Here is a 135,519-nt window from a genome sequence, read left to right on the forward strand (position 1 = left end):
TCGGGATTGATCCTTTCGGGATCCGGGAATTCTTTTTTCGAATTTCGGGATGTCGGGATTAAAATTTCTTTAAATTCTGGACCTCGGGATTTCATGTATTCAAGCCCGGGATTTAGGATCCCTCCGACCCCCCCCCCCCCATCATTATTAATTGGGATAAACACTTGATAGTTTCACCAACTGTAAATGATAAGTTTGTTTGGCTTATCATTTTCTTTTCATATTTCAGAGACAATGGAATATCAGACTGGAAATGGAGCACAAAACGTACACATTTTGGTTTGGACATTTACCCGTACAATTATCGTCAGTTCCGTGTTTATTTATTTCTGAAAAAAAAACTGTCTGAATGCTTTGCTCTTAAACAGATTAGTACATATGCATGTTACATTTCATGTTTGATGTATAAAAAAGACGACTTCTTCGATGTCCTGTATTTGTTTAACTAACAAAAATAAAACTACTAAACGAAATTGAAAATGTCAATCTTCAAGGGCATAAAGGCAATAACAGAGTGTGACACTGAATCATAATAGATTTCTATAGGTAACTAACTTTAAGATATCGTTTTTAAAATAAGGTTTCTATATATACTCAAATAACTTATTAGATACATCCTGTATTATCTAGGGGTAGAACGTATATAATACTTAGAAACACGTGTTGTTTAGGAAGTTTAAAAAATCTTCATCTATGGTGTGAAATTTCTTTATTGTACATGTTATCAATATAAATAGTGGCAGAATATAAAGCATTATACTTTTAATAGTTTAAAGTGGTTTGTTTTTGTTGACATTTTACTATAATTGATTTTTATGAAATGAAGTTTTATGTCAATATGCTATTATCCATATGCTTATTGGAGGAAATTGAAAATTGTGGCAATTAATGTATCTTCAGTGATGCTGAAGGCAAAGATATGTGAAGGTCCATAACCTTATACAAACGTATACGAGCTTACATGATAAAAAAGGAACAAAATTTTTGCAAAACCCGAACAAGGCGTGAGATTTTATGTTTCTTTTAATCCCTATTATTTTTTAATTTTCCAACAGCAAATTTCCATGGTACAATATTCCTTTTTTCTTGCTAGTGCAGAAGTATTCGCTACTGAGCTGGTTATAGCCTTAGTTCACCAGCAGCGGTACCCACAAAACCTTAAATAAACTTATCTATTGGTTTAATCCCATTATGACCTGAATTAATATAACCGACCAAAATCAACCGACTTACTTTTTATCCATTTGATAAATACACTTATTGCTGCAAGATTGATCTATAATGTTGACTGACGACCCGACACGACAAGCATGATGACATGGAATTTAGGGATAGATTTAGATTTACAAAAGAAAATGTGGTATGTATAACTGATATTATTGAACTAGACTTGTGCGACCAACTCGAAGACCGTATGCAGAAACAAAGTTCAATTGGCCTTGGTTTATTTGCAACTGGTAGCTCGTTGGTGATACAATGGGTTTTCGTATATTCTGTGTATCTAGAGCAACCAGAAATGCCTTCAGTTCTCTTTTCAAAATTGTTTTCCATTCCATCCAGAGCGTTCCACTGGTCAGAATAAACAGTATCACGGAGGGTTTTTACGAGGTTTCCAATTTTCCTGGTGTTATAGGAGCAACTGATGGCACACATATCAATATTCAAGTACCATCCAGTTGAAGTGAATTTGCTAATGTCAATAAAAAATGTACATTCCTTTAACTTTTTGTAAATTGTTTTCACTAGAAATTTTGAAAACGTTATACTGCGTCTGATGAGCATTTATCTTTCCAAAGATACAATGAATTAAAAATGTACATATATATTATTTATTTTGTAATAATATTTCCTTTCTCCATTTAAACTGTATACCTAACAACTAAATTATTTTCATTTACCTGTGTATAATATTATTAGGTCTTTCCACTTTTCCGTGGATTGACCTATTGGATTTCTTCTGATTATTAGGTCTTTCCACTTTTCCGTGGAAAGACCTATTGGTTTTCTTCTGATTATTATTTTTTTTTCTTCCGCCTAATTTTGTTTCCTTCGCTGTTTTTTGTTTCGCAAGATGTCGCTTAGATAAATGAAATATGATATCGAACAGTTTTTGAAACTGACCCTGCTAAAACCGAATACTTTCCCATATAAGAGTTATCTCCCCGAACACTGTTTTTCTTGTTATCGGTTAATCTTCGCAACCGTATAAGAAACCGACAAATTCATTTTACCAAATTGCTCGTTAATTCCTCAGGATGATTTGATTTTTTTTGACCGAAGCTATCCGGAGACTCCATATGAGAGTTATTTCCCCTTTTATATTTGATATAAGTGATATGCATTTTAACTGGAAAACCATAAGTGATAGATGCCTAGGGTCTTTTGATTTGAGGTCCTTGGTCCAAGAAAATGAAAATGAGGTCAAGGTCACAGGTCAAGGTTATGATTAAAATTTTACCCTTGTTAACTCTTATTTTCAAAAATCATTTAAAATATCGACAAAATATTTCACAAAATTGTTAGTTACGACATGTCGTAACACATACATTTTAGTCGAAAGGGTACGTAGACACTTGACGCGAGTTTTCCCCCCTTTTTATATCTTTAACAATATAAAGTAGAGGACTAGAGTCTTTTGATTTGAGGTCCTTGGTTTATGACCTTGAAATTGAGCTCAAGGTCATATGCTAATTAAACGTTCTAGATTTTGACGTTTGCTTTTACCTCATAATGTACACATCATAAAGCCGTCTTTACTCAAACTGATCAATGCCGCGTGCTCATCGGAGAAACAGCAAATATCAATATAAAAGTCTTTGTTTAGACACGGCCGGGATTCGAGCACATGACCTCACGCACTCGAGGCAAACAACGAGATCATCGAGGCACTATAATTTTCTATGTTCAGTGGACTGTGAAATTGGGGTCAAAATCTAATTTGGCAATTAAATTAGAAAGATCATATCATAGGAAACATGTGTACTAAGTTTCAAGCTAATTGGACTTCAACTTCATCAATCACTACCTTGACCAAAAACTTTCACCTGAAGCAGGACGGACGAACGGACGAACTGATCCACAAACTAGAAAACATACTGCCCCTCCACTATCGTAGGTGGGCCATAAAAAAGCAACATCAGCCTGCATTTTTAGCACTGAGATATTCAAATATACATATTTAATTATAAATGTTATCTAAAATTTAATCTGTCACTTAGTGAATAAACAATAAATAGCAGTTTTGACACATCGCATTCTATAAAACGATCAATATATAAAATTACAATGGTCATTCAAATTCAGTTCACTTTCAGTCTTGAACGTAGGCATAGCAAAAAGTGGTATTACCAGTCAACAACGAACAAATCAAGAGTCGGACTTATTTCTACTAGTTCCAACATTTTGCTTTTACATGTCTGCCTGACAACCTGCAATGAAAACAATAAAAGTTTTGCAATATCTTCATTATCAATATAATTCCAAAGGGTGACTGGGGAATAGAAATATGGGGCGTCTGTTTGGCTGTGCGGGATGTACAATTACGCAGCCACGTATGGTCAGAATGGGGGCGTTTAGGCCAATGTCTCTTGTAACGAGAGTGCCACACTATCTACACGTCAAGAACTCGTGTAAAATTCTTTGAGGGTCTGTAGATGGCATGATACAATGCTTTATTTCTGTCCCTATACAATATACCCAAATTTTTCTATGGCACTCTAAATTTCTCCGACCTTATCCCGGCCGGGTTTTGTTACAGGACATACCTTCTGTATCTATTTTCAATTTGTCCTTAATCTTTGTCACTAGTCTTTATGCTACCAACAATATATACATCAAAACTATCAATATATAATATATGTATGTATGGTTTTCCTGTTTGAATAATTTTACACATGATATTTTTGGGGCCCTTTATAGGAGCTGTTCGGTGTGAACCAAGACTCCGTATTGAAGACCGTACTTTCATCTATAATGGTTTTCTTTTAAAAACAGATACGAAAGATACCAGAGGGACAGTCAAACTCATAGTTGACTTACTTAGATGAAGAGTTGTCTCATTGGCAATCATACCACATCTTCTTATATACACGTAACAACATGAAAAAGCTTTTTTTTGTGGATCCAACAGAATGATATATTACATACACTTCGTTTACAATTACACAAGCCGGTATTTGTCTGCAGAACTAAAACAAACACAAAACAAACAGCAACAAACAAAGTATGCTCCAGATATCCTGACTGATTATTTGAAAAAATGTGTTTAAAAGAGGGACGAAAGATACCAAAGGGACAGTCAAACTCATAAATCTAAAACAAACTGACAACGCCATGGCTAAAAATGAAAAAGACAAACAGAAAAACAATAGTACACATGACACATCATAGAAAACTAAAGAATAAACAACACGAACCCCACCAAAAACTAGGGGTGATCTCAGGTGCTCCGGAAGGGTAAGCAGATCTTGCTCCACACGTGGCACCCGTCGTTTAACCTGATATTCAGATGTTGTCGTTTGTTGATGTGGTTCATAAATATTTCTCATTTTTTATATAGATTAGACCGTTGATTTTCCTGTTTTAATAATAACGATTCATAACTATGTTTTTTATGTTTATATTTGTAATTCTTCACTATCTGTATCAGATATGTTTGTATTTTTGTTTGCTTGACCCATATGGGTGTATTTTGCATATACAAATTATTATCTAATAAATATATATATATATAAGAAGATGTGGTATGAATGCCAACGAAACAACTCTCCATCCAAGTAGTTAACCATTATAGGTCAAATTACAGTCTTCAACACGGAGTCTTGCCTCTCCCCAAACGGCATGCTATAAAGGCCACAAATGACCCCAATAAGGCTCCGTGTTGAAGACCGTACTTTGACTTATAATGGTTAACTACTTGGATGGAGAGTTGTCTCATTCGCACTCGTAACACATCTTCTTATATCTATTAAATACTACTTTTCTTTGCAAAACACACCCATATGGGTCAAGCAAACAAAAATACAAACACATAAAATACAGAATTACAAATACAAACATAAAAATAGTTATAAATGGTAATTATTAATATTTAAAATGACATACCATAATTGTTCCCTTTGGTGTACACTCTAAGAAGATGGCTGTTCCGTCACCGTTGGCTGTTCCCGTTGTAAACGTAGAGACGGGTGTGTACTTTGGAATTGATTTACAGTTGCTATATATCTGTAACAGAAGAAGAAAAAAAACCAACAATAAACACGAATATAATGTATGTATACAGTTGACTAAATGATATAACCAAATATAACACGACAAAATCAACATACTAGTGACCCTCCGGTGATAAATGTCAGAGGGTAATGACCCGTTGCCATGGAACGCAACCAAACATTTGGTATCTTTCGGAATTTGTGGTCCTCTATGCACTTCAACATCGTTCGCTGTGTGGTCTTTAACCATTTTTAGTCGAGAATAACTGGTGAGTCTTTTGCAGACGGAACGCTATGAAGAAATGGTTTTACGTTGATATTGAATCTACGCCTACTTTCTGAAGTAGGCGATATACAGAGAAGGGATATCAGTCAGTTTATCTGTCATTGAGTTTCGTTTCGTTAGTCTTTCCATTGTTCCATTGTCAATCTGTTTCACGTTTTTAGCCACAGCTTGCCACAAATTGCTGGACAAAATTTCTATAGACTCTTACTCATATGATGAACTTTAACACACACTATTCAAATAATTTAAGGGGTTAACTTGACGTTTCATGTACAATAAAAATTCTCAAGTGCATATACATATTCTTGTTTGTTTACATTATGAAAAGTCTTTTCTGAACATTTTGTTATTTCTTACCTGTTTTCCAGGTATCCAGTTCTTAGGCTCCGGGGCAGAACAGTATTTAGCTGCCGTGACTTCATCGGCCGCTACACCATTTGACGAGCAGGAGCGAGATAGATGGTAAAATATAGACTGCTTCTTCTGGACGTCGGTTTCAACGTCAGGTCCAAAACACCTTGCTTTAACAAAAACAAAAAAATCATCTTATCACTTTTAACATGAATTGATAATTTATTACATTTTTAGACGATCTTATCATTATTTTCTTGTGTAACATTTAATGTAACATGTTTGATGGATTTTATTGAAAAAATTACTTTTTTTTTGAAATGATGGGAAACTCCAAATCCCGACTTACATTCTTATAAAAGGATAGTTGTCTCATTCAATTGTCATAACTCGTTAAATAGACATTTCTGAACTGATTCTTATATTTCGTTCTTGTGTTGTACTGTTTCTCCACTGTCCAAGGGTTGGGGAGAGTTGGGGTCCCGCTGACATGTTTAACCCCGCCACATTCTGTATGTATGTGCCTGTCCCAAGTCAGGAGCCTGTAATTCAGTGGTTGTCGTCTATTGGTGTGTTGCATATTTGTTTTTCGTTCATTTTTGTACATAAATGAGACCGTCAGTTTTCTCGTTCGAATTGTTTTACTTTTGTCATTTCGGGCCCTTCTATAGCTGACTATGCGATATGGGCTTTGCTCATTGTTGAAGGCCATACGGTGACCTATAGTTGTTAATTTTCTGTGTCATTTGGTCTCTTGTAGAGAGTTGTCTCATTGGCAATCATACCACATCTTCATTTATATACTATATGTAAATATTCATAGCTGGTTGCTATCAGTAAATTTGTGCCTCGGGGTACCTATATCCGTTGGTGATGCTTCACAGTGGTGAAGAATTGAGAGTTGACACATTTAAATAATGGATAATCTCAAAAGTATTACAAACAGGAGTACCTATATCCGATGATGATGATTCACAGTGGGTAACAAATGAGAGTTGACACATTTAAATAATGAATCATCTCAAAAGTATTATAAACAAGCTTACCACTACTATTACCCTTCCCTCCAACATGTTGCCAGACTGGTGTAGGTCTATGTGGATATGTTATTTTGAGCCATTGTAACTTTGTTGTGGATGGAGCTGGTTGAGTTGGTCGAGGTGTTCTCGGCTTATTAGGAATTTTAATCCAGCTGGTTTTTAGAGGACTAGAAGTAGTTGCACTTGTTATGGTAACGGGACCACCATTCTGGTTTCCAGTCACGCTCAATCCTAGAAACCAAAGACAAACATAAATACATGACAGATAGAATCCCGTAAATAATTGTTATACTTTAATATTTATGTAAATCTTTCAGAAATTAAACCACAAAAATACGAACAAAAGAAATTTCTATACTTTTTGTTATAGTTTGGTTATCACCCAAATGACATTTACCTCTAACCCCCACCCGATTTATTTATATCTATTTACAGTGGAGTCCCCAGTGTCCACGCGGCCCGTGATATTGCGCATTAGCTGATTTCGTCATATCAACTCAGTAACACATACAAAATCGTTCTTGTTATTGTTTTAGCCTTCCGAAGGGATAAAAAAAGAATAAAATTGATAAGTTCAAGAATTCATTAATAACTGCAATCACGTGATTTACCATATTTGGTCAATTTCCATTAAAAAAATTACATCATCAGATAAAATTTGTTTTATTTAAGTCAAATTAATATCAGATTGAAATAATTTTTGCTCTGCATCCTTAAGCTTGGAAGTGTGTTTGGTATAAACTCAGCTATATTTCGTAGTATAAAATCTTTCCTTTATTCCAAATAAGCTATTTTTGGAAGGCATGCGCGACATCACCGGACATTGGAGGAACTCTCAGAACAGGGGTTTCCCTAACTTTGGACACACAATACACAAAATCTAGAGGATGAAACCATACAAACAGAATATTTTATGAAATAAAAGTATGTTATGAATGTGTTCACTCAAAATTATTTAATTATTGGTTTTATCAGTTGAATGAAGTGAAGTCATAAGTCTTAGGTGCGCGGATACACCGCACTGCACCGTAAGTACAATGTGTATTAAATGTTCTCTGTTATCTCTCATATATCATGTTATAAAATTAAACAGGACAAATACTCATTAAAACAATTACTTTAAAGTATAAAACTATAAGTATGATTTGGCCTAAGATTACATGTCATTTAAGTTTTCATTTGAGATTGGAATACTCATACATGTGCGAATCAATAAGATATCGTTCGTTTATAGAATGGATGACAACGGTAAAATGACGTACAATGTATGTGGCATTGCAGTAAACTGCACCAACCACTTAAAGCCTGCAACAGACTCTTACTGTCAAATACAACCTGTCAAATGCAATACGTCACGTGATTGAACTGGTTACACGATGGTGGCTAACTTTCTTGGCTGATTTGCATAAAACCATTTAAGTTAGGATATCTGATCGTTGAACTAATTTATCGTAGGATATGTAGAAAAATCTGTCCGCTCGGTACAAATCTTAATTTAATTAGTTTTGTCATATTGGCCCAGGTTACTTATGAATCATATAATTATACATTTATACCTATATGTCTACACAATAATGTCGTATATGTTTAACACAGAGTATACAACGTACACAATAATGTCGTATACGTTTAACACAGAGTATACAACGTACACAATAATGTCGTATACGTTTAACACAGAGTATACAACGTACACAATAATGTCGTGTACGTTTAACACAGAGTATACAACGTACACAATAATGTCGTATAACGTTTAACACAGAGTATACAACGTACACAATAATGTCGTATACGTTTAACACAGAGTATACAACGTACACAATGGAACTATAACGAACCAGTATCACGCTTCGTTGTCAGTATAATGGAATTTGATGCGACTGTCATACAAGTGAGAGGTTTAGCTAGCTATAAAAGCTGAATCAATCCACCATACATAAAAAATACCGGTACCAAACCAGGAATATGACAGTTGTAATCCATTCGTTTGATGTGTTGGAGCTTTTGATTTTGCAATTTGATTACAGACTTTCCATTTTGAATTTTCCTCTGAGATCGGTATTTTTGTAATTTCCTTTTTGAAAACAGAAAACAACAAATTTCAATAATGTCAACGACAAATATCTGATGATGTGTGCAGCATTAAAATTCTTTAAAAGTAGAAACAAATAAATTGAAAACTTCCGACCACAAACGCTTTTGGCAATGCATGTAACGTATTTTATACCAGGGCCTCTGTGGTCGAGTGGTCTAAGTAGTGTACTACTACTGTAATCACTAGCCAGTCAACACTGAGTTTGTGAGTTCGACCTCCGGTTGTGCGTATGCACTGGACTACAATCTTAATAGACTAGGATTGTCAGATTTTCAATTGAAGGTCTGTCAACTGGCCGCCACAAAATTGCCCAAAGGCAGTGCTTAAAAGGAGCGTTAAAAACACAAAAAAAATCAAAATCAAATTAATTCTCTCTACATATATACATACCTGGAGTGTTAATTATGTGGTGTTGACATATAGGAGACTTCATTAGTGAATCTAAGAAAAAGTAAACCAATACCTTTAATATACATCTACAATAAAAAAAAATAGTCATGTTTTTTGTTTGAAATTATAAACTGCTGAAAGATATTGCCAGGCTTTTATTGTTTATGATGTTTTATAGGAAGCAGTAGATTTTGGGTTTGTCTGAGTTTATACGAGTTCTTGCTTGTTCTACTGCTGTCTGTACATGTACCTTAGAGAAATGAAGGAAATGGGCCTCACTGTGACTTTGAAATGAAGAACAGCAATAAATGCACTATACCTTTGCTCTTTGTGTGTGTGTTTTTTTTTTGCTGTGCACGTACTGATTTTGTGTCATTGATGGATAACCCATATCCTCTTGTTTACTATTTCTTTGGTTAAAAAATCTTGCACTTATTATTTCCCATTTTTAAGTTATAATTATATTATCATAAAGGTTTAACTACCATACTGATTCATCAAGTTAATTTTTTTTAATATATAATTTATAGTTATTGGACCGTTTGTTGACCTCTACACGTAGATCTAAAAGGAAATACATGTATGGTAAACTGGAGATATGATGATAGATCTCGGGACTGCGTTGGAATTACATGTAACAGTGGCGGATCCAGAACTTTTCATAAAGGGGGGGGGGGGGGGCGCTGACTGACCTCAGGGTGGGGGGGGGGCTCCAGTCATGCTTCAGTGATTCCCTATATAATCAACCAAAATTTTCCTACAAAAGAGGGGGGGGGAGGGGAGCCCGGGTCCCCAGCCCCTTGGATCCGCCTATGTGTAAGATGTCCATTGTTCGTAATATGTATTGCGCTTTTTACATAATTTTATTACTTTTTGAAATATATTTTCATAGTCTCCTAGATCCATTGATGTTTAAATTAATACGATCAAGTTATATGTAAATTAAATTTCATCATACATTTCAATTAATAAAATTAAGAATGGAAATGGGGAATATGAGAGACATCAAAGAGACAACAACCCGACCAAAGAGCAGACAACTGTCGATGGCCACCAATGGGTCTTCAATATAGCGAGAAAATCCCGTATCTTGAGGTGTGCATCAACTGGTAAGTATATAAGACCATCTGATAAACTCACTTGGACTAAAAGTCAACATTCCAGGACATTTCATTTGTGTAAAACCAGCATCTTTATTCAAATAACCAAGCTGAAATATAATACTTAGAGGTAGGTTATATTCTATAGTACAAATAGTCAGCAATTTCCATAATAAATAAACCGTGTGCTATGACCAGAGAGTTGTAGTATTGGTTGTTATTATAAAAAAGAAGATGTGGTATGATTGCCAAAGAGACAATTCGCCACAAGAGATGTCTTCCTATGAAAGGTCATGTTCAATAACATTCCACAGAATCAAAATATAGCAAAACGAACTGTGAGCTACGATTTCTCATTAATGATACCAGCAATATAAATGCTCGATAAATTGGAGGGTTTTGATGAGCAATTGATGTGAAATTTTTTTACAGAGTATAGCATACTGCCTTGAAGCACGTTACTAAATTTAAGGTGCTCTGTTAAGTTCCCGAAAAAAAATGCGACGAAAACTTTATTGGATGGCCGAATGTGTACTGACAATAATATGAGGTTTCCTCAAACCAATTTTTACTTTATATACTTTAAACAAATACCATTTTCACCTTCACACACATTTATATCCAAGTGGTGAATATTAAAATTAAAACAAACGAAAACACGAATTTTTATGTTTTGTCTTTGAAATGCAATTGAAAAATTTGAAAGCTTCCTTAATGTCATATGGTTGCAAAAGTGTTGACCGCGTGCGTCTTCCAACATGTTTTTCTGCCCTTTACTCTTATTAAACTACAAAATAATAACTTATATAAAATTAATGGAATGTTGTATAAAATTGAGAAAGGAAATGGAGAATGTGTCAAAGCGACAACAACCCGACAATAGAGCAGACAACAGCCGAAGTCCACCAATGGGTCTTCTATGTAGCGAGAAACTCCAGCACCAGGAGGCGTCCTTTAGCTGGCCCCTTACATTTTTTTTTATACAAGTACAGTGATAATGGACGTCATACTAAACTCCGAATTATACACAAGAAACTAAAATTAAAAGCATGTTTATGTATTAAATATGCTTGCATGCCAATGAGACAACTATCACCAAAGTTAAAACGAAATGGATGTAAGCAATTATAAGCAACTGTACGGCCTTCAACAATGAGAAAATACCATACTATTAAGTTCTTTTGAATATACACTTGCAATTGCATTTTCAAATTATTTGTTACGAGAGAAACACACTTATCTAACCTTGCCCTTGGTATAAACTGGAACCCATGTTCCTTGTGGTTGTATGTTGACCAGTAAAGGCACACAAAATGGCGACTGTAAATCTACATCCCTGTATATGATATCATGCATTGGTAACCGTAAGGCTGCTATCGGAAATCCTTGTCCATTTGGACAGTTAAATATCAAGGCTTCAGGGTGGTTCAGGTTGCAGTAACAATCAAATCCCGCGTGACATTTTACCAGATTCAAAACACCAAGTATGAAAAATAATTGAAAAATCTGTAAAAAAAGAATATTATTTCAACAAATAAATACAAAAGTTGATTTTTTACAATAATGAGCTAGAATGGATAAATGAATTAAACTAACGGCAATATCTATATGAATAGACCACTTTCGAGTTCATCCGTCACCGGAAAAAACTCGTCAATTATACACGCCTTTATGACGTCATTTACCAGATAGAGGGGGTCGCCTGTATCCCTGCACTATTTACGTTCATCAAGCGTCTTGGTGATCGTCATTGTGCAGGATAAACTAGAAATAATGGTTGTTCTGTAGGTACTTAATGACAATTCCCTAATGACATCAATGCCGATTGTCAATTTTGATAATTCAATTTGTCGTATAATTCGTACAATATAGAATTATAGTTTTCCAACCACTCGCTCAACATTGGAATGGAAGTGACGACGCCCCTAAACGCACAAATGACGTTCACCAAAACCAGAGTTTTTGACGGAAATGCATCGAACTCGAAAGTTGTCTATTCATTTACATTTTACAAAACTATGAATTTTTATATAGGTACTACTTGTTCTCAAAGTTATTAAGATGATAAAAGCTTTATAGGTTTCTACGTCTCATCGCGTTTACTTACAGAAATAAAAATTGATGTTATGCACTAAAAGCGCTCGATGTTTTGCGCGGTGGATATACTTTTTCGACAGATGAATATGCTGTTTTATTCAAAATCCAATTTATATATAAAAAAAAGCTAATAAAGTTCTGTCAATATGGAATAATGATGATTATTGATACTAATCTACTAAATTATTGAAATATTTAATTTAACAGTCAACTGAATGATTATTTTTTCGAGGACGAAATATTTAAAGAAAACTTTTAAATTAATTGCATAATAAAGTTTGTTTATCCGAAGACTTACCATTTTTGTATGCATGACTTCTTTACTAATCAGTCGGAGACTACTTCATAAAGAAAATGACTATGTTCTATATTTCTCAATCTGGACTGTTTGATCGTAGAAAAATATAAGCAAACCTCTAAAATGATTTGTTTCAATGTAGTTGAACGACCTAAACCAAAAACATATTTATTGCATAGTTAAAGTTACATTAACCACAACGATTTTCTTTCAACGTAGTAACGTTTGAAAGTATCAGTAAAAAGATAAACAAATGTCCCGATATACAACAGTTACTACGAGAGAATAAAATTTACCGTCAGATAATTAAAACCTTGGATAACAAAGTGCGAGTAAACATGGAAGAGTTTTGTGACATGTAGATATCACTTTTGTATCCACTTCCTTCTTTGTGAAATTTTCCATGTACCCGCTGTACTTGGTGTTTCGGACCAGTAGGCCCTACGTTAGTGAAAGGACTACCTACAAAATGATAAAAAGTTAGAGGGCGCCAATGAAGACAACAACAAACATAAGTTGGAGAGCACAGACAACGCTATGGCAAACATTAAACAAGTTGCTTTTATAAAAAAATAAAAGAAAAGCAGTACGTGAACCCGAGACCGCTCAATGGTCACAAAAAATGTTGTTGAATTGTTTTTGATTTTGAATATTTTGAATTAGGATTTCATAATATCGTAACACCTTTATAGAAAATATAAGTCATTAAACTTTTTAGATTCTTGCACAAGTCAGTTTTCAGCACTGTTGGATTTTAACTGTAAATAGAAGAAGCGTAAACGGCCACCGTTGTATTTTAGCTTTTAAGGTTCACTATTTTATTTGTTCATTACTTGGAGATTATCATCGTTTTCATACGCCCGTTTACGGGACGTATTATGGTATACCGTTGTCCGTCCATCCGTCGTCAACATGTCGGACAATAACTCAGAAACGCTTAAACCAACTTGCATGAAACTTTGGTGAATTGTTTATACCAATTGACGTGAGCTCCTTTTCGATTTTTATAAATTTTGGATTTTACGTTTCTGAATTACGGGGTTTTATTCATTGAAAAGGGGGGATTTTCCAGTTTGCGGACAATAACTCAAAAATGCTTTGAGCAGTTTTCATTAAACTTTGGCGAATTGTTTATATCTATTGATGTGAGCTACATGTACCTTTCGAGTTTTATAAATTTTAGATTTTACGTTTCCGAGTAAAGGGATTTTGTTCATTAAAAATGGGTATTTTCCAGTTTTCGAACAATAACTCAAAAGTTCTTTAAGCAGTTTTCATGAAACTTTGGTGACTGGTTTATATCTATTAAAATAAAATCCCTTTAGTTTTTTTTTTTATAAATTTCTGAATTGACATTGAGGAGTTATGAAACTTTATTCTTTGAAAAAGCGACGGGGTATCATGCGCTCAATTATTCCTTCGTCTATACATCAATGGGAATTTTAACGTTCAAGTGCTAGCTCAACTAATATGTTTGGTAACCTAGTGTAAGGAGCCTGTAATTCAGTAGTTTTCGTTTGATGTGGTATATCATATTTGTTTTTTCTTCATTGTTTTGTCAAATGACGTAGGTTAAGTATTTATGCTTCTATAAAAAAGAGTAATGTGCGATATGAACTAGTACAATTTTTTTTAAATTTCACAGGTGACGAAAGTCAAGTTATTACAAGAGAGACTGCGTAGAAATACATTCCCAATGAATAGCAATGACCGATTTCAACTGGTATAATACTAAAACTTCAAATTTGACGATGGTTAAGTAATTACAACAGAGGCTGCATATTTATATACATCCCAAATGAATAGCACTGTTAGATTTGTACTGGTATAATTTTAAAATGTCTTAGTTTGAAGACGGTTAAATAATTACAACGTGCCTGCGTACTTATACATCCCAAACGAATAGCACCGTGCGATTTAAATTGGTATAATTCTAGATTTTAGATTGACGAAGGTAAAGGAATTACACCAGAAAAAAGTAAAATCACAAAAATACTGAACTCAGAGGAAACTCAATTCGGAAAGTCCATAATCACTTGGCAAAATCAAATAAAAAACCGCATCAAAAACGAATGGACAAGAACTGTCATATTCCTGACTTGGTACAGGCATTTTCAAATGTAGAAAATGGTGGATTGAACCTGGTTTTATAGCTAGCTAAACCTCTCACTTGTATGACAGTCGCATCAAATTCCATTATACTGCGTCGTAATACAATCCAAATGAAAAGCACTGCACGATTAGAACTACACCTTTTCATTGATCCAATTTGGTGCCAACGTTTTAATTTTCTTTTCCAAAATCTTTCCCGAGCGAGTCTGTCCTCCCTAGACCAAGCAGTGATGTGGTCTATGATGGTATAATAGTCAGTCGATTGAGATCTGTTTACATTATTTACACTGTAGAAGATACACAGCATTTGTAGTCTTGCAATTAACATGGCAAAATATGGTAAATTCCGTACCAGTGGAGTGTTTGTTCAAAGTCTAGGTATTCAGTATTTGCTTGCAAGTCAGACATTGTTTGTTTCCCTTGCAACATCCCAATGAGGAGAGCTTGGTTTAGAGGATGAATCAGCTTTCGTCAGCAAGTCTTTAAGGCCTTTTGGGCCTACGGTAAGCAAGGACGGGTGCCTTGGGGAAGTCGATCTTTTTTTTCTGTAGCCCTGATTTTGTAGGACTGGTGACAGCGAAGTTCTTGTAATCGCCCTTTTGCAGTATCATTGGTTGAGCAAACCCGATTTATTCGAATGGCCTGGTGCAATGTTTAGGATGACAACTCTTGGGAGAAAGATATAGACATCTGTCTGTTGGCTTGCAATACAGATCTGTTATATGATTCCATCCTTCACATGCATAGCAATGTCAAGAAATGTAATCTTGGAGGCTGATATTTCATAAGTGAATTTTATCGAGGGATGAGCGTTGTTGGCATGTTGAATGAACACATTGAGTTCTTGTTCAGTATTAACCCACTTCATGTCACTATCGTTGATGAATCGGAACCAAAATAGAGAGGTTGATAAAGAGAAAAATTGAGAATTTGCTGTTCTAATGTGACCATAAAAATATTTGCATAAGACGGGGCCATCTTTGTTCCCATGGCTGTTCCATTGCTGTTCCAGTAATCTTGAGAGAGTGTTCACCATTGAATTTAGAGTTATTGCATTTCAATATCAAAGTTAGAAGCTGGACTAGACATTCAGTTGGAGGGTGTAAGGTGCGGCGTGAGTTCAAGACTGCTCTTTACCATCTTCATCGGGGATATTAGTGTAGAGAGAGGTAACGTCAAGCGAGACAAAGATGTATATTTAAAGTGCCTAGAAAATCAACCTAACAATGTTAGAGTAGATCTGATTTTTAACTTCCTCCCCGACTGGTGCTGGAACCTGTACGTTTCACTTCTCACTTCTACGACAACACCGCCTAGCATTGCACAGACGCAATGAGTCATTTAAACGAGAAATGAATGCTTCCAAGTTTTGAGAATACACAATTTTTGAAATACACCTATGCATTTTACAATATAGAAGTAATTAAATCTTGAACCAGTAAATCGTCTATTAATACAATTATTTACAGCGAGGTTGAGATGTGATGTTAAAACGTTGAACAACAACGCAAGTGCGGTTTCTCTGATATTATATGAATATAAACACCTTTGGAGACCGTGTATATTTCCTATGGGGTAGTAGGCGTGGTTTATTTCATTACACGGTTGGTAGTGGTGTTACGTCCCTTTGTAAAAAAACAACACGGCGGAGAGGAAAAATCTGAATGGTTTTAAAAGACGAAGAAATTGATGATGCACGATTGAAATACATGCAGAAAATACATTAAAAGCTAACAAGTTGTTATTGTTGGCAATTGTGTTTGTATAGACCAATGGAAGCAGGTTCTTGATATTGAAGACTTGATCACTTTGATAGACCGCTTGTCTAAATTCCACATGTTGAGATAGTCGGTAAGATAGATTCGTTACACAGTGTGCTAGCGACCTAATACGATATATATGGAGTCAGTAAATTCCATATGAGGTTGGGGCTTCGCTCTCACCCCATATGGAATTTACTAACCCCACATATCGTATAAGGTCACTAGGACACTATGTAACTAATCGTACAATAAAATTGTGAATATATTATATTATGTGTATGGGTTATTTCTCTTTAACCGGCTCGAGAAAAACTTTCAGTCGTTGGATGGAAATGTTTAACAGGATTGTAAATTTATAATAAAGGTATATTTATGACAAAAATAAGCAAAGACCCATCGAAACAACATCTGATAAACAAATTTAATAATACTTTTAGATATTTGGATGATATTTTGGCTCTCAATAATGACGACTTCAGTATGTATATAAATGAAATTTATCCTGTTGAACTTACTTTAAATAAAGCTAATACTAACAATGACCACTGCCCTTTTCTCGATCTTGATATCTATATCACAAATGGAAAGCTGAATACTAAAATTTATGATAAAAGGGATGATTTTTCATTTCCTATCGTTAATTATCCGTTTTTAGATGGTGACGTTCCCTTGTCACCATCTTACGGTGTTTATATATCTCAACTTGTACGATTCGCTCGTGTATGTAACAATGTTTTAGATTTTAACGAGAGAAATTTATGTATTACTGAAAAATTATTACACCAGGGTTTTCGATATCACAAACTAGTCAAAACATTTACTAAATTTTATCATCGCTATAAAGACATCATTCGTAAATATAGCTCAACATGCAGACTTCTAATACGTTCAGGTATTTCACATCCAATTTTTTATGGTAATATTCTTTATAAAGCACAAAGGTGTCAGTATTCACCTCAGAAACTTACAAAACCTTTGAATATACTTATTAAGAAGGGATATAATTACGATACTGTTGTCAAGTCATTAAAGATTGCATATTTTGGCGTTAATATTGAGTCACTGATAAGGTCTTTGCATCGGAACTAAACACATTATTTTTTAAAAACAGTTGTTGGCATGACACGGGTTATGTTCTTCTCATATATGTTATGATGGTATGATACTAAACCCCTAACGGGAAGGATTGTGCCTGATGTTCATATGATGAAATCATAATCTTTCAGTCAGTTTAATTGAAGTCTGGAGCTGGCATGTCAGTTAACTGCTAGTAGTCTGTTGTTATTTATGTATTATTGTCATTTTGTTTATTTTCTTTGGTTACATCTTCTGACATCAGACTCGGATTTCTCTTGAACTGAATTTTAATGTGCGTATTGATATGCGTTTACTTTACTACATTGGTTAGAGGTATAGGGGGAGGGTTGAGATCTCACAAACATGTTTAACCCCGCCGCATTTTTGCGCCTGTCCCAAGTCAGGAGCCTCTGGCCTTTGTTAGTCTTGTGTTATTTTAATTTTAGTTTCTTGTGTACAATTTGGAAATTAGTATGGCGTTCATTATCACTGGACTAGTATATATTTGTTTAGGGGCCAGCTGAAGGACGCCTCCGGGTGCGGGAATTTCTCGCTACATTGAAGACCTGTTGGTGACCCTCTGCTGTTGTTTTTTTATTTGGTCGGGTTCTTGTCTCTTTGACACATTCCCCATTTCCATTCTCAATTTTATATTGCAAAAGACATAAAAATCGGAGAAAAACAGAATAATTTAGTTTACGAAAAATAAATTTTTATATGATATGTGCTAAAGATATATAACAGTCACCCGACTTACTGTTAAAACATTTTTGTGACGTCATTCTGTTGTTGCACCCATTCTTTATTTCAGTGTTTGGACTATCGTTTACCTGTAAGAAACCATTATGTTACCTTTAACTGTCAAATATTTTAAATAATTATCCTGCTCTTTCTTAAAAATATTGGACAGCTGGAGGTGCATAATTGATTCTTACAGGTAAATGATAGATCAAGGACTGAAATAAATCCATCAATTCACACAATTTAATTCTTTATTTTGAAAAAAATACAACTGAAGAACAAATAACAATTGCACAAAAATATTTTTTATTAAGGCCACCTTCCAATACAATTATTTTGTCACTCATCAAGACGGTTTCTTGAAAAACCACTTTTAAATTAATTTTAACACTGCCAGCGTCAATACTTCTTTCACAGCATTTTTCTCATGTTTTGAATTGTCTCCTTTAGCACCAATTTGGTTGACAATGCTCGTCGTAAGTAAGTTTTGATTTTGGTAAATTTAGGTATTCCATTTTGCACAAGATTTTTGTCCGTCTTTTGGGTATAAAAATTGACATCTGTGTTAAATAGCAATACACAGGCAGTGTAGACTTTAGTTTCGCATTTGGGGAATTTTTTAAATATGAAAGTTTTTGTGCAATAAAATTGATTTTTAGATAGCTGAAGAATAATAAACCTTCGAAGTGGGTTTATATATTTTTATTTTTGGCATTTCACAAGTCATGTCTTCTTTGACTGTTCATGACGTTAAAATACTAAGTCCCTGGGGTGTGTTTTAGTTGATTTTAGTCTCTGATGCATGATTTTTTTTTTATTATTAATTGTTTTTGGCTTTTAACTAGCTTTCAGTAACTGCGAGTACTCTCAAATCGTACTTTCTTGTTAATTTGACCTGTTGATACAATTTGTAATGCTTTTTTTGGTTATTTAATGTTTACTTATTTATAGACAATAATAGTGCATTGACTTGACATATCAACGATATAAGGATGAGGCTTAGAAACGGGAAAATGCCAGGCTCTGCCGAGCTTTTCCCCGTTTCGGGCCGAATCCTTATATCGTTGATATGTCAAGTCAATGCACTATTATTGTCTTTATACTGCAATCTAAAAAACACATTTTCAATTGTTGTTTCATGTGTTAATGTTAGCTTAAATATTGGAAACTTCTCCCTGTTATAAAAAGGCCTCATATCATGCAGGCGGTGAAATATACAACACGATGAAATGTACATGGTGACCGAATTTGTTTGAGAATGAACTTGAATATCAGCAATAACCATAAAACATAATAATTTATAGTTTGCAAACCAAAAATATTAACAAGTGAAATATGTTATTGTTCTAAAAATTGCAAAAGACATAAGTTTGAGTCGTTGTATACATTGGAAACAAGAACAGGTTGAATAGGTCGTATGAATAATTAATTATAATTTCGGAAATTTCTAATTAAATATTCATGAGGAAAAGTGATATCAGGTCAGTGACTGTATATGACATAGAAATATACGGTCAACGCATTTTGACTGCTTAAATAGAACGAGTGCAGTATAAATGATTATATCTCGTCTCTCTATTTTATATATATCAGCTTTGATAAGTGTTTGGTATGACTATAAATTTCCACTTCTGTTCTCGTTCTATGAAATAATTTTGTAAAAAATATTTCCGTTCTCCAATTATACTGTATACCTTACAACAAAATTATTTTCATTTACCTGTGTACATTTTCTATTTGGCGGCATTTTGTTCAAGGTTATGGTTGTTTTTCTGAAATTGTTTAACATATAATAAAATTGAGAAAGGAAATGGTGAATATGTCAAAGCGACAACCACCCGACCATAGAGCAAACAACAGCCGAAGGCAACCAATGGGTCTTCAATGTAGCGAGAATTCCCGCACCCGTAGGTGTCCTTCAGCTGGCCCCTAAAATATGCATAATAGTACAGTGATAATGGACGTCATACTAAACTCCGAATTATACACAAGAAACTAAAATTTAAAATCATACAAGACTAACAAAGGCCAGAGGCTCCTGACTTGGGACAGGCGCAAAATTGCGGCGGGGTTAAACATGTTTATGAGATCTCAACCCTCCCCCTATACCTCTAGCCAATGTAGAAAAGTAAAAGAATAACAATACGCACATTAAAATTCAGTTCAAGAGAAGTCCGAGTCTGATGTCAAAAGATGTAACAAAAGAAAATAAATAAAATGACAATAATACATAAATAACAACAGACTACTAGCAGTTAACTGACATGCCAGCTCCAGACCTCAATTAAACTGATTGAAAGATTATGTCTTCATCATATGAATATCAGGTACAATCCCTCCCGTTAGGGGTTTAGTATCATACTATCATAAAATATATGAGAAGAACATAACCCGTGTCATGCCAACAACTGTTTTTTTAGAAATAAATGTGTTTAGTTCCGATGCAAAGACCCTATCAGTGAATCAATGTTAAAGCCAAAATATGCAATCTTTAATGACCTGACAACAGTATCGTAACTATATCCCCTTTTAATAAGTCTATTTAAAGGTTTTGTTAGTTTCTGAGGAGAATACTGACATTTTTGTGCTTTATAAAGAATATTTCCATAAAATTTTGGATGTGAAATACCTGAACGTATAAGATGTCTGCATGTTGAGTTATATTTACGAATTATTTCCTTATACCGGTGATAAAATTTAGTAAATGTTTTGACCAGTTTGTGATATCGAAAACCCTGGTTTAATAATTTTTCAGTAATACATAAATTTCTCTCGCTAAAATCTAATACATTGTTACATACACGAGCGAATCGTACAAGTTGAGATATATAAACACCATAAGATGGTGACAAGGGAACGTCACCATCTAAAAATGGATAATTAACAATAGGAAATGAAAAATCATCTCTTTTATCATAAATTTTTGTATTAAGCTTCCCGTTTATGATATAGATATCAAGATCGAGGAAAGGGCAGTGGTCATTGTTATCATTAGCTTTATTTAAAGTAAGTTCTACAGGATAAATTTCTTTAGTATACATACTGAAGTCGTCATTATTTAGAGCCAATATATCATCCAAATATCTAAAAGTATTGTTAAATTTTTGTATCAAATGTTGTTTTGATGGGTCTTTGCTAATTTTAGTCATAAATTGTAACTCATAACAATACAAAAACAGGTCCGCAATAAGTGGTGCACAGTTAGTCCCCATTGGAATTCCAATAACTTGACGATATACGGAATCTCCAAAGCGAACAAAAATGTTATCAAGTAAAAATTCAAGTGCATAAATAGTATCAAAGCATGTCCAATTGACATAGTTCTTTTGTTTATTGCTACTAAAAAATGATCTAAAAGAGTTTGAACATATGTACTCGCATTCCGACTTTTTAAATGCCCAGTTAATTAGGGATGTGAATTTTTTCTTAATAAGAATATGAGGCAAAGTGGTATATAGGGTAGAAAAATCAAAACTTTGAACAGATTCAAAATCACCAATATATGCATGCAATTTATCAAGTACTTCCAACGAGTTTTTGACACTCCAAAAGTAATTAATTCCACTATTTTCAAAGGCCTTATTTGAACAATTTATTATCAGGTTTTTTATTGTACCAAGTGTACTAGTAAGTAAAACAGACAATTTAGTAGTTGAACAATGGCTGGAAGATGAAATAAATCTATATTTGTAAGGTTTTTTGTGCAGCTTCGGAAGCCAGTACATAGTTGGGACTTTCATTGTGTTTGGTTCTGCTTGTAAAGAAGTAGCTAAAAGTTTATGTTTGTTACAGATGTCGTTTTCTGAAAATGAAGTCAGTTGGAATGTTGGTGAATTCGTGATTTCCTTTTGCAGAACCTCTATATAAAATTTACGTCAAACAATAATGATATTATTCGCAGCTTTATCAGCCGGGACAAAAACAAATTCCTTGGCTAGTTCTGTTAGTTTATTTTTGATACGCGAAATAGGGTTTTTATAGTTTTTGTTGAGGGTAAAATGTTCTTTAAAATGTTGTATTCGAATATCAACTATCTTCATTACTGAATTAAAAAAAGAGTCCAAAGATTTTTTGTCAGCTTTTTCCCGTTTTAACCATTTCAAACAGTAGGCGCGGAGTGAGTCGTTGATGATATTACGACACTCACTCCAGTTAATAGTTGACGGGGGACGATATTTAGGTCCTTTACTGAGGAATGATTTTAACTCTCGGTCGCGAACGATGTTAAGGTCTCCTGTTATAACATGGGAAATTGGTCCATAGGTGTATTCTGAATTACTGCAATTACACGACATAGGTGTATTTTCAGTGATATTTACATCTTTACACAATTGGCTATAATTAAACACATATTTTCGGGTAGATTTCTTGTAAATATAACAAATGAGAGGGAGTTCAGTATTATCAAAATATCCAGGAATTTGGTCTTTAACAGAATGGTCGTTAAAAATACCGGCAATATTTACAAAATCAAAACCTTTATTGACATACTTTATTTTAATAAAATGTTTTTTATGATCTTCAGGGCGATCAATTTTTGGAAACAGTTTAGAATAACAATATGCCATTATAATTTGGACAATTTCATACTTAGGACTGTAATATGAAATTGTGTTGCAATCCTCTAAAATTTTATTTAATTTATTTATAGGTAAAGAACAAAGCTTGGTTAACAGATAATGTCTGCCGTTGTTTTTTGAAATGGAAATAAGGTCCGAAATATTTGTATGGTTGGTCCGAAATTTTCTTTGATTGCGATTTTTTCTGCGTCCATGAGAACGATTTTTACGAACAGTTTTAGAAACTATATCCAAAATGTTAACAGAATCGGTTCTTGATATATTGCCAATTCCCATGATATTATCATTAAGACCGAGAGGGTAGACTGTCTGTAATTTTTTAATCCAATTTAATTCATTTATTTTTCGTGATCGTACAAACTTGGAATGAGATTCACCAGGCTGCTTATTTACTACTTCTAAAGGTTGAACTGTTAAATATTTAATAGGATGACTGTGCTTCTTAAGATGTTGATAAATGATACTTTTGAATTTATTGGGTCTTTTAAAACGATACAGGTGTTCTTGTAACCTTGTATTAACATTGTGTCATAGATCAAATTTATTCGTTCAGTGTATTTTCACTTGTGTAAATATGTCTTGATTGAGTTTTAAGCCATTTCAATTGATATTTTATAGTGTGTCTTTCTATGTTGTGATGTTACACTATTGTTTTAGATAAGGGTAAAGGTTTGTACCTATTAAAACGTTTGAATCCGCTGCATTTGTTTGCACCTGTCCTATGTCAGGAATCTGATGTTCAGTAGTTGTCGTTTGTTGATGTGGTTCATAAGTGTCTTGTTTCTCGTTTTTTATATAGATTAGACAGTTGGTTTTCCCGTTTGAAGGGTTTTACACTAGTAATTTTGGGGGTTCTTTATAGCTTGCTGTTCGGTGTGAGCCAAGGCTCCGTGTTGAAGACCGTACTTTGACATACAATGTTTTACTTTTACAAATTGTTACTTGGATGGAGAGTTGTCTCATTGGCACTCATACCACATCTTCTTATATCTATTATATGAACATCCGTACCGCTCAGAGGTCCAGATATCATTTTAGTGTTTTTTCAAGAAATATTTGACCCTCGAACTTTTCAATTCAATTTTATGGAAAAACGAGGTGAAATGCATATGATTGTTTTGGACCTCTTGATAGATAAAGTTCAATGGTTTCAGAAGATATGACTCTAATGGATTTAGATTCTACTTTAGAACACAATTTTTGGGACTTTTGTGACAATTTCACCTCCCTTTTTGTGAATTTTGTATCAAATAAATGCAGATTGTTGCCATGGTTACACCAAAAAGAGATTATATTTCACCATTTTAACTATTGGAAATCAAATCTTTGGAAGATGCTGATTCCATACATATGCACATACATAATACAGACAGTAAGCCTTATTTGTTAGAAAGCAAGGGAAAGAGGTTGGTTAACAATTATGAGTGTCAATTTGTGGGTTTTTTTCTAACTGTGTAATGCTACCTTACTCTCATTCTCCCTAACATCAGTTTCGGCTACAATATGAAAAATAATGCTTCTAACACTTGATAGATGATGCCGCAATACGAGGACCACAAAGAAATAACCTTATTATCTTAATTAGGAGAAATCATTCATCTGATGTAGATGTGTTTTACCAAGTGTTGATGTGCAAGTCCCAGATTTTTCTTTTTGGCAAAATAGCAAATTAAGAATTTGATTAACAACCTAAAACTCAACCTGTGTACTGATTGCAAAATCGAGATTTTGCTTCATGAAATAGGAGCTACAACAGTTTTTTTTTATACTTTTGAGGTGTCGGCGTTGATTTTCAAGTTTTTGTTTTAAAAATCTGATATTATTGCCTGTACATAGGAATATAATTCAAAACTTCGCTTATCAACGACGATGAATATAAGGATCAGAAAAACGGAACACGTTACCGCAAGTTAAAGAAATCATTCGTGTGTCTGATTCGCACTTTGTTCGTAGTGATAGTTTTTTCCCCCTTTTTTTAAAGTGTGTAGTCTCTTGAAATTAAATATAAACGTAGGTGCTAGATTTAATCATATGTTTGTTAAATATTATAAGTTTTTAGACAGTTTGTAATTATGGCATATGAATTTGAACATAAAACCCTTTCCTGCATTGAATTGATTGAAAAAGGGGAGTTACTAATAAAGGTAGTGTTACTATATATAACGTCAAAATACGAACTTCATTTGTTTCTTTTCAATGTATTTATGAACAGTTTCAAACACTTTAGATCTCAAAAGTAAAATTGATTGAATGCAATAATTATACCTTAATCACAAACACAAGGGTATGTACACTTACATGCTTTGTTTTGAAAGAAAAAAAAGAAGGTGTTGTTTGTAAAGGGAAATCAAGGGACAGAAAATATGTTTCGGTAACATGAAAAAAAAAACACCAAAAAGAACAGCAATACGCTAAAAGACTAAAAAATGAAATGAGCGACACGAACCTTGCAGAAAAACCGGTGAAAAGGGGATTTAGGTTGTCTTCTTAGGGTAAACAATAACTATATCTTGCAAGACAACCGCCGAGTCAAGTTTAATTTCTGGAAACGAGGAAGAAAAAAGGGGGCCTTCGTCATACGGAAAAATTGTGAATCAAATATTTTGTTTCCATGTATATTGTAGGTGAATACGTCTGATCGATTTCTTGATCTCCGAATATTTCATGGCGATGAATTTAGATTTGATAACTATATTTATTCATTTTTGCAGGTAAAAGATATAATATTTGGATCATAATTCTGTTAAAATTCATTGCTATAATTTACACACTTGATGAAAATAAATCTTAACAAAAGGTTGTATTTGTTTGCTCTTTTCACCTTCTTTGACTAGTTAAACAGTGTTTTAAGTAAGATATAAGCTTGTAACAGTTAATTCTGTAAAATAATGAACAGGTCTGAGGCCGCAAACCTGTCCAATATTTTACAGAATGGACTAGCTATTATCGGCTTTATAATATATCCTTTACGTAATAAATGAGTAAAAAAAGGTGAAAGAATAACGTATATAGGACAGTATAAGGGAAGTTATAAAATACGTTTTCCCCCGCTAAGATGTAAACAATTTTATTTCTTATGCAGCAAAAATACTGCAATCTGATTGGGTGTAAATAACACCCCACCCTTGTTTACCCCGGGATAAAAAAAAACCAAATGTCAAAAAAAAAAAATCAAAAAAATCAAAAAATATAAAAAAATCAAAACTTAATAAATTTGAGGATAAAAATTTGAAAAATTTGAAAAAAAAGAAAAAAAAGAAAATTCCCGAAAATTCAAAAGAACAAGCAGGACAACACAAATTTAGGGAAATATAGGCGGCAGCTATATTACGAGTACGAATGAAATAGATGTATTCTAATGTATGGTGCTTTCAGGAATATGACAGCTGTTTTCCATTCGTTTGATTTTGCCAATTGTTAAGGGAATTTCCGCTTTGAATTTTTCGTGGAGTTCAGAATTTGTTGTTATACTTTTTTCAGGCTTGCCAGTTTTCCAATCTACCAAGAATCACATGTCCTGAACGGTAAAATTGAAAATAGTCAATATCCAACTTGACCTGAATTATATCATCGGTAACTACAAAGTTAAAATTTTAAACGCATGGGTTGCAACGGTTCATTATATAATGCACATAAACGACACAAAGTGCCAATTTCCAATCTATCAATAGATAGATCAATAAGTCTTAAACGGTAGTTCTAAGTGGAAATTGTCAATATCAAAATTGGCCTTCATTTTGTCATCAGTAACAGCATAGTTAAAATTTGGAAAGCTGTGATTGAACAGTTCATAAAATATTGCACGGAAAAGACTTTAAGTGTTATTTTCCGATCTATCAAGCCTCTTAGGACCAAAACTCCTGAAAGGTATGAACGAAAAATCGTCTATTTTGAACGTGAACCCCATTTTGTCATTAGTAACATCATATTTACATTTGAAAAGCATTGGTTTAACTGTTCATAAGTTATTGCACGGAAAGTGTAGGCAACTGTCCGCCCTTACGTCCACCATACCAAACTCCGTACATTGACCGATTCCGTTCCAAAACTATTTTCATTTAGGTGGCACGGTAGTATTAACAATCCGGAATTTAGGTTGCTCTTTAGTCAAATTGAATGTATCTGAACACTGTGATTGGACAAAAGTACAGTATCTACTATACATATTTCCAATGCTGACAGATGAATCAGGTGTAGAAAAATACACTGGTGAAAAAGAAAACAAAAATTGTATTCACTGCATGATTAAAGACCTAGGATAAAAGGCACTAATGGTCCTAGGTTTTAAAAGGTAGCAGAAAGAGTAAACGGTCATCATACATATTTAAATTTATTTCTGAAAATTATAATGAAAGTACTTCAGTCAATTGTGTATGCTTGTTCTTGGGCAGTGTTAGAAAGTGGTGAAAATTCTAAAGAGGCTATCATTATCCCTATGGACCAGGAAATACTACCGTGACACCTTTAATACATCAAATTTAGAGTTGCAAGCGAAGCGGAGCTGGAACTGCCGAGGAGGTCGACCCCATACTTCACCCTTCAAATAACCAGGTTTTCCTTCGAAAAAATAAAACCGACTATTAAAAAAAGTAAACGACTAACGTAAACAAAATTGAGAATGGAAATGGGGAATGTGTCAAAGAGACAACAACCCGACTAAACAGCAGAAAACAGCCAAAGGCCACCAATGGGTCTTCAACACAGCGAGAAAGTCCAGAACCCGGAGGCGGGCTTCAGCTGGCCCCTAAACAAAATTGTGTACTAGTTAAGTGAAAATGAACGTCACACTAGACCCCGAAATATATAAATGAACTAAAATTCAAAAACATACATTCATGTCAAGACTAACAAAGGCCAGAGGCTCAAAACTTGGGACAGGCGCAAACATGCGGCGGGGTTAAAGATGTTTTGTGAGATCTCAACCCTCCCACTATATCTCTAGCCAATGTAGAATTTAAAAAAAAACCACAACAATACGCACAGAAAAAACTCAGTTTAAAAAAGTCCGAGTCCGATGTCAGAATAGGAAACAGAAGAAACTAAGCAAAATGACAATGATATACATACATTCACAAAGGACTTCTAGCAGTTACTGACATGCCAGCTCCAGACCTCAATTAAACTGATTGAACGTGTATCCTTTGGTGTCTGGTGTAGCCGGTATGTCTTCATTTTGGCATACATTTAACTTTTCCAGCCTAATTTTACTCATTTATTGGTATAAATTCAGGTGACTGTGAAGGTATACAAATCAGGCAAAATCGTGAACGGCAAGTTTGATATCTAACGGGATTCAAATACAAGTACTTTCATTTTTATTCGTGGGAGTCCAAATTTCGAGGGAATAGGAAAACAACGAATATAATTGTTCAACGAAGTACATATTTTCTAAAGGCTTACATACAAACTTTGACAAATTCACAAATTCAAATATCCACAAAGTACAAGTATTTCTCAATCCACAAAAGTTGGTATCCACGAAAATAAATGAATCCAAAGTATTTGATATTTACTGATCGGTTAAACAGGTATACATATGACTTCTGATCTCTATTAAAGATTGATATTGACTATGTTTTGTAAGGATTGTTTTATTGTAATGTTATTGTAGAAGATGGATCACATATGCGTTTTAGCGGAACCAGAGTTTCAAAGTTTTTTTTTATATAATTGTCAAATATTGGTATTTCTATTTTCCGATCTTACTGTAGTGAGATTTGTTAAAAAAACTGCTCTAATATTAAAAAAAATCACAACTTTTGTTATTCGACTTTTTAATTTATGCGTGTACTGCTGTCGTTTCGTTTTCATCTGGAACATTTTTGTATGACAATATCTAATATGTTTTGTGTTTACTTTCATCGTTACAAAATGCGACAGAAACTTGTCAAAAAATATCATTATAAAGGTAGAATACATTTTTGTGGTTTGAAGTTTTTCTTAAAAGTGCACAATTGTAAATATATAACAATGGATTGACTAACAATACCTTTTTTAAATTTTGTACTTGCAATTGCACTTTGATAATCACTTCTTTTGTCGTTTTAACAACATGCAGCTAATTACCAACATAACAGCATTTATTGCCAGCGGAACACGACGTAAATCATTGGTTTAGACCTGCACGAGACTAAAACAATATAAACGTCTATTAATGGTGGTCTAATCGAAATTAAAATCTCTCAATTAGACAGTTTTAGCTTTATAAATTGCACTTTGATTTTGATTATCTTCTAAACACATAATAAATAGAAAGTGCGTGAATTGAACAGCTAAGGGCTAAATCCTACTGAAGCGAAATCACCCATTGTAAATGACTTTATAAAGGTAATGGTGTAGAAATCATTTTTCTGCCAAGTTAACTCATTAAAAGGTTATAAAAACATGTTAGATATTTGACTAATACTTCAGTAGTTTGACATCAACATATAAAGGTTTGTTACATTCTAATTGAAACAATTAATTTTCTCTAGATAACTCATACACGCATCATGTTACAAGTCAATAACCTTGGAAATGGCAAAGACCGCCATAGAAGAGGGTATGTATGGAGGTCCTTCATGTGTGTATTCTTTACAGCGGATTCTATTGAGTGTGTAGCTAAAGGTAATATAGTTGGTTAGCTTGCTTGTTAACTGAACCGTGAAGTCATTATTAGGTCAGGTATACTACCCTACACTAAGAATAGACAAGTCCGATAGATATCTAATCTATCTGTCTGTTGGACCATGCTACTTTGAAAGGAGGGTAGTATACCTGACCATGGAAGTATTATATTGACAGGAACTACAACGATTTATTAGCACTTATTTATAACCCGGGGAGCTCTGTAGAAAAGATATGGAAACTGACTAATTAGTATGTTATCGTTAATAGCCCTTTGTGACCATGTGCGATGCCGCCGTCCTAAACTGACCAGACATACTTCTTATCATCACGTGGTTTTTATTGCGAAAAGTTATCTCTAATACCTGTCGGAAAACCCCTTTGTTTATTTCAATCTCGTCTGTGGTCTTTCAGAATTATTCAATTTTTCAAAACAAATCGACTGATGTACAAAACAAGAAAATCGGACGAGAACTTTGAATACTACAACGTTTTGAAATGGTGAGTGACAATATTTCATAAGTTTGTGGGTTAAGTTTAAATCGTAATTAAGGTGTGTTCCGGTTACCGCCGGTTAAAAATAAATATATTTGATAAAAATAAATACTGTGAAGTTTCGAGTAATCTATATAGTTAAGGTACTGGATAATCCTGGAAAGTAGAAATTTCCAGTTTAAAATACGAAAATTAATCGAACAAGTACCAACATCAACAAAATACAGCAGAAGAACTTCGTTGTGTAGCTATTTATATAATGTTGGTTAATATCTTTTTAATTGTGAATATAAAAACTTGATGTCTACCCACAATTGAAAGACCTTTCCGATCATATAAAGCCATGGTCAGTATTTTATCATTTGAACATGTATGACTATATATTATGCCAATACTAGCCAAGATTTAAAAAAAGTCTTATGACCCGAGTATTGTTTTCTCACAAGGACAAATCTTAAAGTTATCAACTTCTACTGTATCAAATAGTTTTATAAATTGACCATAAACCCACTTATTCGTGGTATGGTATTAATATTTCTGACCTGACACTACGTACTTTTTATTGCTTAATTCTTTAGAATTTAAAATGCAATGTTTCGGGTTCTTTCGGGAATAATCCCATGTAAACCGTTTTATAAATTGACCATAAGCCCACTGTTTCATGGTATGGTATCAATGTTTCTGACCCGACACTTTTTATTTTATATGAGAAAATTTTATTTTGCACTCTTTGCTTTTACATTCGATAAGATGTGACGAATCATCCAATTTACACGAACAATATATCTCACTTTCAAAATGTGAGGAAAAAAAATCATCGGGTATATTATCTGTCTCAAATTCATCCATTGTCAAAGCGTTTGTTTGGAATTAATGATTGTATGTCTCGTTCACATTCATCTATACACGTGTGTATAAACTGTTTCCTTAGGATCTATGACAACATCCGCTTTCTTCGTGTATTTCCGTACCCCGGAAACAACCGACACATGACTTTATCGCAATGTGCCACACGCTGGTGTATTAATATAGTGCCATGTTTCAAGTTAATTAACATGTCATTAAATGGTACGCGGCATCGCAGATGAACCGTTTGAAGTCGGGTCGTAGTAGTTCCTGTCAATATAATACTTCCATGACCTGAACTACTAATGACTTCACGGTTCAACAAACAAGCAAGCTAACCAAAGATATTACCTACACACTCAATGGAATCTGCTGTAATTTTTCGCTCGTTATTCTTCATCTTTAACCGTGATGGCTCTTCTTTTACTTCTTGATAGCTGTATTCTGGACATTGTTCTTGTCTTTAACCGTGATGGCTCTTCTTTTACTTCTTGATAGCTGTATTCTGGACATTGTTCTTGTCTTTAACCGTGATGGTTCTTCTTTTACTTCTTGATAGCTGTATTCTGGACATTGTTCTTGTCTTTAACCGTGATGGCTCTTCTTTTACTTCTTGATAGCTGTATTCTGGACATTGTTCTTGTCTTTAACCGTGATGGCTCTTCTTTTACTTCTTGATAGCTGTATTCTGGACATTGTTCTTGTCTTTAACCGTGATGGCTCTTCTTTTACTTCTTGATAGCTGTATTCTGGACATTGTTCTTGTCTTTAACCGTAATGGTTCTTCTTTTACTTCTTGATAGCTGTATTCTGGACATTGTTCTTGTCTTTAATCAGTATATTTCTACCAAATTCTTTACCCTTTGCACTTAATATGCCCCACATACGATATTAGAGGGGCATTATGCTTTCTGGTATGTGCGTCCGTTCATCAGTCCGTCCGTCTGTCCCGCTTCAGGTTAAAGATTTTAATGAAGTTGAAGTCCAATCAACTTGAAACTCAGTTCACATGTTCCCGTTGATATGATCTTTCTAATTTATTTTTGACCTAAATTTAATGGTCCACTGAACATAGAAAATGATAGCGCGAGTGGGGTATCCGTGTACTATGGACACATTCTTGTTCTTTATATTTAACACCCCTTTATTCTCTATTTTATATTCTATTATAACACAATGCTTTTTTGCTGCTCTTCATCTCAAAGTCAATTTCTACATGTAAGTCAAATAAGAGACAGGTTTGTGCCCTGTATTTCAAGATAAATGATATAGATGTTCATTCACAGCAAAGTAAACAAAAACAAAGAAGTAAGGAAACAGGGCTTTTATTGCTTTTCTTCATGTCAAATTCACAGTAAGGTCTTCAACACAGGGTAACAAACCCAACGTGTTACTTCAATGCAAGTTTGAGACGGCTTTGAAGGGGGTCTCATTGGGGGGTCCCAATCCCGGATCCCGCTTACTGTTTTGTCAGATTCCCGGATCCCGCTTACACTATGTATGTAAGCAATTCTCATTTTTTTGTCATTTCCCGGGTCCCGCAAGACCTCATTTCCCGTTTTCACGCCACAATAATTTGACTTTCACGTGTCACGCTTACAAAAAATCGGCAATCCCGCGTCACGCTTAGACCCCAATGAGACCCACTTTGAACGGAAATCATGTTTTTTCTCTGTCAGTATAGTGTCCATAAAACGTCCAAGTTAGCCAACTTTACACAGTCTTATTTTCTTTTTGTCAAATCAATCGAACATCTAATCTATATATAGAAAACTAATGTTCATATGTGACGCCAAGTCCCGACATCCTTACACCGACATGTAAATGATTAAACATTGTAACGTGTTGAAAGATCAAGTAATGTTTTTGAATTCAAATTTGAACATATTGAAGTCTGTAAAGAAATTTACTGTAGGAATTTCAGTGGCTAAGGAGAAAAAAACAGTATATTATAGTCTAATAGTATAGTGAGTTAGTGTCTTCTATCAGTTCATATTTGCTTGTCCCCTTGGAACAACAAATAGGCAGTATAAAAAAATCTTATAATATTTGAAGATGTATTCATTTATTTACTTGTAGATTGTAATTGGAATGCTATCACAGTTGTATTTATCCGATATAACTTCTATCAACAAAACAAACACATACATTATTTATCTCCCAGAACATCCAAGAGCAACTACTACATGTAGTAACAGACTTTCGACCAATATTGGATTAATTAAAAAAAAACATACGACAATAACTCCGCAACGCAAAGTTGATTTAAAAAAAAAGTCAATACTTGAAAGGTTCATTGTAGATACTGTCTGTTTTCGGGATGTTGTCTCTTTGACATATTCCTCATTTCCATTCTCAATTTTATTTATGATATTATACAATTCGAAAAGGTCAATCATAAACGATTGAAAGAAAAATCAAATTAGATTTCAGTTATGAATAAACATACCGCAGCTATACTTAAATAAGATTGCATTTCTCCCGTGGAGAGTCATTGATCTGATCGAAATAATGTTATGATTGACTTAAAGTGATTGATAGCCTACAAAGCACAGCTGCTGTGAAATGCATTGCACTTGTCGAAACTGTGACGTAATAAGATGTATGACCATAATATTTTGTCCAGTTTTTTTCCATATAAAGTCAAAATGATCGTGTTGTTTTCGACGAAGCAACACTTTTATATTATTTAATATACATCCAAGGCAATCATATTACACATAGTCATAATCTTTTAGTCAAACATGTCATGGAGCATTATTATGGGACAACATATATTTATGTATACAATTTGACAAATCTGTTTTGATACCTACATAATATGTAATTGCGGTTGACAAATAAAAACCTCTTGTGTATAATTAGATACTTCAGGGACTTTCTATAGTTAGTATAGAAAGTCCCTGGATACTTCAAGGAAGTTCCTAAACAATTTCATTTTATTTTTGGTTAGTTTCATTGATCAATAAAATCTATTATTTTGTCTTCTTCAGATGAGGGGCCAGACGGGTTATTTTCGTTCTTCGTGATCGGCGCATTTTCGCTATCGTGATCCGTTTTTCGTGAATCGTGATTGACAAAAAAATCAACTCGTGAATCGTGATGAGACCACCCCCCCCCCGTCATCAGCCCTCTCTCAGATGGCCTCTTGTACTTGCGAATTCAGAGTATAGTTGATGTTTTAATACTTAACCCATTCGTCATCACCAAGCTAGTGAAATTAACTCTGAAAATATTTAATTGTTTTCTCACATCGGCTTTGCTTAAAATTAAATTTTTTTTTTCTATTAAAAAATGTCACGGATTTTCGTGCCCTAAATTTGTTTTCAAAATTCGACCATATTTTCATTTTCTTTTAGTTAAATTATTGTATAAAGGTAAGCTAGTATGTTGTTATTTCCGTGACCCAATCATATTTGGTTGTTATTTCCGTGACCCAATCATATTCGGTTGTTATTTCCGTGACCTAATCATGTTTTGTTGTTATTTCAGTATTACAGGGTTTAGTTTAGACAACGATAATCCTGACAGTATAACAGGGTTTAGTGAAGACAACGATGTTTCTGACAGTATTACAGGGTTTAGTGAAGACAACGATGTTTCTGATAGTATTACAGGGTTTAGTGAAGACAACGATGTTTCTGACAGTATTACAGGGTTTAGTGAAGACAGCGATGTTTCTGACAGTATTACAGGGTTTAGTGAAGACAACGATGTTTCTGACAGTATAACAGGGTTTAGTGCATTTAAAACGAGTTCTGAAGCTTCCTGTTCTTATTCGTTTTAAATGTACTTTAATCTTAAATATCTCACTAGTATGTCAACAAAAGTGCAAAGAAGTCCTATGAAGTTTTATGGTTAGGTCTGTAATCATATAATCCAACAATCACTAATCTTGATAAAAAATTAAAGTATTAAAACCATCATAATTCATCGCATCTTTCATCAGTTTTATCCTTTGAGAAAATAGAACTGCATGACAGTCTTCCGGCATTATTAGGTAGATTAGAAGTATTTATCTAGTTGACTAGCCCTCACGCAAATTAAATGACAACCAAATCCTAAATATAATTCAATACGCTTTGTGAACCTAATAATTTTGTTATTTTTTCCTTCGGCGTTCCAATATCGACATCAAAAGCTCAATTTTAAACCTATTACGTCGGAAATGTCTGGCTTTTGACGGCAATTTATAGAAAAGCGTAATAAATTTGTTAGAAATATTTCTGTCATTGGATTATTGACCTCGCATCAAGAAAATAATATTTATATGCTGTTTGTAGCCTTTTATCCCGTATATCAGTTTTTGATCTGAAAAATATTACGAGTGTCTATAATAAAATATATATAGCCATAATTGAAAGGTTTTCATTTTCGATACGAGAACCACAAAAGTTGCTAGTTAATTAAATCTGTATTGCATTTGTCTGAAACAAAGATAGAGATTTTTATTTATATACCTATTGTCGTAATTAATGTCTCTAGATGGTTAAATACAACTTTCCACCTTTATCCAATTCCAATTTGTCAATTTTGACGCTGAATTTATTGGAAAAAATTGCTGGTACTTCGGTTTTATACATTCGAACTTCATAACTCTGAAATACTAAAAGTGCACTTCTAGAAAAGATTTCATGCATTATTAATTTAAATCATGATAATACCGAAGTACTGACATATGAATGATAGTACCCATGCAAGCGACTGATAGTAAACAAATAGCTATATATATACAGAACAAGATTAGAAAGTGGTCTTCTTTGACCATGTTCGTTTTTTAACGTTCTCTTCGTATTTTAACTTCAAATATCATCATTATTGTGCAAATCTTAAAATAAAGCTTCCCATTTGATTTTTATTTCAAAGTCATAGAAAAAATAATACAATATTAAAGTAGGTAGTTCTCAACCAATGATATTAAAAATACAACGGTTACGTCACTAAAACAGCTCTCCTACGCGGTTCCGGGAAAACAATATAGATTCCGGTCAATTTTGAGATAGTTGTATTGCAATTACCCGAAAACATAGAGTTATAATTATATAATTATACTAGAAAACACCTGCGACATCGTGGATCCGTGACTGAATTCAAGTAACAACGCCTTATTTTAAGCCTGGAATCAGTTTCACATGAACACGTACAACTAAGATTGATCGTAAGCCATGAACATTTCAGTATACTCACGATCAATCTTAGTCGTAAGTTTCTTTGTGAAACCGATTCCTGGATTGTAAGCAATCGTATTGTCATCTTATAAAAGTCGTGCTGATTAAAAGGGGCATAGTTTTCTCTGCTTTCAAAATCTTTATTTGAACCTGTCCGGGTTTTCTGGATATCAATCCCTGTATAATTAAGAAGTTCATGTGTGGTAATGACCCGTAGCAAATCCCAAATACACTGTTTGGTGGTACTGCTGACACGAATGGAATGTACAGATTAAGTACAGGAGACAAGTATATAAATATTATCGGATTTGAACCGGTTCTTGTTAATTACTGGTAATATTAATGATGTGAAAAACAAACAGGCCTTGAAAGATGTAATTTAAATCAACACCATTGTCCTATCATGCCTATATAAATTATATATATATAAATTTGAAATGTTTGATTCGTCATAATATGTCATACCGGCTAACAAAGTTGACCTCGTTATTTTGATATTATAGATAAAAACCGCAATGTTTGCTAATATTTTTATGGTACTTTAATGTCCTCAATATTTTCCACTTCAAATTATAAATTTTATGTATAAAATGGCTAAAATTATCACACCAACTAGGGTTTCTGTTATTACAAACTAGTCAAAACATTTACTAAATTTAATCATTGGTACAAGGAATTCATTCGTGAATATAAATCACCATGCAGACATCTTACACGTTCAGATATTGGCACACAATCTTTTAAGGTAATATTCTATACAATGCACAAAATGTTGTCATTCATCTCAAAAGCTTTTTACCCACTGGCGGTCACCGTCAATGTCCCAGAAGAGCTATAGTTACGATACTGTTGTCAGGTAATTAAAGATAGCATATATTGGAATTTATATTGATTCACTCATAGGGTCTTTGCACGGATTATGTTATAAATTATGGTATGAAACTAAACCCTAATGAAAGAGATTGTACTTGAGTTTCATTTGATAAAGACATAATCTTTCTATCAGTTAAAAGGTTTTGATCTGTCATGTTAGTAACTGATATAGTAGTCCTTTGTTTTTTTTTTTATCATTGTCATTTTCCTTAGTTTCTTCTGTTACTTATTCTGACATCGGACTCGAACTTTTTTAAACTGGGTATAACTGTGCATTTTGCTGTGTGTTTGTTTATTCTATTGGCTAAATAAATAGGGGAAGGTATGATATTTTTCAATTTTTTGGACTCTCATATCTGTATGCTCCTCAGAAAAGGAAGACACTTTCATTTTTCAACATTTTCCAGTTTAAAACAAAGATATACTTGGTCGATGCCACTACTGGGTATCAACAGCCCAGTAGTCAGCACTTCTGTGTTGACTTGAGTTATCATTGATATGTTAATAATTATAAATTAACTGTTAACAAAACGTTGAATATTTGAAAAACTAAGGCTATTTTATCTCAGGAATATATAACCTTAGCTGTATTTGGCAAAATATCTAGGAATTTTTGGTTCTTAATGCTCTTCAAGTTTGTACTCTATTTGGCTCTTTATACATTTTTTGATTCGAGTGTCACTGATGAGTCTTTTGTAGACGAAACGCGCATATGGCGTAAATATAAAATTTTGATCCTGGTAACTTTATCTGCTGTGAATTGACATTTGCATTGAGTAATGTTCCGCAGTATAGTTGACCGTAAAACAACCCAGACTATTCCTTTATATGCTAATGGGTATTTATCATGTATAATTTCTATACAGATTATATATTCTGATAACAAGATCACGGAAATATTTACAGGCGGACACAACTAGAAATTTGGAAACAGCGTTTTGGTATATAAATATTATTTTATTCTGATTTAATAACATAAGCGTTATTTTCACCACTACATAATAAACATGTGTAATAAAATACACAATTAAAATCGTACTAATAGGTGCAGTCATTAATGATACAGGATTGCAAGTCAAAGGCGCGATTTTTCTACAAAAAGACTCATCAATGACGTTCGATTTAAAAAAAAAAAATGAAAGGTCAAATAAAGTTCGAAGTTGAAGAGCACTAAATTAAGACAGGTTTGACTAAATTCAGCCAAAGTATTCGAGGTTTCGTAAACCGATAATTTATAATTATAACCATACCAACGATAAGTCATATGCCAACTCTACTGTGCTGACGACTGGGCTTCTGATAAAAACCAAGGAAACTTCATGTATCTTTTAATAGAAAGGATTCAGTTATCGATCTTGAAAAAATAAATTTCACAAACGTCTGTTAAAAGTCTGGCAGATTAATTGAACGCAATGCTGACATGTTTGTTTTTGTCACGAACAAAATTATCTTCAGCATCATTTTTTTTTAATTTAACGCATGATTGAACATATAAGTATATCTTAATACCAAAATAATCCGATTGAAATTGTCTTCAAACTGCGATAAATAGTCTATATCTATTGGTTGCTGATTGATGAGAGATGGGATGAGTATTGGCGAAGTGGTTTGTAGGAAGACATATTGAAAGGTCATATATAATGTTCAATTCGAGGCTATGGCAAACATTAATCAAAACAAGGCAGACATTTCCCGTTACACAGATTTTTTACTTTAGGACGTTCAATTATATATATACTTTATTAACAATCAGTAGAATAACTATTGCATTAATATAACAGAAAATTTCGTTCACATTTACATCATGTTTTATAGGAAGACATAGGAAATAATCCAAATAATGAATTATTCCTTTTCTAAGTACATCTGGTATATTAGTTAAAAAGCATTGGATTAGGACTTACTATTAATGTGTGTAGGTCATTGAATACATTGATAGCGATGATGTCATATACAATCAAACAGTCAGAAAAACTAAAAGCATCAGAACATAAATTCGCTGTACATAGTTAGAAATGAACTGTTAGAAGCTTTACCGCGTCACCACAATGCAAAACACACATTATCAGTGTTTTTTCGTTTATATTTTCTGTCTCTTCCTCGAACACCCACCCTCTCTGTCCTTTCTTTCTATAAATCTAGGTCGATATTATGTGTAATATGTTATTCGGGATCTTCACAAGAGATATTGGCCAATCTTTGTCAGTGTTTTATATCTCCAGAGGCGCTATGCGAAAGGGATATCACATATGAAACCGAATAACAATTATATTATACGGAGTGTCCTGATTTCAACATTAAATGCTATTCTGTTTTCGTTTTATGTTTTTATAACCTATTAAGGTAACAAATCAAGCTGTAGGATTAGTCGGAATATTTAACTTCAGTAGGATTCATACTGACATAACTGTGTTGTTGTCCAATCACAAAACTCGACACATTTGTTGTTTCTTATTTATTATTCATAACTGTTGATGTAAATGTTTATTGGTTTTGTGAGTCTTTGTTTACTCTTTGGTTTTGTGAGTCTTTGTTTACTCTTTGGTTTTGTGAGTCTTTGTTTACTCTTTGGTTTTGTGAGTTTTTGTTTACTCTTTGGTTTTGTGAGTCTTTGTTGAATCTTTGGTTTTGTGAGTCTTTGTTTACTCTTTGGTTTTGTGAGTCTTTGTTTACTCTTTGGTTTTGTGAGTCTTTGTTTACTCTTTGGTTTTGTGAGTCTTTGTTGAATCTTTGGTTTTGTGAGTCTTTGTTTACTCTTTGGTTTTGTGAGTCTTTGTTGAATCTTTGGTATTGATTGTTATTGCCTTGCAATAGTATCAGCTTCGGTGATATTAAACATACCACAAACATACCAAGCAAATAATAACAAAAAACTCAGTAGAACTTAAATGCAATTAATCTTCATGTCTACGCATCTTAAGCTTCATGTGTTTAAATAGTTAATGAAGTCGACTAGAGCAGGCATGACTTGATCAATGAAGTATGTTTTTTAAAAGCCTACTATGCCGAGTAGTCATGAGCACTGGGATTATTGAAGGTGTTGTATACCAACACAAAGGTTCAAAGACCTCAACAACCTCTTCTTTGTTTTGTAAAAGTCAGTTATGTGTTGCCTTTTACAACCCTTTTTTTTATATTCTCTGCGACAATTCATTGTTCTTTGCCTCTGTCAATTTTGATCAGAATATAACGAATGTATTTGATTGGTTAAATTTGTTATTTCCATTTGGTCTGTCCCGAAATCTAATTTCAATAATCACGTTAATAGCAACCTCCGCGGTTAGATTTATTCTTAAGTAATATCTTGTTACGAAAACTCATAATCTAATCCTTATGACTGCTTTTTTTCTTTTTATCGAATTAATTTCTATTAGTTATAGCTCACCAAATGATTTTTCAGCAAAAGAAGATCTTTCATCATGTCGTTAAAGAAATAGTTAAGTAGATATATCTTATTATAGTATTTCAAATAAATAATGCTCCTTCTTTTGATATCTGTTATACGCAATATTTGATGAGTTTGTTTATGAGCAAAATAATTTAGAGGTGAAATTCTTTTCTACATGTTAAACAAACATCAATCAATCAGACTTCACATTCCGAGCACCAGCAGACTATTATGTTTTTGATATGAAAATACAAATATAGCTAAAAATGTTAAACAATATTAATCTATCAGAATTTAAAAACAAACTTTTGCTACGAATTAACTTATTAGGTCAGAAAGTTCATTGTGCAAATATATGTTCCCATGATTTGAATGAGCTACAAAGAATACATTTTGTAGTCTTCAATGAAGTTCAATTCCGTACTTTATTTGACCTTTTCATCCTGCTCTACATGTTGTACCCGTCGAGTTGTTCTTATAAATACAGACCTGGTAATCAAATATAATTCGGTAGGTCACAGAAAAATGCGGACAGAATTGTGGTTACCACGATTGAAACATACCCGTCGTAATCTCTCGTCAAACAAATTTCAAAGTTCAGATACCAATAGTCCTTTTTTATGGTTTTAAGAAAAAAAGTGTTAACGTAAATGACAAGTTTTGAAGACATTTTTTTTGTATTCAATACATCACTTAATTAATACAGCTTAGAATAATTTGTTGAATATGGACAATATTCATGACTCGATATGAAGTAGAGCCGTTTCTGAATTTAAACTTTAAGTTTCCTATTTTAGGGTGAACTGTTCACTTTTTATCAATATCACTGATTTTGAGATATGCTCCTAGTATTTTTATAGTACAGTTTCAAATAGTTCGTTAAAATTTTTGGCAATAAAATTGTGCGATCATATGATATTATGCATTTGCAGCCATTTGTGGACATTTTACAGATCTACATACTCGGTATTTACATTAAAAAATTCTGCTGGCTTCATATAGGAATAATGTAAAAATGACGAATTTGAACCGATTCTTTTTCCCATTTTTGCATATTGTCTTCAATCTATAAAAGGTAGATATTATTGAAATGACAAAAATAATCAGCTAGACATGAAATATATTCTAGTCTACAAAGTCTTATAGCGCCCATAAGTGTTAGAGCCTCTAGTTTGTTTTGTAATTTAAAAAAAGCCTAACCTTCTTTTTTGAAATAAAAATACGATTCCCCTATCAATTCCCATAACATTTTGACTTGATTATACCATTTTTAAGAAGAAAAAAGTTAGGTGCGACCAACTTTTTATTTCATTAAAGAATCTTGTATCTTTTACTTAAATGCTGTAATGTTTTTTTTTATTTTAAATACCCATAATCGGTGTAAATAGTATAAAACATCATTGCTGCAAAACACTCGGGTGAACAATAAGTTTGATTTTATTACTGTTTCATTACGCCTGCTTCTCCCTTTCTAATTCGTAATTCCCGCCCAGTAGTCAGCATTTTTTTTGTAGACATGCATTACATGTTTATTATCTGTTAAGGAGGACGCATGATAAGTACATGTATTTGGATTTTGAAATTACAGTAACATTTACGATAAACGGCTTTGTATGTACTATGAATGCATTCTTTTTTTGATATATAATTGTTCACATTTTTGTACACATGATATCCTTTATTGTCTATTCTTAAGCTATACAAATATTTAAATGTAGACGACCATTCATGTTTGACCTTTGGCTTTACACTTCATATATTGTACTTCCTTATAGCAAACAATGAGTTAACGTCACACTGCAGACATAACTGTTTAATCCTCATACACATCGTGAGTAGGTATTAAAGGTAAGTTTCTTGTTTTGTTATTAATTCAAATTCAAATGATTATCGCCATAAATCTTCAAACAGTTAGTTCGTAACAAGTACAAGTACACTTCAATACACCTGGTAACCAAGCAAATATTGGTTAATCTAGCAGCCCTTGAATAAAAGTAGTCAATTATCTCCCTTATATTAAAAGAAAACACATACATATAATATATGTGTAATAGGTGAAAAGTTACAAGTTTTTAAAACAGAACATAGTTTGGCCAATGCTGTAATATAGTATTTATTATCTCTGGAAAATTCATCTCTTAAAAAACTACCACCTCCAGCTTTCTTTTGGGTTACGTGTAAATAATTGTTCCCTAAACGACAGGATAAAATTGAGAAAGGAAATGGGGAAACTATTTTTCATTTTAAATTTGTTTACTTGGTTGTTTGTTATACTTTGTCACAAACCATATGATTCATTTTGTATGATATTGTCAGGAATCTTTTAAGTTGATTAATATATGACAATACAATTTAGAATTTGAAATATTATAAAGATCTATCGAAAAATCTCAGGTCAGCTGTTTATGCCGTTTCGTAATATTAAGTGAATCCCTTACAAAACCCCGTTTGACCGAAATTTTGAATCAACAGCATTAATTTCTGTGATTTATTTACTCAACAACATTCAGGATATGTGTATCTTGATACGGTTTCATGTACATTGATAGCTCATCCAGCCGATTGAATTAATTTATTGGTTGTTTATTGTTTAATGGCACTTGTTAAACTCCAATCTATATCGTTGTGGCAAGTTTTCATTCATAAAGGTATCATAGTTATCTTCGCGTAAAATGTTTTTACTTGTTATCGCTGCTCCACAGAAAGCATATTTGCACCACACAAAGCATAAAAGTAAATGCTCTAATATTTTATTAAAATGTTTGTTACCTAATTTAACGATAAAAAGAGTGAGTTTCCGTTTTTAGTTTGACATGCCTGATATGTAAAGGTTACTCACTAACCACCAGTCGCAAAGATGCTTTTTATTTATGGAGACCACACGTAACTTATCAATTAAACCTTAATTAAACATGTGTTGTTGAAAGGCTTTCAATGGCTCTCTGAAAAAGTGGAATAACAAAAAAATATCCCGACTGGATGAAGGCAGTTCATCATTTAGAAAAAAGTGAATTAAACCTAGGTAAACCTGTCACTTGTTTTGTCACGGAATAGAAGTTCCTTCATAATATAGGTTCCAAAGAGAAAAAAAATATTCTGGAATATTCTTTCCACAGGAATAAACATAACAGTATATATTCCTAACGGAATAAATGGTATATAATATTTGTTCAAACAGGAATAGATATTATGACAATGGTTATAACAAAGTTTACATTGGAACTTCTGTTAGGCGGAACAAATATACGTTGACAGTATGACATTCACATAAAATTACATAATATTGACAACAATGTGTGAACAAAACACACAGACGTTATAGGTGAAAAAAAGAAGTATAGCATTCAACATTGTATTATAATCTATTATACGAACAAATATGTCAACAAAGAAAAATAAAATACAAACAAAGCATATAATATGTATAAGCAAAAATGAATGACAAAAAAAACCAAAAGAAAGAACACAGCACAGACAGATATTGGCGGGATGCATAAGTCAGTCTTAAAAGGTTTTGTTAAAAAGCTAAATCTATAGCAAAGTTCGGTTCACATTTTTTAAAATTTCATACTGGGAAAATTTCGCACCCATGTTATCTTTTATCGATTGGATACAAGTAATTGATAAGGGCTGAATTCTACAATGTTTTCGTCGACAGTAAAATGCACATACTGTGTTAATTCCAGATTGTATATACTAAAAGTGTTCCTTTTCCATGAATACACACAGTGTTTAATTGAACACTTACATACACACAGTGTTTAAGTGAACACTTACAGACACACAGTGTTCAATTCAACACTTACATACACAAAGTGCTTTTTAAAAGATCAAGGACTCATCAATATATATTTTTTTACAAAATTTTGGTAAAATTCATGTTATTTTTAGGATAAAATTAAACCCATGGATTCAAATTCAGATAAATAACAGGTCAACTAGAGCAAACATAATACCCTTTGTTCGCGCAAACGTAGCAAAATTCGAGTTCGAGAAAATGTAGAAAAAAACTTAAATTTTTCTAATTAAAAGCTTAAATGAGAGGACTTTTCTAACAAACATTTTATAGGGAGAGCAGACCCGATTAATAATTGCATGGTTTAATACGTCATTTATTTATTTCTATAAGTTTGCACAGAAATCTATAATGCCAAAATCTGGACAAAAAACCCAGACATTTTCGGCTACATATGAGAGATTCTCAGAATGTTCAAAAATAAAGTATGATGAAGTTTTGTGCCTACAATCTAATATGATTGACATGGAATTACGACGTCATATTCACTAGAATATATTATTCGAAATACTAAAGATTTTCTTATCCCAGGCATAGCTTATCTTGGCCGTATTTGGCACAACTTTTTGGAATTTTGGTTCCTCAATGCTCTACAACTTTGTACTTGTTTCGGCTGCTTACCTATTTTAAAATGAGCGTCACTGATGAGTTTTATGAGCCTGTTACCTTTGACAACTATTATGACAATGATATTGTAATACTTTTTATTGTCCTTCTGAACTTTCGTGTTTTCAAAATTGTGTCAATGATAGTTCATTGCTGCATAAGGCTATAATGTATTGCAGTACTAATTATTGCATTTACTACAATACATATACAAATTTTAGTAATGATTGTTAAATTACATGTATATACAATGTCTACCATCAACTTTAATAAAACTTTTATAAAACAGAAAAAAGACGCTTAGCATTCACACTTTTTTGTTGCTACACTTAATTTTTTTATTTATTTAAACTAGCAATGAGGAATAGCTAATTCTTGTATATTAAAGTTTGTTGTTGCCTCATTTAATTTTCTAACTTCTAACTCCCTTTTTTTGGTAACTTTTTCTATTAAAAAAAACTTTGTTTCGAATTCTTTTATTTTCTAACTTATTTGTTTTTATTTCTATTAATCAGATAGATAAGTCTTATATGATAATTATTACCATATATGGTGAAAAACTTTCATGTGAAACGTGAAAAGAACCAATTCCTTCGTCGTCATTGTAAATTTTACAACATCATCCAAAGCTTTTAAATCTCCTTCACTTAATTTAATTTTGTATGGTAAATTGGGATGATTAAGAGAGCATTGCTGGATGAAAATTATAGTCTTTAAAAACTCAGTTTGAAAGAAAAAATAGACAGTAATAATAATAATGAGTGGCCGAAATCCCCTGCTTAAAAAAATGAAATCCAGAGGTCACGAATTAAAAAAAAAAGATCCCGGCATCCCGAAATTTGGAAAAGAAAATCCCGTATCCCGAAAGGATCTATCCCGAAATCCCAAGCTTAAAAACAACCGATCCCGACCCCAAAAAAAAAGAAGAAAAAAAGAACACCCTGACCTATTTCGTATTTGTCTGTTTGTTTAAAAAGTTAGATAGGTTTCAGTCATGAATAGTTTGAAGACAATTATCTTATTTTTTTTTGTTTATCTCATTTGAACCTGAACTTAGCATTATGATATTTTAACTATAACATTAATTAAATTAAATGATTTGAGAATTACAAATATGATTATTATTAATTTTACTTAATCAAAATTTATATCACTTCAATTCAACTCCGAATTTTAAGTCTTACTCGACATTTAACCCGAAATTCGTCTATGACCGGAGGCGAAGTATAGTTTTAACTACAACTTAATCTTCAATCTATGTTTGTACAAACCGTTTACAGAAAGTCCTCCACACTTCAGATTTGCAGATGGAAAATGAATTTTCTTCAGCTGAGGATGGCGACGAAAATAAAAGAAAAGTACAGCTCATCAAAGATATAAGAAAATCCGTTGGGACTGTGGAATCTGGCAAACAAGTATTAAATGTCGCGGTAATAGGTGCCAAAGGCTGTGGGAAAAGTTCGTTCATTAACACAGTAATAGCAAGCTTAAGGAAAGATAAATGGCAGCTGTATTCAAAAGTTGGAATGAACAGCGGAGAATTAACCAGTATTACACAACATTTTAGAAGGTAAGATTCATACACCAAAAGTCGTTGTATATATACATGTGGAATGTATCAAATTTTATAGATTTGTCACAGTTTTGCTTTTTTTTTTATAGTATGCAACTTTTTAGAAAACATAAAACCATATAACATAGTTCGTTTAAACGCAAAAATCCTGTATACACTAACATGACTAATGAACACATAAACAGTAGATAAACTCATCAAATTTGCCAAGATTGCCCTAGACGCGGTTTCGTCTACGAAAGACTCATCAGTGACGCTCTGGCGCGAAAACAAAATTTCAATCCTTGTTCCAATGATGAGTTTATTTAGATATGTCTAAATTCCAAATTAACATAACCACTCTATTTTTTGTGATGGTGTCCAGTGACATTAATCTCTGGTTAATACAAACCTCGATGAGATAAGATCCGACTCTTCAGATTGAATTTACAAGTGTTTTCATTCTTGGCTAAACATAACTCGTCATTTAAATAAACAACGCATTATTTCTTTCTCAAATGTGTTACTAAACGTCTCACGACTTTAGTAAATATATATCCACCAGATTTCATACCAAAATCAAGTCCAGTAAAGATAAAAACTTTTTAAACCTCCGAATTTCAAGGAGAAACATAAGTATTTCTGATGCTCATGAACTATATCAATATGATGGTGTACTGATTTCATATCAACAACAAAACCGAAACAATTAGAATATAAATACTGTTTTACTACTTTTCAATCTTCGAATTTAATCAAATCCATTTTTGTTGAAACAAATTCACTATTATCTAATGCTGATTTATTATTTCGTAAAATATTTCTTCAGGCTAGTTAAGCAACAGAATTTTATAACAGTCTAAAATAACATTAAACATGAAATCTGAAGCAATAATCTGTTTCCAAATTTTGATAGATTTTTTTCAAACGACCTTTGACATAAATATCAGAATTGCAATTTTCATCTTCGTAAAATGTTTGAAAAATATCAAAATATTGTACCTTGACAATATCGCTGTTTTGATCTTAAGTAGATCTTGTTCTTTCCATTCCCTTTCTGCAGTTCTTGCCATGTTCCCTTGCTTGTCACAGTTGATGAAATATAGTATCGGAACCACCTGTAACATGCCATTTGAGCCACTTCATCTGAAAGGAATTATTAACAGTTTTCCAACCGCACTCGGACTTATCTGCTATTCCTATTAATTTAACTCTCTTCATGATCTGAACAGACGGATCTGTTAGTACCCTGACTGCCTTTTTTGGTCGATTCTTCTCAATGTAGTTAATTGGATATCAAAATTAAGTTCAAATTTTAACTGATTCCCCTGAAATATAATTCTCTGATTCCTTTTCACTTTTTACTAATATCTCTGTTGTTTCTGAAAAAAATCATCTCTATGCCAGAAACTTTGTAATTAAAGTACTTTGTCTTCATTGAAAACAAATCTGCGTTTGAAACTTCTGCTGACTTGTCTTGTTTTGAATTACGCTTTCTTTATATTGATTCTGCAGCAGAACGTTAAGCCGAAATTGACTTGTTATGAGTGACAGTAAATTCTCTAACATTAAGGTCACGTTCTGACTCGAACATCATAAACAATTGTATGGAAGTCGAGTGGTTACCACCAAGCATTCGATAAACTAAAAAAAAGGGGTTTTCAATCTACTAAATACTTTACTAATTTGCATGACAAGTTTATTCTCTCGTAAAACCAGAGACTGAAATAGATCAGGTAATTCATAAGCATCCGCACATAAGTTTATATAAAACCTCCGAAAAAACGAACTAAGAATAAAAAAAAAAAAAAACCACAACAACATTCAAGTCATCTGAACTGAATAAAACGTGACACAAGAGCAAACTGACATGAACGCTCTTCCACACAGTACATCTTTTACATGTCCTTACTACTGCATCACTAAAATGAGCAACGATTTAGAAAATTGTCTTCCTAATATCTGATGATTTCACTAATATACCGGGGTAGGAGCAGATTAGAACGGGGCTCATTTAGGACAACAACAATAAATAGAAAACGTAAATTTTCCCAATTTATGGATGGGTCTGTCCTGCGCCATTTGTATTCGTCTGTGAGTCCAATTTTCAGTTTCGAAAACAAGCTTTATTTCTTCAACATTTTTATACAGGTGTTTGGAATCTTACTTTTTTTCAGTTTCAGTGCTAAAAGAGATTATTATAAAGAAGAACCGGAGGTGTTGTTTCCAACGTTTATCGATATTAACGGTTTGGAAGATGAAGATGTTAACTTCAATAGGGCGCTTTTGAGAGCATTATTTGACGGTAAAATTAAAGAAAATGAAAAGATTGAAAATGTTCTGAACATGTATCAGAATAATCCAGATGATTTTAAAACCGAAATGTTCCATCGGGCAAAACATCTAAAGATAGATCGAATTATTGTTGTTACAACAGCAGACCCAAGGGAACCATTAACAGCACAATTGTTTAAATGCATAAGAGAAGTGGCAAACGATCTTGAAGGTAACTTACTATTGAAAATACTTAATAAACTCTTTCATGATATTTTCAGTTCAAATATCAATAGCAAATTTTAACAGAACTATTTCAATTTCAAATTTATATCTTTGATGTTTGTATATAACATTTAGCAGGCTGATAACCAGTGTTTTGTTGGCTTTTCAAAAGTATGATAAAGGTGCATATTTTCGGATTCTTTTCTCATTATATACGTCTTTATATTCAAATCATAGTATTCGAGATTGAAGAAAATTTAGCACAAAACAGTCGAGAATGGTAGGTTAAAATAAATTTGGATCTCAAATATGCATTAGGATATTCATATTCACCGAATAAAATACCACTGAAAGATAAAAGATTAATATTTTCAACGCATTCCTTTGCATTTCTGTTCCCGGTAACAATATCTGATTTTTACCCTAAAATCCAACGAAAGAAGTCAGGCATACATTGTTAGCTCACCCGGCCAGAAGGACTTTATGTGAGATAAAGTCATCACTTGGTATTCGTCGTCGTCGTCGTCAACTATTTCAAACCACTTCTCCTTGACACTACTGGGCAAAATACTTTCCATTTTGGTCATATTAACGTTTTGGTAGATCGTAATCATTGGCAATTTGCTGATTATTATTATTGTTACAGTTTATCTCTATCTATAATAATATTCAAGATAATAACAAAAAACTACAAAATTTCCTTAAAATTACCAAACTTACCGAGATAAACTGTAACAATAGTAATATTCAGCAAATTACTAATGATTACGATCTACCAAAAAAATAATATATGACAAAAATTGTCGATTGAACCCTTAAGCAGTAATTGCTCTTTAAAGAAAATTTTAATCAATAGGTTCATCACAATCGTATAATTTCAAAATCTTCTCCTCTGAAACTAATAGACTCACTATTTATAAACTTTAATTGAATGTTCCTTAAGGTTTATAAATTGTATCCGGAGTTTGATCCATCAACAAACATGGCCGACAAGGCTAAAATAGAACATAGGGTAAAATACAGTTTTTGACTTATATCTTAAAACAATCAATGCAAAGTCAAGAAGTTAAAGTATTCATTAGCTCAAGTTCTACCTACCCTGAAGTAATCAGCGAAATCGAGTATCTAATTTTAGGTTATTGCCTCTGAATAAATGATTTTAAGGAAATTCTGCAGTTTCTTGAAGTTGTTTTCATCTGGAATATTATTATAGAATAGATAGAAATAACTAGCAGTTTAATATGACCAAAATTGTCAATTGACCCCTTCGGGAGTTATTATCATTGAAGGACAACTTTTCACAATTTGTTCTTCTAAAGTTTGCTTACTAAAACGAGCGTATTGCGAATTTTATTTGCTTTTAAATATTGAGAGTTGATATAAGAAGTACACATTTGGCACGATTTATGCAATTTTTTTCCCGCTTAGGATAAAAGATGAAAAAAGAAACTGTTTGAAGGAAAACTATTAAATTTCCATTAAAATCTACGAAATACGAACTCATGTTTTGACAACGCTATAAGCAATATTCAATTCAATTTTGTAGGTCAATGTCTCCCCCGAAAAAATCAAAGCTCTGATTCCTTGTCTGTTTTTTGCTATACTGTAGGTCGTTTTTGGTTTGATCTGTTCGTCAGTATTTGAAATAAATCTTGGATATTCAAAAATATTGGCCTACATTATGACTGCACATACTGAAAGACCATTTATAATCATAGTGTTCAGCTGGTAATATTTGTAGCTTTTGTGCTATTATTGTATACAATTTGAGAAACACGTGTGTGCATTGCCCTTAGATATGAGAAAATAATGCACAGTGCGAGACTAGATGACAACGCCAAAGCATAAGATAAGGGATTCTAGAATTTCATAATTTAACAATTCAATTGAACGTTTTTTTACGTCATTCAGGAATTCCAATATTTGGCGTGATGACCAAGAAAGATCTGTGCAGACGACGTAATGACAATAGGATCAAGGACTTCCTTAGTTATTTGGGAATTGACGAAAATAGTTTTAAATTGATAGTAAATTATTGTCCTGGTGCTAACAAAAAAATGATATATCACAGGACAATCTTGCCTGAAATTGATGTCCCCGTACTGGAAGTTATTGAACAGGTTTGTACTCATGTTAAAGTTTGACAACACTTACGAAATGACGAAGATGACGATAAGGGTCAAAAGGTAATAAGTTTCCTTAGAATGGGTTTTAACATCAGTATATCGATGTAAAATGCACTTTAACTGCAAGTAACTAAAACATATTTTGTTATGGATTGAGCCGATATTTAAATTGTAAAGCTTAGACCTGAGAAGTACTGTTACTTTTGAAAATGGAATAGACCCTACGATGAATTAGTCAATATTATCTTCAATTCATTAGTTTGCAATTTTGTCGCAAGTTTCAAATTGATGTTTTTTCTATATTGTATTTGCAATCTTGTATGAACGACCATCCATTGCACTCATTGTCTAAAGATAACTATGTGTGTGTGGCATATGGATACTATATGTGTTTGAATCTAGGTTGGGTCAAATCATGTTGTGAAAAACTGTAGAGGATAAAAGTGCCGGCAAAAACATATAAGGTTAAAAAAAAAAGAACCAGTATTTTCGCATTCTGAAATTAGAAAAAAAGGTTGCATATACTTCATAAGCATGTATACGATATGTTTACAGGTGATCAATCCTCATCTTGGACGATCGGGAGACTGGCATGGTTTCCTTGCACGAATGCTTCTGAAAGTTATAAAATGGGTCTGCATTCCTATACAGATTACTATTTGGGCGTGGATCCTGGTTTTGTTCACATTCATGCTTTACCATGACCAGAACAAGATTTTTGCTACAACCAACAATACATTGAACAATAAATATGAATTCACATTACCAAATGTAGGCTTCATTTACCATGTTTATAGGTTCTTAAGCTCAACCTTGGTTATTGCTCCCATCGCCTTATCTCTTTTTCTGCTTGTACTGTCGAATATTGCGAAGCAGCTTGTTCGCGTGGGTTTAGCCACATTGCTGTTAGCTATTTTAATACTTATTTTACCCACATTAGTGTATATCTACAAAAATCATATTAAACACTGGTAACTGTCACGGTAAAAACTTAATAGTTGTTCTTTTGAATGTTTTTTTATAGATAGTTATATTTGTGTTCCTTTTGGTCACCCATTCATTTATTTTACTATGGTCAGTTTTATACGTTTTTTTTATTCGCTTATATGCTTTGACTATGTGCCATTTTGTTTTTCTTTGTTTTCATATTTGATTTTTTTTTGTGATTTGGATTATTAAAAATGTTGACTTTTGTGAACTTTGTTTTTTTTTTAATAGTTTTAACAACTATATCTGAATGTTTGATTCACAAATTGTTATCATTGTAGTGGTATTTTATGCGCCCATTATTCAAGGGGAAGTTTTAGCCAGCTATCAAACCAGGTAAAAAAATGAAAAAAACTCGTTATAATTTAGATGCGTCTGAAGCGCCTTTTCAAATTAACATTTCTACATAAGGGAATGCTTGTAACAAGTCAGAAACATAACATATTTTCTATTTGTTTCATGTGTTTAATCTTTTGTATTTGCCAATATACTAAGGACTTTTCGATTTGAATTTTCCTTAGAGTTTGATATTTTTCATTACTATAACTTTTAACTTGAATCGTTTATCACTTGACACCCATCAAACTTCTTGATCCAACAAAAAAAGATAATAGCATTATTTCAATGATATTCCTAACGGTCTGACGGACTTTAAATTTTATTATTTAAATCTCTAAAATCAAATATTTTAATACCGCAGTCAAGCATTTGCAATCCAAATCTAACATTTCGATCAGCTCCCTTTTGCTTCCCATACAACTGTTATGTACATGTATATGGAAAAAAAAACGAATTGGAAACTGTTATTCAAAATTTTTTAAATTATTTTTCATATTGGAGTATAAATGTCATATTAATACAGCCTGTTTCAGAAATTGATTACAAAAGTCAACATCTCAATTAAATGATGAGGTAAATGATTCATTATAAAATTATTATGAATTATAAAAGTAGAACTATCGAAATGCCAATTTTCAAACAATTGCTACTAACAATAACCAGTGGTGTTCTAATAATCTTGAATCAATGAGTGACAATTGATACCTGTAACAATTTCTTCTCTATTTGCATATCCTAGGGTATACCAGCCCAGTAGCAAGTACTTCGGTATTGGCATGACAATACGAATTGTTTGTGTTATTGAAATTTGCTCTTACAAAATGCTAGTAATTATTACAAATCAAGGAATGTATCTCCCTCATGCAAACTCTGATTCCTTTCATGGATTTGGCTATACTTTTTTTACCTTTTTGATTATAGCTCCTCATCTTTTATATAAGCTTTGATTTTCAAATATGTTGGCCACTAGCATCCTTGACGAGACATGTATTGTCGAAATGCGCATCTGATGCAGGAAAATGGGTACCGTTAATGTTATAACATCTGTCTTATTGTAATCGGACTGCAGTGTTTATATCATAACAATTTTTAACAATTAAAGAAAAGTGATACTGTTTGTTTTTTGTTGTGTTTTAGATACTTGTGTATATAATTGAGTGTGGTGACAATTGATTATAGCAATTATTTGATCAACATATATGTACATGGCTGCAAATTGTGGTAAATATGATGACGTTCGATGTCGCAGATTATGAAAATTTGCAAATATTAAGGGTAAAGGTCATAATGGGGACTTTCTAAAAAACCTGAAATTATTCGCGGTAACTAACCAAAAAGTGAGAAAATGACAACATATATATTCATCCCCGCAACCTTTCAACAAAAAGAAGATACAAATTAGAATTTGGCAACATAATCATATAGACATTTTCAGGAAAGAAAATGAATAGAATTCAGTGCATTACATAGAGAAAAGGGTACAAAAAATGATAAATACACGATCATAAGATTGCGAATGGAAATGGGAATGTGTCAAAGAGACGACAACCCAAACATAGAGCGCAGACATCAGCCGAAGGCCATCAATGGGTCTCTAATGCAGCAAGAAACTCCCGCACCCGGAAACGTCCTTCAGCTAGGCCCCTTAACAAATATGTATACTAGTTCAGTGATAATGGACGTCATACTCAAACCTAATCATACACAATAAACCTTCTTCAAAAATAATAAAAGACTAACAAAGGCCGGAGGCTCCTGACTTGGGACCGGCGTAAAAATGCAGCCGGGAAAAAAAATGGAGATCTCAACCCTCCCCCTTTACCTTTATATAATGTAGAAAACACAAACGCACAACAGTTCGCACAGTAAAACTCAGTTTAAGAGAAGTCCGAATCAGATGTCAGACCAGGAAACAAAAGAAAATAAACAAAATGACAATAATACATAAATAACAACAGACTACAAGTAGTTACTGACATGCCATACATGACAATTGCATTTGAATAAGGAAAAAATGTACAACAAAATCAGCCAAAAACCCCCAACCCAAAACATAAGTTATAACATTCATCAAAGATAGCATTTTTCGCTAATTCTTGATTTGAGCAAATTGGGAAACTCAATAAGTAATGGATTTCAAAGAATTTATTATCATTAACGGCGATCAACGAAGATAAATTTGTCAAGTCGAGGTCACTGGACGTTAAACATACAGAATATTAAGCAAAGAAAGCATTATATATATTATATATCATTCAATGCCCCCGTCGCAGCCATCTCTAAAATAGTTTAGTTAGTAAGATGTTTGCTACAGTCAATATCGCCTTAAAATAAATGTTAGTGCATACAGTTATTTCGTAAAACACGAAAATTGACAACGTGATTTATACCTGAAAATCATTTTGTTTTCACAGAGTTTAAAAGTGTTGTTGTCATTTAATAGCAAGGTGTCGATACTTATTTTGCGTACCCCGAAAGTGTTACTTCTGCAAATCATGAAGATATGAACCTCCGAACATATTTTTCTAAAAATTTCTAGTTAATTCGCTTACGTCACTTCTTATATGCTTGTAAGTCTCACCTGAATTTATTTAAATAAATGTATATTTCGGGTCTGTATTATGATACGGTAAACATTTAGAAGCTGCTTTGCTCCTTATAATGAAATAACCATCTGTTCGGTAATATATACCTCGTTAAATCAAACTAATGCTCACCCTAAAATTAGAACAAATAAAGAAATGTACAAAAACAATTCACGGCAAATTTAATTAAACTTTATGTCTAAACTTAATATACAGTTCTATTACATTTGTAATTAGAGTTAAAACATATAATTTTGTCAGCAAATTTCGACTACATGGATGACAAATTGCTATATTTCAATATCAGGTTAATATCACAAAAAAATGAAGAACAACACATCATAAATATCATGCGCTGTTTTTGATGTTCCTTCTCAGTAGACGCTAAAAGCCAATGATGTATTAAAACTTATGCATTGTTTCTCGGCTCTGGCTATACTTTTTGTACCTTTTTGGATTATAGTTCTTCAATTTTTTTATTTATAAACTTTTGATTTTCAAAAATTTTGGCCTCGATCATCATTGCAGATACACTTATTGTCAAAAGGCGCACCTGATGCAAAAAAATCGGTATCGTTAATGTAATTATTATTTTTTAGAATATGTAGGGGATATGTTTGGATATGTAGAGAAATCCGTCCGTTCGGAACAAATCTTAACCTAAGTAGCTTTATGCATACAAGTGAGCTTTTTTTAAATCTCCTGTGGTCGGTCGTCGTTGTCGTCCATCAAATTGCAAAATATCTTCTCCCGTGAAATTACTGGACTAAAACTAAATCATACTTGGCCACAATCGATTCATTATATGGATATCTAGGTAATAAATAATGTGTTCGACAACTACGTCTGTCAACCAACACGGCTCACATGGCTTCTAATAGAAAAACTCTGCAAATTTTGTCGATCATCTTGAAAACATCTATAAATATAGAAAACGTATCAGGACACATTTAGTTAGAATGTTGAGATCTACATACCCGCAATTTACATTAAGAATTTCGGCTAACTTAATATAGGAATAATGTAGAAAGACGAATTTGAACCGATTCTTTTTTTTCACATTTTTGCCTATTGTCTTGAATCTATTATAGGTAGACATTCTTGAAATGACAAAAATAATCAGCTAGACATGAAATATATTCTAGTCGTCAAAGTCGAATAGCGGTCATTAGTGTTAGAGCCTTTAGTGTGTTATGTAATTTAAAAAAGACTTATTCCCCTTTTTGAAATAAAAAATTCGATTCTCAAAATATTTTGAGTTGATTATACTAATTTGAATAAAAAAAAATTTCAATAAAGAATCTTGTATCTCTAAGTTAAAATGCTTTAATTTAAAAAAATTTTTTTTGAAACACAAATAATCTGTATAAAAAGTATAAAACATCATAGCTGTAAAACACTCGGGTAAACAACAAGTTTGATTTTTTTAACTGTTTATGTACGCCTCCCTTTCTAATTCTTAATTCCAACCCTGTAGTCAGTACATTTTTTTTTACTTTTTGACATACAATTGACATGAAATATTTATTATCTTTATCCTATTATCTAAGGGGGACTTCAGATAAGTTTCCATTATTTAGACTCGGAAATTTCGATAAAATATACGATGAACGGCTTCATGTGTACTATTAATGCATTCTTTTTTTATATATATAATTGTTCACACATTCGTACAGATAATATCTTACATTGTGTATTTGTAAGCTTTACAATCATTTAAATGTAGAAAACCATTCATGTATATAACCTTCATAATTTAAATATTGTACTTCCTTATACATAGCAAACAATGAATTAACGTCACACTACAGACATAACTTTTATAATCCTCATACACATCGTGAGTAGGTATTAAAGGTAAGTTTCTTGTTTTGATATTAATTCAAATTCAAATGATTATCGCCATAAATCTTCAAACAGTTAGTTCGTAACAAGTACAAGTACACTTCAATACACCTAGTAACCAAGCAAATATTGGTTAATAGTTAGCAGCCCTTGAATGAAATTAGTCAATTATCTCCCTTATATTAAAAGAAAACACATACAAATAATATATGTATGTTATAGGTGAAAAGTTACAAGTTTTTAAAACAGAACATAGTTTGGCCAATGGTGTGATATAGTTATTATCTCATAGGATAATTCATCTCTTACAGGGGCACTAGCTGTCAAATGCATGGTCACCGATTTGAGTCAAATTCTCATATTTGATTTATAACAATGTTAAACATTTATCCAAACTATCAAAAGTCTAAAATAAATAGTTTGCAGAGCATGAGGTAGATAATATGTATGTTCGTTTCGTGTGTATTTTAGTCCAGACGCCATATAATTAACTATCGATTTGATCTCAGATGACCATATAAGTGATGTAAACATGAATAAAGATATAAAATAAAATTGAGAAAGGAAATGGGGAATGAGTCAAAGCGACAACATCCCGACCATAGAGCAGACAACAACCGAAGGCCACCAATGGGTCTTCAATGTAGCGAGAATTCCCGCAACCGTAGGTGTCCTTCAGCTGTCCCCTAAAAAATATGTATACTAGTACAGTGATAATATGAATAGATTAAACCAATACGTGCAATTGGATTTTTATAGGTCTGTTTGATTTTATTTTTTAGATTAAAAATATATATTTCTCATTGTTTTTAACCGTATAAGAATGATTTTATGTGTTGACATTCTTTTCATTTAAATATCCAGTACACGTGCAAAGCATGCGTTGTCAATCTCTAGCTAAGGGGTGAAATTGAAGTTCACGTGAATACGGATTTAACGAAGTCGAGTTATTCACTTGCAAGTGATTAAGTAATTGTCAATGTATCTTAGCTTAATTTGACAAAATTGAACCATTTTGGCTGCTAATAGCGAATTATTATTTCACTATTTCACTTTCATTATTGATTGACTAAAAAAATCTTACTTTAATTTTTTTTTATATCTCGTAGCTAGTGCCCTTTAAAAAACCACGACCTCCAGCTTTCTTTTGGGTTACGCGTAAATAATTGTTCCCTAATGACAATATTTTTTCTTCAGGAATAAATATAACAGTATATGTTCCTAACGGAATAAATGGTATATAATATTTGTTCAAACAGGAATAGATATTATGACAATGTTTATAGGCGGAACAAATATACGTTGACAGTATGACAATCAAATAAAATTTTATTTTATTGACATCAATGTGTGAACAAAACAAACAGACGTTATAGGTGAAAAAAAGAAGTATAGGATTCAACATTGTATTATAATCTATTATACGAACAAATACGTCAACCAAGAAAAATAAAATACAGACAAAGCATATAATATGTATAAGCAAAAATGAATGACAAAAAAACCAACCAAAAGAATGAACACACTACAGACAGATATTGGCGGGATTCATAAGTTAAATTTGGGGTATTTTTTAATCTTCACTAATGGTCAATCTTAGGGTGTTTACCTGGCTCCGATCTGAATTTGTGCTTCATTATTTTGACCTTATTATAAGAACTCTAAACTATATTTTGCTGGGATAGAATATGGTATTAGTAAAATATAAATATAAACATCTAAACCAATTAGGTGTTCTCATCTGTGGTTTTATAAAAAAAGATAACAGTGCTTCACATTAGAATCGAGTAGATATATTTTTGAGTCAAACATAACACTTCAGGTGTTTAATTGAGTCGACCTACTTGTATCTCGGAATAATCTTCGGCCCATTTAGCTTTGGGATACATATATGAGCGTCACTAATGAGTCTTATGTCGACGAATCGCGCGTCTGGCCAACTAAATTATAATCCTGGTGCCTTTGATAAATATTTAAAACCACTGAATCGATGCCACTAATGGTGGACGTTTTGTCCCTGAGGGTATCACCTGCCCAGTAGTCAGCACTTCGGTGTTGACATGAATATCAGTCTTAAAAGGTCTTGTAAAAAAGCAAAATCTATAGCAAAGTTCGGTTCACAGTTTTTTTTATTATTTCATACTGGGAAAATTTTGCACCCTTGTTACCTTTTATCGATTGGATACAAGTAATTGATAAGGGATGAGTTCTAAAATGTTTTCGTGTTAATTCCAGATTGTATATACTAAAATTGTTCCTTTTCCATGAATACACACAGTGTTTAATTGAACACTTGCATACACACAGTGTTTAAGTGAACACTTACATACACACAGTGTTTAATTCAACACTTACATACACAAAGTGCTTTTTAAAAGATCAACGACTCATCAATATATATTTTTTTTACAAAGTTTTGGGAAACTTAATGTTATTTTTAGGCTTAAATTAAACCCAAGGATTCAAATTCAGATAAATTACTGGTAAACTAGAGCAAACGTAGCAAAACTCGAGTTCGACAAAAATGTAGAAACAAACTTTATTTTTTCTAATTAAAAGCTTAGTTGAGAGGACTTTCCTAGCAAATATTTTATAGGGAGAGCAGACCCGATTAATAATTGCATGGTTTAATACGTCATTTATTTATTTCCATAAGTTCGCACAGAAATCTATAATGCCTAAATCTGGACAAAAAACCCAGACATTTTCGGCTACATATGAGAGATTCTAAGAATGTTCAATAATAAAGTATGATGAAGTTTTATGCCTACAATCCATTTTGGTTGACATGGAATTTCGCCGCCTCATTCACTAGAATATATTTTTCGAAATACTAAAGATTCCCAGGCATAGCTTACCTAACCCGTATTTGGCACAACTTTTGGGAATTTTGGTTCCTCAATGCTCTACAACTTTGTACTTGCTTCGGCTTCTTAACTATTTTAAAATGAGCGTCACTGATGAGTCTTATGAGCCTTGTTCCTTTAATAACTATAATGTGAATGTTATTGTAATACTTTTTATTGTCCTTCTGAGCTCTCGTGTTTTCAAAATTGTGTCAATGATAGTTCATTGCTGCATAAGGCTATACTGTATTGCAGTACTAATTATTGCATTTACTACAATAAATATACAAATTCTAGTAATGATTGTTAAAATACATGTACATACAATGTCTACCATCAACTTTAATAAAACAGACGCTTAGCATTCACACTTTTTTGTTTCTACACCTAATTTTTTAATTTTTTTAAACTAGCAATTAAGAATAGCTACTTCTTGTATATTTAAGTTTGTTGTTGCCTCATTTAATTTCTAACTTCTAACTCCCTTTTTTTTGGTAACATTTCCTGTTAGAAAAAACTTTGTTTCGAATTCTTTTATTGTCTAACTTATTTGTTTTTATTTCTATTAATCAGATAGATAAGCCTTATATGATAATTATTACCATATAGGGTGAAAAACTTTCATGTGAAACGTGAAAAGAACCAATTCCTTCGTCGTCATTGTAAATTTTACAACATCATCCAAAGCTTTTTAATCTCCTTCACTTAATATAATTTTGTATGGTAAACTGGGATGATAAAGAGAGCATTGCTGGATGGAAATTATAGTCTTAAAAAAACTCAGTTTGAAAGAAAAAGAAAAAGAAAAATAGACAGTTATAATAATAATGAGGGCCGAAATTCCGGTCTTAGAAAAATGAAATCCAGAGGTCCCGAATTTAAAAAAAAGATCCCGACATCCCGAAATTCGAAAAAAAAATTCCCAGATCCCGAAATCCCAAGCTTAAAAACAGCCGATCCCGACGTCCCGTAAAAGGTCCTCAATAATAATAATAATAATAATGATAATAAAATATTATAATAACTTTAAATAAATACTTCTATGCCAATGAATATTCAATTAATTAGTATTTATACTAAGTATAGATGTATAAGGCTTTGAAACATCTACATAGAAAAAGTAAAATAGTAATGAAATTAACAATATATAAATCACAAACAAAAAGAACCCCCTGACCTATTTCTTTTTTGTCTGTTTGTTTAAAAAGTTAGATAAGTTTCAGTCATGAATAGCTGATGACAATTATCTTATTTACTTTGTTTATCTCATTTCAAACTGAACTTAGCATTATGATATTTTGCACCACACACATAGCCCTGTACTAAGTACTGCTTTCTGTAAAGATAGAGAAAATCCTGGATAAGGAAATTAGGGACTGCAATGTCATATGGTTACAATGATAATGTTAAAGGAGTAGGAAATTTGCCAAGTCCTTCCTCATGTTCCTGCAGTGATGTTAATGTAATGAGTTTATTTAATACTACCTTACGACAACAACGTAGTCATGGTCAAAAACATTACCATCGGCCTAATGTAAAAATGTCTTCCAAATCTAGATCACCCTCTGGGAGCTTTGATGACCTGCTTTCACATCTTCATCATCCACTAGGGTTACATTAAATAAGAACTATTCTCTTTTCACTGTCAGTTAATTTTCTAAAACGTTTGAGAGATTATGCACTTGAAAAAGGAGGCACCAATACATTTTTCTTCAATATACAGACTAGTCAGTATTATTTGTGATGTAGCTCTTTTCCGTCTTTTTAACCATTAAGATCGGAACCTTTACATGAGAAAAAATTTCTTCCTGTTGACTCTGGCTATAGAGGAATTGATGCAATCAATATCTGCAACGTTCTACATCACAAGGAGGTAACATCTAAAATTCCTATTAATTTTCAAAATCAGTCTGTTCCTATTGTATCCTACAGTTACACCAAAACCATTGCACCTAAAATAAAGCAAAGCTTCAAATAATATTGTCTTTGTGTGTAAATCGTATTACTACGAATGTCTTGTAAAAGAATTAGGTATAAAGAAGCACTCAGGTAATCCCACATACAAAGACATATCCTTTGACAATGCTGAAATTTTAGCAAATCATAAGTCCTTCATAGCTTCAATAAACATTACATTGAACACGAAATCGGAGGACTTGCCTTGTTTGTATTGGACACCAAAGCTTCATAAAATTCCGTACAAACAACGGTATATTGCTGGCTCATCTTCATGTTCCACTAAAAAATTGTTCATTAGATTGACTAAAATTCTGTCCGCAGTGAAAGAGGGTCTTCAGAAATACTGTGAAACTGTTTACTCGCGTAGTCGTATTAACCATATGTGTATTCTTAAAAATTCTAAAGAACTGATAGACAATTTTAAATCTCGGTCTTTTTCTGAAATAAGTTCTATCAAAACATTTGATTTGTCAACCCTGTATACCCTGAAAATCGCCTAAAAGAAATAATCCACAATGCCTTTCAATGTAAAAATGGTAGCATACGCTATACATTTATTACTTTGGGATTTCATAAGGCATATTTCGTTAATAGTGACAAACAAAAAGGTAAAACATGCTACACAGAAGAACAAGTGGTCAGTATGCTGGAGTTTCTTATCGACAACATATATGTTGAGTTTGGAGGTAGACTTTGCAAACAAATTGTCGGCATTTCTGTGGGAACAAACTGTGCGCCTCTTCTTGCCGACCTCTTATTATTTTCATATGAATCGGATTACTTCAGACACTTGTCAAAACAAGAGGATCAAAGAAGCCAGATTATTTAATTTCAGTTTCAGATATATTGATGATGTTCTTTCCATAAACAATCCGAATTTTTCTGATTAGGTTCCATTAATATATCCCCCAGAACTAAAAATTAAAGAAACAACAGACACGGCTTCTTGCGCCTCATTTTTAGACTTATATCTTGAATTTGACTTACACAGTCGTCTCAGTACCAGAATCTATGACAAACGAGACGATTTTAATTTTGAAATTATAAATTTTCTCCACCTTAGTAGAATTACACCAACTTCACCTGCATATGGGATACATAAATCCCAACTTATTCGATATTCTAGAGCTTGCAGCTCCTACTCATACTTTGTAAAACGTCATCAGTGTCTGAGTTGAAAGTTGATGAACCAGGGGTATGTCAAAGAACGTTTCGTCCTTTTTTCTAAAAAGTTCATCGGAAGGTTCCAAGACCTTGTTGATAAATATTCCGTGTCAACTTCACAAATAATACATGATGGTCTTGATGTATAGATTCTGAGTACTGATGTTGTTTATCATCCTAACAACGTGTTTTATTGTCCTTTCATTTGTCTTCGTTCTATTATTAATATTACTTTTGCTGTTGGATTGTTTTATGTGATATCCGTTTGACGTGGCTCGGTACTTATACATCCCGTCGATGTGTTTGTATTGTCTGTCATTTTTTGCTGGTATGTTTTGTATATGCGACTCTTTGTTTTTTTTTGGTTCTTATAACGTGACTCTTTACTTTAAAAAGATTTCGTCATTATGAAATTGTTCTATTTTATGTCATTATGATATATTTCTATTATGAATTACAAAATACGTTGAACCACAAACGTCAAAATTATTCAATCGCGCAATAGAATTAACTATTTGTGGATTCTTATAAATTCTATGAATTCTATATAACTTTTGGACTATTTTAAATCATGGTCTATTTCTGAAATTGATTCTTACATACTTTGGATTTTTAACCCTGTATGCTAACATTGCCTTTGTGAAATTTTGAAATTGTTGTTATATACATTGAACGACAAATATATGTGACGTATATAATTTTCTGACGTTAGACACACGAACCAATGAATGTTATTGTAGATAGATGTGTTTGTGTTCTGTTAAATTGCTCCTTTTAAAATTGTTACACGATGATGACTGCTGTACTATATTTTGACTATTTTATTTATTATGTCTTGTTTTCTCTTATTTTTGAGTGTGAATCCACATTGCTATAAGACGTGTCACGGTACTTATCTATCCCAAATTCAAGTATTTGGTTTTGATGTTATATTTGTTATTCTCATAGGATTTTGTCTAATGCTTAGTCTGTTTCGGTGTGTGTAACATTTTAATGTTGTGTCGTTGTTCTCCTCTTATATTTAATGCGTTTCCCTCAGTTTTAGTTTGTTACCCTGATTTTGTTTTTTGCCCATGGATTTATGAGTTTTGAACAGCTGTATACTACTGTTGCCTTTAGTTCAGCATCATTGTAAACATAGCGGAATTTTATGAGACTGTCATCAGAGTGAGAAGGTTAGCGTTATAAAACCAGGTTTAATCCACCATTTTCTACATTTGATAATGCCTGTACCAAGTCAGGAATATGACAGTTTTTGTACATTCGTTTTTGATTTTTTTTTGGTATTTGATTTTGCCATGTGATTATGGACTTTCCGATTAGATTTTCCTCTAACTTCAGTATTTTTGTGATTTTACTTTTTACATTAATTAAATTAAATGTTTTGAGAATTACAAATATGATTATTATTAATTCTACTTAATCAAAATTTATATCAATTCAATTCAACTCATAATTTTAAGTCGTACTCGACATTTAACCCGACATTCGTCTATGACCGAAGGCGAAGTATAGTTTTAACTACAACTTAATCGTCAATCTATGTTTGTACAAACCGTCTAAAGAATGACCTCCACATTTCAGATTTTCAGATGGAAAATGAATTTTCTTCAGCTGAGGATGGCGACGGCGTGTTCCAGAATAAAACAAAGGATGAGGAATATAAAAGGAAAGTAAAGCTCATCAAATCTATAAGAAAATCCGTTGGGACTGTGGAATCTGGCAAACAAGTATTAAATGTCGCGGTAATAGGTGCCAAAGGCTGTGGGAAAAGTTCTTTCATTAACACAGTAATAGCAAGCTTAAGGAAAGATAAATGGCAGATGTATTCAAAAGTTGGAATGAACAGCGGAGGATTATCCAGTATTACACAACATTTTAGAAGGTACGATTCATACACCAAAAGTCGTTGTACATATACATGTTGAATGTATCAAATTTTATAGATTTGTCACGGTTGTGCTTTTTTTTTGTAGTATGCAACATTTTGGAAAACATAAAACCATATAACATAGTTCGTTAAAACGCAAAAATCCTGTATACACTAATGAACACATAAACAGTAGGTAAACTCATCAAATTTGCCAAGATTGCCCTAGATGCGGTTTTGTCTACGAAAAACTCATCAGTGAAGCTCTGGCGCGAAAACAAAATTTCAATCCTTGTTCCAATGATGAGTTTATTTAGATATGTCTAAATTCCGAATAAACATAACCACTCTATTTTTTGTGATGGTGTCCAGTGACATTAATCTCTGGTTAATACAAACCTCGATGAGATAAGATCCGACTCTTCAGAGTGAATTTACATGTGTTTTCATTCTTGGCTAAACAGAACTCGTCATTTAAATAAACAACGGATTCTTTCTTTCTCAAATGTGTTACTAAACGTCTCACGACTTTAGTAAATATATATCCACTAGATTTCATACCAAAATCAAGTGCAGTAAAGATAAAACCTTTTTAAACCTCCGAATTTCAAGGAGAAACATAAGTATTTCTGATGCTCATGAACTATATCAATATGATGGTGTTCTGATTTCATATCAACAACAAAACCGAAACAATTAGCCGACTTGTTTCTTTATTATTTTGAGGCTGACTTCATGCAGGAACTTCTTAGGAAGAAAGATAAGAAGTTAGCACTATCCTTTAACTCTACGTGTCGCTATATAGATGATGTTCTTTCACTAAATAATTCAAAATTTGGTGACTATGTGGAACGCATCTATCCAATCGAGCTAGAGATAAAGGATACTACAGATACAGTTAAGTCGGCCTCATATCTTGACTTACATCTAGAAATTGACAATGAGGGTCGGTTGAAAACAAAACTTTACGACAAAAGAGATGATTTCAGCTTTCCAATTGTGAACTTTCCATTTATAAGTAGCAACATTCCAGCAGCACCTGCATACGGGGTATATATCTCCCAATTGATACGATATTCCCGTGCTTGCATTTCCTATCATGATTTTCTTGATAGAGGGTTGCTGCTCACAAGGAAGCTATTAAACCAAGAGTTCCAAATGGTGAAGTTGAAATCATCCCTTCGTAAATTTTACGGACGCCATCACGAGTTGGTTGACCGTTATGGAATAACCGTATCACAAATGATATCGGATATGTTCCTTACGTCGTAACTACAATCCCCTTCCCTTTCCTGAATGTGACCTACCGAATTAGACTATTTACCGGATTTGTTATCACATAAGCAACACGACGGGTGCCGCATGTGGAGCAGGATCTGCTTACCCTTCCGGAGCACCTGAGATCACCCCTAGTTTTTGGTGGGGTTCGTGTTGTTTATTTTTTAGTTTTGTATGTTGTGTCATGTGTACTATTGTTTTTCTGTTTGTCTTTTTCATTTTTAGCCATGGCGTTGTCAGTTTGTTTTGGATTTATGAGTTTGGCTGTCCCTTTGGTATCTTTCGTCCATCTTTTAGAATATAAATACTGTTTTACTACTTTTCAATCTTCGAATTTAATCAAATCCATTTTTGTTGAAACAAATTCACTATTATCTAATGTTGATTTATTATTTCGTAAAATATTTCTTCAGGCTAGTTAAGCAACTGAATTTTATAACAGTCTAAAATAACATTAAAAATGAAATCTGAAGCAATAATCTGTTTCCAAATTTTGATAGATTTTTTTTTAAACGACCTTTGACATAAATATCAGAATTGCAATTTTCGTCTTCATAAAAATGTTTTAAAAATATCAAAATATTGTACCTCGACAATGTCGCTGTTTTGATCTTAAGTAGACCCTGTTCCTTACATTCCTTTTCTGCAGTTCTTGCCATGTTCCCTTGCTTGCCACAGTTGAAGCAGACCTCTGAGGTATTGAAGATATTTAAGTGACCGAAAGACAAGCCGCTGGCGGCCAAACACCCCTCGTAAGGGCTGCAGATGAAATATAGTATCGGAACCACCTGTAACATGCCATTTGAGCCACTTCATCTGAAAGGAATTATTAACAGTTTTCCAACCGCACTCGGACTTATTTGCTACTCTAATTAATTTAACTCTCTTCATGATCTGAACAGACGAATTTTTTAGTACCCTGACTGCCTTTTTTGGTCGATTCTTCTCAATGTACTTAATTAGATATCACAATTAAGTTCAAATTTTATCTCATTCCCCTGAAATTAATTCTCTGATGTCGTTTCCCTTTTTCTTTATATCTCTGTTGTTTCTGAAAAAAAATCATCTCTAGGCCAGAAACTTAGTTATTAAAGTACTTTGTCTTCATGGAAAACAAATCTGCGTTTTAAATTCTGGTGACTTGTCTTGTTTTGAATTACCCTTTCTTTTCATTGATTCTGCAGCAGAACGTTAAGCCGAAATTGAATTGTTAGGAGAGACGGTAAATTCTCTAACATTAAGGTAACGTTCTGATTCGAACATCATAAACAATTGTTTGGAAGTCGATTGGGTACCGCCAAGCATTCGATAAAAAATACCTTACTTTGCATGACTAGTTTATTCTCTCCTAAATAAAGGCAACAGTAGTATACCGCTGTTTAAAACTCATAAATCCATGGACAAAAAACAAAATCGGGGTAACAAACTGAAACCGAGGGAAACACATTAAATATAAGAGGAGACTGAAATACATCAGGAAATTCATAAGTATCCGCACATAAGTTTATATAAAAACGAACTAAGAATTAAAAAACCCACAACAACATTAAAGGAACACGAAGGGTGCCACATGTGGAGCAGGATCTGCGAACCCTTTCGGAGCACATGATATCACCCCTAGTTTTTTGGTGGGGTTCGTGTTGTTTATTCTTTAGTTTTCTATGGTGTGTCATGTGTACTATTGTTTGTCTGTTTGTCTCTTTCGTTTTTAGCCATTGCGTTGTCAGTTTGTTTTAGATTTATGAGTTTGACTGTCCCTTTGGTATCTTTCGTCCCTCTTTTAAGTCATCTGAACTTAATAAAATATGGCAAAAGAGCAAACAGACATGTATGTCCTTGCACACAGTACATCTTTTACATGAGCGGTCCTTACTACTGCATTACTGAAAAGGCATTCTGATTTACAAAATTGTCTTCCTAATATCTGATGATTTCACTAATGAACTGGAATAGGAGCAGATTAGAACGGGGCTCATTTAGGACAACAACAATAAAAAGAAACGTAATGTTTTTCCAATTTAAGGATGGGTCTGTCCTGCGTCATTTCTATTCTTCTGCGAGTCCAATTTTCAGTTTCGAAAACAGGCTTTATTTCTTCAACATTTTTATAAAAGTGTTTGGAATCTTATTTTCAGTTTCAGTGCTAAAAGAGATTATTATAGAGAAGAACCGGAGGTGTTGTTTCCAACGTTTATCGATATTGACGGTTTGGAAGATGAAGATGGTAACTTCAATAGGGCGCTTTTGAGAGCATTATTTGACGGCAAAATTCAAGAAAATGAAATGATTAAAAGAGTTATGAACATTTATGAGAATAAACCAGATGATTTTGAAACCGAAATGTTCCATCGAGCAGAACATCTAAAGATAGATCGAATTATTGTTGTTACAACAGCAGACCCAAGGGAACCATTAACAGCAGAATTGTTTAAATGCATCAGGGAAATGGCAAACGATCTTGAAGGTAACTTACTATTGAAAATACTTAACTCTTTCATGATATTTACAGTTCAAATATCCATAACAAGTTTTAACAGAACTATTTCAACTTCAAACTTATATCGTTGATGTTTGTATATATCACTAAGCATGCTGATAACCAGTGTTTTGTTGGCTTTTCAAAAGTATGATGAAGGTGCATATTTTGGATTCTTTTCTCATTATATACATGTTTATATTCAAATCAACGTATTCGAGATTGAAGAAAATTTAGAACAAAACAGTCGAAAATGGTAGATTAAAATAAATTTGGATCTCAAATATGCATTAGGATACTCATATTCACCATATAAAATACCACTGAAAGATAAAAGATTAATATTTTCAACGCATTAATTTGCATTTCTGTTCCCGGTAACAATATCTGAATTTTCCCCCAAAATCCAACGAAAGAAGTCAGGCATACATTATTAGCTCACCGGGCCAGAAGGGCTTTATGTGAGATATAGTCATCACTTGGCATTCTTCGTCGTCAACTATTTCAAGACACTTCTCCTCGACACTACTGAGCCAACTACATTTTGTACCTTCAATTTTGGTCATATTAACGTTTTGGTAGATCGTAATCATTGGTAATTTGCTGAATATTATTATTGTAATCAATAAGTTCATCACAATTTCTAGAATTTCAAAATCTTCTTCTCTGAAACTACTAGAACCACTATTTCTAAACTTTAACTGAATGTTCCTTAAGGTTTATAAATTGTATCCGAAGTTTTGATCTATCAACACACATGGCCGACACGGCTAAAATAGAACATAGGGTAAAATACAGTTTTTGAATAATATCTTAAAAAACAATTAATGCAAAATCAAGAAGTTAAAGTATTCATTAGCTGAAGGTCTACCTGCCCTGAAGTAATAAGCAAAATAGAGTATCTGATTTTTTTGGTTATTGCCTCTGAATAAACGATTTCGAGAAAATTCTTCAGTTTCTTGAAGTTATTATCTTCTTGAATATTATTAAAGATAAAAATAAACAGCAGAAATATTCATCAAAGAAAGATCTACAAAAAGGTAAATATGTCCAAAATTGTCAATTGACACCTTCAGGAGTTATTATCCTTGAAAAAGAACTTTTCACAATTTGTTTTTCTAAAGTTTGCTAACTAAAACTAGCGTATTGCGAATAAATATCGAGAGTTAATATAAGAAGTACACATTTGGCACGATTTATGCAATCTTTAGTTCGCATAGGATAAAAGATGAAAAAAAAACAACTGTTTTAAGGAAAACTTTTATATTTCCATTAAAATCTACGAAATACGAACTCATGTTTTGACAACGCTATTAGCATTATTCAATCTAATTTTGAAGGTCAATCCCTCCCCCCGAAAAAAAATCAAAGCTCTGATTCCTTGTCTGTTTTTTGCTATACTGTAGGTCGTTTTTGGTTTGATCCGTTCGTCAGTATTTGAAATATATTTTGGATATTCAAAAATATTGGCCTATATTATGACTGCACATACTGAAAGGCCATTTATTATCAAAGTGTTAAGCTGGTAATATTTCAAGCTTTGATGCTATTACTGTATACAATTTGAGAAAAAACGTGTGTGCATTGCCCTTAGATATGAGAAAATAATTCACAATGCGAGACTACGGTACTTTATTTGGCTTTTTTTTTTTACTTTTTTGGATTCGAGCGTCACTGATGAGTCTTTTGTAGACGAAACGCGCGTCTGGCGTATATACAAAATTTAGTCCTGGTATCTATGATGAGTTTATCTACATGACAACGACAAAGCATAAGATAAGGGTTTCTAATTTAACAATTCAATTGAACGTTTTTTACGTCATTCAGGAATTCCAATATTTGGCGTGATGACCAAAAAAGATATGTTCAAACGTAATGAAAAGAGGATCAAAGACTTCCTTAGTTATTTGGGAATAAACGAAGATAGTTTTAAATTGATAGTAAATTATTGTCCTGGTGCTTACAAAAAAATGACATATCACAGAACAATTTTGCCTGAAATTGATGTCCCCGTACTGGAAGTTATTGAACAGGTTTGTACTTATGTTAAAGTTTGACAACACTTACGAAATGACGGAGATGACGATAAGGGTCAAAAGGTAATAAGTTTCCTTAGAATGGGTTTTAACATCAGTATCTCGTTGTAAAATGCACTTTAGCTGCAAGTAACTAAAAAATATTTTGTTATGGATTGAGCCGATATCCAAATTGTAAAGCTTAGACCGGAGAAGTACTGTTAATGTTTTAAAATAGAATAGTCCCTACGCTGAATTAGTTAACATTATCTTCTATCTTCAATTCATTACTTTAATCGGAAGTTTCAAATTTATATTTTTTCTAAATTGTATTTGCAATCTTGTATAAAAGAGGGACGAAAGATACCAAAGGGACAGTCAAACTCATAAATCTAAAACCAACTGACAACGCCATGGTTAAAATGAAAAAGACAAACAGAAAAACAATAGTACACATGACACAACATAGAAAACTAAAGAATAAACAAAACGAACCCCACCAAAAATCATAAACGACCATTCATTGCACTTATTGTCTAAAAATTACTATGTGTGTGTGTGGAATATGGATACTATATGTGTTTAAATCTAGTTTGGGTCAAATCATGTTGTGAAAAACTCTAGAAGATAAAAGTGCCGGCAAAACATATAAGGTTTAAAAAATAAGAACCAGTATTCATTCTTGCATTCTGAAATTATAAAAAAAGGTTGCGTATACTTCATAATCACAAGCATGTATACGATATGTTTACAGATGATCAATCCTAATCTTGGACCATCGGAAGGCTGGCATGGTTTCCTTGCACGAATGCTTCTGAAAGTTATAAAATGGGTTTGCATTCCTATACAGATTACTATTTGGGCGTGGATCCTGGTTTTGCTCACATTCATGCTTTACCATGACCAGAACAAGATTTTTGCTACAGCCAACAATACATTGAACAATAAATATGAATTCTCATTACCAAATGTAGGCTTCATTCACCATGTTTACAGGTTCTTAAGCTCAACTTTGGTTATTGCTCCCATCGCATTTTCTCTTTTTCTGCTTGTACTGTCCAATATTGCGAAGCAACTTGTTCGCATGGGATTAGCTACATTGCTAGTAGCTACTTTAATTGTTATTTTACCCACATTTGTGTATATCTACAAAGATCAGATTAAACATTGGTAACTGTCACGGTAATAACTTAATAGTTGTTCTTTTGAATGTTTTTTTTTATAGAAAGTTATATTTGTGCTCCTTGTATTCAACCATTCCTTTATTTGACTATGGTCATTTTTTATACATCTTTTTTATTCGCTTATATGCTTTGACTGCTTTGACTGTGTGCCATTTGTTTTTGGTTTTTGTTTACATATTTGTTTATTTTTGTTTTGTGATTTGGATTATTTACAATGTTGACTTTTGTGAACCTTGTTTTTTTAATAGTTTTAACTACCTATGTCTTAATGTTTGAGTCACACATTGTTGTCAATGTAGTGGTAAGTTTTAGGCAGCTATCAACCCAGGTAAAAAAAGTGAAAACAACACGTTATTATTTAGATGCGTCTGAAGCGCCTTTTCAAATTAACATTTCTACATAAGCATGATAAGGGAATGCTTGTAATAAGTCAGAGACATGACATATTTCCTATTTGTTTCATGTTCTTTTGTTTTTGTCAATATACATACTAAGGAGTTTTCGATTTGAATTCTTTAGAGTTTGATATTTTTCATAACTATACCTTTTAACTTGAATCGTTTATCACTTGACACCCATCAAACTTCTTGATAACGATAATAGCATCATTTCAATGATATATTTCAAACGGTCTGACCGACTTTAAGATTGATAAATCTCTAAAATCAAAGATTTTAATACCGCAGTCTAGCATTTGCAATCCAAATCTAACATTTCGATCGGCTCCCTTTTGTTTCCCATACAATTGTTATGTATATGAAAAAAGAACAGTTTGGAAACTGTTATTCAAAATTTTTTCAATTATTTTTTATATTGGAGAATACAGGTTATATTTATACATTTAGCCTGTTTCAGAAATGTTTTACAAAGGTCAACATCTCAATTAAATGATGAGATAAATGATTCATTAGAGCGCTATTCAAATCCTCTTACCAAAAAAAATAAAACCATATCATAATATTGTTCTCATTCACACTTATTGTTTGAATTATAGCTGTAAAATCCTCTTACAACGCAATTAACATGTCGTTTTTTTTTAATTTTCACCTTTTAGAATATGCTATCTTAAGGCTTACTTCAAAGAAAACATGTAGCTTCTGAATTATAAAAGTAGAACCTTTTGAAAAACAAATTTTCAAACAATTGCTACTAACGATAACCAGTGGTGTTCTAATATTTTTGAATCAATGAGTGACAATTGATACCTATTCCCATTTCTTCTCTATTTGCAAATCCGAGGGTATACCAGCCCAGTAGCAAGTACTTCGGTACTGGCATAAAAATGCGGATTGTTTGTGTTCTAATTGAAATTTGCTGTTACAAAATGTTAGAAATTATTATAAATTAAGGAATGTATCTCCCTCATGCAAACTCCGATTCCTTTCACGGATTTGGCTATATTTGTTTTACCTTTTAGATTATAGCTCTTCATCTTTTATATAAGTTTTGGATTTGAAATATGTTGGCCACGAGCATCGAGAGACATGTATTGTCGAAATGCGCATCTGGTGCAGGAAAATGGGTACAGTTAATGTTATTACATCTGTCTTATTGTAATCGGACTACAGTGTTTATATCATAACAATGTTTGCACTGAACTTGCAAATTGAGTTACCAATCAGTAATATATTGTTTGAAAACTACATGTATAACATACTTTTTATTTTTGAAAATACAATCTGCTGATTATTTTTAGGTAAAGTGTGATAATGATGACAATACATGAATATTGTAACACATCAGACAAATTGACACTGTTTGTTTTTTGTGGTGTTTTAGATACTTATATACATAATTTAGTGTGGTCACAAATTGATTATAGCAATTAATTGATCAACATATATGTACATGGCTGCAAATTGTGGTAAATATGATGACGTTCGATGTCGCAGATTGTGAAAATTTGCAAATAATAAGGTCTGAGACCACAATTGTTGTCCCTTGATTTTCGTTGTTCACAAATATAGTCCCTAGTGTTGACAGTGGGTTACTTGCCATTAATTTTATACCCCTTCCAAATTTATTTCTCCATGTTTAATGCCTCAAATTGCAAGTAGGGGGTTGAAATTACACTGTGAAAAAATTTGGGTCCAGAATTTTTAAGAAAAGTAGTGATTTGGTCCAGGTGAAAAAGGTTGAAAAATAGCACTTCGGAAGCTGTCAAAAGATTTCAAGACGCCCTAAAGATAAAATTGTTCATATTTTGAGTTAGAGACGATGAAGTTTTCTAAAATTTTTATATAATTTGTCCCAAAAGTAGTACAACACACTGTAAAAGTTTCTTTGAGAAAGCGCATGTGAGATTTTTTTAAATTTTCATTTATATTCTAAAAGAAATGCACCACGAAATAATTGTGGTCTCGGACCTAAGAGGTGAAATCTGTAAATATAGAACCTGTACTTTTGCAACTTCCCTAAATGATTTGATGGTGTCAATCTGTCAAACAGCATGAACTTAAAGGATTTAAACTTTTATTTTATAGAATTTCTGCAAAAATGACCAATTTTGGCATTTTATGGTCAAAATAGGCATTTATAGCTTTTTCAATATTGATGCATAAATGGCATCCTGACTTTCTATCTGACAGGTTTTCATGTGTAAATATTTGTGTTTCTATGCCTTTATCTAGTTCGTTTACTTATTTATGAACTCTGAATCTACAGAAAAGAAGATTATCTCAGACAATATGTGCAAAATGTGTTGTATAAATGACCCTTGTCTAACGCCCTGTTTGGATGAGGTCAAAAGTGGGGAGCTTGGTACATAAAATTTGAAGTCCATAATAAAGACCTCACTAAATTTGTTTCAAAAACACTTTACAATGTCTATTGTACCTGTTCCATTTCACATAATATCTTTCTTTTCTTCTGTAGGATAGCAAGTGGTTTCAATACAAGCCTGTTGAGAATATATTGCATGCAAGTTTTTCCCTAAAAAGCCAAAAATCTTTGTATCAGACCGTACTGTTTGTAAGAAAAGTTAATTGCAAGAGTCTTTTTGTGCTCAGATTTGCTGAATTATGTCCCATGAGTATTGAAATGATTAAAAAAAATACAAAATTTTATTTCTGATAGCCTCAATATGCATTTTTTTAATGTAAATATGTGGCACGGCCTAAATTGACCCCAATTTTTTTCCAGTCTTACTTGGCCTAAGACCCTTTTAAACTAATATGATATGTTATTTGTTACTTTTCTTTCCATTTAAAGAACTTTCAATACATATATAAGGATCATTTATAACCATAAAGCTTCACAAATTTAAAATTGCTGGAAAATATTACATCTTCATGTAAGGCCCCCCTTCATTGAAAAACCTCAATTTTTAGGCACAGGCTGATATAAATTTGACTTTTGAATAATTATGCCAAGTCTGATAAATCAAATGAGTGCTCTATTGCTTTTTAGTACATGACAAGTTATATATTAAGGCATTTAAAAAGTATTTTTTTGCAATATTTTAATTTTTAAAGCCCCAAATGTTGATGGTTGAAATTTTTCAATTTAAACATCAAAATTTTACACGCAAATATGAGTATAGAACTTAACTTATTGTTTATAATATACATCCTATTGTCATGAAAGTTTGTAAGCAGTGTTATAATTTATTAAGCTTTGGTCATACCAAGATTTTTTAAGATTTGTCTTCTCTTTCTATCCTATTAGGTCCGAGACCACAATTGTCGTCCCTTGATTTTCGTTGTTCACAAATATAGTCCCTAGTGTTGACAGTGGGTTACTTGCCTGTAATTTTTATACCCCTTTCAAATTTATTTCTCCATGTTTAATGTCTCAAATTGAAAGTAGGGGGCGAAATTACCCTGTAAAACAATTTGGGTCCAGAATTTTAAAGGAAAGTAGTGATTTGGTCCAGGTGAAAAAGGTTGAAAAATAGCACTTCGGAAGCTGTCAAAAGATTTCAAGACGCCCTAAAGATAAAATAGTCCATATTTTGAGTTAGAGACGATGAAGTTTTCTATAATTTTGATATAATTTGTCCCAAAAGTAGTACAACACACTGTAAAAGTTTCTTTGAGAAACCGCAGGTGGGATTTTTTTCTATTTTCATTTATGTTCTAAAAGAAATGCATGTTTAAATTTTTTTTCTCGCGGAAATTTTTCGCGATAACTATTAAAAAGTGAAAAAATGACAACATATATATTCATCCGCACAACCTTTCAACAAAAAGAAGATACAAATTAGATTTTGACAACATAATCATATAGACATTTTCAGAAAAAAAATTAATAGAATTCATTGCATTACATAGAGAAAAGGGTACAAAAATGTTGAATACACGATCATAAGATTGCGAATGGAAATGGGAATGTGTCAAAGAGACAACAACCCGAACATAGAGCGCAGACATCAGCCGAAGGCCATCATTGGGTCTCCAATGCAGCGAGAAACTTCCGCACCCGGAGGCGTCCTTCAGCTAGGCCTCTAAACAAATATGTATACTAGTTCAGGGGTAATGGACGTCATACTAAAACCGAATCATACACAATAAACTTACTTTAAAAATAGTAAAAGACTAACAAAGGCCAGAGGCGCCTGACTTGGGACAGGCGAAAAAATGCAGCGGGGTAAAAATTGAGATCTCAACCCTCCCCCTACACCTCTAGCCAATGTAGAAAAAAAAAACCGCACAACAGTACGCACAGTAAAACTCAGTTTAAGAGAAGTCCGAATCAGATGTCAGACCAGGAAACAAAAGAAAATAAACAAAATGACAATAATACATAAATAACAACAGACTGCAAGTAGTTACTGACATGCTATACATGACAATTGCATTTGAATAAGGAAAAAATGTACAACAAAATCAGCCAAAAAACCCAACCCAAAACATAAGTTATAACATTCATCAAAGATAGCATTTATCGCTAATTCTTGATTTGAGCAAATTGGGAAACTCAATAAGTAAGGGATTTCAAAGAATTCATTATCATTAACGGCGATAAACGAAGATAAATTTGTCAAGTCGAGGTCACTGCACCTATTTTTTTGATTTGTTTTAAAACTAGCAAATCCCCTGCTTAAAAAATGAAATCCAGAGGTCACGAATTAAAAAAAAAAAAAGATCCCGACATCCCGAAATTCGAAAAAAAATTCCCGTATCCCGAAAGGATCTATCACAAAATCAGAAGCTTAAAAACACCCGATCCCGACGTCCCGAAAAAGGTCCTATTCCTCTCAATAATAAAAATAATGATAATAAAATATTTTAACAAATTCGAATAAATACTTCTAGGACAATGAATATTCAATTAATTAGTATTTATACTAAGTATAGATGTATAAGGCTTTGAAAAATCTACATAAAAAAGCAAAATAGTAATGAAATTAACAATATATAAATTACAAAAAAAAAGAACCCCTGACCTATTTCGTATTTGTCTGTTTAAAAAGTTAGATAGATTTCAGTCATGCATAGTTTGAAGATAATTATCTTATTTTCTTTGTTTATCTCATTTGAACATGAACTTAGCATTGCAATATTTTAACTATTACATTAATTAAATTAAATGTTTTGAGAATTACAAAATATGATTATTATTAATTTTACTTAATCAAAATTTATATCAATTCAATTCAACTCAGGATTTTAAGTCTTACTCGACATTTAACCCACTGATGAGTCTTTTGTAGACGAAACGCGCGTCTGGCGTATATACAAAATTTAGTCCTGGTATCTATGATGAGTTTATCTACATGACAACGACAAAGCATAAGATAAGGGTTTCTAATTTAACAATTCAATTGAACGTTTTTAACGTCATTCAGGAATTCCAATATTTGGCGTGATGACCATGAAAGATATTTTCAAAAGTAATGAAAAGAGGATCAAAGACTTCCTTAGTTATTTGTGAATAAACGAAGATAGTTTTAAATTGATAGTAAATTATTGTCCTGGTGCTAACAAAAAAATGATATATCACAGGACAATTTTGCCTGAAATTGATGTCCCCGTACTGGAAGTTATTAAACAGGTTTGTACTTATGTTAAAGTTTGACAACACTTACGAAATAACGGAGATGACGATAAGGGTCAAAAGGTAATAAGTTTTCTTAGAATGGGTTTTAACATCAGTATCTCGATGTAAAATGCAATTTCACTACAATTTACTAAAATATATTTTGTTATGGATTGAGCCGATATCCAAATTGTAAAGCTTAGACTGGAGAAGTACTGTTAATGTTTTAAAATAGAATAGTCCCTACGCTGAATTAGTCAACATTGTCTTCTATCTTCAATTCATTACTTTTATCGCAAGTTTCAAATTTATATTTTTTCTATATTGTATTTGCAATCTTGTATAAACGACCATTCATTGCACTTATTGTCTAAAGATAACTATGTGTGTGTGGAATATGGATACTATATGTGTCTAAATCTAGTTTGGGTGAAATTATGTTGTGAAAAACTCTAGAAGATAAAAGTGCCGGCAAAAACATATAAGGTTTAAAAAATAAGAACCGGTATTCATTCTTGCATTCTGAAAGTAGAAAAAAAGGTTGCATATACTTCATAATTACAAGCATGTATACGATATGTTTACAGATGATCAATCCTAATCTTAGACCTTCGGAAGACTGGCATGGTTTCCTTGCACGAATGCTTCTGAAAGTTATAAATGGGTTTGCATTCCTATACAGATTACTATTTGGGCGTGGATTCTGGTTTTATTCACATACATGCTTTACCATGACCAGAACAAGATTTTTTCTACAGCTAACAATACATTGAACAATAAATATGAATTTTCATTACCAAATGTAGGCTTCATTTACCATGTTTACAGGTTCTTAAGCTCAACCTTGGTTATTGCTCCCATCGCCTTTTCTCTTTTTCTGCTTTTACTGTCGAAAATTGCGAAGCAACTTGTTCGCATGGGTTTAGCCACATTGCTAGTAGCTACTTTAATTGTTATTTAACCAACATTTGTGTATATCTACCAAGATCAGATTAAACACTGGTAACTGTCACGGTAAAAACAATAGTTGTTCTTTTAAATGGTTGTTTATAGAATGTTATATTTGTGATCCTTTTATTCACCCATTCATTTATTTTACCATGGTCATTTTTTATACATCTTTTTTATTCGCTTATATGCTTTGACTATGTGCCATTTTGTTTTTCTTTGTTTACATATTTGTTTATTTTTGTTTTGTGATTTGGATTATTTACAATGTTGATTTTTGGAACCTTGTTTTTGTTAATAGTTTTAACTACCTATGTCTAAATGTTTGAGTCACAAATTGTTGTCAATGTAGTGGTATTTTATGCGCCCGTTATTCAAGGGGAAGTATTAGCCAGCTATCAAACCAGGTAAAAAAAAGTGAAAACAACACGTTATTATTTAGATGTGTCTGAAGCGCCTTTTCAAATTAACATTTCTACATAAGGGAATGCTTGTAACAAGTCAGGGACATGACGTATATTTTATTTGTTTCATGTGTTTCATGTGTTTGATCTTTGGTTTTTGTCAATTTACTAAGGACTTTTCGAGTTTGATATTTTTCATAACTATACCTTTAACTTGAATCGTTTATCACTTGACACCCATCAAACTTCTTGATCCAACGAAAAAAAGATAATAGCATCATTTCAATGATATATTTCAAACGGTCTGACCGACTTAAAATTTTATAAATCTCTAAAATCTAAGATTTTAATACCGCAGTCTATCATATGCAATCCGAATCTAACATTTCGATCAGGTCCCTTTTGTTTCCAATACAATTGTTATGTATATGAAAAAAGAACAGTTTGGAAACTGTTATTCAAATTTTTTTAAATTACTTTTTACATTGGAGTATACATGTTATATTTATACATTTAGCCTGTTTCAGAAATGGTTTACAAAGGTCAACATCTCAATTAAATGGTAAGGTGAATGATTCATTAGATCGCTATTGAAATCCTCTTACAACAAAAGTTAACATATCTTAATATTGTCCTCATTCACACTTATTGTTTGAGTTATAGCTGTAAAATCCTCTTACAACGCAATTAACATGTCGTTTTATTTTTTAATTTTCACCTTTTAGAATATGTTATCTTAAGGCTTACTTCAAAGAAAACATGTAGATTCTGAATTATAAAAGTAGAACCTTTTGAAATGCAAATTTTCAAACAATTGCTACTAACGATAACCAGTGGTGTTCTAATATTTTTGAATCAATGAGTGACAATTGATACCTATTCCCATTTCTTCTCTATTTGCAAATCCGAGGGTATACCAGCCCAGTAGCAAGTACTTCGGTACTGGCATAAAAATGCGGACTGTGTTATAATTGAAATTTGTTGTTACAAAATGTTAGAAATTATTATAAATTAAGGAATGTATCTCCCTCATGCAAACTCTGATTCCTTTCACGGATTTGGCTATACTTTTTTTTACCTTTTAGATGATAGCTTTCCATCTTTTATATAAGTTTTGGATTTCAAATATGTTGGCCACGAGCATCCATGAAGAGACATGTATTGTCAAAATGCGCATCTGGTGCAGGAAAATGGGTACCGTTCATGTTATTACATCTGTCTTATTATAATCGGACTGCAGTGTTTATGTCATAACAATGTTTGCACTGAACTTGCCAATTGTGGTACCAATCAGTAATATATTGTTTGAAAAGTACTTGTATAACATACTTTTTAATTTTGAAAATACAATCTGCTGATTATTTTTAGGTAAAATGTGATAATGAATATTGTAACACATCAGACAAATTAACAATTAAAAAAAAGTGACATTGTTTGTTTTTTGTTGTGTTTTAAATACTTGTGTATATAATTTAGTGTGGTGACAAATTGATTATAGCAATTAATTGATCAACATATATGTACATGGCTGCAAATTGTGGTAAATATGATGACGTTCGATGTCGCAGATTGTGAAAATTTGCAAATAATAAGGGTAAAGGTCATAATGGGGACTTTCTAAAAAACCTGTTTAATTTTTTTTGTGGCGGTAATTTTTCGCGATAACTAATCAAAAAGTGAGAAAATGACAATATATATATTCATCCGCGCAACCTTTCAAGAAAAAGAAGATACAAATTAGATTATGACAACATAATCATATAGACATTTCAGGAAAAAAATGAATAGAATTCATTGCATTACATAGAGAAAAGGGTACAAAAATGTTGAATACACGATCATAAGATTGCGAATGGAAATGGGAATGTGTCAAAGAGACAACAACCCGAACATAGAGCGCAAACTCCAGCCGAAGGCCATCACTGGGTCTCCAATGCAACGAGAAACTTCCGCACCCGGAGGCGTCCTTCAGCTAGGCCCCTAAACAAATATGTATACTAGTTCAGGGGTAATGGACGTCATACTAAAACCGAATCATACACAATAAACTTACTTTAAAAATAGTAAAAGACTAACAAAGGCCAGAGGCGCCTGACGTGGGACAGGCGAAAAAATGCAGCGGGGTAAAAAAAAATTGAGATCTCAACCCTCCCCCTATACCTCTAGCCAATGTAGAAAAAAAAACCGCAAAACAGTACGCACAGTAAAACTCAGTTTAAGAGAAGTCCGAATCAGATGTCAGACCAGTAAACAAAAGAAAATAAACAAAATGACAATAATACATAAATAACAATAGACTACAAGTAGTTACTGACATGCTATACATGACAATTGCATTTGAATAAGGAAAAAATGTACAACAAAATCAGCCAAAAAACCCAACCCAAAACATAAGTTATAACATTCATCAAAGATAGCATTTTTCGCTAATTCTTGATTTGAGCAAATTGGGAAACTCAATAAGTAATGGATTTGAAAGAATTTATTATCATTAACGGCGATCAACGAAGATAAATTTGTCAAGTCGAGGTCCCCGGATGTTAAGCATACCGAATATTAAGCAAAAAAAGTATTATATATATTATATATCATTCAATACCCCCGTCGCAGCCATCTCTAAAATAGTTTGGTTAGTAAGATGTTTTCTACAATCAATATCGCCTTAAAATAAATGTTAGTGCATACAGTTATTTCGTAAAACACGAACATTGACAACCTGAGTTATACCTGAAAATCATTCTGTTTGCACAGAGTTTAAACGTGTTGTCATTTAATAGCAAGGTGTCGATACTTATTTTGCGTACCCCGAAAGTGTTACTTCTGCAAATCATGTAGTCAGAACCTCCGAACATATTTTTCTAAAATTTCTAGTTAATTCGGTTACGTCACTTCTTATATGCTTGTAAGTCTCACCTGAATTTATTTAAATAAATGTATATTTCGGGTGTGTATTATGATACGGTAAACATTTAGAAGCTGCTTTGCTCCTTATAATGAAATAATCATCTGTTCGGTAATAGATACCTCATTAAATTAAACTAATGTTCACCCTTAAATTAGAACAAATAAAGAAATGTACAAAAACAGTTCACGGCAAATTGAATTAAACTTTATGTCTAAACTTAATATACAGTTCTATTACATTTGTAATTGATAGTTATCCCACGATGACGCGTTGTGTCAGTGTAAGATCACCCCGATGGCCGGAGGCCAGAGGATGATCTAACACTGACAAACCAAATCCGAGTGGGATAACTATTTTACATCCCAGCTGTTTTAGATCAGACGAAAAACCATTTACAATTCATAAAATCAAGCTTAGACCGCCACACAACCATTATAACATACTTTATACATTACTATATGATTTATACCCTTTTTGACCCCCGAACACGATGAGTAGATATCAAATAATGTCAACTCGCCCCACTGGCCAATCGGTCCAACCTATATCGCCACTTTATGAATAAAATCGCCCCACTCTTGTTTACCGACTCGCCCCACTTTTGAAAAAGTGTAAAATCAAACTGAACAATCACTGACAAGTCACTTATTAACGAATAGGGTTTGAACCCCACTAAATAAAGGTCTGCCAACTTGCCCCACTTATAAGTCTTCCTTTAAGTATGTTAAATTACTGATAGTTCGTATCCAGTCGTCCTGGTGTATTGGTTGTGTCGAGGCTTGATATGCTAAGAGTCATGAGTTCGAATCCCAGCATTTACACTGGATTTTTTCTACGTGAATTTTGATAGATAGTCTTTCCGTATAATTGTATAGTTAATTATAAGTTTTATAGTGGATTTGACATTACCGCCAAAATGTTACAGAACAAAGGAAGGCATGCATAACAAAGAAACTCAAACTGGGGTGATCTGGTTGGGGTGATCCGGCTCAGATCACCCCTGTTGCAACGTATGGGATGTAACTAGAGTTAAAACATATGTTTTTGTCAGAAAATTTCGACTACATGGGATGATGTTGTTTTTAATTCAAATAATATAAATGATGTTTATATGAACTTTGTCAAAACATTTGAAAGTACTGTCAATAGATATATAACTACTAAAACTATTACAATTAGACCAAAGGATAAACCATTTATGAACAACTTGATAAGAAACAAGATAAGATGATTATAAGTGCAAACTGACATCACAATTTATTGACAAAAATGTTCCTTCTGGTAAATGGTGGCACATTGCCAAGTCTGTATCAAATTTTACTAAAACAGAGATTCCCCCCCCTTTTTTTGGAACATGATGGCCAAATTTTTATTCATCCATTAGACAAATCAGAGATCCTGAACAATCATTTTGCTGATATAGCTAATATTGATATAGAACCAGATAATAATGAGCCTCCTCCATGTCATTTAAACAAATTTGCCATCACTGAGAAAGAAATTTTAGACCAGTTACAAATTTTGAATGTTAATAAACCAGCTGGACCTGATGGTATCAGTCCTAGAATTTTAAAAGAGGTTGCTAGCTTTATTTCTAAACCATTAACTAAGTTATTTAATATGTCTCTATCAGTTAAACAGGTTCCACTGTTATGGAAAATTGCCCACGTTAATCCTATTTTTAAAGGGAAAGAAGTTCCAGATTCAACTCTAAACTATCGTCCAATATCTGTTACCAGTATTGTTTGTAAGATTATGGAAAAAGTTTTATTTAAACATTTGTATAATTATATGAAGAGTAATAACCTTTTGTGAAAGTTTCAATCTGGATTCCAACCAGGTGATTCTACTGTTAATCAGTTAATCGAAATATATCATAAAATTATTAGTAATATGGATAGTGGTAGGGATGTAAGGTTTGTATTTTGTGATGTATCTAGAGCTTTCGATAAAGTTTGGCATAAAGGACTTTTATTTAAACTTAAACAAGTTGGCGTAAATGACCAGCTCTTATCTTGGATAGAAGTTATCTTTCGGATCGTCAACAAAAGGTAGTTTCAGAAGGCTTTTCGTCAACTCTAAGAAGTATATATGCAGGTGTCCCCCAGGGATCAGTTTTGGGACCCTTTCTGTTTATTATTTATATAAATGATATAGTAAATGACATTGCTAATGATATTAGATTTTTTGCAGATGACACCTCTTTATTTGTCATAGTAGATGATGATCATGCTGTAGCGGCTGCTTCTTTGACTGATGACTTGGATGTAATCTCAAATTGGGCAAAATCATGGGCTGTTCAATTTAATTCTAAGAAAACTAAATATATTGTATTTACTAGAAGGGAAAGGGAGCATCCACCTGCATTTTTTGGGATAAAGGGCGAAGAGGTTGAGAAAATAAATATTCACTCTCATCTTGGGATAACATTTCAGTCGTCAGCTTCATGGCACATGCATATTGATATTATTTATAAAAAAAGCATGATCTCGTCTTTCTGTGCTTCGTCAAGTTAAACACTTATTAGATAGGAGTTCACTTATACGTATTTATTATGCTTTTATTAGACCCATATTAGAATATGGTGATGTTATTTGGGGCAATTGCTCCCATCATGAGTTTGAGCTTCTTGAAAATATTCAGATAGAAGCTGCTAGAATTATTACAGGATTACGACGTAATTCCTCCAGACAAAAACTTTATATTGAATTAGGTTTAGAAACTCTGGAGAATAGACGTAATAAACATAAGCTTATACTATTCTACAAAATACTAAATGGGATGACACCTGCATACTTATATGAGTTAGTCCAGCCATATCTTCCAAGACAAACCCCTTATACTTTAAGGAATGAAAATAACACTTTTCACCCGCCTCTTGCTAGAACAAGCTCTTATTTTAATAGTTTCATTCCTTCCACTATAAGACTTTGGAATAGTCTTCCTTTGAGTTTACAAAAATCACCAAGTTTGGGTATATTTAGAAGTTGACTGGATAAGTTTTATAGGACTGATGATATATTTAAACCTTTCAACTATGGGATAAGGAAACTTAATATAAGTCATTGTCAACTCAGAAATAATGCTAGCAACCTTAAATGTCATTTCTTTAATCAGTTCTTATCCGAAAACACTTTTTGCACAAACTGTAACCATCCTGTTGAGGATAACCAACATTTTTTTTTATTTGCCCTAAGTATAATGATGTAAGACAGATCCTTCTTGATTCCATTTACTCCATTGTTGATAATGTTGACATAAATATTGAATTAATACTTTTTGGAAACAGATTATTTTCATATGATATGAATATTGCTATTTTTAAATTTGTTCAGAAATATATCAGTGACACTCAACGTTTTGTTTGAAACTTTCTTTAATTTTTGTTTCATCTCCAAAAATATTGCATTATTTTAAATACAGTTGTTGTAATTGAATTATACCTTGTACATGTAATATGGAGAGAGCTTTTATAGGCTGTGCCTGTTGCTCAATTTTTTGCATATCTTAATGAATAAAATATGTTTAAAATCCAAACTCAAGTTGCTATATTCCAATATCAGGTTAGTGTGACAAAAAAATGAAGACATCATAAATATCATGCGCTGTGTTGGATGTTCCTTCTTAGTGGACGCTAAAAGCCAATGATGTATTAAAACTTATGCATTGTTTCCCGGCTCTGGCTTTACTTTTTGTACCTTTTTGGATTATAGTTCTTCATCTTTTTTTTTTATAAACTTTTGATTTTCAAACCATTTTGGCCTCGATCATCATTGCAGATACATTTATTGTCAAAAGGCGCATCTGCTGCAAAAAAGGTCGGTATCGTTAATATAATTATTATTTTTTATAATGTGTAGAGGATATGTTTGGATATGAAGAGTAATCCGTCCGTTCGGAACAAATCTTAACCTAAGTTACTTTATGCATACAAGTGAGCTTTTTTTAATCTCCTGTGGTCGGTCGTCGTTGTCGTCCATCAAATTGCAAAATATCTTCTCCCGTGAAATTACTGGACTAAAACTAAATCATACTTGGCCACAATCGATTCATTATATGGATATCTAGGTAATAAATAATGTGTTCGACAACTACGTCTGTCAACCAACACGGCTCACATGGCTTCTAATAGAAAAACTCTGCAAATTTTGCCGATCATCTTGAAAACATCTATAAATATAGAAAACGTATCAGGACAGATTTATTTAGAATGCTGAGATCTACATACCCGCAATTTACATTAAAAATTTCGGCTAAGTTTATATAGGAATAATGTAGAAAGACGAATTTGAACCGATTCTTTTTTTCACATATCTGCCTATTGTCTTGAATCTATAATAGGTAGACATTCTTGAAATGACAAAAATAATTAGCTAAACATGAAATATATTCTAGACTACAAAGTCGAATAGCGGTCATTAGTGTTAGAGCCTATAGTGTGTTATGTAATTTAAAAAAGCCTAATTCCCCTTTTTGAAATAAAAAAACCAATTCCCAAAATATTTTGAGTTGATTATACCAATTTCAATAAAGAAAAGAAATAGTGCAAAAACTTTTTTTTTATTTCAATAAAGAATCTTGTATCTCTAAGTTAAAATGCTGTAATTTAAAAACATTTTTTTTTGAAACACAAATAATCTGTATAAAAAGTATAAAACATCAAAGCTGTAAAACACTCGGGTAAACAACAAGTTTGATTTTTTTAACTGTTTATGTACGCCTCCCTTTCTAATTCTTAATTCCAGCCCTGTAGTCAGCACATTTTTTTTGACTTTTTGACATACAATTGACATGAAATATTTATTATCTTTTAAGGGGAACGTATGATATGTTTCCATTATTTAGACACGGAAATTTCGATAAAATTTACGATTAACGGCTTTATGTGTACTATTAATGCATTCTTTTTTATATATAATTGTTCACACATTCGTACAGATAATATCTTACATTGTGTATTTGTAAGTTTTACAATCATTTAAATGTAGAAAACCATTCATGTATATAACCTTCATAATTTAAATATTGTACTTCCTTATACATAGCAAACAATGAATTAACGTCACACTGCAGACATAACTTTTATAATCTTCATACACATCGTGAGTAGGTATTAAAGGTAAGTTTCTTGTTTTGATATTAATTCAAATTCAAATGATTATCGCCATCAAGCTTCAAACAGTTAGTTCGTAACAAGTACAAGTACACTTCAATACACCTAGTAACCAAGCAACTATTGGTTAATAGTTAGCAGCCCTTGAATGAAAGTAGTCAATTATCTCCCTTATATTAAAAGAAAACAAATACAAATAATATATGTATGTAATAGGTGAAAAGTCACAAGTTTTTAAAACAGAACATAGTTTGGCCAATGCTGTAATATAGTATTTATTATCTCTGGAAAATTCATCTCTTAAAAAACCACGACCTCCAGCTTTCTTCTGGGTTACGTGTAAATAATTGTTCCCTAAACGACAAGAAACTATTTTTCATTTTAAATTTGTTTACTTAATTGTTTGTTATACTTTGTCATAAACCACATGATTCATTTTGTATGATATTGTCAGGAATCTTTTAAGTTGATTAATATATGACAATACAATTTAGAATTTGAAATATTATAAAGATCTATCGAAAAATTTCAGGTCAGCTGTTTATGCCGTTTCGTAATATTAAGTGAATCCCTTACAAAACCCCGTTTGACCGAAATTTTGAATCAACAGCATTAATTTCTGTGATTTATTTACTCAACAACATTCAGGATATGTGTATCTTGATACGGTTTCATGTACATTGATAGCTCATCCAGCCGATTGAATTAATTTATTGGTTGTTTATTGTTTAATGGCACTTGTTAAACTCCAATCTATATCGTTGTGGCAAGTTTTCATTCATAAAGGTATCATAGTTATCTTCGCGTAAACTGTTTTTACTTGTTATCGCTGCTCCACAGAAAGCATATTTGCTCCACACAAAGCATAAAAGTAAACGCTCTAATATTTTATTAAAATGTTTGTTACCTAATTTAACGGTAAAAAGAGTGATTTTCCGTTTTTAGTTTGACATGCCTGATATGTTAAGGTTACTCATTTACCATCAGTCGCAAAGATGCTTTTTATATTATGGAGACCACACGTAACTTATCAATTAAACCTTAATTAAACATGTGTTGTTGAAAGGCTTTCAATGGCTCTCTGAAAAAGTGGAATAACAAAAAAATATCCCGACTGGATGAAGGCAGTTCATCATTTAGAAAAAGGTGAATTAAACCTAGGTAAACCTGTCACTTGTTTTGTCACGGAATAGAAGTTCCTTCATAATATAGGTTCCAAAAAGAAAAAAAATATTCTGGAATATTCTTTCCACAGGAATAAACATAACAGTATATATTCCTAACGGAATAAATGGTATATAATATAATATTACAAAGTTTACATTAGAACTTCTGTTAGACGGAACAAATATACGTTGACAGTATGACATTCACATGAAATTACATAATATTGACAACAATGTGTGAACAAAAAAAAAACAGACGTTATAGGTGAAAAAAAGAAGTATAGCATTCAACATTGTATTATAATCTATTATACTAACAAATATGTCGACAAAGAAAAATAAAATACAGACAAAGCATATAATATGTATAAGCAAAAATGAATGACAAAAAAAAAACAATCAAAAGAATGAAAACAGCACAGACAGATATTGGCGGGATGCATAAGTCAGTCTTAAAAGGTCTTGTTAAAAAGCTAAATCTATAGCAAAGTTCGGTTCACATTTTTTTAAATTTCATACTGGGAAAATGTTGCACCCATGTTATCTTTTATCGATTGGATACAAGTAATTGATAAGGGCTGAATTCTACAATGTTTTCGTCGACAGTAAAATGCACATACTGTGTTAATTCCAGATTGTATATACTAAAAGTGTTCCTTTTCCATGAATACACACAGTGTTTAATTGAACACTTGCATACACACAGTGTTTAATTGAACACTTACATACACACAGTGTTTAATTGAACACTTGCATACACACAGTGTTTAATTGAACACTTACATACACACAGTGTTTAATTGAACACTTGCATACACACAGTGTTTAATTGAACACTTACATACACACAGTGTTTAATTGAACACTTACATACACACAGTGTTTAATTGAACACTTACATACACACAGTGTTTAATTGAACACTTACATACACACAGTGTTTAATTGAACACTTACATACACACAGTGTTTAAGTGAACACTTACATACACACAGTGTTCAATTCAACACTTACATACACAAAGTGTTTTTTAAAAGATCAACGACTCATATATAATATATATATTATTTTTTACAAAATTTTGGTAAAATTCATGTCAGTTTTAGTATAAAATTAAACCCACGGATTCAAATTCAGATAAATAACAGGTCAACTAGAGCAAACATAATACCCTTTGTTCGCGCAAACGTAGCAAAATTCGAGTTCGAGAAAATTAAAAGCTTAAATGAGAGGACTTTTCTAGCAAACAATTTATAGGGAGAGCAGACCCGACTAATAATTACATGGTTTAATACGTCATTTATTTATTTCTAAAGGTTCGCACAGAAATCTATAATGCCAAAATCTGGACAAAAAACCCAGACATTTTCGGCTACATATGAGAGATTCTCAGAATGTTCAAAAATAAAGTATGATGAAGTTTTGTGCCTACAATCCAATATGATTGACATGGAATTACGCCGCCTTATTCACTAGAACATATTATTCGAAATACTAAAGATTTTCTTATCCCAGGCATAGCTTACCTTAGCCGAATTTGGCACAACTTTTTGGAATTTTGGTTCCTCAATGCTCTACAACTTTGTACTTGCTTCTTACCTATTTTAAAATGAGCGTCACTGATGCGTCTTATGAGCCTGGTACCTTTGATATTTGGCTATACTTTTTGGACCTTTTGGATTAAAGCTCTTCATCTTTTATATAAGCTTTGGATTTCAGATATTTTGGCCACAAGCATCACTGAAGAGACATGTATTGTCGAAATGCGCATCTGGTGCAACAAAATTGGTACCGTTAATTTTATTGATAACTATTATGTGAATGATATTGTAATACTTTTTATTGTCCTTCTGAGCTGTCGTGTTTTCAAAATTATGTCAATGATAGTTCATTGCTGCATAAGGCTATAATGTATTGCAGTACTAATTATTGCATTTACTACAATAAATATACAAATTCTAGTAATGATTGTTAAAATTTAGATCGCTTAGCATTCACACTTTTTTGTTTCTGCACCTAATTTTTTTTATTTGTTCAAACTAGCAATTAAGAATAGCTAATTATGTTATATTAAAGTTTGTTGTTGCCTCATATAATTTCTAACTTCTAACTCCCATTTTTTGGTATTTTTTCCTATTATAAAAAAAACTTTGTTTCGAATTCTTTTATTGTATAAACCTATTTGTTTTTATTTCTATTAATCAGATAGATTAGCCTTATATGATAATTAGTACCATTTAGGGTGAAAAACTTTCATGTGAAACGTGAAAAGAACCAATTCCTTCGTCGTCATTGTAAATTTTACAACATCATCCAAAGCCTTTTAATCTCCCTCACTTAATTTAATTTTGTATGGTAAAATGGGATGATTAAGAGAGCATTGTTGGATGGAAATTATAGTCTTCAAAAACTCAGTTTGAAAGAAAAAAGAAAAAGAAAAATTGACAGTAATAATAATAATGAGGAGCCGAAATCCTCTGCTTAAAAAAATGAAATCCAGAGGTCACGAATTAAAAAAAGATCCCGACATCCCGAAATTTGAAAAAAAATCTCGTATCCCGAAAGGATCTATCTCGAAATCACAAGCTTAAAAACAACCGATCCCGACGTCCCGAAAAAGGTCCTACCCCTCTCAATAATAATTAAAAACCAATTGTTCAGAGAACATTGAAGGTCTTTCAACCAATAAGGCTCTATTTTGAAATAAAAATATTAAAATTCAGTTGAAAATGTCAGTTCCTATGGCTTTATGATGTATATAGTATATGAATTTCGAGCAAAGGTCAAAATCTAGAACGTTCAATTAACCTATGACCTTGACCTCAACTTAAAGGTCATAGACTAAACATCTCAAATCAAATGACACTAGTTCCCTAATATGTATGGTTCATGCGTAATATCACTTTACGCATAATTGTTAATATAAGAGAGGCGAAAACTCCCGTTTATTGTCTACGCACCCCTGCAACCAAAATTTATAAGTTACGACATGTCGCAACTAACAATTTAGTAAAAATAATTTGTCGATATCTTATAAGGTTAATGAAAATAAGTGAAAATAAGCCAAAATCAAAATTTAGAATTTGACCTTGACCTTTGACCTTGACCTTTTTTTTCATTTTTTTGGACCAAGGATCTTAAATCAAAAGACCCTAGGCCTCTATCACTTATTGTTTTCAAGTTAGAAATGCATATCACTTATATCATATACATAAGGGGGATAACTCTCATATGGAGTCTCCAGATAGCTTCGGTCAAAATAAATCAAATCATCCTGAGGATCTAACGAGCAATTTGGTAAAACAAATTTGTCGGTTTCTTATACGGTTGCGACGTATAAGAAATATCAAGAAAAACAGTGTTCGGGGAGATAACTCTTACAAGGTAAAGTTTTCTGTTACGCGGTGTCAGTTTCAAAAGCGTATTAACTGTTCGATATCATATACCATATGTCTAAGCAAAAAAAAAACAGCGAAGGAATAAAAAGTTGGCGGAAGAAAAAAAATAAAATAATAATAATCAGAACAAAACCTATAGGTCTTTCCACGGAAAGGTGGAAAGACCTAATAATAATAATAATGATAATGATAATAATAATAATAATAATGATAATAATAATAATAATAATAATAATAATAATCATAACAAATTCAATAGGGCTTTCCACAAGAAAGGTGGAAAGACCTAATAATCAGAAGAAAACCAATAAGTCTTTCCACGGAAAAGTGGAAAGACCTTATAATAATAATCAGAACAAATTCAATAGGTCTTTCAACCTTTAATGATAATGATAATAAAATATTATAATAACTTCGAATAAATACTTCTATGCCAATGAAAATTCAATTAATTAGTATTTATACTAAGTATAGATGTATAAGGCTTTGAAAAATCTACAAAGAAATACAAAAAAAAAGAACCCCCTGACCTATTTCGTATTTGTCTGTTTGTTTAAAAAGTTAGATAGGTTTCAGTCATGAATAGTTTGAAGAGAATTCTCTTATTTTCTTTGTTTATCTCATTTGAACCTGAACTTAGCATTATGATATTTTAACTATTACATTAATCAAATTAAATGATTTGAGAATTACAAATATGATTACTATTAAATTTACTTAATCAAAATTTATATCGTTTCAATTCAACTCCGAATTTTAAGTCTTACCCGAAATTCGTCTATGACTGGAGGCGAAGTATAGTTTTAACTACAACTTAATTTTCAATCTATGTTTGTACAAACCGTTTAAAGAAAGTCCTCCACACTTCAAATTTGCAGATGGAAAATGAATTTTCTTCAGCTGAGGATGGCGACGACGTCTTACCAGATAAAACAAAGGATAAGGAATATAAAAGGAAAGTAAAAGAAAAGCTCATAAAATCTATAAGAAAATCCGTTGGGACTGTGGAATCTGGCAAACAAGTATTAAATGTCGCGGTAATAGGTGCCAAAGGCTGTGGGAAAAGTTCGTTCATTAACACAGTAATAGCAAGCTTAAGGAAAGATAAATGGCAGCTGTATTCAAAAGTTGGAATGAACAGCGGAGGGTTATCCAGTATTACACAACATTTTAGAAGGTAAGATTTATACACCAAAAGTCGTTGTACACATACATGTGGTATGTATCAAATTTTATAGATTTGTCACGGTTTTGCTTTTTTTGTAGTATGCAACATTTTGGAAAACATAAACCCATATAACATAGTTCGTTGAAACGCAAAAATCCTGTATACACCAATGAACATATAAACAGTAGATGAACTCATTAAAATTACCAAGATTGCCCTAGACGCGGTTTCGTCTACGGAAGACTCATCAGTGACGCTCTGGCGCGAAAACAAAGTTTCAATCCTTGTTCCAATGATGAGTTTATTTAGATATGTCTAAATTCCGAATAAACATAACCACTCTATTTTTTGTGATGGTGTCCAGTGATATTAATCTCTGTTTAATACAAACCTCGATGTGATAAGATCCGACTCTTCAGAGTGAATTTACATGTGTTTTCATTCTTGGCTAAACAGAACTCGTCATTTAAATAAACAACGGATTCTTTCTTTCTCAAATGTTTTACTAAACGTCTAACGACTTTAGTAAATATATATCCACTAGATTTCATACCAAAATCAAGTCCAGTAAAGATAAAAACTGTTAAAACCTCCGAATTTCAAGGAGAAACATAAGTATTTCTGATAATCATGAACTATATCAATATGATGGTGTACTGATTTCATATCAACAACAAAACCGAAACAATTAGAATATAAATACTGTTTTACTACTTTTCAATCTTCGAATTTAATCAAATCCATAATAGTTGTTGAAACAAATTCACTATTATCTAATGCTTATTTATTTCGTAAAGTATTTCTTCAGGCTAGTTGAGCAACAGAATTTTATAACAGTCTAAAATAACATTAAAAATGAAATCTGAAGCAATAATCTGTTTCCAAATTTTGATAGATTTTTTTTAAACGACCTTTGACATAAATATCAGAATTGCAATTTTCGTCTTCATAAAATGTTTTAAAAATATCAAAATATTGTACCTCGACAATGTCGCTGTTTTGATCTTAAGTAGACCCTGTTCTTTCCATTCCTTTTCTGCAGTTCTTGCCATGTTCCCTTGCTTGCCACACAGTTGAAGCAGACCTCTGAGGTATTGAAGATATTTTAGTGACCGAAAGACAAGCCGCTTGGGGCCAAACACCCCTCGCAAGGGCTGCAGATGAAATATAGAATCAGAACCACCTGTAACATGCCATTTGAGGTGCTGAACCAAGTGCTTCCGGCGGTCGCTATCTGCTCCTAAGTTTGTCTGGTTTCTCAAATGTATTCTTGACTGCCCTGTTGTCTGCTGTGCTTATTCTTTTCTCCTATTCCAAAGTCGCTAGCCACTTCATCTGAAAGGAATTATTAACAGTTTTCGAACCGCACTCGGACTTATCTGCTATTCCTATTAATTTAACTCTTCATGATCTGAACAGACGGATCTTTAAGTACCCTGACTGCCTTTTTTGGTCGATTCTTCTCAATGTAGTTAAATGGATACCACAATTTAGTTCAAATTTTAACTGATTCCCCTGAAATTTAATTCTCTGATTCCTTTTCCCTTTTTACTAATATCTCTGTTGTTTCTGAAAAAAAATCATCTCTAGGCCAGAAACTTTGTAATTAAAGTACTTTGTCTTCATTGAAAACAAATCTGCGTTTGAAACTTCTGGTGACTTGTCTTGTTTTGAATCTTTCTTTCTTTATATTGATTCTGCAACAGAATGTTTAGCCGAAATTGACTTGTTAGGAGTGACAGTAAATTGTCTAACATTAAGGTCACGTTCTGATTCGAACATCATAAACAATTGTATGGAAGTCGAGAGGTTACCACCAAGCATTCGATAAACTAAAAAAAAGGGTTTTCAACCTACTAAATACTTTACTAATTTGCATGACAAGTTTATTCTCTCGTAAAACCAGAGAATGAAATAGATCAGGAAATTCATAAGCATCCGCACATAAGTTTATATAAAACCTCTGAAAAAACGAACTAAGAATAAAAAAAACCACAACAACATTCAAGTCATCTGAACTGAATAAAACGTGACACAAGAGCAAACTGACATGTACGTTCTTCCACACAGTACATCTTTCATATGTCCTTACTACTGCATTACTAAAATGGGCAACGATTTAGAAAATTGTCTTCCTAATATCTGATGATTTCACTAATATACTGGGGTAGGAGCAGATTAAAACGGGGCTCATTTAGGACAACAACAATAAAAAGAAAACGTAAAATTTTCCCAATTTATGGATGGGTCTGTCCTGTGCCATTTGTATTCGTCTGTGAGTCCAATTTTCAATTTCGAAAACAAGCTTTATTTCTTCAACATTTTCATAAAGGTGTTTGGAATCTTACTTTTTTTCAGTTTCAGTGCTAAAAGAGATTATTATGAAGAAGAACCAGAGGTGTTGTTTCCAACGTTTATCGATATTAACGGTTTGGAAGATGAAGATGTTAACTTCAATAGGGCGCTTTTGAGAGCATTATTTGACGGAAAAATTAAAGAAAATGAAAAGATTAAAAATGTTCTGGACATGTATAAGAATACACCAGATGATTTTAAAACCAAAATGCTCCATCGGGCAGAACATCTAAAGATAGATCGAATTATTGTTGTTACAACAGCAGACCCAAAGGAGCCATTAACAGCAGAATTGTTTAAATGCATAAGGGAAGTGGCAAACGATCTTGAAGGTAACTTACTATTGAAAATACTTAATAAACTCTTTCATGATATTTTCAGTTCAAATATCCATAACAAATTTTAACAGACCTATTCCAATTTCAAACTTATATCTTTGATGTTTGTATATAACACTAAGCAGGGTGATAACCAGTGTTTTGTTGTCTTTTCAAAAGTATGATAAAGGTGCATATTTTCGGATTCTTTTCTCATTATATACGTGTTTATATTCAAATCATAGTATTCGAGATTGAAGAAAATTTAGCACAAAACAGTCGAGAATCGTAGTTTAAAATAAATTTGGATCTCAAATATGCATTAGGATATTCATATTCACCGAATAAAATACCACTGAAAGATAAAAGATTAATATTGTCAACGCATTCATTTTCATTTCTGTTCCCAATAACAATATCTAATTGTTTTCCCTAAAATCCAACGAAAGAAGACAGTCATACATTGTTAGCTCACCGGGCCAGACGGACTTTATGTGAGATATAAAGTTATCACTTGGCATTCGTCGTCGTCGTCGTCAACTATTTCAAACCACTTCTCCTTGACACTACTGGGCAAAATACTTTCCATTTTGGTCATATTAACGTTTTGGTAGATCGTAATTATTGGTAATTTGCTGAATAATATTATTGTAACAGTTTAGCTCTATCTATAATAATATTCAAGATAATAACAAAAAACTACAAAATTTCCTTAAAATTACTAAACTTACCGAGATAAACTGTAACAATAGTAATATTCAGCAAATTACTAATGATTACGATCTACCAAAAAAATAATATATGACAAAAATTGTCAATTGAACCCTTAAGCAGTAATTGCCCTTTAAAGACAATTTTAATCAATAAGTTCATCACAATTTCTATAATTTCAAAATCTTCTTATCTGAAACTACTAGACCCACTATTTCTAAACTTTAACTGAATGTTCCGTAAGGTGTATAAATTGTATCCGAAGTTTGATCTATCAACAAACATGGCCGACACGGTTAAAAAAAACCATGCGGTAAAATACAGTTTTTGACTTATATCTTAAAACAATAAATGCAAAGTCAAGAAGTTAAAGTATTCATTAACTCAAGTTCTACCTGTCCTGAAGTAATCAGCGAAATCAAGTATATAATTTTTGGTTATTGCCTCTGAATAAATGATTTTAAGGAAATTCTGAAGTTTCTTGAAGTTGTTATCATCTTGAATATTATTATAGATAAAAATAAACAGCAGAAATGTTCATCAAAGTAAGATCTACAAAAAGTTTAATATGACCAAAATTGTCAATTGACCCCTTCAGGAGTTATTATCCTTGAAGGACAACTTTTCACGATATGTTCTTCTAAAGTTTGCTTACTAAAACGAGCGTATTGCGAAATTTATTTGCTTTTAACTATTGAGAGTTGATATAAGAAGTACAAATTTTTGCACGATATATGCAATCTTTTTCCGCTTAGGATAAAAGATGAAAAAAGAAACTGTTTTAAGGAAAACTATTATATTTTTCATTAAAATCTACGATATACGAACTCACGTTTTGACAACGCTATAAGTAATATTCAATTCTATTTTGTAAGTCAATCTCTCCCCGAAAAAATCAAAGCTCTGATTCCTTGTCTGTTTTTTGCTATACTGTAGGTCGTTTTTGGTTTGATCCGTTCGTCAGTATTTGAAATATATTTTGGATATTCAAAAATATTGGCCTATATTATGACTGCACACACTGAAAAATAATTTATTATCAAAGTGTTCAGCTGGTACTATTTTTTTTAGGTTTTATGCTATTACTGTATACAATTTAAGAAAAACGTGTGTGCCTTGCCCTTAGATATGAGAAAATAATTCACAGTGCGAGAATAGATGACAACGCAAAAGCAGAAGATAAGGGATTCTATAATTTCATAATTTAACAATTCAATTGAACGTTTTTTTACATTATTCAGGAATTCCAATATTTGGCGTGATGACCAAGAAAGATCTGTTCAGACATAATGACAAGAGGATCACTGACTTCCTTAAGGATTTGGGAATTGAAAGAGATAGTTTTAAATTGATAGTAAATTATTGTCCTGGTGCTAACAAAAAAATGATATATCACAGGACAATCTTGCCTGAAATTGATATCCCCGTACTGGAAGTTATTGAACAGGTTTGTACTCATGTTGAAATTTGACAACACTTACGAAATGATGGAGATGACGATAAGGGTCAAAAGGTAATAAGTTTTCTTAGAATGGGTTTTAACATCAGTATCTCGATGCAAAATGCACTTTAACTGCAAGTAACTAACAATTATTTTGTAATGATTTGATCCGATATCCAAATTGTAAAGCTTAGACCGGAGAAGTACTGTTAATTTTTGAAAATGGAATAGACCCTACGTTGAATTAGTCAACATTATCTTCAATTCATTAGGTTGCAATTTAATCGCAAGTTTCAAAGGACAATGTTCACGAATGGCACAAAATGGCCTAAAATATCAACTTTATCATAAAACAACAAAAAGGTCACAATTTGGTTCCTAAATTGATTAATTTCATAAGCCTTAATGCTAAACAAATCAGTTCTTTTCATAAAAGTACATAACATTCTCCAAAGTAAGCCCATTTTGGCCATTTTGTCAAAATATGATGTTTTTGTGTGTGTGTGCAATATGGATAGTATATGTGTTTGAATCTAGGTTGGGTCAAATCATGTTGTGAAAAACTTTAAAAGATAAAAGTGCCGGCAAAAACATATAAGGTTAAAAAAATAAGAACCAGTATTTTCGTATTCTGAAATTAGAAAAAAAGGTTGCATATACTTAATAATCACAAGCATGTATACGATATGTTTACAGGTGATCAATCCTCATCTTGGACCACGGGGAGACTGGCATGGTTTCCTTGCACGAATGCTTCTGACAGTTATAAAATGGGTCTGTATTCCTATACAGATTACCATTTGGGCGTGGATCCTGGTTTTATTCACATTCATGCTTTACCATGACCAGAAGAAGATTTTTGCTACAACCAACAATACATTGAACAATAAATATGAATTCACATTACCAAATGTAGGCTTTATTTACCATTTTTACAGGTTCTTAAGCTCAACCTTGGTTATTGCTCCCATCGCCTTTTCTCTTTTTCTGCTTGTACTGTCGAATATTGCGAAGCAACTTGTTCGCGTGGGTTTAGCCACATTGCTGTTAGCTATTTTGATAGTCATTTTTCCCACATTAGTGTATATCTACGAAAATCATATTAAACACTGGTAACTGTCACGGTAAAAACTAAATAGTTGTTCTTTTGAATGTTTTTTTTTATAGATAGTTATATTTGTGTTCCTTTTGGTCACCCATTCATTTATTTTACCATGGTCATTTTTATACGTTTTTTTATTCGCTTAGATGCTTTGACTATGTGCCATTTTGTTTTTCTTTGTTTTCATATTTGATTTTGTTTTTTTGTGATTTGGATTATTAAAAATGTTGACTTTTGTGAACCTTGTTTTTTTCTAATAGTTCTAACAACTATATCTGAATGTTTGATTCACACATTTTTGTCATTGTAGTGGTATTTTATGCGCCCGTTATTCAAGGGGAAGTTTTAGCCAGCTATCAAACCAGGTAAAAAAAGTGAAAAAAACACGTTATAATTTAGATGCGTCTGAAGCGCTTTTTTCAAATTAATACTTTTCTACATAAGGGAATGCTTGTAACAAGTCAGAAACATGACATATTTTCTATTTGTTTCATGTGTTTGATCTTTTGTATTTGCAAATTTACTAAGGACTTTTCGATTTGAATTTTCCTTAGAGTTTGATATTTTTCATTACTATACCTTTTAACTTGAAAAGTTTATCACTTGACACCCATCCAACTTCTTGATCCAACAAAAAAAGATAATAGCATCATTTCAATGATATTCCTAACGGTCTGACGGACTTTAAATTCAAAATGTTTTAAATTATTTTTTATATTGGAGTTTAAATGTCATATTAATACATTTAACCTGTTTCAGAAATTGATTACAAAAGTCAACATCTCAATTAAATGACGAGGTAAATGATTCATTAGATCGCTATTCAAATCCTCTTCCCATGCAATTAACATGTCGTTTTTTTTTAATTTTCATCTTTTAGAATATGAAACCTTAAGACTTACTTCATAGCAAACATGTAAATTCTGAATTATAAAAGTAGAACCTATTGAAATGTCAATTTTCAAACAATTGCTACTAACGATAACCAGTGGTGTTCTAATGATCTTGAATCAATGAGTGAAAATTGATACCTATAACCATTTCTTCTTTATTTGCATATCCGAGGGTATACCAGCCCAGTAGCAAGTATTTCGGTACTGGCATGAAAATACGAATTGTTTGTGTTATTGAAATTTGCTCTTACAAAAAGTAATTATTATAAATCAAGGAATGTATCTCCCTCATGCAAACTCTGATTCCTTTCACGGATTTGGCTATACTTTTTTTACCCTAAGATTATAGCTCCTCATCTTTTATATTAGCTTTGATTTTCAAATATGTTGGCCACGAGCATCCCTGAAGAGACATGTATTGTCGAAATGCGCATCAGGTGCAGGAAAATGGGTACCGTTAATGTTATTACATCTGTCTTATTGTAATCGGACTGCAGTCTTTATATCAAAACAATATTTAACAATTAAAGAAAAGTGACACTGTTTGTTGTTTGTTGTGTTTTAGATACTTGTGTATATAATTGAGTGTGGTGACAAATTGATTATAGCAATTAATTGATCAACATATATGTACATGGCTGCAAATTTTGGTAAATATGATGACGTTTGATGTCGCAGATTGTGAAAATTTGCAAATATTAAGGGTAAAGGTCATAATGGGGACTTTCTAAAAAACCTGTTTAATTTTTTTTGTCGCGGAAATTATTCGCGATAACTAACCAAAAGTGAGAAAATGACAACATATATATTCATCCGCGCAACCTTTCAACAAAAAGAAGATAGAAATTAAAATTTGACAACATAATCATATAGACATTTTCAGAAAAGAAAATGAATAGAATTCAGTGCATTACATAGAGACAAGGTTACAAAAAATGATAAATACACGATCCTAAGATTGCGAATGGAAATGGGAATGTGTCAAAGAGACAACAACCCAAACATAGAGCGCAGACATCAGCCGAAGGCCATGAATGGGTCTCCAATGCAGCGAGAAACTTCCGCACTCGGAGGTGTCCTTCAGCTAGGCCCCTAAACAAATATGTATACTAGTTCAGTGATAATGGACGTCATACTAAAACCGAATCATACACAATAAACTTACTTTAAAAATAATAAAAGACTAACAAAGGCCGGAGACAGGCGTAAAAATGCAGCCGGGTTAAAAAAATTGAGATCTCAACCCTCCCCCTATACCTCTATACAATGTAGAAAAAACAAACGGACAACAGTTCGCACAGTACAACTCAGTTTAAGAGAAGTCCGAATCAGATGTCAGACCAGGAAACAAAAGAAAATAAACAAAATGACAATAATACATAAATAACAACAGACTACAAGCAGTTACTGACATGCCCTACATGACAATTGCATTTGAATAAGGAAAAAATGTACAACAAAATCAGCCAAAAAACCCAACCCAAAACATAAGTTATAACACTCATCAATGATAGCATTTTTCGCTAATTCTTGATTTGAGCAAATTGGGAAACTCAATAAGTAATGGATTTCAAAGAATTTATTATCATTAACGGCGATCAACGAAGATAAATTTGTCAAGTCGAGGTCACTGGACGTTAAACATACAGAATATTAAGCAAAGAAACTATTATATATCATTCAATACCCCCGTCGCAGCCATCACAAAAATGGTTTGGTTAGTAAGATGTTTGCTACAGTCAATATCGCCTTTAAATAAATGTTAGTGCATACAGTTATTTCGTAAAACACGAAAATTGACAACATGAGTTATACCTGAAAATCATTTTGTTTGCACAGAGTTTAAAAGTGTTGTTGTCATTTAATATCAAGGTGTCGATACTTATTTTGCGTACCCCGAAAGTGTTACTTCTGCAAATTATGTAGTCAGAGCCTCCGAACATATTTTTCTAAAATTTCTAGTTAAATCGCTTACGTCACTTCTTATATGCTTGTAAGTCTCACCTGAATTTATTTTAAATAAATGTATATTTCGGGTCTGTATTATGATACGGTAAACATTTAGAAGCTGCTTTGCTCCTTATAATGAAATAACCATCTGTTCGGTAATATATACCTCATTAAATTAAACTAATGCTCACCCTAAAATTAAAACAAATAAAGAAATGTACAAAAACAATTCACGGCAAATTTAATTAAACTTTATGTCTAAACTTAATATACAGTTCTATTACATTTGTAACTAGAGTTAAAAAATATGTTTTTATCAGCAAACTTCAACTACATGGATGCCAAGTTGCTATATTTCAATATCATGTTTATATCACAAAAAAATATGAAGAACAATACATTATAAATATCATGCGCTGTTTTGGATGTTCCTTCTTACTGGACGCTAAAAGCCAATGATTTATTAAAACTTAATATGCAAACTATAGGTTACCGAATTTAAAGGTTATGCATTGTTTCCCGACTCTACTTTTTGTACCTTTTTGGATTATAGTTCTTCATTTTTTTATTTTACAAACTTTTTATTTTCAAACATTTTGGCCTCGATCATCACTGCAGATACATTTATCGTCAAAAGGCGCATCTGCTGCAAAAAAAGTTGGTACCGTTATTATTATTTTTCTAAATGAGACAATCCAAGCTTTTATTGAGTAAATCAGCATTTTCCTTGGATATGCTGGTATAAAATTTACCAGATAGACTGGTTCGCTGTCCAAATACCATGTACTTGAGATGATAAGACATCTTTCTGCTATAGTGGTTTTACGAGTGAATGAAGTTTTTTCAAAAATTACTAACATGTTGTCTGATTGGGTGAATCTTTTTGACGTGTTCGACGTTTTTTTTTATGATTTCAGCCAGTTTGGATGACAGGACCGTGTCATTCAAGGGCTAGTAATGACTGAATTTTTTTTTCTTCAAGATATTATTTTTGTATGAATATAAAAAAGAAGATGTGGTATGATTGCCAATGAGACAACTATCCACAAGAGACCAAATGATACAGAAATTAACATAAATAGGTCACCGTACGAGTATGAGTATATTTTGATTTGGAAAGGTGTATGAGTTTATAAGAATCAACTTCAAACATTGTCTTATTTGTGTTTGTCTTGTGTAGTCTGGTCTGGTCTTGTTTTTTTTAAATTTTCATTAATTTATTATTTCATTTTTTTTTTTATCATTTCATTATTTTCAAATCATTATTTGATTTTTGATAAGATTACACAGAAATAGGGTTGATAAGCTGCATAGATTTATTTTCATTTACTTGTTTATTTAATGTAGAAATTGCGACGTCATGAAATTAAAAAAAATTATGTGTTATATATTTCTATTTCTTGATCGGGTGCATATTACTTTCAATACATTACGTGTTAATTTGAAATATTTAAAAAAAAATCAATGTTCTTGTGCTAAAAAGGAACTGTAGCAACTACTTCATAAGGTCTTTAGCAAAAAGTTATTGACTTTCAAACTACATTTTTATTTTTCATATCTAAAATACTGTTTCAGTTATCAGTAATATCAATTGATTTTAATGGTCGATGCCATCTCATAGTTGTCCGTGGTTAGAGGAAAACAACGGCGGGGGCGTTGCAGCGCTACCTTTTTCATTTACCTTTATAAAGCAGGAATCATATAGTCTACTGCTTGTCCTTTTTATTTGTCACTATTTTGTCAGTTAAATATAGCTAAAACACAGATTTTAAATCCACGTTCAAGCGACCTTTTTTTCTGTTCCAAGTCAGGAATATGGCAAGTAAAGAATTCTCTGTAAAAAAAAGGCATATGTTTTTGGTTTTTGTCAATTCTGATCAGACTAGATGATAGTAATTGATTCTTTGATAAATTTAGCCGTTCTTCCCGAAATCTAATTTAAATAATAACGTTAATTGTCCATTCCACGGTTAAGACTGATTCCTAAGTAATATCTTGTTACGAAAACTCCTAATCTAATCCTTATGACTGCTGTTTTTCCTTTTTATCTAATTAAGCGGAATGACCTTATAGCTCACCAAGTGATTTTTCAGCTCAATAAAATCTCTCATCGTTTCGTAAACAGAATAATACAGTCGATAAACCCACTTTATGGTATCCTAAATGGACAATGCTTCTTTACGGCCCTGGAAGACGTTAGATTTATTGTGTTTGTTTATGAGCGAAAACATTACGAATTAACAACAATCACACAATCAGCATATGCATATCACCAGAAACTGTTGTATATTTAAAGGCAACAGTAGTATATCGCTGTTCAAAATTCATAGATCGATAGAGAAAATAAAACAAATCCGGGTTACAAACTAAAACTGAGGGAAACGTATCCAGTATAAGAGAACTACGACACAACAGAGACACAACACCGAAATGTAACACACACAGAAACGAACTATAATATAACAATAACCATTTTCCTTACTTGGTACAGGACATTTAAAGAAAAAAATGGTGGGTTGAACCTGGTTTTGTGGCATGTCAAACCTCCCACTTTAATGGCAGTTTTAATTATAACATTTAAATGACAACATTACACGACAGGGTTACAATAAATTAACAGATAAATGGGAGAAAATATAGGACAGAGAAACAAACGAATAATAGCCATCAAAAGGTAACAGGTTAAAATATATTTATACGCCAGACGCGCGCTACGTCCACACAAAACTATGCTCAGATGTAAAAAGTTCGAAAGCCATAACAACTACAAAGTTAAAGATCGCCGTGGATCAAAAGCTCAAAAAAGTTGTGAGGCCAGGGTTATCCACCGGGGACAAAATCATAATTATTATCAAGAAAAATACATAGTTTTGCAAACAATAAATTTTATAAAATGATTAAACTGAAGTGGTGACTAGTTATAGAATAAAAAACGTCTACATTACAAAACAACAGCCCTGTTAGCCATAGTCAATGCAACGCCCAAAGTGACGTCACATTTAAATTTCTAAAACGTGTTCCGAAAATTAAGAAAGAATTTGGATGAAATTCAAGATGAGATTTATATGATTTGTATGACTTGTCTAACTTATATTGATAACAGTGACAATTATAATACTAATTAATATTTAATTGTAGTAGTAATTAGATAATTAATTGTATTATCTAGCTTTTTGGGTGTTTCTTCTGATCAAACTGCAAACCAATTATATAGTGTAAATTTCGTTGATTCAGAATTAAATCTACCAAATGAACTGGATAAGTAGTTATCCCAAACACAACACACGAATACAACAGAAAAAAGTACGATTTACAACTACAAATGTTAAAACAAATTAATTTGGGATGGAAAAGTACCGTGCCATGTCATAAAGAAATACGAATTCACACTCAGCACAACAGTCACATTCGGCAATAAGTCACGTTCGGTAATAAAAAGATCAGACAACGTAATGACAAACCAAAATCAAAGACGTGGTGAAATGTCCATAGTTAGTTTGGACAAAGATAAATCGTATGGATCAACTAAATATATATGTGAATAAAAATTTAAACAACAAAGCTTATATTATACGCAGAGTCAATGTATTTAGAAAAAAAACTAACAACAACGATTTGATATATACATGTATGCTCAAAAAGTTCATTGTGATTTTCATTTTTATTCAAATACTTTCATTCAGATACATGGCTTTGACATTTAAAATCATTCATATAAATGTGTTAATTTGGGCAAACGAAAACTGATTCTTGATTTATGTCAGCGCCTTTTTCAACAGTTTATTTCTAACCTTTGTAACAAAACAAAATGAGCAATGTGACGGGTGTGGAGCAGTATTTTTTTATCCTTCCGGAGCACCTGATATCATTCCTCCAGTTTTTTCTGTCGTTTGTGTTGCTGAGTCTTTAGTTGTCTCTGTTGTGTTTTGTATACTGTTGATTGTTTGTTGGTCTTGTTTTTAGTAACAGAGAAGTTTGGTGTTTGAAAGTCTCTTAACTATCGTTCGCCTCTCTTTGAAGCGTAGCGCATGCTTTAAATATCTATTTTTATAATGCCTTACCATTTCATTAACGCCCAAAATTATTTGATTTTTATTTGATTGATAATTGAACAGATTTTGGAAAATAGTCGATATCAATAAATTGCTGTTTCACTTTTAGTTATCAAATTATAGCATATTCAGGAAGAAAGAATAGATATATAATATATATAACAAATAATTGTAAGTGTGATGTAAGGTCAATATGAAAAGATACACATATTAATCTCTCCAAATGTTTTTAAAACGCACTTAAATTACTGTAGCCGTATTTGGCACAACGTTTTGAATTATGGGTCCTCACGACTCTCAAACTTATACTTACATGTATTTGACTTCCGAAATATTTTAATCTGAGCGTCAAGAATGAGTCTTATGTAGGAGAATCGCGCGTGTTACGTATCTAATTATAAGCCTGATACCTTTAATAACTATTTACTAATGATTGTGATATGAAACACGTGCCTTAACTTCAGATGATATCCTCCAAAGCTGGGTAATTATGTTATAATCATCTATCCAATTGAACGTAAATAAGATACCTAAAATACAGTTCTGCTTGATCTTTTATTTAGATATAAACTCTGATGGATAGTTATCCCATAAGCAATCATACTATTAATCCGATATATTGCAGTAGGGGTCGAAGATAGGTTTGTAGAAAAATCTTACCAATATGCTATGCAATTGATTACAAATATGTTTACGGGTACTGTCAAACATGTATTATAAAGAATATAAAAGCGCTGTTTCCTTGACGTATTGTTTATTAACTGGAATTCTACTCCATATTATTCGTTTTACCATTCAAAGAGCTAAAAACAACTGTGTTTGTAAATAGGTATAATGCATCTGGTCTTGGTCAGGACACATTTATCTCAATATGTTAATTTGATTTAATTTCTCTTTGAATGATTAATATCATGATACCTTATTACTGATTGACGTGTTAATACATGTTTAACATTCTCAACATCCCCTCACAAGTTATTAGTATCCCAAACAAGTTTCTTGTGTTCTCTTATATATTTTAGCTTCTGGTCAAAGCTATTAACTATCAATAGGTGATTGACAAGGACATGACAAGACAACGATTCGTGATGGAAATGTTTATTAATTACTAGGCATCAACAACCGATGTTTTTATCATATTAACTTGAGCAGCTAATCGATCATGAATAAGATGATATTAGTGTTTATAACATACTACCGTATAGCGGGTTATTTTTGCGGATGTAAATTTTCGCTTATTGTCGCGGATAGAACGAAATCGCCAAAATAATTCCGCCAATTGAAAAGGGCACATGCAATGGTATTGATAAAAGTTTTAAAACCGCCAAAATAATATCAACTAAAATATTTCGTATACCTTATTCAATTAAAATCGCGAAATGTTGTCGTGTTTTAAACTATTTTCAGCTTTATTTGCTATATCATGGCGGCTATTTGTCAGTATGCACAATTTAATATTGTGCATATTAAATCAATTTAACCTACCTCTCTAAGTAGAACTATTGACGTACGATGCCAGGAAGATACAGTATGACGTATGGCAAATTAAGTATCTAGCGATTTATTAAATACTAAACACAAACACGAACAAACGAAGAAACTAAAAAACAAAACAAAAAAACAAAATATCCTAAAAGCTCAGGGTTTTGTTATCCCATACATAGATTACCTTAGCCGAATTCGGAATTTTGGGTCCTCAGTGCTCTTAAACTATGTACTTGTTTGGCTTTATACCTATTTTGATCTGGGCGTCACTGATGAGTCTTGTGTAGACGGAACGCGCGTTTGGTGTATTAGAGTATAAGCCTGGTACCTTTTAGAACTAATTACATCAGTATACCTTTTTGAGACGTATACGACGTTGATTAAAATGATAATGTTGCTAATCACTAAAGTGTCAATAATTAACAGTGTCGTCGTTCGTATAGTCAGTTTGAATCGATATAATAATTTTTTTAATAATATCATGTAAACATTTTAAAAGGTCATAATGATATGGTAGACATTACAATTAACTTAATAAATTTTTAACTGTAACCCAGTGATAATTCTATCGATATTGAATTTAAATTATGATGGATGAACGTCTTAATTGATGATTTGAGTTACTCTAGTTTTGTGTACAATTTATCGAGTGTTTATCTTCTTTAATAGTCGATAGTGATCGTTATTTCAAGTCTTACGCTATTTTCTTTACTAAATCTCTTGCATCATCGCAAAGTATTCCGTGGAGATCAATCAATTACCTCTTTCTTAAGCGTAATAATATGTCTAAATCGGGCTGTACTAATTCCTTAAGTGAATGATGAATGAGTTTGGTCCTGGAGGAAAACTTTAAAAGTTACACGAAACTAAGCAATTTATAAAACTTCAGAAACAGGAACAAACAACAAAACATTTTAACTTCAACTTTTGCATCTGATTGGTGATGATGAATAGTGATCTTCGACCACTCATATGTTATAGTTAGAAATGTAAGGAAAAAGTTAATCTTCTATAGAATGCACAAAATATTCGTGATAAACATATACTGTATGACCTTCTTTTGAACAAAGACTGTACTTAAAACTACACAATATAAAAACAAACAATACGTATATTCACCCTTGACACAGAATCGGTACATGCGCAGCAAAACAAAAACCAAAAAAAAAAAAAACACACCCCGACCTGAAAGCAAAGGAACAGCCTCTTTATATCAGAGTAACAGTGAGGCATTCAACATGGTGCAAAAAAAAAAGTATCGACGGAGGGAATATATAACTTTCAGTGTGTCAGTATTGATGGTGGGTATATATACGATTTAATGTTTAAATATTGCCGATAGGTTTATATAACATAAATGTAAGTATCGACGTTATTCGTATTTGACATTCCATTTTAAGTATTGACGTTAAATTTATATAACATTCAATGTTTAACTATTTGTTTATATACCATTTAGTGTATGAGTCTTTATGAAAGGTGTATATAAATTGCAGTGTTTAAAGTTTGACGGAGGGTTTATAAATTAAAAAAAATATGTCTGAATGTTGAAAAGCAATGACTCAATAGTGTATTTGAACTAGTATGTCATTGCAGTGAAAAGTAAAATCACAAAAATACTGAACTCCGAAGAAAATTCAGTCGGAAAGTCCCTAATTAAATTGCAAAATCAAATGACTCATCAAACAAATGAAAAACAACTCATATTCCTGACTTGGTACAGGCATTTTCAAAGGTAAAAAAAAGTGGATTGAACCTTGTTTTATTGCGCTAACCCTCGATACTGCGTATTTACACTATGGAATTATTGCAGTGATGTATACTTATACACATTCCCCATTTCCTTTCTCAATTTAATACTATTCATATGTGAAAAATTAGGGACTTTGCTTATTATGTAGACAGGTATTACAATAGGATAATACATGCTTCTAAAATAAAAATGCAAATATGCCAAATCCTTAGTCGAATCAACAATTTCGCGAGTTATATACATATATTATTATGTTTTTGTTTTCTTTATATTTGCTTTATAAAATAAAGAGAGAAATGAAGATACAAGAGGAGATTGTTCGTGATTGTTTACATTAGCGTGTCATATCAGTGATGTTTATTTACACTGGTGTGTAACTACAATGGTGTTGTGTATTAACATATGCCATTGTAATGATGCTGTGTACGTTATATAATTTTGCGCCGTACATTCACCTAGTATCGTGAAAGCTTTAAATAAAATATCTGTAATTGTCATTTAACTAAGGAAACTCATTGGAAAATATTTGTTTTATCGACGAAACTTATTGCATTCCGCTGTAAGTTAATCTTTTTAAATTTACACAGATATTTTGTTCTATAAATTTATTGTTGAAATGAAGTTTTACTTTTCATTGTGAAGTGCTTGTTTACCTTAAATCACATACAACTAGTGCAAAAATAATTACATTTTAGATAAAAAGCTCTTACTTCATTACACTTTACAGTATAGTCTAAATTATGACCGATATAAATCTCAATTATCCACAAATATCCAATGTATCGTGTTCCTTCGTACCTAACGACTCTAAAAGTCAATTATAAAACCTTTCTTATTTATAACAGTAGATTAACCAATCACAGTTTTTATAGCACTAAGATAAACTTTTAGAAGCGTGACAATCTTACAGAAGATACTTTTTTTTATTTGACACCTTTCTGGAATAAGGTCTCACATTAATTTGATAGGTCTCCAACAAGTAAACAACATTGAGAACACGTGATATGCAGTTAGCCAATCAGAATAACGTATTATAATGAAACATACATCTAATGTAATTATTGAGAACAAATATGCTAAAATTATGTGTTAGTGTTATTCATAGGATACACTGATACAATCGAAATTAATGGGGACCTATAATAGAAGTCAGTATGTTGATGTAAACAAACAAGTAATTGATCAAGTAACATGCCAAATTGTACAGAGTGCTACAATGATTTCGTAGTGTAGTTTACAAAGAAGATAAATCATAACAGACACAAATTGACCATGAAAAAGAGGTTGAAAAGATATAACGGGAACTATTACATTAAAATTTGGATATTATCAGGGAATGCATATAATGTCATAATTCTTTGTATGCTTACTGTAAATCTTGCACCTTTATATGTCTGAAAGACCAATTTTATATGTAGTTGTTATCTATTAGAATGCACTGAAATAGATTTATGAAATTGAGAACAATAGGTGTAAAATGTGATTAAAAACCAATACTGGATAAATAATAAAGATTAATGAATGAAACGAAGATGCAAGTACATGTATTGTCATTTAAAATTATACACAACACTTCTAACGTGCAAAGATTTTTTTTAAGACTTTTGCAATACTATAGTTAATCATAGTACAGTAGCAAAATCTTGATTTATTAAAATCACTACCAACGACGGGACGCTCACTCAACCTAGATGTAAAGTCATTTTAAAACCAGGCCTCTTAAGGTTGCATTAGAAACAGTCTGATATTTCGGAAAGTAGTTAAAACATCAGTTATCTGATATCAGATCTTCAAAAGTGTACAATAATAAATGTTAACTAAATATTGATTTATTTGGATATTTTTTTGTTTATTCGTACGTTGTTTTCTTTTCGATTATTAATCTTCTTCTGAATACCCCCAAAAGTAGGCGTTGATTTTCTTAAATCGCTTCCTACATTACAAGAAAAGGAATATATCTAGATTTTGTTTACCCAGTCAACATCTATGTTTTGTGATAATCTTTTTGTTTTAAAATCATTTGTGTTTGTTGTTGCATTGTCGCTGCCACTAGTACTACTGTCGAGAGTTTCTTTTATAATATAACAAAAAGGGAGTAGTTGATATTCTTAAATCTTTTCCTATATCAAAAGAAAAGGAATAGATCTATATTTTATTTACCCAGTCAACATCTATTTTGTGGTTTGTCTTTTGTGATACTCTTTTGTGTTTGTTGTTGCACTGTCACTTCTGTCAAGGATGTTTTCATTATACAAACACCTGTTAATTGTCGAATGCCGACGGGTGACCTCTGGCTAGCTATTTTAACTCTAGATGAAACATTTCTTCATCGTAATTCAAGAGAAAAGTAACTATATTTACGCAGATTTGATAGTATGCCCTTCAGACCTAACTTTTTAAATAATTTTCTTAAATCGCTTCCTCTATTACAAAAAAAGAAATAGACCTAGATTTTGTTCATCCAGTCAACATCTATTTTGTGGTGTATCTTTTGTGTTAATCTTTTTGTTTTGAAACCATTTGGGTTTGTTGTTGCATTGTTCTTATAACTGTCACTTTTGACGAGGGTTTATTTGGTAATATAAACATCTGTTAGTCGTCGAAGGCCGATAGGTGACCTCTGGATAGCTATTTTAACTCTAGATGAAATATGTCTTTATCGCTATTTTAAGAGGAAAGTAACTATATATTTACGCAGATTTAATAGTATGCCTTTCGGACCTAAGTTTTTGATTAATTTTATTCACTGAGAGAGATATCTATCGTGATTACAATACTTAATATGACAGCTGCGCATGAATCAAAACAGGATGATCAAATGAATTACTGTTTGACAAAGAACAATGTCCATGGTACGTTTTAATCAACATTCAGACGTTAACTCAATGATCTCCTTGGTGTCGATCGAGATCAGGTGCAGAGAGCTGAAATTAATTTTTTTATATCTGCACAATAATCAATTCATTAATGACTTTTAACCTTATGACCATTAGGAATTAGTAATGAACTACTAAATGTAAGAGATGCTGTTGTCTCAATGATACGCAATCATGTTATAAATTAAAACTTGACCACTGAATGGGTCAAATTTGGCCTTGAAGCATATTTTCCCTGTAATTTCTTCGGTTTATCTTTATTTTGATATAATCATCTTAGATCATATTTGTTCACGAGGCATGGTCGGCAAACCTTATACATGACTTTTCCATGACTGAAAATCAACCATTAAAAAGGATACCGTAATAACAAATGCCATTTCGGAACCTGTGGCGTCTTTTTTCATTTTGATAAATGACAACGATAACGAGAGAGGCAAGTTAGTATTCAAAATCGTTTTCCCAACAGAAAAAAACTATTTTTGATCTGAAATTTTTACAACAGCAATTTATATATACAAAATTTATGTTATATCTTTAATAACATGTTTTTTTATATAGTGAGATACGTTAGAACATACCCCATCAACCAGCACAAATTGTGGCATTTAAAACTACTTAAAAGATTTTATCAAAGAGAAAATATTGGGTGATTATTCAATTACATTTGTTATTTTCCTTCAATTTCTTCGGTTTATGTATTGTTATTAATAATCTTAGATATTTCTCGTCTTTAACAAGTCTTTAACAATGAACTTTCCAGAATCAAATCTTAAAACAACACTGCTTTATGATGCAATATCACTAAATTGCTATGGTGATAGTTCAAATTTACTTTTTGTCAGATCCCATGACTACCATTATCTTTAATAACTCTTCAAAGACTCAGGCAAATTAGATTAGAATGTTAAAATCTAAATGATAAAGATATTTGAATATAGGCATTATATGCCATTGTGAAATAACGAAAAATCTCAATTGAAATAACAAATCTCAATTAAAATAACTGCTATAAGGAAAGAAAGAAAGTTTGAGTCGACGACGGTGACAGTGCTCTTTACAAAAGTATTATTTGATGTATATAAAAAAAAAATACAATATACAAGATTTTGATTTTAATTTCTTGTTGTCTAAACTTATTGTTCTATATATTATTATTGGTGCAATAGACATGATTTAATACAACATCCGTTTTTGTTTTCCTTTGTCGAAATATTTTCAAAAACGTTTATAAGATATAAACTCTGAAAGCATGCATTAGTTTATGTAACATGTTGATTTGAGAAAGAGAGAAAGATAGAGTTGACGCCTTTGACTGTGCTGATTAACATACTTGAAATATATTGAAAACATATTTTATAAATTTCCTTTCATACTGAAACTTAATAATTTTTCTGAATTTAACCATTTGAGTGAAGACTTTCTTCTTTCAAACTAAGATAGAGTATTTTTATTAATGAAAAGGGAATCATATAAAAAGTATCGAATAATAATAAAATGTGGATATTTTCCCGGAACTGATTTGATTGGAAACAAACGGAAGCCTTTATAACATTACAATAAAACACTTATTTTTAATTGAATGAGATAGTAAATCATTTGTTTTATGTCAGTGCACTTGACAGTGACTGTTGATATAAGAGTAGCAGTAACAAGAGATGTTAATTCAGGCGTAGTAATGGGAATGATCATGTGTAAAGATTGTTCCGTATCATTTGATATACATTTGTCTCGATAACTTTTTCAAGGCTGTATTACATTTTTTTAGAATTCGATCTGAAAAAGTTGATGTTGAAATATATATATCAACGACACTTTATTATTATTTTCTTTCCTTTTAATCATTACAGCATAATAACAAAACATTAAACTGATAATCATAAAATTTCTAATGAATATACTGATTTTTACCTGATTTACACAAAAAATACCTTCGATGCCCAAAACATATTTATAGTATAACTAATCGCCGTATTTAGTTATTCTTTTTATTACATTGGCAAATGGCTTTTTTTTTATGAAATTAATGTAGAAAATGTAAGGAACTATATCTTTTTCCTACGCATTGACAATTTGTTTTGATCCGACGTTATCGACGTCTTGACAACGCCTATTGTTGTATGACGTCAGAGAGTGAAATAACCACGTTTATTTCACATGTGAAATTATCGGTTTTTATCTAACTGGGAAATCAATGTAATTCATTGCAACCAATGTAATAAATTATTTTATTATTATTTTATGACTATTCTGTTTGTTATTTTATATTGTTTTGTTTTGTTTTATATTGTTGTTTATTGTTTGTTTATACTTATATTTCCACAAATTTTGTAAATGTTTATTGACAATTAAATTGAATCAAAAGTAAAATTAAAAACGTTTAAATCATTTAAAACACTTATTTTTTTTATTATCCCATGCTGATCCTTTCCAAGCATATACATATGTATATAAAGCAATATATCAATGGTTTTAAATGGTTTCCTTTGACAGTTGTACGAAAGAAAGATTATATTGGACAGATATGCCTTGAGTGTCCCTTGGTATGGAATATGTCAAAGAACGTCTCGTCGGAAGGTATCAAGACCTTGTTGATAAATATTTCACAAAAAATATATGATGGTCTATTTGTATAGATTCTGCGCACTGACGTTGTTTATAATCTTAACAACGTGTTGTATTGTTCTTTCATTTGTCTTTTTTCTATTATTAATATTACTTTTACTGTTTTGTTTGTTTTCTGTAATATCCATTTGACGTGGTTCGGTACTTATACATCCCGTGAATGTGTTTGTATTATCTTTCATTTTTGCTGGTGTTTTTTGTATATAAGACTTTTTGTGTTTTTTTGCTTCTTATAACGAGACTCTGTACAAGAAAAGATTCCGTCATTATGCTATTGTTCGTTTATATGTCATAATGTTATTGCTCTATTATAAGTTTGAAAAAACTTTGAACTACAAACGACAAAATTATTTTTCTCGCGTAATGGTATTAACCATATGTGGATTCTAAAAAATTCAAAAGACCTTCTGGACAATTTTCAATCTCGGTCTATTTCTAAAATTAATTCTAACATAACTTATGATTTTTCAACCTTGTATACCACCATTCCCAATGTGACATTATAAGTGGTTTGAATAAACATTGAACGACAATGTTTTTTCCTTATGTATCGTTGACATTTTCTGACATCAAACACGCGAAACAATGAATGTGTTTTTTTATTTGATAGATGTTTTTGTGCCTTTTTGTAAATGATTGTTTGTTTTTATATTGTAACACAGTGATGACTGCTGTACCCATATTTTGACTTTTGTTTATTATGTCTGTTTTGTTCACGCATCGTTGTAAATATAACGGAATTTGATGCGACTGTCATATAAGTGAGAGGTTTAGCGCTATTAAACAAGGTTAAATCCACAATTTCTACATTTGAAAATGACTGTACTAAGTCAGGAATATGACAGTTGTTGTCCATTCGTTTGATGTGTGTTGTCATTTGATTTTGCTATTTGATTAGGGACTTTACGATTGAATTTTCCTCGGAGTTCAGTACTTTTGTGATTTTACTTTTTTGGTATGTCTTTTCTCTTTTACCAATGCAAGGTTTTGACAGACTTAACCCATAAACTTGTATGTTCCTCTGGTATTTTCCCGCCCTATTTTGTCATTTGACCTAAAATAGAGTACTTGTATTTAAATAGGAATTTTAAGAATAGTTCTAAATATAAACTTTGCATATTCTTTCGTTACAAAGAGCGACTGTGATATATCTTATTCATATACATGATATATGCACATACATAAAACAAGTAAGATATAAAAAGGGCAGTCTATATAAAAATATATGTAATTGAGTTTACAAGTAACCACCTCCCATGTTGGAATGTGTGATGGATTCGAGTTTTATTTACTTCTTATGCATTGCGAACACAAACATCTATTTCGTTTATTGCAATGTAATAGCAGTTTTGGTTTAGGAACCAACATATATACTTAAAAACGTTGGCACGATCATCTCTTTTAAAACCCTGTTAAACTTTCAAAATATAAGCCTACAAATCAAATAATTACATTTTAAACTACCATGAAACAACGAGTAAAATCAAGCTTTTCGTTTTTATTTGCATAGTTTTATATCAATTTAATGTTGTCAAGGATAGCACGTGCAGTCATAAATGTTGCCTTTTATAAGGAACCAAAATCTAACTTCCGGAATGCGTCATCCAAACAAACTTGAATCGTATCAAACTCCTACGCGTAGAAATTATATTAGAATACAAAAAGCGTCATTATGTTCAACGTGATCATTAATTATATGGTAATTGTTTTGCAGTGTAACTTTAATATATAATATCTCCATACATGAAATTACAAAACAAAGGCCAAATTACTTAAAGGTCAAATTACGGAGAAAATAATTCTTAGCAGCAATCAGTGTAATAAATATTTTAGACATGGTATAGTAATTAATATCTTGTATTTGAATCATATGATTGACAAACGTTGCAATACCATGATAATACATCAACGTTTCAAATGTCATGGCAACCCATTTCAAAGTTATGTTCAAATTTGTGCGGTTTTATTAATATGTGTATATATATTTGATTGAAAGAATTCTATGAAGAAAAGAAACAGTAGTATATCGCAGTTTAATAGTGATAAATTAGATTCATAATAAGCTAATTTCTTGTGATACATTAACCAACTGTTGATAAATACCAAATTGGTGTTTTTTTTCTAGTTTTGTTTCTAGAGACATGTTTTCGCCGTCTTAAATCTTAAGATACCAGAATACTGATTTGTAAATGTTTCTTAGTCAGGTGATGAATACATATCAGGATCCGTTTTCACTTTCGATTTATATTCAAAGTGGATAAACGAGATTTGAATATCGGAATAATATTGCCTCTTTTTCATGGTTTATTTCAAACCCGGGAACCTTCATAATCAGGTCATCTGAAACAGTCGAATGATGTTTTAAGAGTAAAATACGACAATTAAGAGTTTGTCAAATATTGGCACGTGTGTTTCCTTTACGACTGCATTGTAAACTACAGATGACAATGTGCAAATGTGTTGTTTGTGTTTTTTTCTATTTGACTCATTTATGATGAGTAAACATACCTTTTTTATAATTTTTATAGTGAAACTTATAATCTTTATAGTAAAACAGAAGGAATATTCTCAATGAGGAAAACAACCAAAATACATGATATCGTTAACTATATTTTGTTGTCAGATGTGAATGAACATGAATCCCATAAAAATCAATTGCGACTTTAAAACAAATAGCATAGTTTTACATTGTGCGTTAGAAAAGAATTATTAGGGGATTTTCTAAATAATTGATAGAAAATAAATCGTGCAGTTGATACTAAGTATACAAAGTTAACCTGTAAAAGTGATATACAACATGTTGTATATTTACCGGATTTGTAATCACATAAGCAACACGACGGGTGCCACATGTGGAGCAGGATCTGCTTAACCTTCCGGAGCACCTGAGATCACCCCTAGTTTTTGGTGGGGTTCGTGTTGTTTATTCTTTAGTTTTCTATGTTGTGTCGTGTGTACTATTGTTTTTCTGTTTGTCTTTGTTTTTATTTTTAGCCATGGCGTTGTCAGTTTGTTTTAGATTTATGAGTTTGACTGTCCCTTTGGTATCTTTCGTCCCTCTTTTGTAAATGAAGAAATTAGGGTTAATAAGGTTATTCAATCAGTTATATGTTTTAAACATAGAAAAATACCAGTTTAATTTGTTGAAAAATACAAATAAAATATACATTTGCCTGTTACTATAAAAGAGGGACGAAAGATGCCAGAGGGACAGTCAAACTCATAAATCGAAAATAAACTGACAACGCCTGGCTAAAAATGAAAGAAGACAAACAGACAAATAATAGAACACATGACACAACATAGAAAACTAAAGAATAACCAACACGAACCCCATCAAAAACTAGGGGTGATCTCAGGTGCTCCGGAAGTGTAAGCAGATACTGCTCCACATTTGGCACCCATCGTGTTGCTTATTTGATAAAAAATCCGGTAAATAGTCTAATTCGGTAGGTCACATTCATGAAAGGGACGGGGGTTGGAGCGTCTCTAATGAGTTAAATTTACAATGTGTAGTTACGACGTAAGGAACATATCCGATATCATTTGTGAAATGGTTATTCCATAACGGTCAACCAATTTATAAGTAATGCTACCAGCAGGTAATATGCTTTGAAATATGTGAAGAAGAAAAAAGAAATTCTCGTGTACATTGAGAAAGTATAAACTTCCATTTAAAGGTACTAACATACTTTGGTCTGCAGATGTTTTGTTATATCAATTATATGATCATTGCAAAAGTAAGAATTATTCGAATTACTAAGAATTAGTATGTCCCAGGCATTGATTACATTAACCGTATTTGGCACATTTTTTGGGGAATTTTGGTTCCTCAATGCTCTTCAACTTTATACTTGTTTGGGTTCTTAACTATTTTGATCTGATCGTCACTGATGACGCTTATGTAGACGAACCGCGCGTCTGGCCTATCAAAATTATGAGCCTGATACCTTTGATAACTATTGTGCACTACAGTTGTTATTTTGTTGTCTCACTCAACTCAATAAAAAGCAAGTTTACTGGTGTACTGGTACTCATTTGATTCTTTGTAAAACTGTGGCTTAGAGCGTCTCTAATGAGTTAAATTCACAATGTGTAAATTGAAGTTATAGCTGATGTTGTTTTCTAAAACTAAATTCTTTTATACACAGCTAATCATAGTCTGGTGTGGATATTCTTTCACATGCTATTAAAAATGTTATTTGAAAGCTATATAACAAGCAATAAACTATTAAATTATTTTCCTCGGGAAATGTCTAAGCCAACCAATAATAAAATAAGATGCATTCCATTCGTTTTGTTTGTTGATATAAGTCGGTTGTGAACGTTTGATTTTGTCAAGTTTTATGAAATGCACTTATCTCTAAAAAAAATTACAGTTATATTTTGTTAATACTTATTGTTCTTTCCTAATTGATATTCATGTTGTCTTGTTTTGAGATTTCTTTTTCAAAATTGACAAAGTAGAGCAAACAACTTCAGATTGATGTAAACTTTGATTACCGAGGCCATATCTAGTAGCTAGTCTCAGGACTATACACATATCCTATTATATAATATTAGTTACATGGTGTGTGTGGCATCTTTTTTTTGAAAGGGAAGTGATACCTTACTAACCCTATATGGTTGCTAACCCTATATGGTAACTAACCATGTGACACCCAATATCAAATAAACATAGTCACCATGTGTAGTCTAATAACCAATCATATCCCCATAAATCTATTGGAGGTAAGATAATGTCAGATTCATAACACTAAAGTTAAGATATTGCTGATGATAACGTTGAGATTGTACGTTTCCTTCTCAATATAGTTTGGTTATTTGGGTTATTGGGTACTTGACGTTTAACCATATTGTTACGGTTTAGGGTATAAGCTGTAGGTTTGTACATACGACTGTTTCAGGCTACTCAGTAAACACTCTATTCTATTTTCGCGTTCGTCGTTTACTGGTAGCCAACGCGTATACAAAGACATTTGATGAACATTGTGTATACTTATATTGTTATTGTATGTAAATATTGTTATAGTAAGGTCTCTGGGAATAATAGTATAGAGTTCGTCTTCATTGTTTGACCACGGGGGGTCCCCTGACTGAATGACTGTTCCCATCTTCTGTTTACCCTTATTTCACACGTTCCCTCTTTATTACCTTGTTATTTTATTAGCGTTAGGCATATATATTGTAACCGGGGCCCATACATGCTAAGAGTAAGCATAGATAAGTCCCGTTTGTCCATTTCCCGACTCGACAGAATGTCAACATTCCGATCGCCGCCATTTGCATCACTATGTTTATTGACGTCAGTGAACTTATGACCCGAGATCAGCATCCAATCAGCATAACGTAATTTGCCCACCATCTCCATAGGGGCACGAGACGTTGGTGGGACAGAGATATAAAAGCAAGTGCACAACAGTCTTCAGATAGACTGCGGCCCGCTACCAGGGCAGTCACTCCTGATACCAAGGAACTTACCAAGGCAAACCAAAAGTGCCGCAGTCGATGCAATGCATGTACCTTGCTATTGTATGCATCCCCGCTGAATAAATGGACCAAACCATAATTGACCTAGATGTTTTACTACGTTTACTACGATGTTGACAAACGATTAACGTACCGAAAAGGGGGGTCTATGTATATTTTATTAAGTGTTCTGTTGGGTTTTCATGTGATTTATACTTGGAATAGTATTGAATGTTTTGTATATAATAAATTGTGAAGCTTTATTAATCTTGTTATCTGTTGTACATGTAATTAGTAAGTCAATGTTAATGAGTTTCTGTGCTACCATATTTAGACCAGTGCCTTAACTGTTTTGCCTGCTACGCTACCATAGTATTAACCATTTTGCCAGCTACGCTACCAGTATAACTTAGTCTGTAACTCGACACCAGAGTTGACAGTTCTGTATCAGAATTTACCAGAAATATAGTAACTAGTGTGTTAACCTTGTGTAGAAATACCTTTATTTATGGGACACCCCCGTCCCGTAACATTTGGTGTCCGGCGGTGGGATACGTATGAAAACCACACCTCGAGAGTAGAGACTTGAACCAGTATTTTTTTTTATTGATGATTTTTTTTTTACTTACTTGTACAACAGATTTAATTTAAACAATTAACATGAGTAGTTGCGTTAGTCCTTCAGAAAATTTTGTTCCTGACAGTCGTGCATCTACCCCAGTTAGTGATAAATCTTGTGCATCAAGGCCAGATGATGTAGTTAATACCATGAATAAGAAGGTTGAGGTCTATACAAATATAGTGAACCAGTTCGGTAGAAATTTGAATACCTTAGGGGACCGTTTTAATAGATTTGAAACACAGTTAAAGATAAATAATGAAAAAGTAGAAAAGCTTGAAAATCTTTCTGAATCACTTTTAAGTAGTATATCGAAAATAGAAGACCAAGTGGCAAATTTGTGTATGAGTGTTTTAGATAAAATACCAAAAGTTACCAATGATTGTTCATGTGAGCATACAATTTCTAATGTTACCAATAAAGTATGCGGGAGTAGTGAATCAAACCAGTTGTCTAACCGAGAACCAGTATACATCGAGACTATTGGGTATACCAAACCATCAAAATATGATGGGACCACTAACTGGCTTGAGTACAAGTTACATTTTGAGGCTGTTGCAAAATTAAATAATTGGTCTGAAGACATAAAAGTTTTAAGGCTTATTACATGTATGAATGGTGCTGCTTTGTCGACCTTAGCTGATATCGAGATAGATAATATCCCAACATATTGTTATTTAGTTAAACTGGTAACCAAAAGGTTTGCTCCTGAAAACCTGACAGATGTATATATGTCACAAATTGATGCTTGTGTTAGAAAACCAGATCAACCATTGCAGGAACTGGCGGATAATATAAAAAGGCTAGTCAGAATGGCTTACCCATCCGCGAGTCTCGATACCAGAGACTATTTAACTTATAGGGCATTTAGAAAAGCACTAAATGATCATGATTTAGAATTGGCTATTGTACAAAGCAATGTAGAAACAATTGACGGAGCGTTGTACTGTGCTCTGAAATGTGAAACTTTTAGAGCTAGAGAGAAAAAGTTTAGACAGCAACCAAAATTTGAAACGTCTGTTTGTATAAATGCCAAGGCAAACCAGACCTGTTATTTCTGTAATGAGAACGGACACGCCATTAGAGACTGTCATAAGAGAACTTAATCGTTAATGTTTGTTAATACCATGAATGTTAGCATGTGAGCATGTTTTTTTATATACATATTTGTTATGAAAATGAGATTTTTACCAGTAATAGTCATTTTCGATACCTGAAAGTGAGTTTTGTACCAGTAATACTAGTAGTAATTTTTGATACCGGAAAATGAGTTCGTTAAATATTTCAGTATTTTTATAAAGAGTTGCACCTCGTTAAATATTTATTGTTCTGTCAGTTGAAACTGTTGAGGTGGTGTTATGTATGCATTCATGTTACCAATGAATAACCTTTTTATAGACCATTGTATGATAAACAGAGTTGTATGGTTGGACCTTTTTATTGACTACTGTATTATTTACTAGTATACAGAAATATTCTGATTGACTCATCGACGGGTCTGAGTGACGGATGAGATGTCAATGGAATTTATTTATTTGGTATTGTCCTGGTGACTCACCGACGTGTCTAAGTGACGGGTGGAATGTCTGTGGAATACCATGCAGTTTTGTTTTACCTATTTTAGTTAACTAGTGTTCCCGGTGACTCATCGACGTGTCTGTGTGACGGATGGAAGGTCTGTGGAATATTTTTATTTGGTATTGTCCCGGTGACTCACCGACGTGTCTAAGTGACGGGTGGAATGTCTGTGGAATACCAAGCAGTATTTATGTTACCAAATTTAGTTTGCCAGTGTTCCAGGTGACTCATCGACGTGTCTGTGTGACGGATGGAAGTTCTGTGGAATATTTTCATATGGTATTATTGTGATTAACTGACATGTCTTTGTGACGGGTGACATGCACAATTTAAAGTACCATTTATTTAGCCACTTATTTATTTGAACCAACTATACAATGAAGTTTACACCAAGTAGAGCAAGCACTTTACATTGAAACAAGATATATACTTGTATACAGAGTATCTCAATTTCAGAGATACATTATACCATGTTTAAGACCATATTATTGATACCAGAATTATAATACAAATGTTTGATCTCAGTACCAGAGATCGATACTATAGAACTAATGATGATTATTGTGATTAATTTACCATGTCGACAGAGCCAGCAGCCACACAGAGAAGATCCGTTTTTTTTGGTAGGTTGATAAGTAGGTATTTACTAGGTAGGTGTCCTATTTTAAGTTCGAGGACGAACTCTTTTCCTGGGTTGGGGGTAGTGTTACGGTTTAGGGTATAAGCTGTAGGTTTGTACATACGACTGTTTCAGGCTACTCAGTAAACACTCTATTCTATTTTCGCGTTCGTCGTTTACTGGTAGCCAACGCGTATACAAAGACATTTGATGAACATTGTGTATACTTATATATTGTTATTGTATGTAAATATTGTTATAGTAAGGTCTCTGGGAATAATAGTATAGAGTTCGTCTTCATTGTTTGACCACGGGGGGTCCCCTGACTGAATGACTGTTCCCATCTTCTGTTTACCCTTATTTCACACGTTCCCTCTTTATTACCTTGTTATTTTATTAGCGTTAGGCATATATATTGTAACCGGGGCCCATACATGCTAAGAGTAAGCATAGATAAGTCCCGTTTGTCCATTTCCCGACTCGACAGAATGTCAACATTCCGATCGCCGCCATTTGCATCACTATGTTTATTGACGTCAGTGACCTAATGACCCGAGATCAGCATCCAATCAGCATAACGTAATTTGCCCACCATCTCCATAGGGGCACGAGACGTTGGTGGGACAGAGATATAAAAGCAAGTGCACAACAGTCTTCAGATAGACTGCGGCCCGCTACCAGGGCAGTCACTCCTGATACCAAGGAACTTACCAAGGCAAACCAAAAGTGCCGCAGTCGATGCAATGCATGTACCTTGCTATTGTATGCATCCCCGCTGAATAAATGGACCAAACCATAATTGACCTAGATGTTTTACTACATTTACTACGATGTTGACAAACGATTAACGTACCGAAAAGGGGGGTCTATGTATATTTTATTAAGTGTTCTGTTGGGTTTTCATGTGATTTATACTTGGAATAGTATTGAATGTTTTGTATATAATAAATTGTGAAGCTTTATTAATCTTGTTATCTGTTGTACATGTAATTAGTAAGTCAATGTTAATGAGTTTCTGTGCTACCATATTTAGACCAGTGCCTTAACTGTTTTGCCTGCTACGCTACCATAGTATTAACCATTTTGCCAGCTACGCTACCAGTATAACTTAGTCTGTAACTCGACACCAGAGTTGACAGTTCTGTATCAGAATTTACCAGAAATATAGTAACCAGTGTGTTAACCTTGTGTAGAAATACCTTTATTTATGGGACACCCCCGTCCCGTAACAATATTCTATGCTATTTATAATCATATGTCACACAGAGAAAAGGGGGGGGAGTCACAGAAAACCTCGACAGTTTTTTTTTTATAGAAACACAGTAAAACGGAAAGACATTTTCGTAATCAGTATCGAATCACTCAACATACTCTTGCTTAATGTGGAGATGTATAAATTTAAGTTGTAATAACTTGTTTAATCCCCTATAAATAAATATGTTTTAACTAATGTTAGTTGACGGTCAGTCCCTTGTATAATTGATACACCGGGTTTTGATTTAAAATAATCGTTCGAATATATGTATTTCAAATATTCTAATTTTGCAGACTCCATTGATGAATGGATAAACCAAAAAATCTTCAAAAAAAGTCCCCACAAAGGAGTAGGTTCAGTAAAACCTCTTTTTGGCCCCAAAATATAGCAGTTTTACAAAATTGTGAAAATGTAATCTTTAAGCTATTGACTGGAAAGTAAAATGCTTCTGCTACGTAAATATGGTCTGTTTTTGACAATACAATGAACATTTATTGGTACTAACATCATTAATTCATGCTAAATTACTGAAATCTTCACAATTGTAGCATTTTAGTTAAATTTTAGACGGTTTCCGTCTTAAATGAAAGTGGATGCATTCGTGTTCATTCATAATATTTAAATGTAAGTTGTATTTGATGATACTACATAACATATATAAATGTTGAAGATTAACACGGATGTGGCCACATTCAATTTTGACAAAAACCATCTGAAAAGTGACGTTTTTGGCATATTTGATAGATTTTTCATATTTAAGCTTAAATCGGAGCGTTTTTAATGACTAAATCAGTTAAAATTTTTCACATACACTAATTGAATCAATTGAAATAGACAGTGTTTAAAAAGTGTCCATAATCTTTCGTTTGATGAACCTGAAATTTGAGGCCAAAATCGGCCCTTACCGGACCTACTCCTTTTGGATTTTTATAACTTTATATATAAATCAAAGCCAAAATTTCAAAACACCCGATTCATCGAAATAAGGAAAATCTGAAATGATTACTTCACCAATAGTAGCAATGACCTGAAATGTAAATTAGCTGATGTATTGCATAACACTTAAATGAATTAGCACATGTAAGTTAAACGAAATGTAGGATAGTTAAACAATCAACAAATATGCGGTAACAGTTAATACATCAATTATTATACCAATTGCATTGTTATTTACACTAAAATCAGCCTGATTATTTGAATTTAATCTTGCAATTGCGAATGTGCATCAACGAAGAAATATTTCACAAAATTAGCTTATTTATTCGCGTAACTTGAAACTCTTAGGTTGTAATTAATTGACCAGATGATCTCCGAGGAACACGTCATAATCAAGCAAAAAAAACACCTTTTGTTAAGATATTTCAATGGTGATTAATACCGCTAAAATATTTAAAATAGAGAATGGAAATGGGCAATGTGTCAAAAAGACAACAACCCGACCAATGAGCAGACAAAAGCAGAAGACCACCAATTGGTCTTATTTGCAGCGAGAAACTCCCTCACCCGGAGGCGTGCTACAGCTGGCCTCTAAAATCCCTTCAAACGATTTGTACTATGAACAATGAGCAACAAACAGCTCCGGATACAAACCCCAATTCTAATCAATACAATAACACATACGGTACCAATTTTATTCCTCTAGTTTTATTCACTTGCATGCATTAAAAGATTTTGCCCATTGACTCCAACTTTTCCTTTTAGAAATCTTTTACATGTATAATCATAAGTCATCAGTAACCATCTTATAAAATCTTATTTTTTAATAGTTTTTGAGAACTGAAACGCTATGCAAGAGCATGAGAGAACATTTTCCCGCCTAAATTTCAATGGCTTACATCTCGAAAACATTTGGTTATTATTAATGTCCTATCAAAATATACTTGTGTTATGAAAAGCTTGTTATTTTGAAACTGAATACCAAACTTCTTAAGTATAGTCATATCCAGACAGGCAGTCAGGGCTTTTGCATGAGGGAAACATATTCCATAATTTTGGTTGATTTCCAGAGTTTTATCTTGGTAAATTTAAAGTAAATGATATCCAGTTTTTCAAACCGGGACCATAGTACTGGTTTCTGAACTAATGATGACGAATTATTGAAACTATTATGTAACTTCACATATACATTCTCAATATAGATTGTTTTAATTTAAATTGATGACGTTGCTCATTAATGTATGGGGATTTGTTTTTAAAATGAATGATATGAACACAATTATAAAGCTGATATGAATATTTTACCACTCAAAGTTATGTAAACAGTTAATATCTCACTATAATCATATCAATGCTTATTCATATCAACACAGAAATGCTGACTACTGGGCTGGTGATACTCTCGGGGGTGGGATTGTGGGAAGGAACTCCACCAGCAGTGCCATCGATCCTGTGATGGTAAATAAACTCATATAAGATACCAGGATTTAATTTTGTATTTGCGCCAGACGCGCGTTTCGTTTTCAAAAGACTCATCAGTGACGCTCGGATAAAAAAAGGTTGAAAAGGTAAAATAAAGTATGAAGTTAAAGAGCATTGGGGACCATAAATTCCTAAAAGTTTTGCCAAATACAGCTAAGGTAATCTATGCCTGAAGTAGAAAATCTGTAGTATTTCAAAAATTCTTATTTATACCACCTATCTCTTTTTCGAATGTAAAAATCCAGAAATTGACATATAATCAATAATAGTAACAGTACAAACAAACTGAGCACCGAGGAAATTTCAAAACGGAAAGTCCTTAATCAAATGGCAAAATCAAAAGCTCAAATACATCAAGCGAATGGAATTTCATTTTTTGTCAGAAATTTAATTTTAATATAAAATTTGATATATTTTTTCCATGAAAGGGATGTATCGATAGACAAAGAAATTTTAAGTTATGATCATCCTAAAATATGATACCTTGGTGGAAATAAACTCAGCATAGATACCAGGATTAAAATTTTATATTTACGCCAGACGCGCGTTTCGTCTACAAAAGACTCATCAGTGACGCTCGAATCAAAAAATGTTTAAAAGGCCAAATAGAGTACGAAGGTGAAGAGCATTGAGGAACAAAAATTCCTAAAAGTTTTGCCAAAACATCTAAGGTAATCTACTCCTCAAGCCTTACTTTTTAAAAAATTCAAAGTTTTGTTAACAGTTAATTTATAATTATGAACATATCAATGATAACTCAAGTCAACATAGAAGTGTTGACTACTGGGCTGGTGATACCCTCGGGGAAATAAATCTCCACCAGCAGTGACATCGACCCAGTGGTTGCAAATAAACTGATCATATAAAGATACCTGTATTAAAATTTTATATTTACATCAGACGCGCGTTTTGTCTACAAAAGACTCAACAGTGACGCTCGAATCAAAAAATGTTTAAAAGGCCAAATAGAGTATGAAGTTGAAGAGCATTTAGGACCAAAAATTCCTAAAAGTTTTGCCAAAAACAGCTAGGGTAATCTACTCCTCAAGCCTTACTTTTTCAAAAATTCAAAGTTTTGTTAACAGTTAATTTATAATTATTTTGTTTGTCTTGTACAATTGCCAATGACAGCAATTATTTTAAAACCTTAAATACATAACATGAAATTGTTTTATAGAATTTTTTAATGTAAACAAATTTCAAATACAGGAAATAACATACAAATACTCGAGTTGATTTAAAGTGAAACTAGATTGAACAATTAATGCTAAAAGTACAATATAAAGCTGTTGAGGTAATAGAAAACATGTTTGGAATGCATGAAGTGTCGATATATTTCAATGGTAATGGTAACGAAGTTATTATACCAACTGGAATTTACTGCTGTACTCAAACGGAACAGACATCTGATCAGTAAATACTAATAATGCTGCCCACAGGTGCTCATCTTCTACAACGGGTCTCCTTCAGGTTAAATACGTTGTTATGTCTTTTACAATCAACAAAAACATTGACAAATATGTAAATAGGAATCCAATGTTCATTAGAGAGCTGCAAGTGACATATAAACTTTCTTTTATTCCACATTAAGTTCAAATAGAGTTGTGTATGTCTTTATTGAGAGACGATTCAGTTGTCTTTATATTAAGGCGAAATAGGACTTTACAAACAATTATCTCATATGGAAGATTTTCTTTTGACCTCGAGATGTCTTATTTTTTAAAAACATTTTCTAGACTTATTTGTAAATGTTTGTAAATTATGTCCTATATTAGAATTAATAATATTTTTTTCCAAACAAAAAGAATCATTTTCATACTCTGAGTTCAGTTTACACTTCTCTGAAAAACAGATTTTAGACTGAAAGAAAAAGCATAGTTTAAGAAATGGACTAACTAAAGCTGCTTAACTTTTATTCTATGCGCTAGTTTAAACATAAAGCATTTATTCATTTCATGTTATTTGGACTCGTTTGTATTGTACCACTTGCATGACTTACGTCAACGTGTAATATCATTTTCTATTTTCAAGAGTATATTTTTCTGAACTGTAATTCGTTTAGTTATTTTCAAGATGTGTTTCGTTAAAAATAGATAAAATCTTGAATAGAGAAAATGGTATTACACGTTTGACGTAAGTTTCAAGCTGACGAAGAAAAAAATCATCGACTCAATTAATCTAGTCCAACATGTGAAATTTATGCAATTTAATTATTTCGAGTGAATAATATGATTAAACCATGTAATTTCAAAAAAATGTATAGCTTGACATATCATAATTTAAAAAGAAATGGCCTTTGCATGTTCTCTGGTTTTATTTTTCGAATCCCCGAGCCGCTGTATCAGTAAGATATACACTGAAGTTACACATATAAAGGAATATTTTTTAATAAATATTAACCTTCGTTTACTGTATCCTCACGAATAACTAGATTGGTGTCAATATTTGCTAAATAGTTAAATAACGTATTTCGTTGTTTTCTTAATAGTTGATTTGTGTTCCCTCGGTTTTATTTTATTACCAGGCTTTGTTTTCTCTCAATCGCTTTATGACTTTTGAAAAGCGGCATACTACTGTTGCCTTTATTGCCTTGTTTGTTTGAATAACTTTAATTTTGAAATTAGAATTAAATGTTATTAAAATATATGCAAAAATTATAAGTTGAATTTGATTAACCAGTGATAACCTTGTCATTGTTTTCTATAAAAACTACATAACTAGGGTAATGAATTTGCTATGACCACCTTAAAGCATATGCTAATTTTTTATTCAAATTGTTGGCGGCATAATAAAACACCATCTACATGTACGTCTTGATCAGTTGTTTCCAACCCATCGACTACACTATAAGAAAGCCGCATTAGAAATGTTTCAATTTACATCTTTCAAGACCACAAATAATGGAAAGAAATTATAGCTTCTTATGTTCCACTTGATGTTGTTACATTGGTGTCATGTACATTTAAGTACTAAGTAGAAGTGCGTGTTCAAGAATTTTTATGAATTGTAAATATTCAATTTAATTTAATTCAATATTGTATTTCCAATAAAATATAACTATTAGGTTTGATACAAAAACTCAAATAAAGATAATTAAGTCAGAGCTTGGTTTTCTTCAAACTATCATGTTAACTATATCTGACATTTATAGATTTATGATGTTTCATGATTAAATCAAGAAATCAACATAGCTGGATGCCTTGTTCCTTTTAAATTAAACTTTTTAAGACGGTTTCATTATTATTAGAACATAGTATTTTTTTTTCTATTATCCGACCATACTTCCTATGACTACACAACTGCACTATGATATCCAATTAGGAAACCTTAGCCTGTTGATTTATGAAATTAAATTTCAAACTAAAATTATATAAAAATGCTGGCTACGATTGAGTGTTGCCATTGCAATTGATAATTTTTTTTCAAAACATCATATGCATATATAAAATTAATACAAAATGTTGCAAAAGAGTTTTTGAACTTCTAACTAAGTAAAATTGTAACACTGTAACAAATAAATTAATAATAAAATTAGAATTCAGTAATTGTTAACCTTTTTATTTTGGGTAGTATCCGTCGTTGAGGACTCATCATCAGTAGTCTTTAAAAGAGAGACGAAAGATACCAGAGGGACATTCAAAAGACAAAAGAGAGACGAAAGTTACCAGAGGGACATTCAAACTCAAAAATAGATTTAAACTTACAACGCAATATCTAAAAATGAAAAAGACAAACAGACAATTAATAGTACACAAGAAACAACATAGAAAACTAAAGACTGAGCAATACGACCCCCACCAAAGCCTTATCATAGACATGTTGTCTGAAAGTTCTATCTTGTGGTTTATTGTTACTAGTATCAAATTCAGATGGAATAAAACTAACCGCGAATGAACGTAATCGCCTATTATTACTGTAGATACCATTATAGCAGAATGTTATTAACTTGCACCATAGTACAGATATTAATGATTACAACAGTATATAAAAATAATGTTTAGAGAAAATTTTGTATTAAATTTGTAATCCCTTCCATCATTGTCCATGGTTTTGTTAATTTACAGATTTCAGCTATCATTATGTAAAATAAAAAATTTCGCATTCAATTCTAAGAAATCAAATCGGTTGTCAAAAATACTGACAGCTACTACAAGACTTCCTCAACAGCTTCACAAACTGTTATTTCAATCAATCAGGAGAGAAATGCATCATTTCAAATATCAATCATTCTTCTCCACAGTTGGCCCCTCATGTTTTTGAATTTTTGTCAGATTTTCAAAATCCTCTGGTTTTATCCATTTGAACGCCTTAAAAAAATGACCATTGACCCACATTTTTCTTTTTATAAATCTTTTACATGTATAATGTTAGGCCATTTGTAAAAGTCTTTTTTAAAACATTTTTAATTATGTTTAATAGTTTTTGAGAACTTAAACCTGTCAATGATAAAGCTATGAAAAGTTTAGAGAGAACATTTCCCCGCCAGATGTCAATGGCTTAGATCTCGAAAACATGCCCATCGACCTATATTTTTTTTTGCTCTTTTGATTCCTTTATAAATCCCCTATAAAAAACCCTAGTGTTTTAAAAAGTACATTATTTTGAAACTTCCTTAAGGTATAAAAATAAATAAAAACGGAATGAAAAATCTAGACTATTTATGAATGCATGATTGAACAATAAGACTTTTTTTTCATTAATTCAAGTTGCATCCCATATCATAGAATTTTGTTTACCTTTTTCACTTATATGGTCATATTTTTGTTTGTTAATTAAGGTTTATTTCATCAATAATTTACCTTTTAAATGAAATGAAATTAATTGTAATATCGATGTTTGTATAAAGTGCAATACGTTGTTATACCGCTACAGTCCCTAATTAGATAAAGAAATTGCATTAATGATGCATATGGTTTTAATTTCCTTTTATGTCTTGATTGTATAATTGGTTTTTAAAATACTTAATTACACTTTATGAAGTACATGTTTCCCAATGCTGTCAGTTTTTGCTGAAATATGGAATCTGCACATTCATTTAATGGCAACAGGCTTGATTTAAACTGTACGATTATGGTACTATAATTGACAGTGGTTTAGCATAAAAAATGCTAAAATCCAATGAATATTGATGTAAATGTAGTTATGAATTGTTATTTTTAATCTGAACCATTAACTCTTTATCATGCAGTTTTACATGTGAATCATTATGATATAAGAAAATAATGATATAATATATAAATCTTGCTGTCAAGCTTACCATGCCTACATCTAGTCTTCAATACGCCTGATCTAATCCATTTTCGATACAAGAAAATGCCCGTACTTAGTCAGAAATCTGACATTTGTTATTTTTTTTTTGGTGTGTTTGATCATTTGATTTTGACATGTAATTAGGGACTTCCTTTATTAAATTTTCCTCGGAGTTTGGAAATGTTGTCATGTTTTATGGGATTCTAATTTCAAGAGCACATGCTATCGTCAAAATATTCTGATTGGGTTCAGTCTTAAGTCTTATATGTTGTGTGAGTGAAATTGTTAGTCTTTTTATCGTCTTGTACTTGGCCATGGTGTTGTCAGTTTCTCTCGATAAAAGAGGGGCGAAAGATCCAAAGAGACAGTCAGACCCATAAATCGAAAATAAACTGCCAACGCTATGGCTAAAAAAACCCAGACAAATGATAATACACAAGCCACAACATAGAAAACTAAAGACTGAGCGACACGAACCCCACCAAAAACACGGGGTGATCTAAGTCGCTCCTAATAGGTAAGCAGATCCTGCTTTACACGTGGCACTCGTCGTGTAGAGATGCGACTGTGCCCGTTATATCTTTCATCTCTTTTGTAAACATTAAAAGTTTGTTTTCCCTGTAGGCCCGTAGAATGACATAACCACTCTCTTTCCTAAGCCTTACCAAGAAAACGTAGCAATTTTTTTTTCTATTTAGTTCCATGATCAAATGCGAACAAGTTTTGTGTGTAGAATATTAGTTACTGGTGGTTCAAGAAAGGTGCATTCTATATGTAAGTCGTCTGGTCGAATATTGTTTATTCTAGAGGTTACCACTCCGTGTAATCATTGAATGTATGGACACTTTGTTGTCAATAAAAATGAAATATTAAATGCGACTGTCCTACAAGTAAGATGCTCAGCTAGATATAAACCAGATTTCTCTACCATTTTCGACATAAGGAAATGCCTGTACCAAGTCCACAATATTCCTCTTATTTGATGTGTTATTAAAATTTTGATTACTGGTATGCCATTTGATACGGGCATTTTTTAATTTTCGTTCGAGTTCGGATTGTTTGTTACTTAGTATTCTGAATCTTAAAAAGGTAAAAAACCTTTTTTTTGCAGAAATATGTGGTTAGATTTGACAAAAACAATTCAAAGATATATGTCGGCTATTCATGTCAAACTTTGATCCTTAGTTTGTAAGATTATATACAACCGAAACTCTACGAATCTCTTTTTTTTAATGTGACATATTTTGTTTTTAATTTACATTGCAAATAACAATATTTGACGATCGTACATTTTGTCCGTTCAAAAAGGTTTTGTGAAGCTTCATTAAAAACTAAACTTTTCCCAGAAGTTGTTATATTCATTATTTATTCAATTTTATTTTATGTCAATATTAACCTGTTTTTTTTACATATTGAAATGATCATCTCTAAAAGTACATTGGCTATATCAATGATCGAATTAGCTGTGTATTAACAAATTGAAAAGGCTTCAGTTGAAGTTAATTGATTTGTCCAAGTTAATAAATGGTGATAAATTAATATAAAACTATAACAAACAAAAAAACAAACTTTGGAAGAATAAAATATAGTTCCATCAAGCATTGCACTTTTAATTAAAAATTCAATGACAGTCAGTAATCAATTGTTCCAATACCAATATTATTTAAGACCTGCCAATATAATAAAACAGATATTTTTAAGTAGGTCACGTCCTTGAAACATTTGCATTCAACAACGACTAGACATTTGTAAATAAATAGGTTTCTATCGGTAAAAACCGAATGAAGTAGACATACGAATATCATATTGAGTGTTGATAATACATTGTCCACAGTTCAAGACAGCTGACAAACAGGTCATGTTATTAAATCTTACAAGTTAACAGAATAACATGAAATATGCGATGCATAAAGACAGAAGTCTTACATCAAAATATGTATTTGCATTTTGAATGCTTACTAAACATGCTAATCTTCAGACTAGACTTTTTTGTGATGACAGTTAGTACGTGCATTATCAGGTCTTATCTATGAATATGGTTACGTTATTTGCATTCAATGTTAAAAGAAAAAAGTCTATCTTTGGACAAAAGTCACGAATTACAACTTTAGATATCTCCTCAAAAGACATACATCAACCTTGTTGTTTTTATATTTATATTGGTCAATAGCATAGTTTCTCCCGATTAACCGATTCTAAATCCGCTGATTGGAATCTAATTGTTTTACGCATACAATTATTGCCTTCAATTAGGTATATGGTCGCATTGAAGGTGATTATCAGAAAATTACCGTAATTTAACATCATTATAACATCTAATCGTCATCCTCTGTAAAGAGAAAGAAGCTTTTTTTTTATAATTAATTATTGGAAGTATTTTTTCTAATAAAGAAGTTGCATTATTTCAAATACATTTCTCAGCACTAATAAAAACCTCATTAAACGTAAACTATTAAACGACAAAGTACGTCCTTGATAACGGAGCCTTGGTTCACACCAAACAGCAAGCTATAAAGGACCCAAGTGGATCCATTTGTGCGTTTGAACATTAAATATGTACAAAGGAGTAGGTCCGGTAAGGGCCGATTTTGGCCTCAAATTTCAGGTTCATCTAACGAAAGATCTTGAACACTTTTTAAACACTTAAGTGTCTATTTCAATTGATTCGATTAGTTAATGTTAAAGATATTAACTGATTTATTCATTAAAAACGCTCCAATTTAAGAATAATTTTTTAAAATCTATCAAATATGCCAAAAAACGTCACTTTTCAGATAGTTTTTGTCAAAAATGAAAGTGGTCGCATCCGTGTTCATCCTCAACCTTTATATATGTTATGTATTATTATCAAATACAACTTACATTTCAATATTATGAATGAACACGAATGCGGCCACTTTCATTTAAGACGGAAACCATATAAAATTTAACTTGAATGCTACAATTGTGAAGATTTCTGTGATTTAGCATGACTTAATGATGCTAGTACCCAATATACGTGCATTGTATTGTCAAAAACAGCCCATATTTATGTAGCAGAAGCATTCTACTTTCAAATAAATAGCTAAAAGATTACATTTTCACAATTTTGTAAAACTACTATATTTTGGGGCCAAAAGGGGGTCTTACTGAACCTATTCCTTTAGACTAATGACTAGCAATGCAATGACAGGGTTTCAGATCAAAATTATAATACCAGAGTCGTGATGGTTGATACGGATATGCAGAGGAAACGGAGATGAGGGTAGTAATCGCTTTGTAGTCAACATTTTAAACGAAATTTTGTGTTTTTGTCAGATTCATTTATAGAATTTAGAATAATAATAAACACTAGTTATCATTTTCTTTTTTTCTCACAAAAACGTTTTCCTTTTTGTAATCGTATTAAAGTATTCAACCCCTAACTATAAAAATCTTAGTTATATATCTTTCTGTGTAACCTACGATGCTTTCAAAAATATAAGTATCATTCTTTTAAAAATGAAAATAAGAATTTTATCATCTATGAAAAGCAATTGTGATGATGATTGCATGTCAAAATCGCACGGGGGTTTCATTGTGGTACTAGTGACATGGTTTATTGGGGTATTAAGGAGGAAGACCTAGGTTAAGGGAAATAACTCTTAAAAATCATCAGTACGTTTGTGTCAACCATTTTCAAAAACATATTCTAAGCTTCTATGTTACATAGATTATTTTTAATCTGTTTCAGGTAAATGCTTAAAAAACATTGATGAACTTGACTTTTACAAACGCTTAACTGATTTAAAGAGTTATCTCCCTGAACCAAGGTCTACCCCCTTAAAGTAAGTATGTTATTCCTGATTCTTGTCGTAATATTAAAAGCAACACATTGATCTACCACCTTTCAATTTTTTTTTAACTCATCCTTCATGATTATAGGTGATAATTACTAAATATTGTTTCATTTTTATTTTCAAAACTTTGTCACTGATATGATTCTGAAATTCATAATTTAAGCATGAAAATAAAATAAAACTACACAATAATTGTTCTTTTAAA

At 32.2% G+C, this 135,519-nt stretch overlaps 4 protein-coding genes across 4 annotated transcripts; 3 read left to right on the plus strand and 1 right to left on the minus strand.

The window, feature by feature from the left end:
- Positions 1-3,142: 3,142 nt before the first annotated feature.
- LOC139502021 (uncharacterized) lies at positions 3,143-13,059 on the minus strand. Its single transcript, XM_071291339.1, has 8 exons — positions 12,871-13,059; positions 11,721-11,981; positions 10,516-10,585; positions 9,376-9,426; positions 6,894-7,118; positions 5,854-6,017; positions 5,104-5,223; positions 3,143-3,428 (listed from the first exon to the last, which is right to left on the minus strand). Exons 1-8 carry the CDS (start codon positions 12,883-12,885, stop codon positions 3,345-3,347), a joined length of 990 nt encoding a protein of 329 aa, XP_071147440.1. The 5' UTR covers positions 12,886-13,059; the 3' UTR covers positions 3,143-3,344.
- Positions 13,060-46,270: 33,211 nt separating this feature from the next.
- Positions 46,271-53,528, plus strand: LOC139502022 (uncharacterized; the record flags this gene model as incomplete). Its single annotated transcript, XM_071291341.1, has 4 exons — positions 46,271-46,491; positions 48,651-48,979; positions 50,884-51,092; positions 51,654-53,528. Coding segments are annotated over 4 exons (1,179 nt in total), but the record flags the coding sequence as incomplete, so codon positions are not given.
- Positions 53,529-64,415: 10,887 nt separating this feature from the next.
- On the plus strand, positions 64,416-78,398 carry LOC139502003 (uncharacterized). Its single transcript, XM_071291322.1, has 5 exons — positions 64,416-64,708; positions 68,107-68,435; positions 70,275-70,480; positions 71,217-71,432; positions 78,213-78,398. The coding sequence occupies exons 1-5, from the start codon at positions 64,416-64,418 to the stop codon at positions 78,396-78,398; spliced, it is 1,230 nt and encodes a 409-aa protein (XP_071147423.1).
- Positions 78,399-86,904: 8,506 nt separating this feature from the next.
- LOC139502023 (uncharacterized) lies at positions 86,905-100,092 on the plus strand. The gene is made up of 5 exons (XM_071291342.1): positions 86,905-87,001; positions 92,439-92,737; positions 95,087-95,415; positions 97,353-97,558; positions 98,249-100,092. The coding sequence occupies exons 2-5, from the start codon at positions 92,439-92,441 to the stop codon at positions 98,666-98,668; spliced, it is 1,254 nt and encodes a 417-aa protein (XP_071147443.1). The 5' UTR covers positions 86,905-87,001; the 3' UTR covers positions 98,669-100,092.
- Positions 100,093-135,519: the final 35,427 nt, after the last annotated feature.

Source organism: Mytilus edulis, chromosome 13, assembly GCF_963676685.1.
Source record: "Mytilus edulis chromosome 13, xbMytEdul2.2, whole genome shotgun sequence".
NCBI classification, from domain to species: domain Eukaryota; kingdom Metazoa; phylum Mollusca; class Bivalvia; order Mytilida; family Mytilidae; genus Mytilus; species Mytilus edulis.

Excerpts from the sequence above, each read along its gene's own strand:
- LOC139502021 (XM_071291339.1), bottom strand. Across the intron at positions 9,427-10,515 it reads AATGTTGACTTTTAGTCCAA|ATTCACTAATGAAGTCTCCT; the intron begins GTGAGTTTATCA and ends ACTTTTTCTTAG. Across the intron at positions 3,429-5,103 it reads CACCAAAGGGAACAATTATG|GTTGTCAGGCAGACATGTAA; the intron begins GTATGTCATTTT and ends TTTTCATTGCAG.
- LOC139502003 (XM_071291322.1), top strand. The coding sequence starts at position 64,416 with ATGGAAAATGAATTTTCTTCAGCTGAGGATGGCGACGGCGTGTTCCAG. Across the intron at positions 64,709-68,106 it reads ATTACACAACATTTTAGAAG|TTTCAGTGCTAAAAGAGATT; the intron begins GTACGATTCATA and ends TCTTATTTTCAG. Across the intron at positions 68,436-70,274 it reads AATGGCAAACGATCTTGAAG|GAATTCCAATATTTGGCGTG; the intron begins GTAACTTACTAT and ends TACGTCATTCAG.
- LOC139502023 (XM_071291342.1), top strand. The coding sequence starts at position 92,439 with ATGGAAAATGAATTTTCTTCAGCTGAGGATGGCGACGACGTCTTACCA. Across the intron at positions 92,738-95,086 it reads ATTACACAACATTTTAGAAG|TTTCAGTGCTAAAAGAGATT; the intron begins GTAAGATTTATA and ends ACTTTTTTTCAG. Across the intron at positions 95,416-97,352 it reads AGTGGCAAACGATCTTGAAG|GAATTCCAATATTTGGCGTG; the intron begins GTAACTTACTAT and ends TACATTATTCAG.